This window comes from Tenrec ecaudatus, chromosome 1 (assembly GCF_050624435.1).
Source record: "Tenrec ecaudatus isolate mTenEca1 chromosome 1, mTenEca1.hap1, whole genome shotgun sequence".
NCBI lineage: Eukaryota > Metazoa > Chordata > Mammalia > Afrosoricida > Tenrecidae > Tenrec > Tenrec ecaudatus.
Genome location: NC_134530.1, coordinates 55,960,635 through 56,102,747, shown reverse-complemented (window position 1 = coordinate 56,102,747; position 142,113 = coordinate 55,960,635). Strand labels below are relative to the sequence as shown.

At 47.2% G+C, this 142,113-nt stretch overlaps 4 protein-coding genes, 1 non-coding gene and 3 pseudogenes across 14 annotated transcripts; 2 read left to right on the top strand and 6 right to left on the bottom strand.

Moving 5' to 3' along the window:
• Window positions 1-18,572: 18,572 nt before the first annotated feature.
• LOC142434283 (U6 snRNA-associated Sm-like protein LSm3 pseudogene) lies at window positions 18,573-18,897 on the bottom strand (annotated as a pseudogene).
• A 9,265-nt stretch (window positions 18,898-28,162) lies between these two features.
• LOC142438164 (U6 spliceosomal RNA) lies at window positions 28,163-28,269 on the bottom strand. The gene has a single exon (XR_012782592.1). It is a non-coding gene; the product is annotated as a U6 spliceosomal RNA (small nuclear RNA).
• Window positions 28,270-38,854: 10,585 nt separating this feature from the next.
• SYNC (syncoilin, intermediate filament protein) lies at window positions 38,855-59,767 on the top strand. 2 transcript variants are annotated; one of them, XM_075553677.1, is made up of 5 exons: window positions 38,857-39,084; window positions 43,760-44,936; window positions 50,576-50,700; window positions 50,829-50,902; window positions 52,003-59,767. In XM_075553677.1, exons 1-5 carry the CDS (start codon window positions 39,023-39,025, stop codon window positions 52,011-52,013), a joined length of 1,449 nt encoding a protein of 482 aa, XP_075409792.1. In that variant the 5' UTR covers window positions 38,857-39,022; the 3' UTR covers window positions 52,014-59,767. The 2 variants fall into 2 exon arrangements, with proteins under 2 accessions (XP_075409794.1, XP_075409792.1); XM_075553679.1 differs by lacking the exon at window positions 50,829-50,902 and having other exon boundaries at window positions 38,855-39,084.
• Window positions 53,169-67,715, bottom strand: RBBP4 (RB binding protein 4, chromatin remodeling factor). 2 transcript variants are annotated; one of them, XM_075553680.1, is made up of 12 exons: window positions 67,561-67,715; window positions 66,881-67,028; window positions 64,869-65,014; window positions 57,367-57,540; window positions 56,932-57,047; window positions 56,658-56,818; window positions 56,441-56,567; window positions 56,251-56,328; window positions 55,477-55,553; window positions 54,943-55,000; window positions 54,749-54,859; window positions 53,169-54,160 (listed from the first exon to the last, which is right to left on the bottom strand). In XM_075553680.1, the coding sequence occupies exons 1-12, from the start codon at window positions 67,574-67,576 to the stop codon at window positions 54,095-54,097; spliced, it is 1,278 nt and encodes a 425-aa protein (XP_075409795.1). In that variant the 5' UTR covers window positions 67,577-67,715; the 3' UTR covers window positions 53,169-54,094. The 2 variants fall into 2 exon arrangements, with proteins under 2 accessions (XP_075409795.1, XP_075409796.1); XM_075553681.1 differs by having other exon boundaries at window positions 66,881-67,025; window positions 67,561-67,695.
• A 238-nt stretch (window positions 67,716-67,953) lies between these two features.
• On the top strand, window positions 67,954-79,284 carry ZBTB8OS (zinc finger and BTB domain containing 8 opposite strand). 7 transcript variants are annotated; one of them, XM_075553669.1, is made up of 8 exons: window positions 68,338-68,442; window positions 71,094-71,170; window positions 72,120-72,144; window positions 73,067-73,188; window positions 73,407-73,489; window positions 76,018-76,070; window positions 78,318-78,354; window positions 78,760-79,284. In XM_075553669.1, exons 4-8 carry the CDS (start codon window positions 73,116-73,118, stop codon window positions 78,844-78,846), a joined length of 333 nt encoding a protein of 110 aa, XP_075409784.1. In that variant the 5' UTR covers window positions 68,338-68,442; window positions 71,094-71,170; window positions 72,120-72,144; window positions 73,067-73,115; the 3' UTR covers window positions 78,847-79,284. The 7 variants fall into 7 exon arrangements, with proteins under 7 accessions (XP_075409755.1, XP_075409763.1, XP_075409772.1 ...); XM_075553640.1 differs by lacking the exon at window positions 71,094-71,170 and having other exon boundaries at window positions 67,954-68,442; XM_075553648.1 differs by lacking the exons at window positions 71,094-71,170; window positions 72,120-72,144 and having other exon boundaries at window positions 67,954-68,446.
• Window positions 79,285-91,374: 12,090 nt separating this feature from the next.
• Window positions 91,375-140,963, bottom strand: ZBTB8A (zinc finger and BTB domain containing 8A). Of its 2 annotated transcripts, none has more exons than XM_075538983.1 (5): window positions 140,811-140,963; window positions 127,328-127,434; window positions 96,509-97,233; window positions 94,498-94,667; window positions 91,375-92,003 (listed from the first exon to the last, which is right to left on the bottom strand). In XM_075538983.1, exons 3-5 carry the CDS (start codon window positions 97,230-97,232, stop codon window positions 91,674-91,676), a joined length of 1,224 nt encoding a protein of 407 aa, XP_075395098.1. In that variant the 5' UTR covers window position 97,233; window positions 127,328-127,434; window positions 140,811-140,963; the 3' UTR covers window positions 91,375-91,673. The 2 variants fall into 2 exon arrangements, with proteins under 2 accessions (XP_075395098.1, XP_075395106.1); XM_075538991.1 differs by having other exon boundaries at window positions 127,328-127,429; window positions 140,811-140,953.
• LOC142422676 (60 kDa heat shock protein, mitochondrial pseudogene) lies at window positions 125,411-129,557 on the bottom strand (annotated as a pseudogene).
• On the bottom strand, window positions 137,169-138,142 carry LOC142434259 (heterogeneous nuclear ribonucleoprotein H3-like; annotated as a pseudogene).
• Window positions 140,964-142,113: the final 1,150 nt, after the last annotated feature.

Below are 142,113 nucleotides of genomic sequence, written 5' to 3'. Positions count from 1 at the left end.
AGGCCCCAGCCCTGTCTCCCCAGTGTTTTCAGTTGGCAAACCCCTTCTCATTCTGCAGCATCCCCTCCCATTCCTTCTCTTGTCAAGTCTTCCCAACATCCTCAGGCTGAATGCCCCCCTGGGAGCATCACAACCTCATCTTATCTCCACTGAAGGACTGACCAGCTCCTGGTCCTGTGATAAACACATGGCTTAATCACCTGCTTCATCTTCCCAACAGAGTTAGAGATAAGTGCGCCCCTCCCCATTGTGCAGCATTCAGTGGAGGCCTGAGAGATTCCGTCTCTTCCTCAAGGTCTGATTTCCTCAGTGCCTTCTTCATATCTCAGTGCTACTGTCATCGGAATATCATAAAGAGGTGTTTTTAATGAACAGGTTCTCTCTCACAGCTTAGGAGGCTGGAAGCCCGGATCCAGGACACTGGCTCTAAGGCAGTAGTTCTCAACCTGTGGGTCGCGACCCCATTGGGTCTCATGACAGTTATGAAGTAGCAACAAAAATAATTTTATGGCCGGGGTCCTCACAACATGAGGAACTGTAAGAAAGGGTGGCGGCGGCGTGAGGAAGGTGAAGAAGCCCTGCTCTAAGGAACCATTTTCTCTGCGGGGTCTGGAGAAAGGTCCTGTCTCTTTTCAGCTTCCATTTCTCAGTCCCTCAGTGATCTTCCTGGGGGGGCATCTCTCTTCCACTCAGCCTTACTCTTGGGCCTCATCTGCTCTGTTTGCAGCTCATAGCGATTGATTCCTTGAAGACACACCCAATACTGACAAAAGAGCCGGGTGGCGAACGGGCTAAGTGCTTGGCTGGCACCCAAATGGTAGAGACCCACTCCTGACTGTGGGCAAAGGGAAGTGGCGGTCGGCTTCCCTAAGCACCTTGGAGGCAGCTCTGACTCAGCACTTCTCCATGCGCAATAGGAGAGAACATCGCTGCCGAGCCCGGAGCCATCCTCACAATGATGGATAGGGTCGAGCCCACTGTCTCAGCCAGGGTCAACCTCACCGGAGTCTCTGGTTTCGCAGTGACTGCCTCTTTCAACATGATGACCTTTTCCAGGGACCGGTCCCTCCTGATAATATGCTCAAAGTGCTTGAGATGAAGCCTCCCCATCCTTCGTCCCAAGGAGCGTTTGCAAACAGCTCAGGACGGTTCGGCCCCATCCTTTGTGAGTCTGAACTGTCTGGACAGGGATGCATTTGATTCTGCTCAGATGTGGCTGCATTAACGTAACAGAGAATCTCCCCCGTGGCGGTACAGTCACAGGGATGTTGTTGCTCGTGTCAATTTCAGCTCATAGTGACCCAGGATGACCAGGCGGATGCCCAGTCATCTGGGAGGCGATTGCCAGGGGTCTTCTCCCGGGAACCCCTTTGGGTTAGCAGCTAAGTGCTTAATCGTTGCTCCACTAGGGGTCCCTCCCACAGTGTATCCACCGCATGGACTCGATTCCAACTAGTCATGACCCTATGTAGGACTTCAAAGGATGTAGATCTTTTATTTTCTCTTTCTTTCAAATCTTTTGATTAGGACCTTATCCAGACATCATATCATTCCATAGTTCAAGCAGTATTGTACAATTGCTACCAAATCACTTTCAAAACATTTTCTTTCTTCTGGTAGTGCTTGATATCGGCTCCCCCTTACCCCCCCATCTCCCCCCCCGCCTTAGGAACCCTTACTCCAGTTATTATCTCTATAGATTCACTCATCCTGGGTTTCATATACCCCAAAATATAGAAAAATGCATAACAGAGTCAAGAATGCTACCAACAATAACAAAATACAACAGAAATGAACCCCAGTGTGGGAAAAACAAAACAAAACAAAAATACTAAAAACCAGATCAAGTGTACCAGAAGGGTGATCAAGTGACAAGGTTTCAGCCATTCGAGTCAGATTTATCGCTTTAATCTACTATATGTCTCTACATACGCTCTGTCTGATCACCAGGTTATTCCCACCCCTCAATTATGGTCAGAGGGAAGTCTCCGGAGGCTTAGTCCCTGTGCAGAGCCTGCAAATATAGTCTGGGTCCCTACTGTCATCCACTGCCTTCTGCACACCAGAATCTCACAATTTAAGCACTGATGCTATTCCCGCCTTCAGATTTGGGTTATATGATTTACCATCCTTGGATCACAGATGTTGGTGTTCTTTCAAGTGGGCTTAGTTGGAAAGACCGTAGATCGTTATGAGAGCAGACAGCCTCATCTTTCTCCGGTATATCTGCAGCTTCGAACCGCTGACCCTGTGGTTAGCAGCTTAAAGTCTAACCCATAGTGCCATAAGAATAGCGCTATTCCTAAATTGAAGACTTACAACACATTTGGGGACATATAATTCCATCCCGAAGAGCCAAGTCATCATACAACTGCAGTGTAGCATATGCCATTGCTCAGGTGGCTCAAGGAAAGGCCCTGGGTGGCTTTTCCCTCATTTCTGAATCCCGTGATGGATTGCTCAATAAGCAAGGTAAGCATGGGCTTACCTGTGCTGACTTACTCATCTGTAGTCGACAATTTCACACTGAAGCCCATGTGAAATTAGTCACCACACATTAGCAAATACACCTGTGCTTACCTTGCCTGTTGTGTGCTCTGCCTGTGGTGACAGCGAAGACCTGGCACTGTGGGCAGGGACCCGCCGGATGGCTATTGAATGGGGATGCCCACCCACTGATGCTCCCTTCAAGCAAGAGAGAGAGAGGCATGTTGAGGACTGGGAGGAGCCCCGCTGGCTGAGACTTGCCCAGAAAGTCTCTGAGGGCATGTTCCTCCCTCACCATCTAGCTGGGGGTGCCCCTGGAGCCCAGGTCCATCTGTGCAGACCCTACTGAGGAAAGAGGTGGCCTCGCCTCTGCACATCACCAGTCAGAGCACTCAGCCAGTCCATGACCAAATATTGAAGGTCACCGCCCCCCCCAGCCCCCCTGCTCAGCTCAGCATCACGCTCTGGGAGGGACCCGGGAGGAGAAGGCCATGGAATGTGCTCACAATAGCCCTGCAAGTTGGGGTTCTCTGTTCTGTTTAGCAGCTGTGAGGATGCGGCTCAGAGAGGGATAGGCTACGGCTTAGATCACACAGCTAGGAAGCCAGAGTCAGGTGCACACCTGGCTGTCTCAGCATCCTGCACCCACGACTAACCCAGGAGGATGTGGGCTGGGCTCCAGGAAAGCTCCAAGAGGCCTGTGTAAAGCACTTTTGTTGTGAATGAGGTGAAGTTTGACAGCGCGATCATCCGTTTTACATTCGACCATCTGTACTCATTTTGGTTCCGACTGGGAGAGGCCGTGTTTGTGCCGGGGCTGCAGCTGCACCCTGGCCTGTTCTGATGCCAGCTTGCATCTGCCCAGCACTTACCCTTCCATTAGCTCCTTCCGCCCTCCCCAGCAACCCTGCAGGTGCCTAGTACCATCTCTCTTTGACAGATGACAGACGGAAGCTCAGGGAGCCCAGGTAGGTGTCTTTCCCAAGGTTGAACAATGGGCGCCTGGCAGAGAAGTCAGTTTTCAGACCCTTGCCATCCTTCTTGGTCTCCCTGTTGCCGCCATGACCGCCCCCTCTCATCTGCCCTCCTGCTGCTGCCCCAAGGGAGTGCTCTAAAAGACACATGGGAGCTCCCAGCTGCAAGGGCCACCAGTCCCTGCCCAGAGTACAACACTCCGCTGCACTTTTCAAACTCCTACTCAGTCTACAAGTGCCAAGCCACATGCGCCCTCTTCTAGGAAGACTTTCCAATTAACCCGGCCTGACACGAATGCTCCCTCTAAGCACACAATGCCCTCTGCACAAACCTGTAATAGAGCAATTACCGAATTATTTTTAATTGCTTATCTGCCTGTCTCCACCAGACTGGAAGCTCCAGGGCAAAGGCAGTGATTTCTCAGGTCCATGTCCTCAGAGCTGTGGGCTCTCGGCTCGTGTTTGTTGGACGACAAAAGGACACAGCTGAGAACTAACCCTGGGAGAAGATGGTGGGGCGTTAACGGAGTTGGGGCATCAGGAGGAGAAGACGGTATTGGGGGAGGAGAGGAGGGATGACATCCCACTTTTGGCCCCGTGGCATCTGGAGTACCGCTGGGACATTGAACCCCCCACCTGGGTGGGAGTTGGAGTTCCATGTGAGCAAGGGGTGGTAGGACAGACCAGGAAGAGAGTGTTCATAGCACTGCCGGAACTGAATGCTCACTAGAGATTGTATGCAGCGTGCCTTCTGTGCCTAATGCGCATGGTCCTGCTGAGCCCTGCTGCGGGAGTTAGGCACCCTTGGGTGGATGTCAAGGCATAGTGACCTCATCCCATGTGACAGAATTGAACCGTCTCACAGGCAGTGAACTTTTTTAAAAAATCATTTTATTGGGGGCTCATTCAGCTCTTATCACAATCCAGACATCCATCCATTGTGTCAAGCGCATTTGTACATTTGTTGCCATCATCATGCTCAAAATATTTGCTTTCTACTTAAGCCCTTGGTATCAGCTCCTCATTTTTCCCCTCCCTCACCCACCCTCCCTCCCTTATGAACCCTTGATAATTTATACATTGTTATAATTTGTTCATGTCTTTTTTAAAAATCATTTTATTGGGGGCTCATACAACTCTTATCACAATCCATACATGCATCAATTGTGTCAAGCATATTTGTACATTTGCTCTCCACTTAAGCCTCTGGCATCAGGTCCTCATTTTTTCCCTTCCCTCCCCACTCCTCACTCTCTCATGAACCCTTGATAATTTATAAATTATTATTTTGTCATATCTTGGCCTGTCCGATGTCTCCCTTCACCCACTTTTCTGTTGTCCATCCCCCAGGGAGGGGGTTATATGTAAATCCTTGTGATAGGTTCCCCCTTTCTTCTTCCACCTTCCCCTTCCCCTCCTGGTATTGCTACTCTCATTATGGGCAGTGAACATTTATCCTATCTTTTTAATTTAACTTTCACTGTGAATGAGTGAAGGTGCACCGAGCAGATCATAGTTTTACGTTCAACAGCTCACACACACGAGGATTCAACTCATCCACTCCAATGCCCTCAATCTCCACTCCTCCTCCCTGGGCTTCTAGTTTCATTGCCCGTGAGGTGTTAAGTGGTGCTGGTGTGTTCTTCTAACTTGGGGTGAGTTCAGTTCCAGGCAAACTGGAAGGGAGGGGTGGCTAAGGGCCATCGTCTTGGGGAAATCCCGCCAGTCTGTACCCAACCAATACCCCTGGTGTCTTGTATGGTTTGGGGTCCTGTTCCGCATTTGCTCCCTCTCTAACCAGGGCCTTCCTACTTTCAGAGCAGTTGGTAGTAGTGGCCGGGCACCATCTAGTCCTTCTGGTCTCAGGGCTGTGGACACAGACGTTTATGTGGTCCATTCGTCCATTAGACTATTGTTTCCATTTCCAACACTCTTCTTTTCTCTGGACTGGGAAAAACCGATAGTTGGGCCAAAGTCGGATGTGGAACATTATCTTGGTGAAACTGTGTTATGTCTCACTGTCCTCTTTACAAGCACAGCTAGGCAGTTCTGTGGAGCCACTGCGTGGGTTTGAACTGCCAACTCTTGGGTTAGCAGCTGAGAGCTTGCCATTGTGCTGCCCAGGCTAACATCGTTGACTTCATAGGAAGTAGATAATATCAACCCATCCGCTAGAGAGGAAGATGCTAAGGCTCAAAGAGGTGCACTAACTTGCCTAAGGTGACACAGCTAGTGAAAGGCAGAGGCTGGATTTGAACCGAGGTTTATTTGATGCCCAACACGTGACTCAGTCCTTCCTCCTTACAGTGGATGATGGAAGACTGGGTGTACAGAGCAGGCCTCTTTACGGGGGGGTGGGGGGGGAACAGAGGAAGAGGTCAGAGGGAGAACTGTCCCAGAGGGAACCGCGCAGGTGTTGGGAGCCCAGGGAGGAGCTCCAAGGACCCAAGCAGCAGCTGCTGGAGCTCCTCAGCGCTGGAGCTGGGAGAGATGGGAAAGGCATTTGGTGGTTAGGAGGGGACCTTCCAGAGAGATGTCTGTGCATGCAGGTTTGAGGCCTGCCCAATGGGAGGTGAGGAAGTAAGGGGCAGTTGGCTGGGAAGGGGAAGAGAGAGAAAGGGAAAGAGGGGAGCGCCGTGGGCCTTTGAGCTCAAGAGAGTGTGACTGCAGGGCTTGGCTGGCCTGCAAATCCTGGGCAGGGGGTGGGAGCAGGTGGGAGACACTCTGGGGGATCAGCAGCTTCTCCATGGGGTGCTCATCTTGCAGACCAAGCCACCCTCTCCTCCTTTCCTGCCCACCCTCAAGGCTCCCCCAGGGCCTTCAGAGCCAGCTGTCCCACCCCACCGGCAGTCTCGCCCTTCTGGGCCCAGCCAGGGAGGCAGGCAGGGCGAGTCTGCAGGCAGGAAAGCGCTGAGTCACTCAGTGGCACGTCTGTTCTCAGATCTCTAGACCCTGCTGGAGCTGGCAGGAAGGAAGAAGACTCCTCCCCAAGAGCTCCCCAGGCCCCCTGGCTCCTCGCAAGCATTACTGGACCTGTCCTCCCAGAGCAGCCAGGCAGGGTGGGGGGGGGAGGGGGGAGAAGAGTCCCTGCCACAGGGCCCTGTTGTTGTGTGGGTGTCGTTCATTTTCTGAACACCCCTGGAAAGCTGGGTGGAATCGTCACCTCCCTGACACAGGGGAGGACACGCACAGAGACCACATGACTCTGCAGGGTCACACAGCTTTGGGGAGCTGGTCGGAGGGTGGAGGGTGTCCACATGGACTGGTTTTGGCTCACACAGGATGGGGTGGTGTTTGAAGATGGTGGCTGAGGGGTGGGGTTGAGTGACAGCAAGTAGCAGTCCAGATAAAACAGCCCTTCCCAAAGTACCAGGAGGGTTCTTGGTCTTCCTCCATCCCTCTCCTTGCCCCCCCTCATTCATCGGGGTCTTTCATCCTCCCAACACCCCTCCCCATGCCCAGAGAGGAGCAGCAGGGGCCTTGGCAGAGCTGCGGAGCCCTGGTGGCCTGTAACTGATCTGCCATCCTGCACGGCCCACCCTTCACAGAGTGCCATTGTCTTGAGCGGAGAGGGGTGTCCAGGTCCTGGGGAGTAGGTCAGCGGGCCATGCCAGGGCCTCCATCTCTCCCAGGCTGCTCAGCAAACTGTTCTGGGGCCCAGGCTGTTTTGTCATAGGCTGCCCAGTGTGACCTTGAGAGGTCACCTCCCTAATCCCAGAATGGGGCATCCTATGGAAAACTAACAAATGTCAATCCCACAGATTCTTAACAGCTAGGCTGCCTGCACATTGAGTGCATGGTTGATTCTGTCTCCTGGGAGGAGCAGACATTCTTTGATTATCTCCTCCCACTGAGGCACACCCCCCCCCCCTCAGTCCTTCCCCCAATGCCGGTAATTGGGTTTCCTCACCTGTGAGCTCAGGAATTTTACTGTGATCGCCACCCACCTTGTGAGGTATGTAACGCCTGAATATGCATAACTAATGGCTACCTATCAAAGCCCCCAAACAATAAAGACCTCTCTCCTCTGGCCCTCCTTCCCTCTCCCTCCTTCCCTTCCTCCAGTACCCCCATGTGAGCCATCAAGAGAGGCTGAGGGGACATGCTACCATGAAACGTGTGTCTGACTCCTTTATTTTACTCTCTCTCCTATGCTACTATAATCTTTATATATTATCGCTGTACAATTGTGCCTACAGGACCCGTGATTATTTGTTAGGGGCTGGCTCCCCTGACAGCATCCTATGTATGTTCTTTAAAAAATCACTGCCCCAGTGGCTGTTCTGATTCCCAGCGACCCGAGAGGAAGGTCAGCCTGCTCCCATGAGGCTCTGAGACTGTCACTTCACAGGAGCAGAAAGCCCTGTCTTCCTCCCAGAGCGGCTGGCCGTCTCAAACTGCGTCCAGTACATGCCCACTACACCACCAGGGCTCCTGTGGGACACAGAAGAGGCATACATCGTGTCCGCCCACAGACCCGGACCTGCCCAGCTGGTCGGATCCGTTGTTTGTAGCCTGGCTGGAGCCCCAGCCACGCTGCTCTTGGTGTGATCTGCGGACAACTCCTGGACTTGCCGAGTCTTGATTTCCTAACACCCCCTCCTGGCATGGAGTTCTCGTCAGAGTGGGCTAAGATCATGCAGAAGCCAAACCACAGCAGCCCTGTAGGACTGAGTAGGATTAACCGCCAATAGGGTTTCCAAAACTAATCCTCATGGGAGCAGAGCCCCTCAGCGTCCTCCGAGGGAGCAGCTGGTGGGTCTGAACTGCTCACTTACCCACTGTGCCACCCGGCAGGGCTCCTGATCATGCCTGAAGAAGAGTGTTAAACCTTTGCCGTCAAGTAGTGGTCCTGTAAGGACATTGCAGAAATGCCCACGGGGTTCCTTAGACTGTAGTGGGTTTTGTTGTTGCTGTTTTTAATCATTTTCCTGAGGCCTGTCATAGCTCTCATCACAATCCATCCATCCACCCATGTGTCAAGCACATTTGTACACATGTTGCCATCATTTTCCAAACATTTTCTACTGGAACCCTTGGCATCAGAGGCTCCTCAACTTTTTCCCTGCCCTCTCTGCCCTCCCTCCTTCATGAACCCTTGATCACTTATTTTTTTTCACGTGACTATAGTTTTTTTTTTAACTCTGATAAATGGTATCTTTGAGAGGTTTGAATTCACACTCAAAGAGAATGTGGGAAATGCAAAAACTACCAAGCTGTACATAAAAAATAAAAATCACCCCCAATGCCACCCAGACATACCCTTTTGTGAGATTTTCTTACAGAGAGCAGAACCATTCACCACCCTGGAAAAGGGTTCAGGTGCTTCAAGCAGGTGTGGGAGGGTGGGGGTGGCAGAGAGGGAGAGAGAGTGGGGGTGGAGTAGCTACCTCTGGGCCTCAGTTTTCCTGTCTGGGAACTAGTTAGGGAACACAAATCGATAGATTTCGTGTCAACTGCTACCCTGGATGAAATCGCACAGGGCTCAGAGAGAAGGAGAATCAGGAGCAATTAAGGGGACGTGGTCGTCCCTATGTTATGTGGACCCCTGCTTAAAGAGTCTAAGAAACCTGTTGAGCTGTCTCTAACAACTTTCCCCTTCTGCCACATGCCCAGTCCCAGTCCTCCCTGAGGAATGCTGAGGGGATTCTTGCATCTTCCTCCATCCCGGGTGGATTCTTCCTCCACAGCTTGTCTTAAGCGTCTGTATCCTTGGCTCTAACTCATGGCAACTATTCTACTTTCTCAGCAGAACCCAACTAAGTGTTGCCCCAAGTCAAGCTCTGATCAGGATGACCTTGGGGAGCTGGCGCGGGTTTGGGTGTTTCCCTCACTAAAAGGAAGGATGCAAATAGCATGCATATCAGCTGACCAGTCATTTGAACATTAAATAATCCTGTGCAAACAAAACGCAAATGAGCACTCAGACCAACCCTCGCAGCCTGGGGCGAGGGCGAGGGGCAACCTACCCACAGATGAGAAGGGGTGGTGCCAACTAAACTGGCCCCAATTTCGGGGAGGAAGACTCTGTGGGGAGAACTTAGGCTCAACAAGGGGACAGCAACTCAGAGAGAACTGGGGACTCTCTGGAGGGGGTGGGCTTCACCCCAGGAGAGATCCTCTATGAGAGAGATGGGGTTCAGCGGCAAGATGAAGTGAATGCTCTGCAGAAGGACCTCCAGGAGCCAAATCCTGGGCTGAGATATTTATCTATTGAGCCCTGCTGTGCCCCAGGAATCTGGGGTGTGGTCCCTCAGCTCACCTCCTCCTCCCAGGCCCCGCTCTAGCCCTGGGAACTTGCCAAGGGCTGTAACCTAAGTTGAGATGGGGCGGTCCCTGCATGTGGCTGCCTCAATTCCCAGGATTCCAAATGCTTCCCTGGCCTGCTTCCTGCCTGCAGGGCCCCCAGTAGCCAGAGGAGCCTCTGGAGATGATAAAACCTGGGGAGGGCTCCTTCCCCCTCCATGACTTGAGGCAGAAACCAGTAAGCTCAACTGGCCTCTCAAACCAGCAGCTCACTCCAGGCCCTACCCCGCCACCTCTGCCCAAGGGCCCCTCACCCCCAGACCTCACAATGTGCTGCTCTGGAATGTTTGATGTTGCTGCCTGGGTCCTCCCCGGTAGACACAGGCCTCTAATCTTCATCCAGCTGTTCAGAGGTGTGCCTGACATCCAAATGCCCTGCTCTGACCCTCAAGGTTAAGCTGAGCAGAGTGCAGGGTTTATGCTCTAGCCCCAGAGCCCTGCCTGCAGCAGCAAGAAATCCTTCCTCAGTTATGCCCTGGGCCTTGCCTACTCATTGCTCTTCCTTCAAGCCACCACTGAACGTCTGTCCTTCACTGAGCCCCACTCTCCTCCCTGCGCCCCTGTCCTCTCACAGGGTCCCCCCATTCCCTCCCTGTACCTCACTGTGCTGGCATGTGACCTCCAGCGGCAGGATGGGAGGATTCGGAGCTACAGCCCCCAGACAGGGTTGGGGTGCTACCAACCACAGCTTGTCTCCAGGCCTCGAGATGGAGGAGCCAGGGGCAAAGGGATCAATAATCGCTTGCAAGGCGAGCCCAGCTAAGGGCTTTCTTGGGCAGCTTCCAGGGTGGCTCAGGGCCTGCTCTGCCAGTGGAACGGATGTGGCGCTGATGCAGTTGCAGGCAGAGAGGCAGCTCACTCTCAGGCCTGCCAAGCCTCGAGTCCGGGCTGGAACACAAGAGCAGGCATCGGTCCCACCCCAGTCCCCTGAACAAGAGCCACTCTGTGCACACGCCTCCCACCCCCACCCGCCTCCGGCCAGGACAGGGTCAGGCAGGGCCACCCACGGAGTGCGGAAATGAAGGACACCAATCCTGGGTCAGGGACATCCTGGAGGACCTGCAGGCTGAGTGCGCGCTCACCCATGAGTCTGGGTGGCGGGGCAGAGGGGACCTGTGGAGCTTCAGGTGTCCCAGACATCACAGGGACCCAGAGAGACAGACTCAGTGAGGAGCAGAAGCAGGGGCTCAGCTGAGCCCACAGGAGAAGCCCGGAGGCTTCAGCAAACCAAAGTCACTGCAGGGGAGTCGATTTCACCTCATGGGGACCCTGGAGGTCAGGCGAGCACTGCTCCGCAGGGCTTCTGAGCGGACTGCCAATCTTCAGGAGAGCAGAGAGCCTCACCTTTGCCCCTCAGAGCGGCTGATGGGGTCAAACCAGCCCAAGGCTTACCCACTGACACTGCGCGCGCACACACGTGTCCGAGGGGCTCAAGCTGATGGGAACCTTGGTTGGGTTTGGTCTTTGGAGCCCGGGACAAGGACCCAGTAATCACATCGCTGCCACTTTCATCAGAGCCCCAGGTTCCGTCACCCATCTGTCCACATAGCCTTGAAGCGCACTCCTAACCCGCCAGGGTACTAGGGTTGAGTACAGTCCTAGTTTCATGAAAACGATTGAAATCAGGGCCTGGACTCTTAAGTTCCTGCCTGCAGCCCTTCCTGAAGTTTCTTAGGTTGTCATCTGAGCCTAGTCCTGTCCTTAGCTGTACCAGATGGACCTGCCCCCCTCTAGGCTGGTCAGTGGCCCAGGATGTGATTTGGCTTAAGCCTGCCCTCCATGAATCGAATGCTCTACACCAAGTTGATCTTCTCTTGTGGAGTAAGGCAGTGACAGGAAGCCATGAACAAGAGTCGTGAGGTAGCCGGAGTCAAGGGCAACAAGGCCAGCAGGCAGGCAGGAGATATAAGGAGGACACGGGCAGAGAGCCAGAGCCACGGTCTCGGTGACCACTGAGCTTCGTGCTCGGAAGCCTCAGGGTCTGCAGCAAAGGGAAGATGTGGCCACCAAGTCAGTGAAGCGATCTAGGAGATTCTGAGCAGCCTGGAGGTGAGGCCCACCATTCTGCCTTCCTGATTTCCCATGTAGCCTCCTGAAAGCTTCGTCCCCGGAGACGCCGAGATGGGGATGTTCTGGTCCTTGTCACCGAAAAGAGCCCCCAAACCTGGGCCCTCAGATCCCTGAGGAGTCAGTCCTCACTCAGATCCAGGAGAAGCCACAGAACCCTTACCGAGAGCCCCGGACACAGCGTCCCAAGATGAGACGTGAGCCCTGTTTTCATCATGCATCTGCTGCTTAGAGCCTCTGTTCTCTGGCCAGGAGCCCGCGAGCAGTGGCTGCTGGTCCCGACGCCGTGGAGAAGATGGACTGAGGCACAGAGTAAAAGGAGGTTTCCGCTGGGAACCCGCCCTTCACAAGCCACAACCTGGCCAGCCCCTAGTCCAGTCCCAGTTTTGTTTTTTGCTTCTGTCCCCATTCTAGAAGGCGACCAGGACTCTGGACAACCTGCGACCCTTTGCTCCCACCAGACTCCCTCAGGCTGGGGTGGGGGCTCTAGACACATCCCTCTGAGCCTGGAGTTCCAATGGGGGAAAAGGGGTGCCTCAGGAGACAGAGGTCAGCAGGTATCCAATCATGTGTGGCCCCCAGTCACTTTCCACCCAGCCCAGCCCAGTGCCAGGGGTGGGGCGGGCACTCTAGTGAGCCCCTGAAGTTCCCGGAGGCTGTGTCACCATCCCTCCACTGTGCATCCAAGCTTTTCCTCGCCCCGCCCCTCCCCCCCACAGCCCACTGGAGTGAAAGGGCAGAGCAGATGGCCCTGGATCTCCATCCAGAGAAAAATGGGTTCAATTCCTGATTCTCTTGCTGTGTGACCCTGAAAGCTGCCCACCCCTCTGAGCCAGGCTGTGGTAAGTGACAACAGGGACAAGCCCTAGTGGTAACCAGAGGCTTCGTCCAAGTCCGTTTCCTTTCTCCTAGGCAAGCCCAGCCCTGGGTGACTTGATGGAGACTCCTGGAATCAAACTACCCTTGGGTGGCAATTCACCTCCCTGCCCAGAGCCTTGAGTCTCTCTTTTGTCAAAGTGGAGCATGCTGGGCCCAGCTCCACCCACATGGTCAGAGCGGCTGCCTTTGGATGGGGCAGGTGGGGTAAGCTGGACTGGAAAAGGTCCTTTTTTAAGGTGGGAGTCTGGGCGGGGAGGGAGGTGGTAGGTGAGTCCCTAACAAAGGGAGGGAGGCAGGCAGGGCACCTGGCTGGGCTCTTGGACAGTGTCCAGCCATCAACCAGGGGTGGTTGGAGGGGTGCTGCTAGAGGACCCACAGAGCCCTGCCTCACTGAGAGGCCACTGGGAGCCCCACCCCACCACACACACACACACCCTTGTCCACATGCTCACCCGGAGCCCCCTGGAGACACACTCAGCCAGAACCACACACTCACCATCACCGCAGGGGCAGTGCAAGCTCACCCCCAGGCCCTGCCCACTCATCTGTCCACCAAGGCCAGTCCCACCCCCCCCCCCCACCCGGACCCGTCACACTCAGTGCCACCTGCGAACACAGAACATCCACACGTGCTCACAAAAGGGTGGCTTCACAATCAAAGGGGCACACTCATGTTGTACACACTGCCACTGACATTTCAGCGACGCTCAGGCTAGTGCAGTCACCCGACTGGTACATTCGCACGCCATCTCCCTCACCACCCCAGCAGCCAATCCCTTCCTCTCCAGCCACTGGGACTAGGCTCTTTCTCCCCACCCACTTCCCACCGTCCTCTGGGGCCTCGGGCGGGAGGGAGCTGGGGAAGGGATGGGGCGGGGGCTCATCCTGCTGATGTGGCAACTCTGCTCACCTGCAGCCAGAGCCACACCCACCCTGGGAAAGGCTTAAAGGAACCAGAACCTTGGCACTGACCTGCCCAGCTCTGTTTCCTTAAAAAAAGAGTACGTATAATTCATATATGTGATGCTATATTTTCATGTATGATGAAACATATAATACATACCTATTTGTATACATAATCATAGATCTCTGAGTGAGGTGAAGGTTTGCAGAACAGAACTTGGTTCAGCAATTCAGACACATTCTGATCCAACTCATTGCAATTCTTCTCGTGCACCATTTCTTCCAATCTGGGCTGCGACGTCCACGTGTGGGTGGAAGCGCCCTGAGGGGGCCTGTGTAAACCGCTGAGACTGCTTCTGTCCTTCATAAACCCCACTTGGGTCACAAACCAGGTTTCGGCATGAATTCTCTCTTGGGAAGCCAAGGACCAAGGTATTTCTAACCGGAGAAACCTAACAATATTCTCTGTCAAATCTATGCATAGCTGTTCAGCTGTGTGTCCATGCAAGCATCCGCTCATAGGTGACCATCACTGCAGGACTGTGGATAGAACAATATTCGCCTCTGTTGCCTGTCAACCTCCCAGTGTCTCCTGCTTCCACCGTTCTGCTTCTTGGGTGGGGAAAATGAAGTCCAAAGAGAAGTCAGCTGGTGAATGGAACTTGGACCCAGGATGCCCAGGGCCAGGAGCTGAGTGGGAAGAGGATGCCTGGGCTGGGAAAGAATTCCAGTCCATCTCCTGCCTGCTCTCCGTGGCTGCCTGTGGAACCTGCTGTCCTCTCTTTCCTGGAGAGGCACTCCCACGGCTTTCAGCCCTCTGCTCTGCAGCTGCCTGCACCCAGGCCCAGAGGCAGAAACCTGGGCTGGGCATCCCTGCACATCTGTCTGTCTCCCAGAAGTGTCTCCAGCCTGGCTGTGAGGAGGTGCCTGTGCAGCGCTTCCCAGCTACATGGCTTTGGATAAGTTGCCCCTCTTCTGAGCCTCAGTTTCCTCATCTGTGTGAGCAGAGGTAGCTCACAGGATTGGTGGGTCTTGGGGCGGGTGCAGACAGAGGCACTCTAGACAGGCTTTGTGAATGACCCCTGATGGCTCAGTAAAGGGCTGGGACGGACAGGTCAGGTCAAGAAGGCTTTGAACGCTATGCTAAAGAGTTAGGATATGCTCTCCCCCTCTCACCCCCACCCAACATTTACAAAAACCTTTACAAAAACCTTTTTTTAGTAGTGAGTGAGGTGAAGATTTACGAAGCACCCAACATTTGATGCACAATCTGCTTCTGATTCGACTCATCCGTCCCTCCATGTACCATCACGGATTCCAGCCTCTCTCCAGCCCATTTCCGTCCCTCCTTCTTCCCCCGCCCTCGGAACTTTGTCCTGCTTTGAATGCTGCCCTTTTGATCATCAGTGGCTGATATTCGAGCACAGGTGAGTTCAACTCCTGACCTGAAGGCTAAAGGTCACAGTCTTGGCGGGGTCCCGCCAGCCTCCAGCCAGCCAGGAAGCCTGGTCTCTTGGATGACCGTGAGAGCTGTCCCACATTGTCCTCCCACCCCGTCCAGGACCTCCTAACTCCATCCTTGTCAGAGCAGCTGGGAGCAGGAGCCAGGCCCCACCTGAGCCCTTCTCGTCTCAGGGTGTGGAGACTGACGTGTGCAAGGTCCATTCGTCCAGGGGACTGTTTCCATGTGTCTTTCCATGTTCACCTGGACGGGGAGAGCCCAACAGTTGCCCCTTACATGATTGCCCACGAGCTTTCCAGCCCCCACTCACTACCCCTAAATCAGGAGGTAGAACACTGTCCTTGTAAGCTAGGTTACCCCCATGGAACCGAATGACAGCTGGCAAGAACCTGTTTTTCTGTTGTCCCCCTAGGAAGGTTTACCTAGTGAAACCAATATGGAGCAAAGGCAGGGCACGATGAGCATCTTATTGTAGATGATCGAGCCTTCGGTAGCCCTCGTGGCACAGAGTCAGCAGTTCGAAACCACAGCAGCTCCTCCGGAGAAGACGAGGCTGTCTAGTCCGGTAAAGAGTGACCATCTCAGAAGGCCACAGGGCCACGTCTATCCTGTCCTACAAGGTTGCTGCAAGTGGGAATTGACTCTCTGGCAGTGCGTTTGTGTGTGGTTGTTTTGCTTCTGAGCCTTTTAAGTTGTTCTGGGTGTTCAGGCACGGACCCCCACAGAAGGCGGTTGAGAAAGGATGAGCTTAGATTTCCAGGGTCCTGTGAGGCCTGTCACCTCCAGTGGAAACCTCTCTGGGCCCACTGTCTCCAGAAGACCCCACAGGACCAGCCTCTTTCAGTGGAGTTTGCTGCTGCTGCTTAAAGCTCCCGAGCCCAGCCCAGCCCAGCCCTAAGTGCTGTGTCCCGGTGCTTTGGGGAGAAAGGAGGCTTGGCTGGTGGGCAGGCATAATGGGCAGCCAGCAGGAGGGCTGGAGGCAGCTCATGCCAGTCTGGCTTGTTTGTGGGAGGCACCAGCTCACCTCTGCACCCTGAGAGACGTCCTCACCAGCGTAATCTGGGAAGATCCACTGGGCCTTTGGGGTCCCACTGTTGGTTGTTGTTGCTGACCCAGGGAGGCCCCCAAGCACAGTTGGAGCGGACCTTGGTGATCCATGGGCTTTTAAAAAAAATAGTTTTATTGGTATATAGTTCACATATCATACAATTCAATAGTTCGATCATATTGAAAAATAATTGCCTAGTGTGCAGTCATCACACAGTCACTTTGGGAACACTTTCTTCTTCCTGTGCTTATTGTTATGAGCTCATTTCCCTCCAGCCTCCCCTGCCACACCCCTGAGAAACTATTCATCCCGTAGCTGTCTTTATAGATTTACCTACCTGCCCTGGATTTCACATACAGAACAACAGACAAAAAGAGAACAAGGAAACTCCACAATAGCAAAATGAAGGAGGTTCTTGCTGACTTTGAACTCCTCCCCAGGTCTCTCCTGGTCTGTAGCTATACTGGGCATTGGGCAGTGGTGGGCAGCAGTGGAGCACACCTCCCCTCCCAGGCAGAATATCTGGACTGAGGCACCTCCTACGTCGTCACCTTGCACACAGTCATCACCTGCCGGCCAGGGAAATGAAAACGGTCAAGTCTGCTTTCCAGGTATAGTCACTGTGAATGACGTAGCTCAAACTGCAAAACAACCCCCCCACACACACACACACAAACTCACTGACATCAGTAGACTCCGGCACCTAGCAACCCTACGAGACAGGGTGCGCACCCTTGATGGCATTGTGGTTCCAAGTTGGCCTGCAATCAGGAAGGTCAGCAGTTCAAAACCACCAGCCGCTCCGAAGAAAGCCAGGACTCACTGCTCCTGTGAAGAGCTACAGTCTCAGACACTCCCAGGGCAGCTCTACCCTGTCCTCTAGGGTCACTGTGGGTTGGCATTGACTCGAGGGCAGTGAGTGAGAGGGCAGGGAAGAATTGCCCCTGTGAGTGCCCGAAACTAACTCTTTAGAGAACCAGAAAGCCCCCTCTTTCATCTGTGGAGCAGCAGGTGGTTTTGAACAGCTAACCTTAGGGTTAGAAGCCCAGTGTGTAAGCACTATTCCACCAGGGCTCCTTAGCTAAAACTCAGCACAGAATACATCATTATTTGTAAGTGTTATTGTTGTTTATATCATCGCCACAAGCACTAGTAAACTTTGAGTATTTTGTAGAATCTGCTGATTCTGGTGCACTTGAAGGGCTTGGTGGTGGTTGTTGTTAAGCGCCATCAAATTGGTTCCAACCCGTACCGACCGCTGGGAACGACACTGGCAGGCTTTTCTTCCTCGTGTATCTTGGTCTGGAATCTCTGCTGAGGCCTGCTCGGCACCAGGGCAGCATGCAATCTCTGTGGACAGACGGTCCCTGGTTTTGTTGGAGGCGCGCTAGCCAGGAATCAAACTTTGTCTGCAGAAAGGAAGGTGAGCGTTCTAAATGACCATGGCCCCTTGGGGGCTGAGCTCAAGTCCACTGCCTGCAGAGTCCGTCCTGACCCGCAGCAGCCGTAACTCTTTAGGAGAGTAGCCAGCCTTGCAGTGACTGGTGGCTTTGAGCTGCTGATCTTGGGATCACGAGGGCTACTAAGACTCCTTAGTGGAGGAGAAGCAACCCTGCCCCCAGGGCACGAATGACACTCCCTGGACTAGGCCCTCAAAGTAACAGGGAGAGACATAACACTCTCCTGGGATTTCCAGTCTGGTAGGGAGCTCATGGCACCAAGGAAGAGAGCCAGTGGCATACTGTGGCAGTTACATCATCTATTGTCAATTTGAGACTTAACAGTGAAGGGGTGGAGTTTAGCCTGCAACTAGGTCACAGCTTGATGACCTCTTTTGGAGGGGCTAAGGAGCTAAATAGCTCACTGGAGGCAGGACACACGCTCACTCCCTGTGAGATCTTCCTATTGAGGAGACACATGGAGAGACACTAGAGCCCTGGAGCTAAAGAAGCCACGTGGAGACCCCTGCCAGCGCTGAGGTGCTTCTGCCTCCACTGGATCCACAAGACTTTCCACCCACTGGCCTGTGATCTTCCTGTGTTTGGCATTATTGCTTGTGTTTCCTGAGTCTGAAGAGAACTTTATAAACGTATAAACAAGTTTATAAGGAGGAATTTATCAGACATATGGGCTAAAATCAGACTTATGGACTTGATCTGGACTGGACTGGGATGTTTTCTCAATACTCAATTGCTCTTGTATATTCAATTCATATTCAATATTGTATATTGAATATTCCATTGCTCTTTCTTTTTTTGTGATTACATTTATTGGAAGGGTGGGAAAAAATTAAAATGTCATTTGGTTTGGGGCGGCAGACTGACTTATTTCAGGAAAGGACGAATCCTTGGTTACTTCTGAGCATCAAAGCTTATGTAGGTTTCTCTTTGGAATACAACCTCCATTCAGGAGGCTCCTCTTTTCCCCTCTGAACAGATGCTGGGTTTCAGCCAACTCTGAGTGGAGGGGCAACTAGCACAACACCGTCGTCCCGCACAAAGAGCACTGGAATATTCCGTTTTGTTGATTTATATATCTCCTCATACGTCTCTTCATCAATTTCTATAGTAGTCACAGTTCCTTCCACATCTCCCAGTATCATATTTAAATGCTGATCATAAGCATGCAATCTTCCTCTAAGCTCCCGGTCATTTCGCATTTTCACATCAATGCATTCATCCAGGCTGAGCCGAATGAGATCCAGAGGCTCCTCTACTGTGTTGGTAGTTTGTTGCTGGTCCACATCGTCCGCCATGCTTCAAATGCGGAGCCTTTCCGCTCTTTCTTGTAGACATATGAGTGTCACTGTATTTGTTTTTCTAGTTTCCCAGACCAACATACATACCTAAGACACAAATGTACCTGGACTCCGAGAAGAATAAATGAGCCCAGAAACACTCAGTTTTGTGTGTGTGAGTGTGTGTCACTGTGTGAGTATGCACCTCTATGCACATATCTCTGTGTATGTGACTCCAGGCATGTCACTTGGTGTGTCTCTGAGAGGATTAAGTATGAGTCTACTCAGTCATTCATTGAACATGTATGGGTTGAGGATCCACTCTGCCCCCATCTCCAGTGAGGTCATGGGACACAGATGTGACTTCTGCCCCCAATGGGGGAGTGAGGAAGAAACAGGTGCTCCCCATCCTGGGATCTATGTGGAGGAAGGGGGGGGGGCTGGGGGGAGGGGTGGAGGGGTAGAGGGGGGGGACTGCCAGAATAGGGAGGGTTGTCGCTGCTGGTGCTAGGAGCCATCCAGTTGGTTTCAATGCATGGCAATCCCATGGCAATCCCATGCCCAATAGAAGGAAACACCGCCTGGCCCTGTGGCCCTGCACCGCCCCCACGCGTGTGCTGATGCCTGAGCTACTGTTGCTGCCACGGGGCAACCCATCTCTTCGTGGGCCTCCCTCTTTGTCACTGTCCGTCCACTTTACCAAGCAGGATGCCCTTCTCCAGGGACTGGTCTCTCCTGACAACAGAACCAAAAATATGTGAGACGAACTCTCCCCATCCTGGCCTCTGCGGAGCACTCTGGCTGTACTTCTTCCAAGCCTGATCTGTTTGTCCGTGATTCTGTCGATATTCTTTGCCAACACGCTAGTTCAAATTCACCCAGTGCTTCTTTAGTCCTCCTTAGTCGATGTCCAACTTTCACATGCAGATGAGGCCATTGAAAAGACCATGGCTTGGGTCAGGTGCACTTTACTCCTCAAAGTAACAGCCTTGCTTTTCAACACTTCAAAGAGGTCTTGTCTTGTGCAGCACATTTAATCAATGCAAGGTATTGCTTGATTTCTCGACAGCTGCTCCCATGAGCATTGACTGTGGATCTAGCAAGACAAAATCCTTGTCTCCATTTACCATGATGTTACCTATGGATCTAGTTGCGAGGATTTTGGTTTTGTTTCAATGGAGTTGTAACCCACACTGAAGGCTGCAGTCCTTGATCTTCCTCAGCAAGTGGTTCAAGTCCCAACTTTTAACAAACAGGGTTGTGTTATCTACCACAGGTTTTGAATAATCCTTCCCCTAATCGTGATGCCTTACTCTTTTCTTTTTTAATCATTTTATTAGGGGCTCATACAACTCTTATCACAGTCCATACATACATCAATCATTTAAAACACACTTGTACATTCATTACCCTCCTCATCCTCAAAACATTTGCTCTCCACTTAGGCCCCTGGCATCAGCTCCTCATTTTCCCCTCCCTCCCCGTTGCCGTACTCTTTTCATATAATCCAACTTCTCTGATTATTTATGTGCACACAGATTAAGGGTGGTGAGAAGATACAACTGTGACGCACACCTTTTCTGATTGTAAACCATGCAGCGGTCCCTTGTTCTGTTCTCTCCTTCCACATGAGCACCATGAGGTGCTCTGGAATTCCCAGTCTCCTCAAGGCTAGCCATAGTTTGCTGTGGTCCACAGTCTAATGCCTTTGCGTAGTCCATGAAACACAAGCAGACAGCTTTCTGTCATTCTCAGCTTTGAGCCAAGGTCGATCTGACCTCAGCAATGATAGTCCTTGTTTCACATCCTCTTCTGAATCCAGTCTGAACTTCTGGCTGTTCCCTGTCCATGTCCTGCTGCAACAGTTGTTGGATGATCTTCAGCAACATTTTACTTACATGTGTTATCAATGATATTGTTCTGTAGTAAGCATCCTGTTGGGTCACCTTTCTTTGGAATGGGTACAAATATGGATCTCTTCCCATCAGTTGGCCAGGTAGCTATGTACTAAATTTCCTGGCATAGATGAGTGAGTGCTTCCAGCGCTCCATCAGCTCGTTGAAACATTTCAATTGGGATTCCATCAGGTCCTGGAGCCTTGTTTTGGCTCATGCCTTTAGTGAAGCTTGAACAAGTTCCTTCGGCACCATTGGTTCTTGCTCACATGCTACCTCTGAGATGGTGGCATGTGACTAGTTCTTTTCACTACAGTGATTCTGTGTATTCTGTCCATCTTGTTTGGACGCTTCCTGCATCGTTCAATATTTTCTCCATAGAATCTTTCTTTTTCTTTTTTTAATAGAATCTTTCCATATTGCAACTGGCTTGAATTTTTCTTTTCTTCTTTCAGTTTAAGATCTTGTGAGCGTGCTCTTGGAGGGGGAGACGTCCTAGGAAAAGTGATATTTAAGCTATGCCCTAGTAACAGGCTTTCCAGGGTTTTCCAGGCAGAGGAACAGTATGTGCCAAGTCTGTGGACCTGGGAGGAGACAGAGCACTGCCCAGGAAGGAGTAGGGAGGGAGGTTGGAGGGAGGACCATGACTTCAGCTTAAGGCTTGGCTTGAGGGACAGTCCTCAGATGACCTGAGGGTCTGAAGGTGAATAGGTAACTTCAGAGTGGGTTTAGGGATGAGCTCCTGGGCAGAGGGACACCAGGGGAGTCCACAGAGCCTGGGGACCACCGATGGCTGCCACATCTGTTAAAAGAATGTACTGAGGTGAGAATTACCATAAATGCACTTTTCCCCAAATTGTCCTCCCATGAGCCATGGAAGGCTCTCGTTCATTCCTCTCAAGAACTATGGGCTCTTTCCCCAGCTAATAGCGCAAGCAACAGAGGCCCAGGGACCTTCCAAGGTCACAGAACACTCTAAGCAGGGCCCTTCCCCTGAGTCACAAAGCCAGAGTGGCTCTGCTAGGACAATTAGTGCCGTTTGTTACTGATGATCATTGTGAGGCCGAAAGCCACGGCCCGCTGCCGTAGAGTCGACTGGTTCTGACTCACAGCGACCCAACAGAACGGAGAACTGCTCCGTCAGGTGAAAGCAGTCCGCCTCACCTCTGAGAAGCCAAAGAGCATCTAAGATCCCTAACTCCGCTCCTGCTGGCGGCTCCTCGCCTCGCCTGCGTCCTTGGTCCCTGCAAACTCCGCGGCTCCCGGCGGCCTCTCGCGGTTGCAGCGGGAACGACACCCCCCGGGGCGCGGGGTCGGCGTGCGGCGCTCCCTGGGGGCATCCCCCGGAATCGCAGTAGCCCCAAGGCAGAAGTGGGGCGACCCTGAGAACTAGCTAGCTGTGTCTTCTGCACACAGGCTGATGGTCCCCAGAGAGTGGTCCCAGTGGCGGGGAGGAGGAAGGAGACAAAGAGAATGGCCGTTATTATGCACCTCCTGCATACAGGGGGAAGGCATTGGGCATTTTCTCCACATGTATCACTTAACAACCCCAAACTCGCTTCCCCAAAGGGCACCAGGCTGGGGAGGCTAAGCAACTTGCCCCAGGATGCACATGGTACACGCATTTGAACCTAGTTGTGTTCGGTCTGTGGCCATGCCTGGACCCCTGGGGTCAGCCGGAGGACAGAAAGACCCTGGAGCCTCCCCCCCACACACACCCCTACCCCCCACCCCCACCATCCCCCCCCACCAACCACCCACCCCCCAACCCACCCAACTCCCTTCCCATGAGACCACAAGCTTCTGAAGGTCAGGGATGGTGAAGACAATGAGGATTTTAAAGAAAGAATTCATTCCTTAGTGAAAGAAGCGCTTTGATTCTCAGCTTCACCACTTCCTGCCTCTGTGACCCTGGGTAACCAGTCACTTAACCTTCCTGAGCCTCGGTTTTCTCACCATCAAATGAGCTTTACTGTGGTCCATTGGTATAGATAGGGCTGTTCTGGGCATGCACTGTGATTAATTTACATCCGTGCTTAGCTTTGTGCCCGGCATGTAGTAAGTGCTCAAGAAAATAGCTACTAGAATTCACTAGACTTTGTGTTCTTAGGATCTAGTACATTGTCTGACCTGAGAAATGTTGAAATGAAAGCATAAATTAGTGAGTTAAGAAATATTAAGAGTCAATCTGTAATTGCTGTTTCAGGGAGAATAAGAAGGAAAAGGGGGAGTTTACAGTGCTAGGTATTTCTTAGGCACCCAGCTAATTGCTCTTTTGTTCTTAGTTCATCCCCACAGCAAGCCTGTAAGGCAAAACAAGAGGCAAACCGACCCACCCCTGAGAGAGAGGTAGAGTGACTTGCCTAAGGCCATACAGTCAGCAAGTGCAGAGGCAGTTTGGAAGTTCAGACCTGTGTCCTCCAAAGCTTGGATTCTTACCCACATGCCTTCAAAGCAGTGGCCGGTGCCTGCCAGGGCCTTTTGGCACCATCCTCGCCAGGATTTGCTGGAGCTGCTGGCACGAGGAAACTGAGCAGGCTGTCTGGCATGGATGCCACCCCTGCCCCAGTCACACAGGCGACGGCCCTTGCTTCCCGCAGCACGTGGAGCAGATTCTCCTGGTCAGCTCCGTGCTGAGCGCATAGGGGATGACTTTGCCCAGCTGTGGAAACTCACGGCACTGGAGTTCACTTCCAACTCACAGAGACCCTGTGGGACGGAGCAGACGTGCCCCTGGGCGTTTCCGAGGCTGGTCGTCTAGACGGGGGCAGGAAGCCTCCTCTTCCTCCCTCAGAGTCGCTGGTGGTTTCTGAAGGCTTACCTTTCAGTTAGCAGTCCAATAAGTGGATAGCTGAGTAGGCCATGGGGTACGAAGGGCCCACTTTATACCTGGGGACCCGGGTGTCCCAAGGTCACACAGGACATGTTCTGCGTATGTAGAGACTGCTGCTAAGGTTCTGGTTTGCTATTCCCTTGCAAACCTCTGGCTCATCCTTCTCCAGTCACCTGCCTCTGCCCCCCCACACTCATCACCCCCTCTCTGCCTGCTAGGGACTGAATTATGTTTCCTCAGAATGTGTATTGTAAGTCCTAACCTCTATAAGGGGAGAAGGACACCATGCTTGGTGTGCTAGGCAGAGTTCTCTAGAGAAACAAAACCAGGACACTTATGATTATGGATAGATAGATAGGTTTATACAGCGAGAAGGAATACAACAGCTAATCAGTCCACACAGCAGTACAGAGGGTTCAGTTCAACTCACTCCTGTGGAACAGCTGATAGACTGGAAGTCCTTCAACTCATGTGGGCTGCGGGGTCCAAGGTCAAGGAAGCAGACAGCAGAGTCCTGCCTGGGGCAAGGCAAGCAGAGTCTGACCACAGACAGCAAGCAGCAGGGTAGGACCCAACAGTCAGTAGCTTGGGAGCTCAGTGGAGCAAGCCTGGATTTGATATTGAACGCAAGCAATGTAAGGCAACAGGATCCACCAGCCTGAAACTCAAGCGACGTAGGCACCAGCAGTGTGGTGAAGCAGGTCTCCAAGGGGCCTCAAGCTCTAGCAACACGATCCACGGGTTGGCCTGGCCCACAGGTAATGTAGCTCACAGGTTGAGGCAGAGAACTAGCTACAGCAGCAACACGCATGCTGCAGCATGCTCCCATCACCAGAGAGCAAGAGAGGGAGGTGGGGGGCAGGTCTTGCAGAGCCATTTATCTCTACCCTCTAATCAAACTGTGACCTGATTAATCCCACATGCTCCTGTTGGCCAGGTTGGCCCAATAAACCTGCCTATCACACTTGGTAGAGAGGCAGGGAAAAGAGGAAGGCTCTTGACAAGAGGGGTTGGCACAGTGGCTGCACCGACGGGCTCAAGCACAGGGAGAATTGTGGGGATGGCGAAGGGCCAGGCGGCGGTCCACCCTGTTGTACACAGGGTCCGTATGGGGCAGCAGCAACTCCACGGCACCCGAGACAAGAGCAGCACATCTGTGCTTGCAGTGCCAGTTGGGAATCAGCTTCTTTGTTCTGCTGACGAGGCAGGATTAGTGTGCAGTCGATCTTGAGTCCATCTCTTCTGAGATAGAAAAGAGACTAAACAGAGCAAAGGAGGGAGCAGAGGAGAGGTGAGTCAGATGAGATCACAAAAGAACCGGAAGCAAGTAGCAGAAGCTGAGAGACGGGGCTTTCCTCCAGAGCCCACAGGGAGAAAGCCTACTCTGGGAGGCAGTGCCCTGAATTCAGGCTTCTAACTTTGTACAAGCTGGAGCCCTGGTGACAAAGTAGGTACACACTGGACTGTGATCCACAAAGCCCTTGCTTTGAAAGCACCAGCCGCTCCTCAGGAGAAACACTGGACTGTCTACTCCCCTAAATAGTCAGTCTCAGAAACTCACGGGGTCGTTCCACCCTGTCTAGGAGTCCACATTGATCCAATGGCAGTGAGCATTGTTAACCTCATACCCAGCGAGCAAAAAGGATGAGAGACTAGGATAGGAAATGAAGGTAACTAAGACACTGTCCCCCAGCTAGGAGGGAGTAGTACTGAGACCGACGCCTTGGATTGGGGCCCTGCTCGCTCACTGGTTTCCCAGAGGAGGTTTAATGAAGGTGTGCATGCTCTAGGGCAGTGGTTCTCAACCTTCCTCATGCTGCGACCCTTTCATACCATTCCTCATGTGGTGGTGACCCCCAACCATAACATGATTGTCATTGCTGCTTCATAACTGTCATTTTGCTACTCTTATGAATCGTCATGTAAATATCTGATATGCAGGATGTATTTTTCATTGTTACAAACCGAACATTATTAAAGCATAGTGATTAATCACAAAACAATATGTCATTATATATTGTGAACTATTTCTTCTTTTTTAATTTTCAAGTTTTATTTTATTACATACATATAATTCACATATCATGTAGTTTCATAGCTTGTTATGTCAAGAAGAGTTGTACAATTATCACCACAATCAGCTTTAGAATATTTTAAAATAGTCTTTTGAAATATTTCTTTCTAAAGACAAATCAATGGCATTTTGTCTTGAAGCATGGTGTAGCATGGGTAACAGTCTTCATGCCAGGTACTCATAGGTAGATGTATTTGCCTGTAGACGGATAGAGGAGCGGTGTCTCGGTTCCTAAGACCATTGGAAATATGTTTTCAGGTGGTCTTGGGCGACCCCTGTGAAAGGGTCGTTTGACTCCCTAAGGGGTCCCGACCTACAGCTTGAGAACCACTGCTCTAGGGCTTGAAAGGGCTGCAAGGTAGCATTTCCACTCCCGGGCCTGAAGGGACAAAGAGAGGAAGCCTTGTCACCAAACCTAGCACAGCCACACCCATGGGAGGCCACACACCAAATAGGACCTGGGGCTCTTGTGAAGCAACATAGAAACTGACAACATCTTAGTGGGGCAGGGCCAATCCCTCTCCTGACTTCAATCTTCTCCCTCTTTCTGATCCTTGCTAATGTCTCTAACTGGCCAAACGCCACCTGAAGCCACAGGCAATGGGCCAGGTAAGACTGGTAACAGAAGCCAGCCCCCAAGACACAGGGCAGAGAACCCCCCCAAGAGTTCAGCTAAGTGAAGAGAAGCCAGTCCATGGACTTCTCTCTTCATGGCTCTTCAGAGGGGTTGGGAGAGGGTGGCCAGGACTGCCTTTCAAAGTCAAGAGTCTATGCCTGTCTCGGGAACACCCTTCCCCGTCTTTTTCATGCCCGGGCGGCTGTGTCCACAGAGCTGGCTCCGGTAGAGTCATGGTCTCCCACTGGTTCTCAGTGCCTCTCACACAATAATTCTCTGGGTATGACCATCTCCCCAGGAGACAGTTCAGCCCCCTCTATACGGTGTGTGCTTTGCAGGAGGGGGGCAGGGCTAACAGATACCTTTTGCCCAACACAGTAACACAGACCGAGTGCCAAGGTTTGCTGAGTGAACTGAGTCCCGTGGCCTCACTCACTTGACTGTCTTACCCAGATGTCAACCATGTCTGTGCCTCTGGCACACTGCAGCCATCGGATGTGGCCTGGATTGGCCTGGGGGAACCATACTTCTTTCATTTTATACTACGTTTTTCAGGTACCATTATTCTCACCAACCTTTACGGTGCCACTGCTAACAGAAAAGTGTGCAGGTCCAACCTCCAAGACAGAGCAAGAGGAAGGGCAGCCTAAAAGGACGCGAGCAGGCGGAGACACTGGCGGCCTCGCAAATGTTAAAAGGCAGCAGAGGCAGAGACTGGCTACACACAACGCTGCCCTAACGGCGATCTGTGCGTAGGTGCCCCACTCAGCTGCCTGCTTGCTGTGAGACCGGACGTTGTGCTACTAGGATTGCCGATACCAGCAGGGTCACCTGAGGGTGAACAGGTTTCAGCTGAGCTTCCAGACGAAGAACTGACTAGGAAGAAGGAAGAGGTGGTCTACTTCTGAGATAATTAAGGTTTATTGTGCCAACCTGGCTGATGAACACACGCGGGATTAACTGAAGGATGGAGAGATAAATGGTTCGGTGAACCTCACCTTTATGGTTCTTGGGTCTCTTCCTCTTTGCTGTTTGGGCCAGGGTGCAGCTGCCTTAGCCAGTTCCCTAATTCAGCTGGCAAGGCTCATTTCCTACAAGACATCCCTGAGGAGAAGCCACGTGAATCTACCCTGATGCAGCCCTGGGTGCTGGAGCAGTTGTGTGGAGACCCCTGCCAGCGTTGAGATGCTTACACACTCACTGATTCGGCTTTCCTCCTGCAGTCGGTCATTGCATGTGTTTTGTGAAATGGAGGAGGACTTTGTGGATTGGTGTTGGACATATGGGGTAATGTTGGACTTGTGGGCTTGGGCAGCACTGGGTTGGGATGTTTTCTTGATGTGCACTTACCTTTTATATAAAACTCTCTCTTATACATGAGTTTCTGTGGATTTGTTTCTCTAAAGTGCCCAGACTAACACAGCAATGAAAAGTAAAGAAAATATGTACAGCCTTAGAAACGATATGGAATGACCCAGCTATACCCGTTTAGACATGTGCTCTCCCATGTTCATCCCAGTACAGCTCACAATGGCTAGAATCTGGAGACAGCCCAAACCCCATCAGTAGAACACAGAGAGAGACTCGGGAACATACACATAGTGGGGTACTATGCACCCCTCAAAAACAGCGATGAAACCATGAACCATCTCAGGACATGGATGGACCTGGAAACCATTACGTTGAGTAAAGTTAGTCCATCACAAAGGGACAAAGAATGTCAGAGTCTAATCCCATAAGGATAAACACCAAGCCAAAGGCAGGCATCTGTTCTCATATCTGACAATCTTCTAATGTGGTTTCCTGAGCAACCCGGTTACGTGCTTGCCTCATGGTCACGAACCATACTTGTGCATCTCGTTTGTATATCTTTTTTTTTTTTTTAATATGGAACGCTTCACGAATTTGCGTGTCATCCTTGCGCAGGGGCCATGCTAATCTTCTCTGTATCGTTCCAATTTTAGTATATGTGCTGCCGAAGCAAGCACTCGTTTGTATATCTTAAAACCATACAAGAGGAGGCTTCACCTCAGCTGGGGTCAGCTTCTCATGTGGCAGGGAGAGGGAGAAGACCACTCTGTTTCTGACATAAACATAGTTGTACAGTCATTCCAAATCAACCAACACTCCTACACAGGGACTTAGTGGACCTTAATGGGAATTCAAGTCCGGAGGCGTGTGGGCAGGTTTGGGGGACAGATGTGTCTGTCTCAGAGAAGGTGACTTCACTTCTCCTATAAGTCATGTGGGGCAACCGGCCACTTGGGAAAAGGCTGACCATTACTGATATGGACTCCCACTGGGAGGACACGTAAGTGTTATGCTCCTAACTGAGCACATTTGACTTAATTTCTTTCTTTTTTTAACTTAATTTCTATCCAGCCCTTAAGGACCCAGGCCAAGTGCTTAGACAACCAGAACTTTGGACTCTCCTTTGAAGATGAACAATAGCCTTCAGAATCCGTACCAGAGGATCCAATGTGGAAATTCCACTAAGCACCCTGGACTTCACCCAAACGCGCCTGTGGCAGATTAAAGGAAGGGAAACATTCCCCTTGACTTAGTGCTCAAGCGCCCGAATGTGGGAAGCAGATAATGTCAAGCTTAGGTATTTAGAAGTCGCTGGATTTGGGTTGAAATCTCTTGCTTTGGGGTGTTCAGTAAATGACAACTCAGACCAACATATATTTAATATTTTCATACTTTCTTCGCTTTTTCAAAAATAACATTTCTTAGCCCAGCAGGCATAATTTTGCCTTTCTGGGTGAGCATTATCGAAAGTTTTGCCCTACCTTCAACCCTCATTGTTTATGTAAATATTGTCCAGTCATCTAAATCTTTAATGTGTATAAGTCAACAATTCGTGTATTTTAGTCTGTACATGTCTATTTCCACTATGCAAGAGGATTTAAAATTCCATTCCATTGGCTAGAATTACCATGTACCCCACAGGGATGATTTGTAATGTCCCCCAGTAAAATGAGATGAGGCCTATAAAGTGAACCAGGGACCGATGTAGACCATAGATCTATGAATGGATTTTGAGCTCCCACTTAATCATAACTCTAATTTAAGAATGGTGAGTTCTTCGGACACAGCCCTACTCAATACTCACCCTCATGAAGAGGTACTGAAGGCATGGGTGCTATAGCAAAGTGTGCTGAAGAAATCAGATGGTGGCTGGCTACCCCAAAAATAGTGTCTAGGATCTTAAAACAAGCAGTCATCTAAATGAGGTGGCAGCTGAGTCAGCATGGAAGAAGCAGACCAGCCTGAATGATATAAGGATTGTAATGAATAAAACTCAAGACCAGAGGAGGGAATAGTACTAGAGATTAAATTCTGAGAACTCAGATTGAGGATGACCCTGAGAGGCCAAAATCCATTTGCAGGGTCCCCACCTGGGTGAGGTCTCCATGCCCTCCCTGTGGCCATTGTCCAGGGACGTGGGAACAGGCTGCCCTGGAAAGGTCAGACGTCGTTAGGTTAAAATCAAAGACCTTATCATTCGTTCTCCCTTTATACCCATTTGAAATTTGGGCCAGTTTTAAATCTTTTCTGCTCCCTTCTCTACTGAGGTTTTTCCCTGTTTTGTTATGATTTTTGTTATCATCATTTTGTGTGTATGTTTTTCTTTATATGAAATCCAGGATAGATAAATCTATAGAGATAGGGATTGGATTAATAGTTCCTTGGATTATGGCAGGGGAGGTTGGGAGAAAATAGGGAGCAAATAATAATGAGTTCAAGAAAGAAGAAAATGTCTTTAAATTGATTGTAGTGGTATTTGCACAATTCTTTTTTTATCATTTTATTGGGGGCTCGTACAACTCTTATCACAACCCATCCATCCATCCATCCATCCATCCATCCATCCATCCATCGTGTCAAGCACATTTGTACGTTTGTGGCCAACATTATTCTCAAAGCATTTGCTTTCTACTTGAGCCCTTGGTATCAGCATCTCATTTTCCCCTCCCCCTCCCTCATGAACCCTTGATAATTTAGAAATTATTATTATTTTGTCATATCTTACACTGTCCGACATCTCCCTTCACCCACTTTTCTGTTGTCCATCCCCCAGGGAAGAGGTTATATGTAGATCCTTGTAACCAGTTCCCCCTTTCCACCGTACCTTCCCTCTACCCTCCTAGTATCACCACTCTCAGCACTGATCCTGAAGGGATCATCTGTCCTGGATTCCTTGTGTTTCCAGTTACTATCTGTATGGGTGTACATCCTCTGGTCTAGCCAGATTTGTAAGGTAGAATTGGGATCATGATAGTGGTGGTGGGGGAGGAAGCATTTAGGAACTAGAGGAAAGTTGTATGTTTCATCATTGCTACACTGCACCCTGGCTGGCTCGTCTCCTCCCCGTGGCCCTTCTTCAAGGGGATGTCCAAATGCCTACAGATGGGCCCTGGGTCCCCACTCTGCACTCCCCCTCATTCACAATGATTTGATTTTTTTGGTTCTTTGATTCATGATACCTGATTCCTTTGACACCTCATGATCACCCAGGCTGGTGTGCTTCTTCTATGAGGGCATCATTGCTTTTGAGCTAGAAGACTGCTTGTTTACCTTCAAGCCTTTAAGATCCCAGATGCTATATCTTTTGATAGACTGGCACCATCAACTTTCTTCACCACATTTGCTAATGCACCCATTTGTCTTCAGCGATCATGTCAGGAAGGTGAGCATGAGGGACTGCCAGTTTAATAGAACAAAGTTTTCTTTCATTGAGGGAGTACTTGAGTAGAGGCCCAATGTACACCTGCTACCTTAATACTAAACCTATAAACATATTTCACTTAGATCTATTCCCCATCCTCATATATAAATATATTTACATATGTACATGCCTTTATTTAGACCTTTATAAATGCCCTTTGCCTCCTGGTTCTTTCCTCTATTTTCTTTTACTTTCCTCTTGTCCCACTATCATGCTCAACCTTCATTTTGGTTTCAGTAATTCCTCTCGGAATTACATTACCCTTGATCACACCTTACCAGGCCTCTCACACCCTCCTCACCACCGATTTGGATCACTTGTTGTTCCCTTGTCCCTGGGTTTGTTAACACCACTACATATCCTCCACCTCCCCCTCTCCCATGTCCCCTGGAACTGTCAGTCCCATTGTTTTCTCCTCCAGATTGTTCATCCAACCTATCTTACTTAGACAGACCTGTGCACAATTCTCTTTCCTATGTTTAAACCATTGAATTGCATAATATGTGAATTATATGTCAATAGAAAAGTATTAAAGTAAAACAAAAAGACATATGGTGTAATTCTACTCTGTCCTACGAGGTCACCATGCGTACAAATCTACCAGCGACAGTGCTTTTTCCTTAATGTTGTCCCTGTATCCAAGAGTCTGGAATCCACACCCTGAGCTGGACTCCAGGCAGCAACCATCCTAATGTGTGTGTGTGTGTGGGGGGACAGAGGGATGAGAATGTAATAGACACACTTCCACTGTAGATTGTGACAAATGCTGTGAAGACAGTGGGTAAGTGGGTTGGGGAGAGGACGCCAGGGATGCCTGGCTGAGAAGAAGACGTCTGAGCTGAGACCTGAAGGCAGGTATAGGGAGTAAAAGCCACAATGTGAAGACCTAGAAAGGGTGTTCTAGGCAGCGGGGACCAACCTCAAGAACAAAGGCCAGGAGGTGGAGGAGAGTCTGGGATCCTGAAGGAGTCAGTGGAGTTCCCAAGTGGGGCGACTGGTTAACATGCTCAGCTGCTAACCCAAAAGGTGAGAGGTCTCCTCAGAGGTGTCTTGAAAGAAAGGCCGAACAATCTGTGAGGGTAAGTAAAAAATTATCGCTACGTGGGTTCCATTACTATGTGCTGGGTTAGCTTGGATTGTCTAGAGAAACACAACCAGTGACCCTCTGTAGTAATTACACAATTTCATGTCAACCTGATATGTTCTTGCATTGAGGGAGTACTTGAGTTGAGGCCCAATGTCCATCTGCTACCTTAATACTTAACATATAAATATAAATTCATAGATCTATTTCCCTATTGTTCTATAAAAATGTATTTACATATGTACATGCCTGTATTTAGACCTCTATAAATGCCCTTTGTCTCCTAGTTCTTTCCTCTATTTCCTTTTACTTTCCTCTTGGCCCACTCTCATGCTCAGCCTCCATTTGGATTTCAGGAATTCCTCATGGCTACATTGCCCTTGATCAAGCCCCACCAGGCCTCCTATGTCCTTCTCTCCATGATTTTAGCCCATTTGTTGTTCCCTTGTACCCGGACTGGTTGACACCTCCCCTTTCCTTTCTCCTCCTCCCCTTCTCCCGTGTCTTCCCAGGAACTATAGGTCCTGTTGTTTCTGCTCCAAATTGTTTATCCCGCCTATCTTGGAGGCCACCATTTTTATGTGATCTAAAGTGAAGGGCTCAGAAACTTCTGGAAAGGGTTAAAGAGATGGAGACACCGGTTCACAAGAGTACAGACCTAGCTGGAGGCTATGTGAAGAAACAATAACTTCACCTTTTGACTTTATAAAAAACTTGTCCAAAAATTTTTATTTTAAAGGGTTTTTTTCCTCTTTTTTTTTTTTTTTAGGGTTAGGGTTAGGCCTAGGGTTAGGGTTAGGGTTAGGATTAGGGTTAGGTTTAGGTCTAGGGTTAGTGTTAGTGTTAGGCCTAGGGTTAGGGTTAGGCCTCTTAAACAGTTTTATTGAAATATAATTCACATGTCATCCATTTCAGTAGTTCAATCAAATTAAGAATTGTACATTAAGAGTGCTGGTGGTGCAGTGGTGAAGTATTGGGGTGTGATCCAAAAGGTCAGCTGTTCGATACCACCAGCTGCTCCTCGGAAGACAGATGGGACTTTTTACTCCCATAAAGAGTTATAGTCTCAGCAACTCACAAGAGCAGAAACTCACAGACCCTGTGCTATAGGGTCACGGGGAGTCAGCAGTGAGGTTTCTTTCTTTCTTTTCTTTTTTTCTGTACAATCATCACAATAAGTTTTAGAACACACTTTGGTATTTTTGTTTAATACTGTTTCCTGTGATTTTGTAGTGATACTTCTTGACTCACTTTCTTATTTTCTAATAAAATAAAAGATGAGCCCCTGAAAGCCCTATAGAGCAGCACGCATACATACTCTTTCCAAAGTGGTTCTACTTGGACTCACATGGGGTCACCAGGAGTCAGAATTGATGGCAACTGGTTTGGGGGGTTCGGTGTTTCCACCTAAAGAAAGGCCTATGGGTGTTTGGACTGAGCTGACGCAGGTCTGAGCCCTGCACGTGCTTCCCTGCACATCCCAATGTCAGCAGCGGGAAATTACCACCAGAGCCAGATAACCAGTGACACCAGATGCTCCGCGTTCAAAGAAAGCCACAAGAAGAGGCACTGCTCGGAGTTTCCAGACCCCAGGTGCTAACTGCCACAATTGCCACACATTCCTCACCCCCCACAGAGGCCCCAACTGCCAGCACTGTTGGCCTGGGTCAAGGAACCTCCTCCTGAGCTCCCCCTAATACAGCTATTTCTGCTTCTGCTCTCCCTTGTCCTCTCAGTTATGTCTGTCTGCCTCCCTGTGCCTCAGTTTCCCTTTACAAGGGGGACTGCGCAGGCCCAGCTCCTGGCTGTGGGCTGGAGGGGAGGAACAGCCCTTCCGAATGCCACCCTTCCTGCCTGTTGCCTAGTACCCACAGCAAACAGTACTGCGCTTGCCCCCACCCACTGCTCCTCTGACTGGCAGCAGCTGTCAAGTGAGCCGCAGAGAGGACTGCGCCAGCCTCCTCCCCTGGAATATTTCTGGGCTAAGTCAGAAAATGACCAGCAGCCTCCCAAACCGGGCTTTTTCTCATTCGTACCTTACAAGGCTGCATTTGGCAGTCTTGGTCTTCGTCTGCCACCCCCTTGCATTAGGGAGAACTATATAAATATACAGTTACAGCCAGCATAGCCAGAGGGGAGCACGTGGATGGGGACCTTGTGCTCAGAACCCAGTCCCCAGTCTCTCTCTCTCTCTCTCTCTCTCTCTCTCACACACACACACACACACACACACTGTTGCTCCCGGGGAACCACATAGGCCAGTCCCCAGTCACCCACAGGCAGCCATCCACCCACATCAGTGTAGCTGAGGGGAAGTCAAAAAGTATCGCTACAAAGTCATAGACGTCATTAGTAAACAAAATGGTCAAGTTAGTCTATCTTCCAGCCCAGTGCTTCGCCTCCATACCTTTCTGAAAGTGGTGTTTCCATCTCTCTACCCCTCCTCCAAGAATCCCACACACCTTGGTTGATTCCATGTCAAAATGGAGGTTCTGATACCCTCGGAGCCTGGAATCGTGTGCCCATTCATGGCGCTTTGAGTTCAGGGAACAAAAAGAAGCCGCAAGGGCAAGGTCAGAGCTGCAGGGTGGATGGGGTAAGGCTTCCCAGTGAAATTCCTATAGGACAGCCCTTGCCACCCTGGAGGGAGGAGCAGGTATATGATCCTGATGGAGGAAAGGTCCTCACGGTGACGTTCCTGGCCGTTTTCTCACCAGGGCAGTTTCCCATCGTCTTAAAAAGTCTTAATAAACGTCTGTGGTTATCCTATGTCCTTGAGAGAAATCTCTCAAGATGACCCTATGGGCCTTGGAAACGGGACCTTGAACTCCCTTCCTGCAGTACACTTACCTAGGCCCACACTGGGTGAGGTGTCCTGGGCAGCTGTTGGGTGGCGGGATCTCAGCCTTCAGGACCTCTGCCTGAGCTGAGGCCGAAGCTGCAGCTCTAACTGTGGGAGCAACAGTGTGACTGCTTCACCATGCAGCCGCATGGAATCGCCCTGGACTCCACTGCCCACTCCCTCCTCAGTGTTGAAGTAACCAGGAGTGGTGTTCAGTGGTTAGAGCCTGAGCCGTCCCACTTAAAATGGGATCTGATGTCGCCTGTGAATTTGAGCACAGACCCGGCCTTCTCGGTGTTGCTGCTCTTGCGTGCTTCAGACCTTAGTCGTGTGGCGTCGTTTTGTGTGGAAAGAGTTGTTTTAGCTGCGTGCTTCAAATTGTGAAGGGAACAAACGCCAAGAAAGCTGGAAACTTGACGCAATCTTGACACCTCACTGAGATCTGTGTGTCCCCAGGGCCACCACACCCTGGGGCTTGGATGGGTCCCCCGGGGGTTGTGTGTGTGCCATCCCCACTGGTGGAGCAGGCTGGCTTTGGGGGTCACTGGAGCCACTTGACCAGGCTGGAGTCAACGAGCACCTGACTAATTAAGCGTTGTCAGGTTGGGGACCTTTGGTGTCATGGAAACTTGATTCCGGGCTTTTTGTTAGACCGAGGCTCAGCAGTACTACTGGCTTGGCAGGCGGTTGTGGCACGTGCCGTCTGAATCCGGGGCTTGTACCCAGTGCTCGCTGCGTGGGCGCCTCACCCTCTAAGCTGGAGTGAAGGCAAACGGGAGGGATGTAGAGGGCTTTGTACTCTCTAGCAGTTTATTACCATGTAAAATTGTTGTAAACGACACGGTATAGATTGTTTGTTCATACACTTACTTGTAAACTTTTTACTGTTATGTTTCTATTGCTTTTGTATGGAATGATAGGGAAAAAAAGAAAAAACCTAAAGAAAAAAAAAGACGATCCCCTTACGAATGCTGCGAGTAGTCATTTTAACCTTCTGAGTTGACCTCTCTCACCTTGGAAAAGCTGGCCCCACGTTTCCGCCCAGTAGCCACTGTTTTGATAAGACACTGTTTCTTAAGGCGCCCTACCGGTCCCTGAGAGAAAGTTTCTCCATGGGAGAAAGTTGAGGCTGTCTGCTCCCAGAAAGATGGAGAGCTTTGGGGAGCCTGTGCAGGGTCACGCTGAGTCGGAGTCCACTCAGTAGCAGGGGGAATGAGAGTATTACTGAGAGAACTTGTCTGCAGAGATCCACAGAGGGCACATGGCCTGGGTTTGGATCCTATCAGAAGTACTTTCTTCTTTTTTTAGCAATACTGTTTTGATTTACTCTCATGCATGTTCTGTACACGCAGTAAGAACACACACACACACACACACATACACAAAGCCCACATGCAAGAAACACACCAGCCTGTATGATCACGAGGTGTCGATGGGATCAGGTATCACGTATCAAAGACCCAGAACAAAGTTTCATATCAATGTGAATGAGGGGGAGGGCAGAGTGGAGACCCAAAGCCCATCTGAAGACAATTGGACATCCCCTTACAGAAGGGTCACAAGGAAGAGACGAGCCAGTCAGGGTGCAGTATGGCACCGATGAGACATACAACTTTTCTCTAGTTCTTTAATGCTCCCCGCCCCACTATCATGATCCCAATTCTACCTTACAAACCCGGCTAGACCAGAGCATGTACGCAGGTACAGATAAAAGCTGGAAACACAGGGAATGCAGGACAGATAATCCCCTCATGACCAATAATGAGAGTAGCGATACCAGAAGTGGAAGGCGAAGGTGGGAGGAGAAAGGGGGAACCAATAACAATGACCTACATATAACCCTCTCCCAGGGGGACGGACAACAGTGAAGTGGGTGAAGGGAGAAAGCAGATGATGCAAGGTATGAAAATAATAATTATTTATAATTTATCAAGGGTTCGTGAGGGAGGGAGGGGAAAAATGAGGAGCTGATACCAAGGACTCAAGTAAAAAGAAAATATTTTGAAAATAATGACGTACAAAAGTGCTGGACACAAAGGAGGGGTGGTAAGTGCTGTATGAGCCCCAATAAAATGATTGAAAAACAAACACACAACCAAGCACACGCACACACAATGCTGCAAGGGCACAGCCACCAGCGCACACTCGGTCTGCGATCCTATGAAGGCGCTTCACAAAGTTCAAAGAAAATGGAATTTTTCTACGGAATTTTTGAAGTTCTTGTAAACCATACATGTGACCACACAGGCTTCGTAAACACAGCCACAACACGCGCACACACAGACACTCACACTCACCCTGTGAGATAGTTCAAGTTTATTGTGCCAGCCTGGCCGATAAACACATGTGGGGTTAACTGAAGGGCAGAGGGATCAATGGCTCCGTGAGCCTCACCTATCCAGTTCTCGGGTCTCTTGCTTTCTGATAGTCGGACCAGGGTGCCTCTGCCTTAGCCAGTTCCCCGCTTTAGCTGGCAAGCCTCACTTCCTGCAATACTTCCCCGAGGAGAAACCACATGGACCTACCCGGATGCAGCCGTGGGTGCTGGAGCAGCCGGGTGGAGACCCCTGCCAGTCCTGAGATGCTTACACATTCACTGATTCAACTTTGCCCCCGTAGTCGGCATCATTGCGTATGTTTTGTGAGATGGAGGAGGACTTTGTGGATTGGTGTTGGACATATGGGTTAATGTTGGGCTTGCGGGCTTGGGCAGCACTGGGTTGGGATGTTTTCTTGATGTGCAGTTACCCTTTACATAAAACTCTGTCTTATACATGAGTTTCTGTGGATTGGTTTCTCTTATGTACCCAGACTTACAACCCTGTGAACATACCATCACACACATGACCACAATACACATATCCCCTAAACACAGCCACGCACACACAGGCACTCCACAGGGGCCACGATGACCACATATCAAACCACCTGCCTCATGACCATGCAAGCACTTACATGAGGGGCCTTCACAAGGGTTTGTAGAAAAATCTTGCCATGTTTTAATTCTATGAACTTTCTGAGACCCCGCCTACACTTGCCCAGCACAGGCATGTACCAATCATCACAGGGTCACATGCGGACACAAGTCCACACATCCCCCCCACCCCCATGCTGGACCACATGCTTTTACCACCCAGCCCAACACTGACCCCAACACCGAAACCCACCCAGCACCCTGTCACACCACTTCGCTCCCCACCCCTGCGCTCAAGGGCTGGTCACGTGAACTCCGCCGGCCCCTCCGCTGGAGACAGCGCCCCGCATTCCTCGGCCATGGAGTCAAAGCCGCCCTGGCCCTGGCGGAGGGGCTTGGTGGAAAAGCACAGTCAGAGGAGGGAAGCTCAGGGCGGGTCTGGGGAGCTCTTCCCCCCGCCCCCGCAGGAAGGTTCTAGCACTGAAGCGCAGAGGACCTGGGGGTGGGGCTGCCCCTGGAGCTGGGTGGAGGTGACAGGTGGGGCCAGGGGAAGCCTCTGCGGGTGGGGGCGCAAAGTCGGGTTAAATATGGACTCACCCCTGCAGGCTGAAATCCCTCCCAGCCCCTCCCTCTGCCCCCTCCCCGACAGCTGCGGCCCGGCGCCCGGCCACCCAGGGACGCGTGCTGCGCGGTGGGGAGCCGGGGGGGGCGTCCGCGCGGCGGGGGGCATTGGGCAACACTTGCAAGCGGGCGAGGGGGCCGGGGCCGTGGCGCCCCACTGCCCCCGCCCCACCCTGCCCCCACGGCCGGCCCGACCCGGGAAGGGGTTCTGTAGGGGCTGCCCCATTTCTCGATCGGAACACCGGGGCCCTGGCGAGGAAGGGCGGAGAGCAGAAGGTTCGGCCAGCTCTCAGGCCGGCTGCTGGGGGACCGGCCGCTCGACTGCCCCACCCCCCCTCTGGGCTGGTCGCGGCCGGGGCGGCCTCTCCCCGCCCCCCGGGGCCCGCTCCCTCCTCCCGAGGCTGGAAGCCCGGCCAAGTGGGTGCGCCCGTGCCCGCGGCCGGGATCCGGTGTCGGCTGCAGCTGCCAGTGCGGCGGGAGCGAGCGGCCGGCGGGGTCGGCTATTAATAACGCGGCCGCCCAGCCCGGCCGGGGTCGCGCAGCCAGCCATGGCCAGCCCGGAGCCCGGGCGCCGCGGCGGGGACGGGGACAGCGCCGCCCAGGCCGCGAGGTAGGACCGTCTAGAGCCCGTGTCGCCGCCCCTTTGGGGAGGGGGCGCTGGGCAGATCCCCTTCCCTCTGGATCGAGAGCAGCTTGCTCCTGGCTAGTGAGTAGTGGTCCCGGCAGACTGGACTGGGGCTTCGGCAGAACCGCCCCAGCGATGGGAGTGGGGGCTGTCTGTAGACCTGGGGGGTGAGGCTCCTCCATTAGTCAGCGGCTTTTTATAATACTCTCCCCCTCCCCTGGGCAGTGGGGAAATTAACCTTTTCAGGTCGGTGGGCATTAACTGCTATTTGGCACCCTGGGGTCTAAGGCCATCTCCTTTTCTGGGTCACCAGGGATGGAGGTCTCCAGCCGCTGAACTCGGCTGTGCGGAAGCCACTTGGTGCAAGGTTGGGCCTGGGCCAGCTGGAAGTTAAGAGTGTCCAGCAGCTTGCTTCTCTCCTTCCTGGGCGCAGGATGGAGGGTCCAGGAGGTTCCTTTACCCCTAATCATGGGGGTAGGGTGGGGCCTGGTTGGGAGAGGCTCTCCCTCATCCCCCTACCCTCTCAGTTTATGTCTGGTCAGAGGGACCTGTGGCTGAGGGGTTTGAAATGAATGGGAGTCTATTGGCCCTGAGTCAGACTGGCCCTGGGACTCAGCAAACAGGCAGAGTTGCAAATACCTGTGTGTGTGTGTGTGCTTGTGTACACACACACACACACACACACACACACACTTCACAGTCACACCTGAGCACAAAGCTGAGCAGTCTTACACAGAAGCTCACTGGAAGTACAGTACATGCATACAGGTATGCAGAGACACGCGCAGATGCATGCCTGCACAGTGTCACACACACTGCCGGCCACAGCCCTGAAGGCCAGGCTGGGGACAGAGGGAGTCTGAGGTCCAGGGCCCCTGTTGAGCTTGCTTCCTTTCCTGCAGGCCTCCTAGGCTCTGCTGCTTTCCCAGCTCCCTAGCGCCAAGTGGTTGAGAGAGGGCAGCAGCTAGCCAGAGGGCCTGGCACGGAGGCAGCTTGAGGTGTGGCAACAGCACTGCCTGGAAGTCCAGAGGCCTGGGTTCTACTCCCAGCTTTGCCGCTCGACCTTGGGCTTGCTTCCTTCTTGGACCTTAAGTCTATTTCTGCCCACTGCCCGCCTTCCCCAGAGCCCCACTCCCCTGGGATGTGGAACCCAATGAACTGCTCTTCTCAGGAGAAGCCCCACAGGGCAGCCAGACAGGGCACATGGAAATCAGAAAGCTTGCAGCGCCATGCCAGGGCGCCAAGCAGGCAGGCGCTTATGGCAAACACTTCCCACAGGAGATGGAGTGTGACTAGGGCCTGAAGGACTAGTGGGTATTTGCTAGCCCCCTGGCGTGGTGGTCTCTCCGTGGCCCCCAGGGCAGGGGGAGAACTGCTCCACGGGGTCCCTGGGCTGTGGATCTTGATGGCAGCACACTGCTCATCTTTTGCCCTGTGACGTGGCTTAGCAGGTCGGAAGTGCCCACTTTCTGCTAGCACCCAGCACGCACCCCACTGCACCACCACGGCGCCCCCCTTCGTGTTCCCTAGGGAGTGGTTTAATAGATGTTGAATGCTGCTCTGCTAGCTGTGGCTATTTTATCCCTTCGACCCCTGCCTAGGGAGCGCTGCTCCGGTAGAGTCATGTGTCACGTTACTAACTACCACAAGGGCTGAGATTTAAACTCACCAACTGCTCCAAGGGAGAAAGATGAGGCTTTCTGGTCCCCGCCCCGCCCCTCCCCCCGCACTGCTCCTATGAAGATTTGTAGCTTTGGAAACCACAGGGCGGTTCTACCCTGTTCTATAGGGTTGCTCTTGGTGGGAACTGACTTGGTGGTATTGAGCTTGGTTTTTTGGTTAGACCTCTTGCCTACTCTGGGAGGAGAGTAACACTGTTGTGGTATGAAAGAGCACGCTGCCGGCCTTGTCCTACCTCTATGGCTTGCAAGCTGTGGAGCTCTGAGGGAATTCTTCAGTTTGTCTGTGCTGTGAGCCCTTCGTCTGTCAGATAGATGGATAAGGGATTCTCATCCACCTCTTGAGTGGGTCTCTTGAGTTGCACAAACAGCAGCGCTTGGCTCTGAACCAGAAGCTTGGCAGTTACCTAGAGGTACCTCAGAAGACAGGCTTAGGAATCTGTTTCTGAAAGGCCACAGGCATTGAAAACCCCCTGGGGCACAGGTGCTGGGCGGGAATAGGCCATTGATATCTGGAGGCCTGCTGCAGCCTCACTTTTGGGTTTTCAGGTTCTGGGTTTCTAGAGGGACTAATGTGGCATACAGCAAAGCCAGCAAGGGATTCCCGAGGCGCTAGAGAGGAGGGCAGAGTGCGTACACAAGAGTTTACAATACAAACTATGTCTATTGGGATTTGGAGTTAAAATAAACCTTAAGACCTGGGCACAAGTAGGCCTTTTATAGATAGATCAGATTCTTAGTTAAACACAGGGTTTTTTTCAGTTGTCATTTATATCCCAAAACAGTTTTAATAGCAACACTTAAAATGTACTATTTCAGAACTGTTGCACACTATTCCGTTTCCTTGAGTAACTGACTTAATCTCTCTTGCCTTTAGTTTCTTGATCTGTAAAACAGGGCTCAGATTGCAGTTACCGCACAGAACTGTTATGTGCAGTTGAGTTGCTAAAACGAGTTAGTAACAACTGACTCACTACTAGGTTACTAGGGTCCAGTTCCTATACACATAGGATCACGCCAAGTGGAGCATATTTAAATATGTCTCTGAACAGTGGATGGCTGCAGACAAGTCCTCTCAGTAACATAGTTATGGTATTTTAGCTCAGGTTGCTATGAGTCAGAACCGACGATGACATTGAGCTTTAAAAATTTTTTTTAAAAACTTTTAAAAAGTCTCCTTACAAGGTGCCTTCGGAAACATGTACAGTCAAAAGCATGACTCAGAGGGGAGCTGCTGGGGAGTTAAATTCAAGGAGTCAACTCAAAAGGTGATGCCGACTGGTTGGTGGGGCTCCAAAGGGGCAGAATTGTTTCTCTGGACACAAACGGGACAATCGTGGGGGTTTATGAAGGGGTTTTGAGAACATGGAAAACCGCATTGGAGAAAAGATGCTTTCCATCAGGACAATGCCCCTGGCTCCTCCTTCACGAGGAGCAGGGCTGTCCTAGAAGTTCACTGGGAAACCGTGCCCCATCCACCCTACAGCCCTGATCCTGCTCCATCTTTTTGTTCCCCAAACTCTACGCACATTTATAAGGAGCACCATTGAGAATGCCCAAACTGCCATCATGATGTGGTGTAAACCAAAAAGCGTAGAAGTGTTTGGAGGAGGTTTAGAAACAGTAAATGCCACTTCTGTTGAGAAATAATAGCTTTACATTTTGATATTTTTATTTAATAATGATTTCTAAGATTTTGTAGAAATACTTTTGGCATTACCCACATATAGTAATCCCATTGTTAGTGCAATTTATTATTATTTCTATGGTATTTCATATTTTCAAAGGACAGCTCAGTGACTCCAAGTGGGTACAATGCACTAGAAACAAGAAAGACTGAAGCTGCTCGACCCAGGAATCAGGAGAGCATCCCCCAAAGGAGCTGAGTAGGCAGGCAAACAGCTGGGTCAAGACACTTATTAGCTGGACTTACAGAATCTGAATTCAAAAAGTCATCAGTAGGCTAGATGAGCCACTGTTCATGTGACAGGGTCAGCATGCATCAAGCGAGTGTTGGGAACAGCTCTTTATGCTACGAGAATCTTGGCGTCCTCAGTAGTAATAGTGTCCAGACACTTCCCTGCTTTCAATGCTCATCCCCAAGGGGCAGTGACAATCTGGACATGCAGGTTCAAAAGAAGTGACTCAGGAGGACACTGGAAAACGGCGTGTATGACAACAGAAGAGCACAGGAAGCCAGTTCCCGTGGTGAAGTATGTGACAAACTCACATGGAAATGGTGTTGGACTGACTGACTGACTTACAGGATGTTAGGAGCAGGGACCAAGTCCTTCGGTAAAAAGTGCAGGTCTTGTGGGTGAAGGGAGACGTGGGACAGGGCAAGATATAACAAAAGAATAATTTATACATTATCAAGGGTTCATGAGGGAGGGGGGAGGGAGGAGTTGATGCCAGGGGTGTTTACGTGGAAAGCAAATGTTTTGAGAGTGATGAGGGCAATGAATGCACAAATGTGCTTTACACAATTGATGTATGTATGGATTGTGATAAGAGTTGTGTGAGCCCCCAATAAAATGATTTATAAAAAATAGTACAGGTCTTCCTTCTCTCCACATCAGAATCTTATGCCAGAGGACCAGCAGCGGTGCCTCGGGTGTAGCAATAGAGGAAGGCCCTTGACAAGTTGGGTCGACACAGTGGTTGCAGCAATGGGGGAAAACAGACGAACAACCGTGCAGATGGTGCAGGGTCAGGCAGTGTTCCCTTCTGTTGTACCCGGGGGGCTGGGGCAGGGGGCGGGGGAATGGCGGCTATGAATCTGAAATGACCCAACAGCACCTAACCACAACAGCCATCGGCACTGTGGGAATGCTGTTAGGATGTGAGCAGTAGACTGCATGGAGGGGGCGAGGCAGCACACATTGCCCTGTGAGACCTGAGTCCCTGAGGCCTAGCGTCCAGTTGTGAACCACCGTGGGAACTGGGGTGCCCTCCCTCTCACTCTATTCTCTCTCTCTCAGGGAAACAAAAGCAGAGGCCATGTCTCCTCTTCAGGGAGAGAACTCCAGTCGCCCAAAGGAGGCAGAGACCTTGAACCCAGAGCTGACTCTCTCTTTGGAGGGGACCTTGAACCTAGAGGACATTCTCTACCTGGGAGACCCAGGTGTCTTTGAGGAAACACTGTTTGTGGAAGAGCCCGAAGAGCCAGAGGAGATGCTGTATATTGAGGAGACTCTGCAGCCAGATGAGGCGCTGTGTGCGGAGGAGCCAGGGAAACCAGAAGAGACACTATATGTGGCTGAGACTGGGCAGCCAGATGACAGACAGTGTGTGGAAGAGCTGGCGACACCAGCACCGGCCACACCCCCAGAGCAGGTGGGAGACATGGGAGAGGTTATCCCAAGGGAAGAGAGCTCCCACCCGGACGAGAGCCTCAGTGCTGGCCCCAGCCCCGAGGAGGCCCTGAGCATCGAGGACCTGGAGTGGCTAGAGGGGCGCTTCCAGCAGTGCGTGCAGGCTGTGGCCCAGCTGGAGGAGGAGCGGGATCGGCTCATCCACGAGCTGGTGTTGCTCCGGGAGCCGGCCCTGCAAGAGGTGCAGCAAGTCCATCAGGACATCCTGGCCGCCTACAAACTGCACGCCCAGGCTGAGCTGGAGCGGGACGGGCTGCGGGAGGAGATCCGGCTGGTCAAGCAGAAGCTCTTCAAGGTCACCAAGGAATGCGTGGCCTACCAGTACCAGCTGGAGTGCCACCGGCAGGACGTGGCCCAGTTTGCCGATTTCCGGGAAGCCCTGACTGCCCGGGCATCCCAGCTCTCCGAAGAACTGGCCCAGACCAGGGATGCCTGTCAGAAGCAGAAAGAGCACTTGCAACAGCAACTAGAAGCGCCCCCGCGCCAGAGGGATGGGCACTTTCTCCAGGAGAGCAGGCGGCTCTCCACCCAGTTTGAGAACCTTCTGGCGGAAAGCCGGCAGGGCCTGGAGGAAGAGTATGAGCCTCAGCTGCTCCGGCTCCTGGAAAGGAAAGCAGCGGGAGCCAAAGCCCTCCAGAAAACCCAGGCGGAGATCCAGGAGATGAAGGCGGCCCTGAGACCCCTGCAGGCGGAGGCCCAGCAGCTCCAGTTGCAAAAAAGGAACTTGGAGGATCAGCTGACACTTGTGAGGCAAAAGCGAGACGAGGAGGTGCAGCAGTACAAGGTAGGCCCGTGGCCGGAAGGGAAATCGGGTCTCTTCGCTTGGAGAAGGGGAGGATGGGAAGTCTTTGGGGCCGTGCGCTCACCTTCCATTCATTCATTCATTCCTGTGTGCGCTAGGGCTGGAAAAGTATCCACGTTCCCCCAGCACTTTCTTACCGGCTAGCTCACTGGATCCTCACAGGAAGCCCATAAACCACCTACAGCAGCGTTTTCTATAGCTAAGAACCGGACTACCTGGAACCTTGGCCGACCAGTGCCAAAGACCTGTTCTCATTCCACGGCACCACTTTCCAATTCTGACTGGATCTCACAGGGTCCAGAGAGCGGTGGGGATGAGGCTAGAGTACCCATTCCGCCCCTCCTCTCGTTTTCTAGTCCTACAATTGGAATGAAAGCCATATTCCCTGTTATCCTTACTTGTGCATTTGTCAAGGTATTTCTGATTCAGTGTGAGCCCTTTCTAATCCCTTTTTAGAACAGAGGAGGATATAAACACTAAAGGAATAAACAATTGCGTCTGTTTTGCCCAGACTTTGAGCTTTCAGGAGGGAGGGGATAAGCTCCATTTATCTGTGTTATTTTCTGCCACCCATGCCTCAGAAGTGCTGAACTGCATTTACGCTGCTGGGCATGAGAGAAGGCTATGGTGTAGGGGTTTTTAGAAAAGTATTTGCCCTTTGAAACATGCATTCCTTTGGATAAACTTAAAAAGACAAAAAACTTAGGTCTACTTTAAGATTCTGCTACATCTGTACACATCCCTTGTTGAAAATTTATCAACCCTTCTATTGCATGAGCTATGAAAATTCGAACGCCATATATGTTTAATGTATTTTATATAACACAGCGAATCTAAAATACAAACCAAGCTCACTTGCCATCGAGTCAATTCTGACTCATGGGGACCCAACAGGACGGTGTAGAACTGCCCCAGTCGCTGAGACTTCCACCCCTTCCTGGAGTAGCAAGTCCCACCAGCTGGTGGTTTCGAACTGCTGACCTTGCAGCTAGCACCCAACTACACCATCAGGTCTCCCAGATCTGAAGAGAACCCTAACATTAAGAGTTACTCATTTCTGGGGGTACTAATTCTTTGAGATCTGGTATTTTATACGAGTAGCCTGCCTCCGTGCGAGCAACAGCCGAAGTGTTAAACAGCCACACGTGGTCAGGAGCTTCCTCTTGGGCAGTGCAGAACTGGAGGCACAGTGACGCCCCGAACCAGAGGGAGCAAAGGCTTCCTGCAGGTGCAGGAACAGAGCATGCTCAGACAATGAGCAACGTGGAGGCACGTAAAGGGACAACACTAAAGGTAGGAGACTAAGGAGCTTGGTCATTAATCAGGAAGCAATTGTAGGTACGAGTTAGTGATGGCAGTGGGCATAGAAGGGGAAGTGTGCAAAGAATAAACTTGGCAGTGGAATGGACGAGTCGGGGAGGGAAGAAGTTGGCGAGGATGCTGAGATTTCAGGATGGCGCTGTCAGCAGCAAACGCTCTGGGTTAGTTTTCTGACAGTGCCCGAGGAGTTGTAGCTGAAAGTCACTTTCCCGGAACGATGTTCACCAAGGCGCTGGGTTTGTTTTCCATTCCAGCAGCATCGTATGACACCCATTCTTCCTATCAGCGGATCCTATTGCTGTACCACCATCAATGTAGAAATCTAGGTCCAAAGAAGGCAGTGTGGCTGAAATGGCTTTCTAACTGTTGGCCAGAGGGGACCTCTGGCATTTGATTTGATTGCTTTTCGGGGGTGCCCATTTAGCCCTTAGGCCGTACTCCACTCCTACCATGTGCAAACTCTGCCTTTCATCACCATCGCGGATTCACTCCTAAAACAGATAAGCTGCTAGGTGCGGAGCAGTGAGCTTACATGTTGACTAAACATAGACAAGAAAGGTGGGGCTTCCTGCCCTCAAAAAGTCTGCAGTCTATTTTTAAAATCTAAGCCCCGTTGGTTTACGATGACGCATCCCGATCTAAGAGGTGTTACAATGTGAAAAGCCCATTGGAAGCAATGAAATCATGAGTACACCTCAATGTGACAGGCTGTTACAGTTGTAGGAATAAGAAATGAGGACGCCACCACTGCCCCTGCCTGAGGAAACGGGACATTTCTTACTAATAGCTAACGCCGTCTGAGCACTTCTATGTACGTGTCCAGGTACACAGGCACGCACACGCAGAGGGGGCTTCGAAGGCACATGAAAAAATTCCCTGATCTTTTCCATTTTCCCACAAACGTTCTTAAGCTCCCCTATATACATCCTAAGAAAGGGAACATTATTTAAGAACATGAACCATAGCCTATCAGCTCCGGCAAATCATGGCCCTGCCACTTCCAGGGAAATTAACTGGGCAGGTTCATGTAACCTCCGTGGCTCAGCTCCCTCCCGGGCATGATGGGATCAATACTAGCGTGATCCCCGCACAGCGTTGTTGCAAGGAATGAACAAGTCAAGGTGTGAAAAGCCGAGTTTACACAATGCCTGGTGCACAGGTACATACCATTAGACGGCAGTGTGGGATGTGGATCGAGAGCTTGGAAACACTACAGACGTGAAATAAAGACGATGTTAAGATTTTGGGGGTAAAACCAACAGGATCTGGTGGCTGGTTATAATGGAGTGAGGAATTTGCTGAGAATGATCCCAAGGATTTTAGCTTGAGATGAGTGGCTTAACAAGGGGATATGAGCAGCATTTCGTGTATGGCAACGGACATCCTAAACACGGAATCTACACACTGATGGGAAGTTAGATATGAAAGTGACAATTCAAGGGAGCTTCAAAAAAATCCATAGAATCCTATTATCTTTCAATTGTCTTCAACGAACTTTCTCAAGTCTCCCCCCATACAGAAGCAGATGTTAAGTGTCTTCCCTTCTTTCACTTCCTTAGTCATCCCAAGTCCCTTGCAGTTCTAACGAGTCACATTTCCCATTCATCCCAGGCCTGTGCACATGACTTGAACTCTCCGTTGCCCTTTTTATTACAAACTCCTACTCATCCCTTATGACTCGGTTTCATTTCTTCCTGGAGTCTCCCGGGATATGGATGCCATGACATTCTCCTCAGCACTTCCATGGCACCTGTCACCCTCACTGCATTACTGTTCGTTTCCCTTCTTGGCAGTGGAGACTTCTTTTTGTCTCTGGGAGAAACGTGTTAGGAATAGTGCCAACAAGTGGTCGAGAGTAACTGAAACATGGAATGATAGATGTATTAAATCCCAATAAAAACGAGATGAGATGAAGGCCTGATGATTTGAATGATGCTGGAGACACAGAACTCCAACATGCACAGGTCCTAGGATGGTGGGTGGAGCCAGAGCAGCCTGTCTCAGTGAGAGGCGGCAGGAGCCGTCAGCTCTGCCCTTGGTCAGGACAAACCTTCAATACAAAGGTCCCTTTGGATTCCTAGCAGCCACATTAAAAAAATGTACAAACAGGTGAGATGTAATTTTCATGTACTTTATTGTTTAATGCCCCTTCCCCCTAAATGTCCTAGCTGCAGGTTCTACTAGGTGTAAGGTGTTGCCCTGTTGATCAATGCAAGTAGATGGGGTTATCTGTGAGACTGGTCTTACTTTATGACCAGGTACATTTGTTAAAGACCACTTGGAGCACTTTTTTCCTGATAGGGGTTTTGTCTTCCCTATTTCCTTTAAACTAGCTCCCTTCATCCTTTTTAAGACATTAGTTTATTTTAATTTATTTTTCAATTCTGCTGATGAAAGTGTGTCCTGGGCAGCTTCGGTCAGCATGCTGATGGTGACACAAATGATCATGCAAACACTGGTGCCATCTGTGAGCGGGCAATACCCAATACCTTCATCCTGCGTACTTTATTTAACCCACCAATTAAAAACTATTACTTGAGATTCATCACAATGTTGTGTGCTATGTCTTAAACACCTGCCATGCATTTTATACTTGGCATATCTCCATTTGGGCTAGCCACACATTAAGGGCTCAGTGGCTAGTGACAGTACAGGCTAGGGGACAAATTTATATGCAAGAGCAGGGGGTTAGGGGTCAAGTGAGGGTCTAACCACCTTTGAAAGATTTTGAGAATGTTAATCTACCAGTGCTATGTAGAATTAAGTAGCAGGAATGTTATGTCTAACATAGCATTCCTGACCTCATTCCAGTGATGTGTCCACCCTGCCAGACCTAACCAATTCCAGAGAGCACACACAGCCTTCTTGAGCAGGCATTTAGGTGGCTCACCAAGTTAGTAAGTGTGCTAGGTGGTGAGGTTTGGGAAATTGGGGCATAGAGAGGTATGTTGTATATACATAAGTGGTGAGGTCTCATCTCTTCTGGGCACTGAAACTTCCCAGCATTTTTATCAGGGTGATCAGAGCTGACTCAGCTGGCTACCACACACTGTAGCTGATGTACCACAGGCACAACAGTACCAACAGTGACTCAGAACCAATGCCTTAGGTCCTCTAATTATTAGCCCAGAATGGATTCCTTAGTCCTCAAAACCAAGCGGCGAAGTCACTGTGCCTTTAACATACAAAGGGGCTTTTTACAAAAGGCCATCGAAAAATGGAATGCCGAGATCCCATGAACTTTTGAAAGTCCCTTATGCTTTCCGATCCCCAGCTTGTAACTCCCTGAAAGATTCATGCCAGCTAGCAGTTAAGGCAGAGACTGACTTGCTGCCATCCTCCTTAGTTCATCCCTCAGGCATTAATAATGGGCATCACAGCCTGGTCTTGGCAGAATGAGTTAATTGGAGGAAGGCTTCTGAGCAGAGTGCTGTCTTTTGAGACCCTTTGAACAGGTTCCCAGTCTTTGTGGATAAAGGGCGCAGGAAATGGCTACATGACAGTCATCATCTTTCCTAACAAAGTCTTTATGTGCCTATGTTAAAAAAAATTGCTTCCACACACATGGTGTCTCCCGTCAACACAAGCCAGTGTTAGGACCCTGGCACCAAGCGATACGTTCATCTAAGACCAGCTGGCACACACAGGGGAGCTTCAGAGACAGCAAGGGACTTTCCACTCATGTTCTGAACCCCTCAGAGAGGGGCGTCTCACTGACATAAAAGTCTTCCCAGTACCATTTCTTGTTCTGGTTGTGAATATGCATTCTACTGAAAAGCTGTGTCTGACAAGAGTCCTTTCAGGCCACAGCTCCCAAAGCAGCATCACCTTGCACACAACCTCTTCGAACTGGTCTCCCAACCTGTCAAACAGCAGCTTCAATATTGCTGCGGATGTTAAAATGCAATGTGCTAGGAAGTGCCTTATAACCACGCCCCCTCCATGGTCCTTAGTCCTTAGTCACCTTTCAGGCCTGGAACTAATGTCACCCGTGCTAGAATCACCAACCATTTAAAAGCAAAGGGAAGCATCTGTTCAGAGTCAGGAAGAAAGATGACTGGAAAGGTGGCAGAGGGAAGGGGACAAGTAATGGAACACCGAGGGGCGTGCAACAGGAAACAAAATGTGTATGAAATGTTGACTGTGAAACGTCTCTCTCTTCACCAGTTAACAGTAAGATTTAAAAGGAAACTTTTAGAAGCGGGTAATCCTCCTCTGCCCAAAGGAAGCACTTTACCAGACACCCAACAAATGTCACACTTGGTCTGGCTCCTCAGAAATGTCCCCACCCTCTCCTTTAGGAGCAGCTGGAGGAAATGGAGGAACGGCAGAGGCAGTTGAGGAGTGGGGTGCAGCTCCAGGAGCAGAAGAACAAGGAGATAGAACGGCTAAGGAGCAGCCTCGCCGAGGAGTTGTCAACCTACAAGTCAGTCTTTGCGGCCACCCATCTCAGTTCTAACTGGTGGAGGGGGCGGGGGAGATGGTAGGGAGGAAATGACTATCAAATGGTACTCTCCCAAGCAACAATGGAAACGGCTCTCTTTGTCTTTAAAGGGCTATGCTTCTCAAGAGCCTGGAACAAGCTGAGGCTACTTCTCAGACAGGTGGACTAGAGGCACCGTCTCAAGGTGACCCCTGGGGTGGGAGTGCTTTTCTCACTCACACGCATGTCTCTTGGAGCACGTGTTATCTAACGACACATCAAAATGTCAGATGATGTAGGGGTTATTTGAAATGCTTCGACTTCAAATAAGACTCAACACATGCTTTTAATTACCCCCGGAACTCTATTGCTGTGCCTTTCCACTCATTTCCACCCCGATTGCTGTTCACATGGCTTTCTTAAAATGGCAAAGTTTTGTTATCAGAGTTCAGATTATGACGATGTTTACGGGTAAGGGCAGTCAACTGATTCATATGAAGCCAACAACACATCTAATATGAAATATGTAATGGCTGTCATCTGGGGCAGGAGTGGCTGGCAAACCTGAAGGCTGTTTTTATCCAGAGAAGCACTGGATACCATCCCTTTGATGCCATGTTCACATTGCCTTTCACAGAGTATCAAAACGCGGTCTCCATCTATCCAGTTGATCCCTCCCCCGTGTTTTACCAATAAACACCCTCTCATGTTCTTGGTACTTTTAAAGGCCACTTTAAACACAAGAATAAAAGTCTGTGTTGAGCTGTCATTACTAGACAGACACCCGTCAACTTTATTTTTAATTTCCCAGTTAACCTTACATCTCCGATACAAACTCACAAGTAACTGTCATTAACTGATGCTTTTCCTAACTTACTTAGATTTTCTTTTATTATGCTTTATCCAGACATACTGATTTACATGTTTGGGAAATGACAATCTTATAATTAAAAATAATCTGTTAATGTGGGTAAGATTATAAAAATACAACAGGGAAAAGGCAATGATTAATTCAAAGAAATGGAAGCTATATGCTATTTTTATGAAGTTAATTACTGGGCAGAGAAAATTGTTAGCTAGCCCTCTCCCATTCAATACATAGATTTCCATTCACTCTGTTCCATAAATAAGAGGCACTCAAATATTTGCTGGGGAAAGCCACTCTTGACCTATGTACACCGGACTCGTAACAACTGCCCCCCAAGCCAGCGAACACTAAAGCATCAGAAGTTCATTAGAAACGTTCAACAGAATTTCAAGTTGCAGAAAGTAGAAATGTAATCTTTCTCTCTCTCAACTTTGCAGGAGCTGTTTAGAAATCTATGGCAGAATTTGTAACGCAGAAACAAAAAAAACTTCCTAGCAAAGAGTCACTCATACCCTTTGGACATATTTAGCCCCCACCCCAACAAGAGTGCACCATGGACTTGGCAAGCAGTCCACCCTGTGAAAACAACAAACACTGGCTGATGCGAGTTGGCTGGAGGCAGAATACCCATCAGCCCGACATGGGATTCTCCTTGGCAGGCTGTGCTGATCCCCATGCACCGAGGAATGGAGCCCTGACGGAGTCTCCTGCCCTCCAGCAGCAGTCCGCACCTGCCCGTTGAGTAGAGGACTATACGGACACATCTTGCAGTGTTGTGAGGAATGTGCCTTGCCTCATGTTGACCCAAATTAAAACTTTTTTGGGGTGGGATGGGGGAGGGCAAGCAAGGAGGTAAAGGATGGAATATGTGGGGTCTGAAAGGCAGCTGTTTTCATTACATGGATTTAGAGTTGAAAATTCTTTTGTGCCAAGATTATTATGACGTCAAAACGAATCCTGTGACAAAATACTTTTTCTAAAAGGCTAAACTGACACTCTCATGATTTACCTTGTATCAAAGTTAATTTTTACTACTGACTTAGAAGTAATTCAGCTTCTAACCTAAAGGTTAAGGCTGTTCAGATTTTCCTAACAGTTCTGCCTTTATTAAAGGATTAGAGGGTAGACTCAGTCACTGTGAAACAAAAGCACCAGGTGCTTGGTGTTAAGGCTTCAGACTGAGCCTCCTAATTCTACCCTCTAAGTTCAGACCCCAACGGAAGGAGACATAATGGGGTGCTTCAACCTCTTTGGGAAAAGGTCCAAGTACCTTTTCTAAAATTAAATTTTGCCTTACAGTTTCTCTGCCACACTGCCTTTGACATTTTTTAAGTCCTGTTAGTTCTTTTAGGGAAGGACTGGGTAACAGCCTTCAGAAGATTAAAAAAAAATCCAGGCACCCCTGATTTTGTGTTTTATGTCTTGCACTTTCCTGGGGAAGGAGTAAACGCATTAAAAAAAAAAATTGCTTTGGGTCCATTCTGTTTCACTCTGCTCTTGATAGTCAAAGAATCATGGACAATAACTGTCACCTGAACATCTTAGAAGCCAGAGACTGGTGTTTGATGAATGTTATATATACACTAAATAAAACCCATCAGCATGGGGTTCTGTAGAAAAGCATTTATTCCATTAGAAGCACTTACAGTTAGTCACGGAAAGCAACAGGCCTGCTCGTGGAACAGGTCACCCAAAAGGGAGATGGTATCCAACTAGTGGTCAAAGACTAACGTTCTATTAAAAAACCCAACTCATCCAAGATTAATTTATTTTTAAAAACAAGTATCAGCTATCAATGCACTCTTCTCAACTTAACTGGACAGTCTACCTGTGGTATAACTGGCGGGTAAAAACATCTCCTTACAACTTGGTGGTCCCAAGTTACAAAAAAAATTCCAACAAAATGAAAACAACCATTTCACAGAAAGGAAAGAAAGAATATGCAATCCGTTTAAGAAATACACTAACAAGCAAAAATACATGGGAAAAGAGGAACATGAATAGTTTTGACTTGACTGAAGGAATGGAGAGACTGGGCTACTGGGAAGAGGTGCATCACGGCAAGTCAGGCGTGAAGATTCTGGAGTAGGACTCTCTAGCACTGGAACCTCCCCTGCTTCCTGAATAAACATGACACCTTGCAGTATTATAGTTCATGGCTCAGACACCTACCTCACTTGGCTCTATTCCTTACCCACTCTAGCCTTGACTTAAATGAGTCAGAAAAACTTGGGATCATAGCGTAAAAAGAAAAATAACCACATATATATTCCCCCTTTCAGTGGCTACTTCAGACCTGGGTTTGTTTCTAGAAAATTCCTGAAGAAAATTTATTAGAAGTCTGTAGTTTTGCTAAATCAAGTCTCCCAGTTAACATTTAGAAAACCCTCAGTTTGGGCTAAGAGCATTGCTGATGGTACCTAAAGAGGGGTAGCCAAACATAGTCTTTTATCTCAAAACCAGTGTTAAAAATCCATCTCTTGGTTGAGAGAAAAAAAGGGGAGCCTAAAAATCACAAGTACAGAACATTTAGGACCCCTGTCCTTCTGGATCCACACTTCCTTCAGGGTCTTCATCATTATAAATGTTCTCTGCCTGCCAAAATATAAAAGAACAGGGTATTTAGCAATAGGAATCTTACTCTCGGAAGATTCAAACGCTAGGAAGAGAGAGAGAGAGAGGGAGGACAGGGCAACGGCAAGGGAGGCTATTGTCCTAGTCCAGCAGGTACACTGATGTGAGGGGCTTGTCTCCCAAACGAGGGCGTGGAGTAGAGGTAGGAAGTTGGGTATGTGTACTTCTAAGATGAGGCTAGATGGGAGAAACATTGCAAAGATGGAGTCAAACTTGGTAGGCAGGCCACCTAGACCTAGAGGGTAAAGAACTTTTGCATTTTCAAGGCTGATAAATTTGGAAAATAATGGGTCCATACAGAAAACAGGGAAGTCACGCAATAGAAAGGTCAGTAAGAAGGGAGAGCCGGGAAACTACAAAGAGTTTGAGATACTGTAGGACAAATAGGAGCTGGATTGAAAGCAGCCAGGGAATGTAGCAAAGAGCTAAAATTCTATCTGGAAATACAATGAACAGATAAATAGCTGCAGTCTCGAAATATCTAAAAGTTGATATATCTTCTTTCTCACCAATGTACTCTGCCTCCCAAACAAATGACTAAAAACTCACCATCTGCCACACTTGCATGATGTTATCTTCTGATACAGAACAAATCACCCAAGGTTCATTGGGATTCCAGGAGAAGTCAGATATCTTGGCAGTGTGACCACCATGAATAAACTGAAAGACAGAATATGAAGCATGAAAAACAGAGGGTATTAAATTTCAGGTGATTTCAGAAGTGGTTAGTGGTGATGACATACCAGCAACTCTGGTGGTCCATCTTCTGCATCTTCTGGGGATTGTTCCTCTCCAATTTTACTAGAGCAGAATGAATTACAAGTTAAAACTGATCTACTTGGAGCCAGATACCTTTTGAAAACATTGATAAAATTGCAAGGAAACGAGAACCAAATTCATCGATGCGAACTCAATTCCAACTCATAGCAACTCTACAGGACAGACCAACAGCTATAAATCTAGTGGAAGACAGTCGCATCTCTCTCCCTTGAGGAGGCTCTCACTGCCATCCAGTCATTGCTGACTCAGCGACCCATGTGGGGTTCCAAGGCTAACAGTTTACAGGTGTAGAAAGCCCCGTCTTTCACCTCAGAACTGCTGTTGGTTTCAAACTGGCAACCATTCACATCGCAGCCTAACACCTAATAATTAAACCACCGGGGGTCCATTATGAGGCAGCTAGTGGGGTCCTTTTGGTTAATAGCCTGACACTGAATTCAACTATACCATGGGGGTTTCTGCAACTGAATAAAGGAGTAATTAATCTCAGACTTTACCTTAAGTCCCAGACATTCAGCCTGCGATCAGTACCACTGGAAGCCAAAATGGTTTCATTGTGAGGCGACCACTGAACCTGTACCCAGGATGGCAACAGGAAAAATGGGAATTAAAAACCTATGGGACAATTACCTGAAATACACTTAATAATTTCTAAGAGTTAAAAAAATAATTTTATTGAGGGCGCTTACAACAATCTATACATCAATTTTATCACCATTTGTGCATATGTTGGCATTATCATTTTTCAAAACATTTTCTATTTGAGTCCTTATCAACCCCCACCTCCGATTTCTAAGAGTTTTAACTCAAAGGTAAACATTATACTTAAAATGAACACTTCTTTTATGAAAAGAAATAACTTGTCATTAGACTGGTCCATCTCTCCCTTAACAATGAGTTTCCAACAGATCAGAGGAATTATTTTCAGAACTGGCTCAGAGGCCTTTGCATCTTAAGCAGCTCCACGGTTGAGGCAGAGTTAGGCTGAATGGAGACATCAAGAGACTGTGAAGAATGAAAGAAGGGAATTAAGGGGTGGAGAGTCAGCAGTAAGGCAGAGAAGGGGACGAGGACTAGCGTTCTGTACACCTCCTCAAGAATGCTGATCAATGGCCAATGTGAGAAAGCACAGAAGCAAAAAAGGAGTAAAAGGAATCCAAATTCCCACAGAGACGGTATGGTCACAGGTACACGGGAACTTGATTATTTACAGTAATGCCACACACCATCCATATTTTCCGAAACAGATTAGCACCACTACTTTCTCTTACCTGGAATATTTCATCCTTATGTGATTCAAAGGAATGCAACTTGAGTTTCAGATTTCTTAGATCCCACAAAGCAACAGTCTATGTAAATAAGAAAAAATGCAAATGCAATCAATATCTTTATGAGGGGATTAAAAAAAAACCTCACCCAAAGAAATTCACCACATTCTCTCTTAAAATATTTCAAACAAACCTTGTCAGCTGATCCTGTGGCAAGAATGAATTCACTATAAGGATTGAAAGAAAGGCAGTTCACTTCAGCAGTGTGAGCATCAACGGAGTGGCTTGGTTTGGAAGTATTGTTTGAACGAGTATCCCAGCTTTAGTGAAAAAGAAATAAAAAGATATCTGAAATGGGTAGGGCTACATGTAAGACTTAATATTATGAATGGAAAGAGGATTCTACTTACATCATGAGCTTCTGATCATCAGCAACCGACCCAAACAGAGACTCATGAAGTAGATGCCAGGAAACATCTTCCACTACTGCAGTATGTCCAGTAAAGATGGTTTTTGCATCCACCACTTTTCCTTCCTTTGGAACAGCACTGATGTCCCACAGGCAGATGGTCTTAAATGCAAAATCAAGCATTTACAAAAGGAAGACTATCCCACCCGACCCTCCCCAAAAAAACCAAGCGCTGACTAGGCCAGATCTGCTTCAGAAACAGGAAGGATACACACATGGTCATCTGAAGCACTAAGCAGGTGCCCGCTGAGATTGGGGTTCCACGAAAGTCCATAGCCTTCCTTCTGATGTCCACGGAGACGCAAGTCTGGGTTACACTCTCCAGAAGGGTCTGCAACGTTAACAGGCACATTAGGAGTGTACAGTCTACTAAGTACGGCAAAACGTGTGAAAGCTGGAACCTGTTAGAGAAGAAATACTCAAACCCTTCCCACTAATAAGCAATGAAGAACTCATTGTGATCAAATCTGTCATGCTTAAGCTGCATCACCATCCTGGTTCCACGACATAGTATCTCCTCCCATGCCACTTCGTTTAAAGAAAGAGGCATGACTACAGAATACTCACACACAAGCTATTAAATTATACAAATAAAGAAACAATCAAATTTAGATTCAGTTCCACAAGGCATTTCCATAATGATCCCATACCTGGTTTCGAAGGATGTTTTGTGTAGTCAAAAACAAGAACATCACTGGATGGTGTCTTGGTGGCAATGATGCAAGGGTTCTGGGGCATGTAACGGGCCCGGTTTACTTCTCCTTCATGGTTGATCTTGATTTCTATTTCAATCTTGCCACTGACAGAGCCAAAACCTCCAAATTCTGTAAATGACATACATTAATTAATTGCAATTGACAAAGCAAGAGCTACTGTATACAATAAGTCTAAGACAGCTCCCTTTCCCTTCATATTTTTAGAGCTGGAAGCCAAAATTTACTTAACAATGGAGGCGATCTAACTAGTAGTTTTACTGGTTCAAGACCAAACAAGTTAACTGAGATTGCTAGCAATGCTTTAAGAATTACATTGTCAAAACAGAAGGGAGAGAAGAGGAATTTTATGTATGACAAAGTTCATTTTGTCATTTTTAACAACAAAAAAAATTTTTTTCTCCTTACTAAAAGCTTGTAACAAAATTAGGGCAGATAAACACGTTTTCACTTCTACAGAGAAAATTGATCCTAAGAAATTCAAAGATGATGGAAACCGCGTTTGGGATCCAAGCCCATTCACCTGGAGAAAAGGCTATGCATTTGTTTTTACAGAATAAAGCTGTTGGACTCCCTTTAGGAGGACGCAACCACGTGTGGAGAAAGATGAACAAGGAAGAGATGGAGAAGCCACCCAATATTAATCACAATTCCTTTTTCAGGTTAATGACACCCCGAAGAGAGGGGCTATTTGTTTATATTTTCACAGGCAAAGGAGATAGGTGGATTTCTCTTCCGCCAGCAAGGCCCAGAAGAAAGCAGGGAAGCTGATGTGTGACCAGACCCTGCCCTGTTACTGAAGACCTGGCAGATTCCTGAGAATGGCGATTGCTGACTGCTGAGATATTTCCCACTGCTGACGCTGGCTGTCTAAAAGAAACTCTGGGACTCTACCATAACTGAACATTTTATACAATAGTAACTGGACTATTACTGCAGACTTTTGCTAAAAGATCAAGATTTTGGACTTGTCAATGTTATAATGTGATTGGAATGTAACTGATTTCTGTAACTCCTTACCTATATAATGTAACATTGCATGATTGGGATTTGATTAGGAAACATTTGCCAAGGGTTTAAGGGAAACATTTCATTAGACGTTGATCAGCTTAAAAAGGATATTTTCTATACATCCAAAGAGAGTCTTGAGACATCTCCTGACTCTGATATAATTAAGCAGTTGGTGAGTGGGACCCGCGAGCTTCGGTGCAAAGTATCTCACAGCTTAACTTCCAGTCTGACTGTGTTGTTTATCATCATAGTTGTGATGCTCGCAGTCTCCTGTCGCTTCTATGGGAAGCTGAGAGATATGAAGAGAGACCATGTTGCCTCCGTTGCACTATTAAATCTTAAACGTAATGCAGAGAGGGAAATGTGGGATACTAGCACTGTAGGGAGATAAAACTGGGACTTATTCCCTGACTTGAACGGAGGGAATCTGGAAGACTAGAATTAGTTGGGGATATAGTCCAGGTACATGTTCCTGCGGCTGTCTAAGTTTTCCACAGTTTCGTCCTTAAAGCTGTGCTGCAAAGTGAGCACATGGTTAATTAACTCTCCCTATAGAAGCAGACATTCCTATTTGGCTCTATTTCCTTCCCGCAGCAGCATCCAGCCCCTCTCACACCTTCCTCCAATAGCAGATGGGCATAGGGGGACTTTATCCTCCATGTCTGGATTCAAAATGTTTCTATTAAGCTGAGTTTTTGGCTATATTAAATGGATCACGAAGTTTTGCCTAGTCAGCTTTTAATATATAGAAAATAACCATGATGCCTGTGTGGCTTTTGAATTTTATGTATAAAACAAAAGGGGGAATTGTGGGATACAGAAGGATTTCTCCCAAGGTGTCCCCCAAATATATGCCAGACAGCTGCTTGGGAAGGACTACACTTGGAGGTCATCAGAAGTAGGTCAGGGGTTAGTCCCCAGAGAGCTATCAACCATCTAGAGCAAGTAGTCACCACTGTTTATCCCACAACAAATAGGGCCCACTCCCTTCTGATAAGGATAGTAGTTGTCTGTTTCCTTGTAGGAGACCCCAGAGAGGTCAAACCCGCCCAAGGATGACCAAAGTTAGGCCGCCATCTTGAATCTAGGGTCCGCCCATCTTGTCACATATACCCCCAATCCCTCCTCTTACTGTTGCATGCATGTCCCCAGACCACCCCCTCTCATTACTGTATTACCTATGGCACAACCCCTCCCTGTGATGTATGTACTCACCTGTAATTAGGGGGCTTGCACGTCCCTGAAGAATATAAAAAGCTTGGGCTAACATTAAAGAGACTCTCTCTCTCCACGTGGACCATCGAGTGGGGCTGAGGTGAGCATGCTACCATGAATTGTGACTGATCCCATTTACTTCAATACTTCTCTTCTATCTCTCATGCTCTCTATAACTTTACTATCATTTTTACTTACTATCGCCGCACAATTGCGCCTACCGGACCAGTAATGTGTTAGGGGCTGGCTTCCCCTGACAATATTTGGCATAGTACTAGAAGTAATCTAGGTATTTGTTAGCACCAAAGTGTTTCCTGCCCTTTATTTAATTCTCATCACAATCTGATATAGTAGGCAAGATAGTTATCTTTTAGATGAGGAAACAAAAGCTCACAGTGATTTGTTCATTTGTTAGTGACATGACTAATAAACAGGAGCCAAAAGGAATCCCCATTCTCTATGTTCCTATTCTAGTATTCCTTCAGATCTATCTACAATGACCCTTGATGACGATACACCTAATACACACAGGCTTAGAAACCCAGTATAGGGTTGCTGAGTCAAAGTCAACTTGAGGGCAATGGTATATATGGAAGTATATTTTTACGTGAAACTTCCACTTCCAAAGCAGATTCTCAACATGCAGTTTTCAAATCAAATTTCAAGCACCAAATAAATATGAGCAAATAAAGCCCAACCTTTTATTGTAACAAATAACAAGTACACCACATTAGGCACCAAAGCATTCTCCTCCCACCTACTTCATGTATCTGAAGCTCTAGTTCAGGCTGACCTTTATTTCTGAAGTACCAGCCCATGTTCTTATCTTCCACCACAGTGTTTCACAGTTAGGCCAATGAGGAAAAACAGAGCTGCACTGCCTTATTTTCTTGACCTCCCACTAACATTTGACAAGCAAACTCCGGGTTCAGACAGACTCCGTAGGCAAGTGCCAGATTAAAAAAAATTTAATTCCTACTTGACTACTACGTGCAGATTCCTCTTAAATATGGATAGAAATGTGTAACAATCTAATTTGTGGCTATATGAATCTTGGAAAATTAATAAACAGGTAGTTAACGATCAAAGTATTACAGAAGACAGCACAAAGTAGCAAAAACTCCAAAATGAGCTAGACCTAGGCCTAATTTAGGCTCTGTTCCTTACCAGCTTAGGATTTATGTGAGGTCTTCAATTTCGAAGCCTCAAATACCGTATCCATAAGGTATTTAACTTTTAAGTAAATTGAAATGGGTGAAAGACCTAAGGGCACCTACAATATACACATAAGATGGCATTGATATGTGAACCTCAAGCAACTTTTCGTCTAGATATGGGGAGATAAGCATACAAATGACAGAAACTCCCGTGCACCTTCTCCTACAAAAAAGCAATAGGGGCACCGAGCCAAGATATAATGGGTATCTCAGAACTCAGCATACGCTAAACAGAGCGCTGTCCTAATGGTTAAGGAAAGCACAGTAAACAAGTTAAAGGATTCATAATTCTTAATTAAGGACCACCAAGTCAAAAGGCCAAATTTAAAATAGAAAAGACAAGCTGAGCTATCACCATACATTGAATGAATGTTCAAGGCATTTGTTCATGGGGTTTGCGTCTCTCTACATAATGAAGTTAGTGGAATCCAGGACAGATGATCCCCTTCAGGACCAGTGCTCAGAGTGGCGATTCCTGGAGGGTGGAGGGAGGGTGGGTTGGAAAGGCGAAACCAATTACACGGATCTGCATATAACCCCCCTTCCTGGGGGACGGACAACAGAAAAGTGGGTGAAAGGAGACGTCACACAGTGTAAGATATGACAAAATAACAATAATTTATAAATCATCAAGGGCTCATGAGGAAGTGGGGAGCGGGAGGGAGGGGAAAAATGAGCTGATACCAAGGGCTCAAGTAGAAAGCAAATGTTTTGAGAATGATGAAGGCAAGAAATGTACAAATGTGCCTGACACACAATGGATGGATGTATGGATTGTGATAAGAGTTGTATGAGCCCCCAATAAAATGATTTAAATAAAGAAATAAGGTTAATAAGAACTTCTAACATTCTAAGTCAAATAAATAAAATATTTCTTCATGACCCTACAGATTATATATATGACTAAAGACTGGTTGGTAATACAAAGCTAGCACCCCAAATAGGATGCTAGAAATACATTTGCGCTTCGGCCCCGGCCAAGCAAGATGCAAAGGAAGAATCGGAAGAGTCGAACGAGGACATGGGATTTGGTCTCTGACTAGACACCAAAAAGCAACCAAAGCAGCCAGCTTTATTTGTGAAACAAGGAAATAAAAAGGCTTAGTTCTCTCTCTCCAAAAAAAAAAAAAAGGAAAGAAAAACATTTGCTGATATTTGACGATCCTGGTAACAGGGTATGAAGTAAAACATTTTACATCGACTTTCAGAGTTAAAAATGAGACGACTGCCACACTGAATCTCACCACCATCTAAGAAACTGACGACACTTCCTTCCAGCAGTCTAGGTCATATGGAGACAGCTGCCTCGTTTTCAGCACTTATTTGAGACAACTTACATTTCTTTTAATGAAAGTAAAGGAAACCATGGGAGACGATAGGCTGGGTAACAAGGCTCCTAGTGAGGATTAAATTGTTATTGTGATTTATGCACGGTCAGCTTTAAGCATTAGTAAGGGAGGGAAGGGTCTCATCGGAACATAAAAGGGCAATGGCTTGATAGCAAGTCATATTCAGGGTGCCAGATAGACATCTAAGTACCAGAAATGGCAACGTCGTAAATGTTAGAAGATACCATTTTAATCCAGGGGGAAATAGAGTACTCAATAAGTACTAATTTTGGGAACAAAAAAAGCTTGGATTCCTATTCACTAACACCAAAAGGATTAGTTTTAATGTTAAAAAATGTAAAAGAATCAGAAGAAAATAATGGATAGCTACTTCGAGGACTTAGGATGAGAAAAGCCTTTTAAGTGACGTGGACGTGATGACATGGGGGGGGGGGGGCTCGGGAAATCCAGGGGAAAATGCAACAGAAAGATAATGGAATTGCCTATGGACTTTTCTGAAGCCCTCTCATGAAAATTGGCAATTTAAAAGGAATGTTTAGATTTTCTAAAGGACAAGACTCAGTCACAACAAACTGGGGGGAAATATCCACAACCTATCTGGGAAGGGATAATTTAAAAGAGATAAACCAAAACCTCTCAAACAAAACCAAACCACCCAAACTCACCTACCTACAAGCACACATTATTTGCTGAATGAGTGATTCAATACTGGGATATATCGCTGAGAAAACCTTTCATTGACTAACAGTGATCTCAATATACTTTTTATTTGATTTTATTTACTTTACAACTTAATGTATTATCAGAATATTTGATTGTCTCAATAACCAAACTTCCAACCTAAAAACTTTCTCTTCATTTAACAGAAAAAAGGGAAATAGTAAAAAACCACTAAGGCTCAGAAAAACTGATTGATTGATCAAAACCTTCACAACTTATTGGCACAAAAATCAGGCCCCACTCTTCAAAACAAGCAGCCTAACTTTTCAGTAATCACATGCTATTGTAACATTTAGGTCAGTGTAACACAAAATTGAATTTTGCACTAGATTAAGTTAAACATTGAACCATCATAGGACTGCATAATTACAATTCGGACTAATAACAAGAGTCCAAAAGGACTGAGAATACAAGAGATTACCACAAAAAAATCTAATGTAAAAAACATGAACATCCTATCATTTCAAGAACTCTCAATTACAAGCCTTCTATGTCCTGATCACTTTAGTTCCAGGACACAGTAAAACACACTAATTCCAACCTCTTCTGAAAGGATGAACAAACATTTCATATGAAAGATTCATTCCCTTACGGATATCTTCTAAATATTGGGCATAATTAAGCAGCTCCTATAAATGTAATCTTTTAATCTGTAGTTAAGTGCCATTGGCCTTGGGCTCCCAACCACTAGGTTGGCAGTTCAAACCAACCAGCCCAGTGGTTTTCAACCTGTGGGTTGAGACCCTTTTGGGGGTCAAATGACTCTTTCACAGGGGTTGCCTAAGACCATCAGAAAACACATTTATTTCTGATGGTCTTAGGTACCAAGACACCCGATCCTCTATGTCTCCAGGCGGGTCCGCCCACATGCAGATATGCTGAGAAAGCTATCTCAACCAATGCACTGTCCTTGGTTTTTCAGTCACACAATGTAGCAATGTAGTTTACTGTTGTTATATAAGACTGCCACCCACGCTACACTATGCTTCAAGATAAATTTCATTTATTTGTAATTAGAAATATTTCACTATATAATTACATATTTTTTGTGATTAATCACTAAACTTTAATTATGTTCAATTTGTAACAATGAAAATCCATCCTGCATATCAGATTCATTACGATTCATAACAGTAGAAAAATTCCAGTTAGGAAATAGCAACGAAAATAATTTTATGGTTGGGGGTCACCACAACATGAGGAACTGTATTAAAGGGTCGCAGCATGAGGAAGATTGAGAACCATTGCACCAGTTTCTCTGAAGAAGATGAGGTTGTCAGCGTTCATAAAGAGCTATAATTTGTGCAATGCTGTGTGAGTCTGAATCAACTTGCTGAAATTCCAACTCTTGAGAAAATCTAATTTTCACAAATGCCTGTAAGTATACTTGGACTTAGCACAAATGCCAGGGGCTTAGGTGGAGAGCAAATGTTTTGAGAATAAGGGCAATGAATGTACAAATGTGCTTACCATAATCGATGTATGTGTGGATTGTGATAAGAGTTGTATGAGCCCCTAATAAAATGGTTTTTAAAAAATAAAGGATTGTAGCAAAAATACAAAGGTTATCAAGTAATTTTGACACCTAGGACTAACTTTCAGTGTCCACACTAGTTTCCAAAGTTTGAACTTGAGAGGGTACTTCGACACGTCATACACCTATTTATTTATTAAAAGCATGAACTTTGTATTACGTTTATTGTCATCAAATAGATTTCCTCAAACAGGGAGCCGGAGGACAAGGCAGCACTGCCCCTGTGGGTTCAAGGAGCAGGAAGTCTCATATTTCTCCCACAGAGCAGCCAGTGGTTTCGAACTATTGACCTTGTGATTAGCAGTTCAACATTTAACCCACTGTGCCATACACTTTTTATGAGTTGAGTTAAAACTGGCACACAATCCCTTCTTCCATTTTTAAGGGTCCTACCTCCTTTCTCACTGTCGTAGTGCGAGGCATCAAACTGAGCGTCATCATTAGGGAGCTGCACACTGGCTATCACAAGGTGGTTTTGCTCATCCGATGTATGTGTGCCCAAGACAAGCCGATGAATGCTGAAATCCTTCCCTTCTGGTCTGTAAGAGCAATTCAGGATCATCACTCACATTAACATCAATGGAGAGCACAATGTCAGTGATATAGACATGGGCACTAAGGGCACGTTTTATGAGAAAGTCACTAAAACCCTATCTTTAACTTGTAATTTACCCCCTCCCAATCGGGCCGTGTACATGAAGAAATACACACGTTTAAGCATACAACATATATGCTTTATTTAACAGCCACCGCTCATCCCAGTTGATCAGCTACCCAGGGCCCAGCAGTAGCCTCAGCACAGTCTCTGGTCTTCCTGCTCGACCTCCAGCAGGGTGAGCATGTGCCTTTCCCATTCCATACGGAGCGGCTCTTGTGGCAGCGAGGCAATGGTTGGGCGAACTAACTATACTTTATTCTGTAAATATTTAACTTGGGAAGCTTAAAAAATTAATGAAAAATTATGGGTTTAAAAATAATTTTCCTCTTAGGGGCAATATCCCGAGTGGCCAAAATTTGGATAAAATTTAGCACATCAACCTGGAATTTCCATTCAGCTACTTCTCAAGGGCTCTGAATGGCCATTAGAGATTATAAACAGCCTGGACCACTCCAGCACTCACAGAAACAACTCCACTTATTCCCGAACTCCCCAGCTGAAAGGGAGACCTGTGGTCATGAATAAAGAAGGTTGTAACTAAGTTTCTAGTGTTTACCATGATTTTGTGCTACAGTTTTTCTTTATAGCCTGTGAAGGTAACTCTCTTACCAATCTCATTCTTAATAAAGCAACTATGTCAAACATCTGTATTACTGGGATGAAATGCAAATTAATTGATTTCTAGAGATCTGAGTTTTTGAAGTAATTCTGCTACCAGGCACTTAATCTCGAATGCTATTGTGAAATTTAAAGTCATGATGAAACAGTGACATTGTAACTTCTTTAAAGGTACTCACTCCAACAGGCACACTGAATCTAGAGATTCCAACAGGCATGCTGAAGCAGTTTGTGCTGAAACTTTAGGTGTTTCTTGATGCCACAAATAAGGGAAATTTTTCCTTTGTTTCATTATTTTATCTGTTATTCTATACAGGGAATCAAGGCAGGGAAGGTTTCTTATCTAAACTTGTGGAAAGCTCCCCCTTATATCAGGTGTAGACGGCACCCTCAATGTATGAAAATTAAAATAAAATCTGTATTAGTTGAGATCCCTGAGTGTTTGATCTCAGCAACTAACTAAAAGGTAGGCAGTTCAAACCCATCCAGGAGCACTGGGGAACCTGGCCCCTGAGAAACAGCAGCCAATAGAACTCTTAAGGAGCACTCATTTTTTTACATGCTTGAGTTGGAGTAAGCTGACTCACTGGCAGTGGGTAAGTTTCTATCACACATAACATGGGGGAGTGGGGGAGGCGGTTTCAAAGCAGTCAGGGGAAAAGTTGATTATTTTTAAAATCCCTTAACCTTTTGAAGGTCCCTCATTGAACTTTTTAGGCAAATCTCTTCGGACAAAATACCAGGCAATAAAGTTTTTTTTTCTATAAACCAGTTAAATACCAGCAACTAACTGTGAGCTCAGGTATGCTTTGGTGAACAAACTGGGGTCATCCTAATGCTTCTGCAAAGTTGACGAATCTTTACTCTTAATCGGTCAACTATAGGTGTAATGTAATATGGCACTTTAAGATTCATTGCCAGAGAGAGGCCCCCCCAGTGAGTTTTCTCAGATGCACCAGAATCTATGTTTCACCATGTGGCCCTAGACTAAAGTGTCATCAACAGGTTTAACCCGTGTCTTCTCCAGGAGAATAAGCAGAGGAAAATGGGGGTGGGACAACAATCGGAAAAACGGAAGGCGTAATAAAAATAGGTAGGCAAAGCGTATGTATTCAGAGGTTCACATCACCTGGTTACATCTGGAAGCCACTGTGCAGTTAGGCTGGGCCACTCCAGAGCATGGGTCATCACCAAATCGTAAAGAAAAGGGGTGTTCTTTTTCCATATTTTGTACTCCTCGTTAATCACGCGTTCTTCCACGGCGTCATCAAAGGCTGCTAAAGGAGAGAGAGAAGACGTAACGGTTAGGCATGAAAGGATCCTCGAGCGCGCACGGCACTGCCAGCATGGCTCCCGAGTTGGGATTCTGAAATGGAGGGACGCGGGTCTCCTCCGAGGCGGCGGCCCTCAGCCTTCTCCATCCACCTCGCGGGCTGGCGCCGGAACTCCTCTCGGGCGAAGGCAGGCCGGGGCTCCGTTACCGCGCGGTGCCCGGCCCTGCGGGGCACACTCTCCTGAGCGTCCGACGGGGAGGCCCCGACACCGACCCCTGGGGACCGGGAGCGGTGCAGCGAAACCCGGGAAAACGGCGGGTGCGCGGCCAGGGAGCGCGGGGAGGCTGCCAGCGGGACCCGACGTCCCGCTCGCGCCGTCCGCCGCCCGCCCGCCCCGCGGGGAGACTTCTGCTGCCCTCGGCGCGGGAGCCGCGCTCCGCAGTCGGGCCTGCCCTCCCTGGTAGGCCGAGTGGAGGCCGCCGCCGCCGAGCCGAGGCTTCCCTGGGCCGTCCTGAGCGGGCCCCGGCACCCTCACCTTCCTTGTCGGCCATGGCGGGCAGTCAGACTGGAGCGCCGGGAGGGAGCTGCGAGGAGAGCGGTGCGGGAGGGGCGGGGAGGCTGCGGGCGCTCGCTCCGCGCGCGCGGCCTCTATTGTTTCCTGCTGCTCCTGCTGGAGGATGGACTCGCGCGTCGCCGCGCAAACGTCGGCCAATCAGAGCGCAGGGAAAGGACGGGTGGGCGGGGAAGCCGCGCTCGCAGCCTATCCAGGGGCGCGGAGGTGCTTTTTCGCGGGGCCGTGGCGCGCGCTTCGGCCCCTCCCCCACACGGCCGAGTAGCCTGCCTTCGTTTGCGCGCGCGCGGGGGCTGGCGAAGTGCGCACGCCCCGGGTCACGTGAGCGGGGTCGGGGGAGCTGTTTCGCCCGCACTCTTCTGGGGGCAGCCATTTTCTTAGTGGCTGTTCATGATTTTTACCAAAGTGCTCAAATAAACTTAGAACATTGTCATTTAGTTATCAGTTTTGGGAGCGATGGAGAGGGGAACGCTTGATCTTTGAGGGCTAGAGATGTCTGATCCAGGTGTCCTGTACTCCTACGCCCTTCAGCTCGTTTCTAAGAAAGGACGATTGAAGCAAGCTCAGAAGGAGTCCTTGGCCCTTTATAGGTTTACTCCTGGTGGCGGAACCTAGACGGGAGGCTGAGGAACCAAACGACGCCCGCTTCTCCGAAATTGGCGTCCTGGCCCTTTAAGTGGCGGGTCTGGGCGTCGGCAGCGGAAGTCGGGATCGGGAAGGGCGGAAGTGGAGTGATCATCCCGGCAGTCATGGCGCAAGAAAGTGAAGATGTGAGGGACTACAATTTGACTGAGAAGCAGAAGGCGGTCAAGGCCAAATACCCTCCACTTAATCGGAAGTATGAGTGTGAGTAGGTGGCTTTCATCTCCAGATCTGGGCACAGGCACGCCCCCTTCTCCCGAGCCCACGCTTCGGCCTCGCCTGTCACCCTGCCCGCAAGGGTGTAGGCGGCTCCCCAGCTGCCCTTGTTTGCGGACTCTTTTTAATCTTACTTGTTCAGGTGATGCTGAAGGCAAGTTTCACCTGGCCCGAGAGTTGGGAACCCTGGCCTCCCGCAGAAACAGTCTCTTGAACTTCTTTCATCTACGGCTGATCGTTTCTCATGTGATATTAGTGTGTTAATTCTAAAAAGAGCCGTGTTTTCTGGGATTTGCGCGGCAGCCACCCTATGTATCTACCTTAACGATGGAATCATTAGCTTGTGTGGCGAGAGAGTACTGGAAAAGTCAAATAAGGTTCCGATGTGGTGTTTTATATGTTGTCAGTCACAAGAACGGACTTTGTCCCTTAGATGTGGCAGATAAACTGCCTTGGCTTCTCGACTTTTTCATTGGAAGATTCCACTCTGTTCTGTAGCGTCACTGTGTGTCAGAATCTGTTAGGCAGCTAGGCAGGGATGGGATGTCCATTGACGCATGCCTATCTGCCTAACAAATCCACTCGGTGGCACTGAGTTTAGAGTATATCATTACACTGTCATCCCTACGTGGATGTGGTTTGGGGAACGACCGTAGGGTTTATTTGCCTGTTTTAAATCCTCCATTGATTTTCCACCATATGAAATCCCCTTGCCCGTAGTCTCATGCTGGTTTTGTACTTTCTGGACCCAGCATGGCTCCCTGTGCATCTCTTTCAAACTGAAAAAGTTTAAAATTATTTTAAATATAAGGTGATACAGATGATTCAAAAGTGAACAGCAAACTTTCGCTCGGGATCCCTCTCCACTTAATCCATCTCTCTAGAGCCAGTGGCGTTACCATTTCCTTCTGTTACATACAAAGATGTTCTACCACTTAGACACATTTCCAACTGAATAGTTACAATGTTTACAATCTTTTGCTATTGCAGTCAAAGCAGTGCTGTAGTGAATATATTTGTATATGTATTGTTCTGTGCATGTAGTAGTACTCTTATATGTGTAGAATTAAGTTCTGGATGTCATCAGTGAATTGCTTTGGCAAAGTATATGTGCATTTTTTACCTTGACTGTTACTGTCAAGTTGCCTTCCAGAGAGATTGTATCGATTTATGCCCACACAAGCAGTGTAGGAGTGTGTATCTCTCTTTACACTTATTAGAAACCAACAACAACCATTTTTCCTGCTTTGGGTGAAAGTTTACATAGTTAATTCCATTTCCTAATTAATAGTTCATGCTCAACATTATTCCATGACATTCGTTGCAGTCCCTGCCATGTGTCAACACTTTCCCAATTCCCGTTCATCTGGTTTCCAGCAACTGTGGCCCTTTTGGTGGTACATAGTTGATTGTTCTGAGGAGCGCATCTGTCCAGTAGCACATGCCTCAGGTTAGGTTTTCGCAGGGCATTCCTCTTGGAACCGCTACAATCTTTTCTCACTAAATCTCCTTGGTTTTTCTTTTTTTCACTTTGACTTTTGTTCTTTAAAAAAAAAACTCATTGTAATTGCGACTTTATTTTGTGATCTTGGGTCAAAGTGGTTGGTAGTGGTGGTGGGGCACCATCTAGTTCTTCTGTTCTGTTTAGAGGAAGCTGTGACTTCTGTGGACCATTAGCTCTTTGGACTAATTGCTTCTTGCTTTAAAAATGGTTTTATTTTTAAAAAATGGCTTTAGTCTGTGTGCCACTGAGGGATAAATACCATTCATTGCTTCTGGAATGGCCTCTCTAAAGCTTTTTTTTTTTTTTAACATTTTATTAGGGACTCGTACAAGTCTTATCACAATCCATACATATATCAATTGTGTAAAGCACACCTGTACAGTCATTGCCCTCATCCTTTTCAAAGCATTTGCTCTCCACTTAAGCCCTTTGCATCAGGTCTTCTATTTTTTACCTCCCTCCCTGCTCCCCCCTCCCTCATGAGCCTTAATAATTTATAACTTATTTTGTCATATTTTGCCCTGTCCGACGTCTCCCTTCACCCCCTTTTCTGTTGTCCGTCCCCCAGGGAGGAGGTCACATGTAGATCCTTGTAATCGGTTCCCTCTTTCCAACCCACTCACCCTCTACCCTCCCAGTATCGCCCCTCACACCCCTGGTCCTGAAGGTATCATCTGCCCTGGATTCCCTGTGCCTCCAGCTCCTATCTGCACCAGTGTACATCCTCAGCTCTACTCCCTAAAACTTTTAAGATCCCAGAGACTACTCAACAAGCTTAGAGTGTAAAATATACTTCACCAGACTAGAATATCGAACATTATCTTTAGGAAGTGTGTTTTTGTCAATTGACTTAGTCCGAAAACTTTGACCCGTAGCATTCAGGTTCAGTTATTCAGTCTTGTTGTCTAAGTAGTTTCTGTAACTGTGTCTCCTATGTTGATGTTATTGTTAGGTGGTGTTGAGTGGGCTCCAGCTCAGAGCCCCTGTGCATAATGAAACATGGTACGGCCTATTCCTGCTCTGTCCTCATAATGGGGGTTGCACTTGAGTCCATTGTCGGAGCTACTGTGGCAATCATCTTGTTGAGGGCCTTCCTTTCTGCTGATCCCCTACCAAGTGTGATGTCCTTTTCTAGGGAATGGGCTCTCCTGATAACACGTCCAAGTGAGTGAGATAGAGAGGAGCATTCTGGTTGTCCTTCTTCCAAGACAGGTTTGTTTGTTCTTCTGGAAATCTATGTGACTTTCAATATTCTTCACCAATAGCATAATTCAAATGCATTGATTCTTGTCTTCCAGAGAAGGTGTACTATGGATTAATAATAGACTGGAAATGTTGAGATAACAGATCCAATGGGAACATGTTATAGGAGAATGGGAGTATCCCCATGAATTTGCACAAAGGGCATCAAAAATCATGGAAGAATTCCATTATCTTTTAATCAATTGTCCATGAACTTGTAAAAACCTTAATACAGGCTTGACAGGATATTTAACAATATGTATTTACCTATGCTGCTCTCTGCTTTACCAAGCGTGATGTCCTTTTCCAGGGACCGGTCTTCCCTAATAATATGCCCATGTACATCCTTGCCTCTAAACAGTCTAGCTGTACTTCTTCCAAGACAGATTTAGAGAAATCTGTAAGGTAAACAGTAACGCTAGGGAGGTACAATCGCTTTCCTTAGAATGATCAACCACGTGAGAGACAAAGTTCAGAAGGCTGGGAGGGTTAGGAAACATCACACAAGGAGGAAATTGAAGAAGTGATGTTATCTTGTGGGGATTGCAACAGGGACAGGAAACACAGTGTATGAATGGTTGAAGGGGAAACACATGCTCTGTAAACAAACATTCCCCCAATTCACAATAGAAAGTAAAAAAAGCTTTAACAAAGCAACTAACTTTGCTGGGTAAACGGATAGCAAAAGGTGTCAGGTGTCCACATTTTCTAGTTCTGTAAGGATGAGTGACGTTTTTATACTAATTAACTAGAATTATTATGTTCTTAATTGTGGTAAAGTATATTAGACAAAGCACTACCCATTTTGCGGGTACAGTTCAGTGCCATGAATTATGTTCTTCATGTTACAGTTGTTTTCTTGTGATTTGTTTGTAAGTCCAGTTTAGAATTTCACTGGTGGTTTTCCCCTTTCTTTTAGATTTGGACCACACAGCTGATGTTCAGTGAGTATAGCCGGAGCTTGTGCAAAGCCATTTGCTAAGATTGAAGGCTGAATGGTTTCTTTTCTTTTTCAATCATGTTACTGGGGACTCTTATCACAACCCATACATTCGTCGTATCAAGCATGTTTGTACTTATGTTGCCTTCATTCTTATCTAGACATTTACTTTATATTGAGCCCTTTGTATCAGCTCTTCCCTCCGCCATGACCCCTTGATAAATGATAAATTATTATTATTTTCACTTTTTTTTTTTCACATCTTACACCAACCGCTGTCTCCCTTTCCCCGCCTCCCTTCCCCCATGGTTTCTGCTGTTCATCCCCCTGGAAAAGAAGGGGGTGTGGTTGTGTGTCCATCATTGCAATCGGTTCCTTCTCCCCCGCCCCACTGAATGGTTTCTTGTTGATATTGGCAACATTGTTTTCCTCCTATCTTGGTTATTTGAGGGAGTATGGTAACTTTCCAATTCAGTGCCATTGAGTTGACTGAGGCCTTTGATTTTTCTCTCCTCGGACTGATTCTATTTTGACTTTTCTGTCAAGTCTTCCATCTTCTAGTGCATTGGTTCTCACCCTTCCTAATGCCACGACCCTTTAATACAGTTCCTCATGTGGTGGTGACCCCCGACCATAAAATTATTTTCATTGCTACTTTATAACTGTAATTTTGCTACTGTTATGAATCATCATGTAAATATCTGATATGCAGAATGTCTTTTCATTGTTACAAATTGAACATAATTAAACCTAATTAAAGCTTAGTGATTAATCACAAAATAATATGTAATTATATATTGTGAAATATTTATGTGTTTTCGGATGGTTTTAGGCGACCCCTGTGAAAGGGTCATTCAACCCCCAAAGGGGTCGCAACCCGCAGGTTGAGAACCACCATTCTAGTGGATTACCGAATGTCTCCCTAGGTTACATGCATGGGGGTCTACTCTGGAGGAAGCGTTTGAGCAGTGTGCGATGGCCATGTTTGACTACATGACAGATATCGGGACTGTTGAGCCTCTCCACACAGTGGAAGTTGAAACTCAAGGCAAGTGATTGATTCACAAGGAGGAAATGGCTATCACAATAGTCAAGTGTTCTACATAACGGGAGGGTACACTTTTTACAGTAAGCGCAAAGCTGATCAGGTACCTGGTTTTCGCTTCTTAATTATTGCCTCAGGAATTCATTGCTCTTCTAAATTCACCCGGTTTTCCGAGAGCAGAGGTACTGAGCGCCCGGTTTGGTCTTTGTGATCCTGTGCAGGAGATGACTTGCAGTCCCTTCTGTTTCACTTTCTGGACGAATGGTTGTATAAGTTCAGTGCTGACGAGTTCTTCATCCCCCGGGTAAGCAACGGCTTTTCTTTCTTAGCAAACAATGAGTGCTTAGTTCAGGGTTTTGGTTTTTTTTCCCCTTAGTTCAGATTTTAAAGTAGAACAAACAAGTGGTTTAAATTAGAATCCAGGTTGCCAGACCCTACAGATTTTTTTTTAAGTTGTCCAGGATTTAATTTTTTTTTATTGTTTTGTTAGGGGCTCATACAGCTCTTATCACATCAATTGTGTAAAGCACATTTGTACATTCATTGCCCTCCTCATTCTCAAAGACTATAGATTTTTAAGATGATACTTATATAAATTGTAATGACAGTAGAGGAGTTCTCGGTTAATCTTGAGTTTCCCTGGCCTACAAGCCATTTTGTATTTAGTGTTGTGGGTTCAAATAAACGACAGCCACTATAATGTCTTCATAATTTAGAAGAGTCTTTATTCCATTATAACCTGACTGCTAGAATCTAAAAGTGATTCTTTGATTGCAGTCCCAAGTGGACATTTCAGTCCATCTTTAAAGGCAAAAACTCATTTATCATTTGTCTAGGACTTAAGTGTAGAGAGAAGCAGAAAGCAAAACTAATTTTACTATTCTTTAGAGTTAGTGAAAGTTACAGGGCACAGCATTGCTAGCCCAGGTTATAACATCAAAAGAAACAGTGTTGATAGTTACAATGCTCTGATCTCGAAAACATGAGAGTACTAAAATAAATCACTAGTGGAACTAAGCAAACTGGGAGAGGGAAAGAGGCAGGTCATTCATGAAGTCAACAAGATGGCTTTTACAGTGGCTAGTATGACTGTCTCAGTATCATAAACTTGTCACTCATAGAATTGGGTGATTAGAAGGCACCTACCATTCAAACACATAACATTCTCCTGCTTGCCCTGAGGAACCAAAAGTCCCATCCACTCTAAGGAGCCCTAGTAACATAGTGGGTTATGTCCTGGGCTATTAACCACAAGGTCAGCAGTTCGAACTCATTAACCGTTCCATAGGAGAAAGACGAGGCTCTGTCTTCCCATCAACATTTACCGCTGGAACCCCAGAGAGGCAGTCTGCCCCGGACTAAAGGATCACTGTGAGTTGGACTCGGCCTGATGACCCTGGGTTTGGCCCCTGAGGCAGAACCTCCAGTGATCCTATAGGTCAGGGTAGAAGTGCCTTGTAGGATTTCCAAAGCTGTAATCATCACTGAGGCAGACTTGCACAGCTTTCTCGCAGAAAGTACATTTGGTTAGCATCTGCATGCATCCACCAGGGCTCCGCACACAGGGCCAGCGCTCTAGTCATCGGTCTCCATGTCTACTTTTCAGGGCTATAGTTAAGTCCATTCCTCTGTTTCCTTCAGTTCCTTAACCTTTTAAGGATTGAGCAGCTCTACCAAGTTGGCCCAGTTTAAACAATTGCTGCTTTTAGTCTTCCTGAAAGTGAAGAAAGGTAAAACCTAATGGAAATTCCGTGGTGCTCTCAACCTCTCCAAGACACTCTTCTCCACATGGTTACCTGCACAGATGGCCCTCCCTGCTTCCACAATTCCTTCTCTACCTTCCAGCTCCAACACACACACACACACACACACACACACACACACACACACACACACACACACACACGAACGAGTTCAATGCCCACACGATTCCATGAGTGTGGACTGAGAGTGGTAGAAATTCTATACTGTCTTCCTCTACCATGGGTCTTTTTTTTAAATTGTCCAAAAACATACATATATATTTGTGCAAATACATACATATGTACATACATACTTACATTTGTCCTGAACCAGTTATAAGAGTTTGAACCCAGGACTGCGTCCCAGCACCAGCTCTCTGCTTCTCCCCAGGAGGTCAGAGATCAGAGGTCCTGCCTGCAAGAAGGTGGGTGTGGGGGAGGGGAGGGCACACCACACAGACCCAGGGACCCGCTCAGGTGGACAAGGAAACCCAGCATGTAGGCTGGCTGGGCCTTGGCCATCACCTAGATCGGGCCCAAGACCTTTCGCTTCAGCTGAAGCCTGAGCACCAAACAAGGGTGGAGGAATCTGCTCTAGGTGCCTGGAGGGTCCCTGGTGGCTGTGGGAAAATCCAGGCCTCCAGGAGGCTGGCAGTTCAGTGGGAAAGAAAGAAAAAGCAAGAGTTTGAGCCATTGCTGCAGCCACTGTGTCAGTCACTCTCATCAAGCGTCTTCCTCTTTCTCGCCGCCCCTGACTTTATTGTGCAAGATGGCTTTCTCCAGGGGCACGCCCAAAGTATGTGAGACCAAGTCTTGCCAGTTTTGCTTCTAAAGAGCATTCTGGCTGTCTAACATGGGTCTTAAGTGAATCTTTTGACTTCTTTTTATCCTATATGTTTTTCAAGAATGCCTCACTTAAGTTTGTAAAACTAACTTTATTTCCTTGAAATAGATTTAGTTTCTTGTGCTGTTACATTTCATTTTCTTTGTGTGGGAAAGTGGTATGATATTTTTTAGAAATGGTGATGACCCAGAAGTGTTTTAGTATATAGTGCTGTAGACATTTTTTTAAAAATTATTTCCTCCTTAGGAAATCAAAGTACTCAGTATTGATCAGACAACCTTCAAGTTGCGATCAGTTGGGTAAGTTTTGAAAGTCTTTTAAGTGTCACGTTGTAAAAAATGTTAGTTATATTCTTCACTGGACCTAGAAGGCAGAAAGACAGAATCCTTTGTTCTGGGAGGGCTTTGTAAGCTAAGTTTTGGGAGACACTTAGGAACAAAGGCTTATGGTCTAGGGTCTGGTCCTCAGCTTGAGAGGACCAGAAACTTGTCAGAATAATGTTGCTTCTGGTTCTTAAACCTGATAGCTAATTGGTTGGTTTGTAGCACATATACATGTGTGTGTGTGTGTGTAGCATAGATGCTTAGCATGCATATATTTAGATACATAAATTAAGGGCTCCTTCTGCCCAGGTAGGTGGAGAGCATTGACGTGTCTTTTCTTAGGGATTCTTAATTTTACACTTCTCTGTGGGTCAATCAAATGTACTGTTTCTGACAGCCACTATGAGAAGGTAAGAAATCACAGTTTCCACTTCCTTTCAACTCTGACACCTGCTGCACATGCAGCATTTCTTGCTCTGACTCTAGCCACCCAGAGCTCAGTCAGAAAGCAGCTAGCTGTCCAAGGCACAACAATTGGTCTCTATAGTCAGGAACTGGAGAGAGAGAGAAAGGACTGTGTGGCCAAGTTTGCCACGAGACCAAACCTGGATGGTGCCTGGCTACCACCACTGAACATGTGATCAGAGGTTCTGTAGAAGAATCCTGACCCAAACTGTGCATTCCCATCAACTCTGGGCTGTGTGGAACCTTGGAGGCTGGATGACCCCCTGAAACTACTGCCATGAAATAACTCTAAGTCTTCAGTCAAAAAGATCCTCTGAAGTCTTCTTTGAGCCAAATAGTAAGTAGCTTAGTTGGCAAGAAATGTCTGTCTTGAGCATTATGTGTTTTTAATAGCCGTGGGATCATGCAGAAGTGGAACATGGATCAAGAAGCAGTTGTAGGAACAGAACAGGACTACTGTAAGGTTTGAGTCAGGAAAGGTGAGCCTCAAGATTGCATCCTCTCCCCAAGCTTACCCGAGAAGCTGCCTCATGAAGACGAGTGCAGCGTCGGATTGGAGGAAGGCTTACTAACAGCTGGCAGTGTGCAGGTGACACAGCTGTGGAAAGCGAGCACTGGGAGCACTTGCTGATGAAGATCAAGGATGGCCGCCTGCAGTGTGGATGACACTTGGTGTAAAGAAAACAAAGATCCTCACCACTGGACCGAGAGGTAACATCATGATAAAGAGACAAGATTTCAGTTGTCAAGGATTTTGTCTTGGATCCACAATCAAAACTCAAGGAAGAAACAGATGAGATTGAACAATGCATTGCATTGAGTACATCTGCTGGACTGTCGAAAGTATTACGGATTGTCAAAAGAACAAACAAATCTGTCTTGGAAGAAGCACAGCCATTTGCACCTCAGAGGCAAGGATGGGGAGACTTCATTTCATGTTCTTTGGGTCTGTTGTCAGGGGAGACTAGTCCCCAGAGGACATCATACTTCATAGAGCGCAGCAAAAAAGAGGAAGGCCCCTAACTAGATGAATGGACACGGTGACTGACGGTAGGCTCAAACATGAGAATAACAGTGGGGAAGGCGCAGGACTGGACAGTGTCTCGTTCTGTTGTATACAGTGTCTCTGTGAGTTGGAGCCAGCTTGGTGGCACCTAACAACATGTGGGAACAGTTGACATCTCAAAAGATTAGAGAGGAACCTTAGGGGAGACCCATGCATTTATGTGGATGGGGGACGAACAACTCAAAAAAAGGACGATGAGAAGAGTTAGGCAACTTGAAGAATGTAACCAGTGTTACTGAATTGTACATGTGGAAGCTATTGATTTATGTTTTACTGTATGTAGTCTCAAAAAGAATTAAAACCCAAAGCAGCAAAACCTTATGGGGTTTGTTCTCTGCTAAAACAGGGCCCCCATGAGTTGGAATTGACTTTGGCAACTAATACAATAGCTCTGAGTGCAGAGGAAATTCAGAACATTGGTTTGAAACTACTTATGGAGAACCCACCAAAGTAAGCAGGAGGACAGGTTTTGTGAGTGAACTCTCAACCCTATTCCACATGACTGGTGCACACAAGCCCCTCAGTAGGATATCCTATAGCAAATCTACGTGGGGTTTGTCACTGCTCTGTCTACTTTGCTTGTGTTGGCTTTCTAGCAGCTTAACCACATTTGTAACGCTCACTGTAAAATAGCTAGAGGAAAACGTGTTGAATCTTAGAAATCTTAATCATGTTTAATTTTCTTTGTCAAGATGGGGAGAAGAATTTTCATTGACCAAGCACCCTCAGGTATGTGTTTTTAAATCCAGTCTTTAAAAGCCTTTTAACTATCTCACCGTAGAGTCAGCATATTGACAGTGAACTTCAACTAGGTCTAATGAAACGGTGTAATTTAAAATAAGCTTTTATCAAGCTCCTCTAACCTGTCTAGCTATATTATGGTAAATTTCTGATTTTTCACATCTGATATGGTTGATTAGATGTTATATGATAGATGCATTTATAACAGCAAAGTACTACTCCCGGGTCTGCTTGTATCCAACCTCACTCACACCTCATGGGGTTTGGGTCCTAGGTTTGGACATCACAATTAATTGACCCAAGGATGGGTTTAGTGCTTCTGTTCGAACACCTGTTGCTGTAGTTCATGGTACTGATGTCATTGTTCTTTTTTCCTGTAACCGCAAACTTCAGGGAACGGAAGTCAAGGCAATAACATATTCAGCGATGCAGATCTATAATGAAGAGAAGCCAGAAGTTTTTGTGATCATTGACATCTGAGGTGCAGAGAAGAGGTGCCTGTGGAGAGCTGTTCTTCGTCCTTCTGAGAAGATAACCATGATTTAACTTCCACGCCACATGGAAACATCCAAAACAAAGCAAATTACATTGTGACTTTTCAGAACTGGGAAACCCAAAGCAGACTTGGTCAGTGTTGCTCGAATAGTCAAACCTTCAAGGATTCTTTGGTGGCAGTGGTGGGGTCTCCCTTAAGTGCCTCGCACCCATCATTGGAACACTGAGTGAGCAGTCCTGGAGGCCTCTCCCCCAGTGAGGCTGGTTGTGGGAGCCAGGCCTCCGCACACAAGCTCTGCGCCTCCCAGCTCCGCGTTCTTACCAAGCCCAGTTTGGAAAAAAAAGATACAAGAATTAGAGAAAATATATGTTTGCCTAGGATTTTGTTTTTCTAAGTTGGTTAAAGCAAATAAACAGCAAAAAGTTCATGGAAACATTTTATACCTTTTAATTTCATTTGCTCTGGAGAAGCCTTGATTTTTCTCATTCATGCATTTTTTTAAAGCACATGTTTTGACACATTTCTATTTTCCATAGGAAAAACTTGATACCTCTTATAGATGAGCCCACTCTTCTAACGTAACGTAATTATCTTTTTAAAGCTAATATATTTATATTGAAAAGGTACAGCACAAAAGTATCCCACTCCTGGTACCACAATGTATTAGGGTTCTCTAGAGAGATAAAACCAGATTGCTGATAATTTTATATATATATATATATAAAGATAGTTAGCTATATAACAAGAAATGAACTGTTAAATTATATACAGATAGATATATAATACAAGAAATGAACAGTTAAATTATAAACTAGTACAAATGGCTCAGTGCAACTCACTCCTGTGAGAGAGTTGTGAGACAGTAGCAGTCCTTCAAGTCTTGAGAGCCACCAGGTCGTCCTCTGTAGAGAGCTAGGCTATCGCAGCACAGACAGCAAACAGTAAGGCAGGTCATCAACAGTCAGTCCCCAGCTCAAGAGATGTAAATTCCAATCGTGTGGTCTTAAAGGGACCTCAACTTACAGCGACACAGTCCACAGGCTAGGCGTCCCACAGGTAGTGTAGCCTGTAAACTGAGGCACAGAACAAGCAAGGCAGCTGCTGCACACTGGTCCAATGATCAAAGAGCGAGAGATAAAGGCGAGGCTTACCGTGCCATTCATCTCTCCGCCCGTCAATTAATCCCACTTGTGTTTATGGGCCAGGCTGGCACAATAGACTCTCACATAGGAAAAACTTGATACCTCTTTTAGATGAGCCCACTCTTCCAATGTAATGTAATTATCTTTTTAAAGCTAGTATATTTATATTGAAAAGGTACAGCACAAAATTTTGTTTGGTTTTGAATTATTGAAACTGTTCATCTGTACGGAGACAGGAGTCCAGGGAAACAGCCCGAAATGATGTGAATGTTTAAAAGTAGGTAATGCAGCTGTTTTAATTTGATTTGTAACTATTCTCTATTGATTAAGGTATTGTCTCATGATAAGAGTTTGCATAGTTTGTGGTTCATTTAGAAGTGCCCACAAAAATAGTCCCACTAAGCGTTGCCAAATACCGCTATACTCTCTTGAGTTTGAGCCTAAAGGAAGAGGTGGCGTTGAAGAGCTCTTCCCGAGCATTGTGATCACTACTTTTCTCTGGGCATGGCTAAGCACTTAGCTGCTGTCTACAAAGTTGACAACTGGAACCCACCCACGGGTGCCTCGGAAGACAGGGTTGGTGGTCTATTAAGGAGAGGTTAGAGCTTTGAAAATCCTCAGTAGCAGTTCTGTTCTGTTGGCATGGATCCACGGTGTGCCAGAATGGAGTGAACTCATTGGCAAGTGGCAGTGTTTCACAGAAAGTAGAGTTTGTGAAGACTAGTCCAGGAGCCTGTGGTTCCCACAGCTGTTCTTCAGGAGATTATGTTGCAGGCTCTCTGGAGTAGGGCTGCTGCTTTATTCTCTGACGCATTCTGTGAACTTTTGATTATTACTCTCCAAGCAAGAAATCTCCACAAGAGCCTTTTTTCCCTCACAACTTTGGTGTGGAGAGATCCCCAGGCTGGGACAGAGTTGCTTTTCATGGGCCCCTTTCTGTGTCGTGAGCACAGCAGGGGTTGACTGTGACCATCTTTATGGAATACCAGGAAGGTAGTGGCAGCCCAGGGGTGGTTTGCACAGGTCTCCGATGTGCTTCTGAAAGGTCACGGCCTGGAGAACCCTGTGGAGCAGCCAGAGCGGGCACCTTGGGGCCACTCACGACAACATTCCCTCTTGCTGGAATGGGAGCCCCTCCAGGGCTTCATTTCATTCCTCTGCCTTGCGCATGGTAGAGGCTTCAGAAGTCATGACAGATGTCTTCTCTCTGAGTGCTACCTGATGAATTGTAGGAGCCAAGGCCTCTGCTTTGTGTGCTTGTCACTTCCTCTTTGGCTAAGAGTGCTGAGCTCTAACATCAAGTTTCTCATCTGTGTAATGGCCAGATAATACCGACGCTCTGGGGCTGTTGGATGGAAACAAACATTTGATGCTCAGTTGTTATGACCTCCTCCAAAAGAAGAGACAGTCTGGGTGAGGTGCTGCTAGTTAGAGACTGGGAAGTGAGGGTCATTTACTTCAGACAATCCAGGTCTTGTACTCCCAACTCCCAATCTTTTCAGGGTTCCCATTGGCTTAGTTAAGGAATCCTGGTGCCTTAGTAGTTATGCCTTGGGATGCTAACTGCAAGGTCGGCAGTTCAAAACCATCTGCTGCAGCTGCTCTACGGGATTAAGAAGGCTTTCCTCTCCTGAAAAGGTTGAAACCCACAGGGGAAATTCTCCCCTGTCCTAAAGGGTCGGTCACTGGTAGGAAGATTGGCCTTGCTTATAAACTCCTGGGGAATCAAAAGTGTGGCTTGCTCCTAGACCCCACCTTCTGTGCAGCGAGGCCTTGGGAGAAGGCTGTAGGCCTATCTCTTAATGGTGGGGTGAGGGTAAGGGAGAGGGTAGTAAGGGCCAAGGGCAACTCAGGGCTCACAGAGAGAGAACTGTGGCATGGACCAGTGCTATCTATACAAGGAAGAGAAGTTGAGGCAGAGCTTTTTCACAGCAAAAGAAGAGACTGATGGTTAGCAAGTGTGAGCTAAGGTGAAGGGAGAAGATAAGACTCCAAGGAAGAGAAGGGTGGAGAGGCTAAGTTGAATTCCAAAAATAATCTGAAGTGGAAACCTCACCTAATTCACAGGAAAAAGTTAAAAATTTAGCTTTGGAAACCTCAGTAGTAGTTCTGTTCTATCCAGTTGGGTTGCAGGGTAGTGGTTTTAAAACGTTTCTTTCATTTATTTGTGTGGTTTGGGCTAGGGAATAACTATACACCAACTGCATAAAGGGAGTGTATTTGTCATGTGTGGTTTGCAAATAGAATTTTAAAAGTGGGACTGACAATGCTACTTTATTGAAAAGTTGTGTTTTATTAAAAAAATATTTTTAATGATACTTGAAGCAAAGAAGACATTTAGGGCAATTCACTCAAGTCCCCACCTGTTGTGTGGGGTGCTTTTCTTTCCAAACAGTTTTCTACTTATGAAACATTTACTTTTGTTTCCAAATTTGTCTGAAGGCAGTGGCTAGCATTGGATTGCTAGCCTTATGGCAAAAGTCAGTTGTTCATGGAGGCCGTCAGCCGCCGCTTCAGCCATCATCAGCCCCTCGGATGCCTCTCGTCACTCTGTTGCTCCGGGTCTTTGGATAGCCGTTCTCCTCTACAGAAACACGCGAGTGTATTAATATTCAGGATTCCGGAGCTGATCATGAGTTTTACCAGCCGGACAATGAATTTGAATTGTGTTGGCGAAGACAATTGACTATATTATAGGCAGGGAAGACAAATAAATCTATCTTGAACGAAGTATAGCTGGAGTGCTCCTGAGAAGGATGGCAAGATTTTTCAAGTACTCAGGGCACGTTATCATGAGGGACTAGTGCTGGGAGAATGATGGCATGCATGGTAGAAGGTCCGTGACAACCAGGGGAACCCTCCACTAGATGGACCAACAGAGTCGCTAGCTGCAGCCCTTGGCTCAGGCATTAGCCACACGGGTAGGGATGGTGCAGGACCAGGCAGCATTCCCTTCTGTTTCACGTAGGGCCACTGGGTTGGACTACTTTTATGTAGATCCTTGTAGGAGCTTTTCTTCTTTTTTTTTTTTTTTTTTGAGTGAGAGAGTGAGTGAATAAGTGAGTCTCTGAGTGAGTGAGAGAGTGAGTTAGAATGAGTGAGTGAGAGAGAGAGTGAGTGAGTTAGAGTGAGTTTGAGTGAGAGTTTGAGTGAGTTAGAGTGAGTGAGTGAGAGTCTCTTGTAGGAGCTTTTAAAACCATCCTAGTTCACGTTCTTTCTGCAGATTTAAATGCAGTGGATTTTTTTTCCTGTTGAACCTCACATATAATTTTCTCGGTTAATCAATTTTTTTTACCTATTTTGCTTGTCCCAAGAGGACAGTAGTAGGTGACTGGCTTTAACTGACTCATCCGTTCAATGTAACTGATTTTGTTCTAATGAATTTGATTGTTTCAAACTTTTTATGTGAACTAGGTGAAGGGAGATGAATTTAAGTTGAAAATTTTCTTCTTTCCAAGTAATTTAAACGACATGTCTCAACAACTGTTTACTACAAATTTGCCTGTCTGTATAGAGGGGACTTTAGCTAAAATTTGGAGTAAGCATCTGGGAGGCAGATGTCCTAGTAGTGAATTACTTTTGCTTCATTGATGGCCTAGCAAGTTCATCTGTTACACAGGGAGTCACTTGTGTATGCATTTTAATTGATTGATATTAATCTCATATATTGGTATCCTAAGGGAATAGTTCTCACAGGAGAAATAGTTGGTGACAGTAATAGTATGTGATCAGAGGAATATTAAGGAAATGCTCCTGAAAGTAAATGATATATGTATGTTTATGCATGTGTACATACATGCGCATGCATGTTTACACATTTATATTGAAACATTTATCTCAGATTTGGTAATTTCCTTTTTTCCCTTTAATCTTGTATATCAAATAGACTGACAATGACCAATAGGTGTTTTCATAATAATTTGGAATGGGCTCTTGCTCTTAAAGATAAAACATTACAAGATTGCAAAATTTCAGGGTATAGTTCAGTTCCTTCAGTGAGTAAGTTCGTTCATTTATAATAGGATTATTTTATTTGTAGTACTGAGTGAATTCCCAGAATACAATACCTGTATCAAAATAAAATGCAAATACAACTGGAAGTAAAATGGGTTATTTTTCATCTACGCAGTGTTGTGAGTGTCGTAATTGTGCCCGTGTCTTTGATAGTGCACGTGGATCGCCCTCAGCTGCTAACGGAAAGGTTGGCAGTTCTAAACAGTTGGAATCTATCCCATGACTGATTACAAGAAAGAATGGTCTATGAGGGGACTTCAAAAAGTTGGTGGAAAGGGGAAAAAGGATTTTCGCATAGATTTTTTGAAGTCTCTTTGTACTTTCAAAGATTCTGCCACTGGAAACCCTATGCAGTTGTACATAGGGTTGGCATGCGTCAGAATGGACTCCATGATGGTATGTTTAATTTTTTAGAATAACTTTAGATAAGACATGTTTTATCTCTATTCCAAAAACGCTAATGTGTTCTTAGACTGGACATCTTAATTTTGTCAACATCCCTAATTTTAGGTTTGAAAACCAGGGCGCTGAAGGTCTGTGGCTTTCCTACTGCCCATCTCCGGCATTCCTACGGGGAAGGCAGAGGACACTAAATAGGGGGCCTGTTTTGCACCTAAGAAACACGAGGAAGGTCTTGAAAAATATACCCAGGCCTCAGCCCTAGACTGATTGCTGAGGGATCTGTAGTTTCAAGAGTTCCACGGGTGCTTCTGATGCCCAGCCCGGGCTGAGGACCCCGGGTCTAGGCAGAAAAGGTGTTCCCCTCCCCTCTCACTTAGGTGCTGAATAAAAGCAAGTTATTTCTAAATGGAATTAAACTGGCACAAACAACTAAGCACTGAGCTACTGTCCCTGAGGTTGGTGATTTAAATCAACCTATCAGCAGTACCTCACAAGAAATGCCTGGTGGTTGACTTCCAAGAGTTTATAAACAAAGCGCTTCACTCCATGGCCCTCCAGTCGTCTGTGACTCACAGTGGGATAAAGTTGCCCCCACAGGGTTTCCAAGCCTGCAGATGTGCAGAAGCAGACCACCAGTCTCCCGTGGAGTGGCTGGTGAGTTGCAGCCAATGATCTTTCAGTTAGCAGCCAACCACTTAGCCATGCACTTCCAGGGCCACTTAAACACATAGGTCACCATAAATTGGAATTAACTCAATAGCAACTTGTGTGTGTGTAATTAGAAATTCACAACGGGGGGGGGAATCAAGAAACTAAATGGAATTATGTATTTGGAAGAATGAAACAAAATCCAATCCATCTTAAGAAGCACTTTCCAAGCTCTTTCCAGTGAACAAAACACATTTCGACATGACTGGCATTACCTGGTCACTGGGCTTGCAGTATCTAAGGTCATTCAAGTATCCAGTGGCACATTAGTGTTTGTGCTGTGGAAAATATCGAAGTGCTGGAGAGAGATGGAAATAGCCACAATCCCTGACCAGTTGCGGCCAAATTGATTAAGTGCAGTTTGGAAAACTTCGCTTTTAAAAGTTGAATTCCCTCCCAGCTTCCCATGCCTATTTAATTTTTGCCCGTAATTCATAAACTATCCGAAGGGAGAAGGCTCATTTTTCTGGCTCGTTCACAGATCCGGCACCATGAGAAATGCCAATGTCAAGCAAGTATGAGTTCAACGTCACAATACCCCCAACAGCTGGTATGAGTACCATTTGTGTGACACCGGGACTTTTATGATGAACACGCTTGTCACTAAAGGCAAATTCCTTGATGTTTATTCTGAATAGGGCGTATCCACATGCAACGAGGTCAGCTTTAAAACAATCTTCTGTAGTTGATGGAAAGTCAGCTTATAAAACACGCCGCGGCGGAATAAGCAGGAGCCTAGGATTTGCCGTTTCCCAGTGGGCTGTCGAGGAAGAGAGCAATCCTGCTGTTGCCTCCTTTTCTCAACCTTTCCTTTGGGCGACGGGCTTCACTTACAGATAAAGCAAAGAATATAAAGAATTAGCAAACACGCGGCAAATTTAAAATGTGCACAGTAAAGCCTGTGAAAGCCAGAACCTCTGCAAGGCCGCTGCCTTTCAGAGAAGGGAAACTCAGAAACCATTTTCCACTAGACAAGCCTCTGAGAAGTGGCAAGGCCTCACCCTTCCAAGGCAGAATGCTGTGAGACTCAGAAACAAGGTGCTCACAGGTTTCTGAAGGAGAAACAATGCTGGTCCGTTCCAATAAAAAACAGCACTGTTTAGATTCTGTGCCCATTACTATCACCCTTCTCGGTTAAGCACATTGCCTTAGGCTATACATTTTAAGGCAAAAAGTAAGTAGAAATTTTAATCTTGAAACTTGGCAAAATAACTTTAGTGAATTGAATTCTGACCTTGTAAATTATTAAACACCAAAATGTTTCCATCCATTAAGCAGCAACTTTGGCATGTGAAGGTGGTAACCATGTTCAGATTGCATTACTCAAGACTGAAATTTCTTTAGAAGTCTTAAGATCTGAGAACTAAGGAGCATCATGTGGTAAGGATGCAGTTTGCTAGTCTAAGAGACCCTAGAGTTCACCTGCTGATAAGAACAGTGGGCAGCGGTAGAATGAAGTGGGTCTGTAGGGTTCGAAGGTTGTTTTGTTTGAATGCTGTGTTCCTGAGCTCTGCAGAGCTGTCTGGGAAAGGTTCACATAGGGCATTTAGCTAAAACAGCTCGGACTGTAAATGTTCATCCCTTAAACGTTGAGCTTTTCCATGAAACGGTTCATTTGAAGGAAGGGCTTCTTGGGTGAAAAATTATTTTATACTATTGATTTTGCTTCCTCCAGAAGTTGACATAGCTGCATTTCATTTTTGCAAAACTTCTAGCTCATTAACCAGACACTTAGGTGCCATAGAGTTGGACTGGCATTCCTGGAAGAACAAACTCTCGTCTCACCAATTCCCATGATTTTTTTTTCTGATTAAAGAAAGAAATCCTTGCCTCCAATAAAGCTTATTTAAACATCATGTTCCTACTAAGATTTTCACACACAAGCCAAAGCTATCTTCGCAGAAACCATTAAAATAGCTTCACTTTAGAAAAGAATTGGTCTCAAAGTCGTCTATGTGATGTGTGATGTGCTGAATGGAATTTTTATTTACAATTTACAAACACGCCATGAATGTTTTTCTTTTCTGAGATTAAGAGACTGGAACAGATGTGCCCGGCTTGGCAAACTTGGTAGTTATTTTGTGGTGTCTGCTCGGTGTTTGTTAGAAGCAGTTATGGGAAAGCATGGTTTCTGAAAGGCAATTACTCTGCCAGCGCCGGTAGCGCAGTGGTGAGTGGGCTGTGCTGGCACTCGATGTGTGGAAGGTTTGCATGCAGAAGATAATATACAGCAACATATAGGGAATAGACAGGCATGTTAGCATATACACATCCAAATGCTACTTTGATTTCTCTGAATGAAGCTCACATCAGTCATTTTCCTTACTGGCCCCATCACTAAAGCGCAGGCTGAAATCTTGAAAGGCAGTAGCACTGTTGGGGCTCCTTCCCTTATTTGGATACAGCTTAAATGTTAAGAATCCTGATGCAGGAGTGGTTGTGCTGGGAAAACAATGAACTTGAAACACTGTCAGGTCTGGAGAAGCAACCAGGGTGGGTCCACAGGGGCACTGGGGCGGTGGGGGCGGTGGGGGGAAATGGCTCGGCATTAAGTACCCTAACCCAAATGGGCTAGTCATAGATTTATATAGATATAAGAATACAAGTGTGTGTGTATACACACATGTAAAACCAGTCATTTTAGCCCACAGGTTGGTATCAAGGACAATAATGAAAGAATAGGAGGAAAACAGTACCATCGAGGTAACTGTGGCATTTAAAAATACCTGGAACCTCTCTCAAAATTCAACTACAGAAAGCATTGTAATGTCCTTCACTCAATTCGTTCCTCAGTTCTGGTACTTAGGCCTTATCTTTAAAGCCACACTTCCGCTTCTGCAGTTCAGCTATAGCTTTGGAGTGCTTGGTTAATTCACATAGGGAGAGGTTTAAATCTTGTATCTTAAGAGGAAAGTTTGTTTTTATTTTATTTTTAAATCATTTTATTAGGGGTTCATACAACTCTTCACAATCTGTCCATACATCATTTGTGTCCAGCACATTTGTACATATGTTGCCATCATCATTCTCAAAATACCTGCTTTCTACTTGAGCCCTTGGTTGGTATCAACTCCTCATTTTTCCCTTCCCTCCCCGCCCCACCCTCCCGAAAGTTTGTTTTTAAATATAAACAAGATAAAACAACAAAAATGCTTAAAGTGTATAAGAGAGTAACTTGTTCCAGCAGTATTATAGTATTTTATATGTAGATGTAAGTGACATAAAAAACATGTCAATATCTCCTTACAGAGGGTCTCGGGAGACCCACTCAGTGTGCAATGTAGCAACGATGAAACATACAACCTCCCTCTAGTTCCTAAATGCTTCCTCCTCCCCCACTATCATGATCCCAATTCTACCTTACAAATCTGGCTAGATCAGAGGATGGACACTGGTCCAGATAGGAGTTGGAAAAGCAGGTAATCCAGGGCGGATAATACCTTCAGGACCAGTGATGTGAGTGGTGATACTGGGAAGGTGGAGGGAGGGTAGGTTGGAAAGGGAGAACAGATTAAAAGGATCTACATATAACCTCCTCTCTGGGGAACAGACAACAGAAAAGTGGGTGAAGGGAGATGTTGGACAGGGCAAGATATGACAAAATAATTTATAAATTATCAAGGGTTCATGGAGGAGGAGGCAGCAGGGAGGGAGGGGATAAAATGAGCTGATGCCAGGACCTTAGATAGAGAGCAAATGTTTTGAGAATGATGAGGGCAATGAATGTACAAATGTGCTTTACACAAGTGTATGTATGTATGGATTTTGATAAGAGTTGTATGAGCCCCTAATAAAATGATTTAAAAAATAAATGCCAATAAGTACTAGAAGGATATCACTTAGTATTAATAAATTCTAGTTCAAGATAAAGTCTTTGGAAGATGATTAAATTCCTCTTATACTTGCAACTTCTGATTAGCTTACTCTCAAGTAAGGTTTGACTTAATTCTTGGCCATTTCAAGAGACAAAAGAGACAGTTTGGAAGAAGTCTGTGTTTAAAATCGTCACCTGGAATCAACAAGTGATTCAAATTGATGGTGAGGAAGGTGTAGGAGGCCTGGTAGGGCTTGATCAAGAGCAACGTAACCCAGAGGAATTACTGAAACCCAAATCAAGGCTGAGCAGGACAGTGGGACAAGAGGAAACTAAAAGGAAATGCAGGAAAGAGCTAGGAGGCAAAGGGCATTTATAGAGGTCTAAATACAGGCATGTACATATGTAAATATATTTATATATGAGGATGGGGAAATAGATCTATGTGCATATATGTATAGGTTTAGTATTAAGGTAGCAGATGGACATTGGGCCTTCACTCAAGTACTCCCTCAATGCAAGAACACTTTGTTCTATTAAACTGGCACCCATGATGCTCACCTTCCCGACACGATCGCCGAAGACAAAGCAGGCACATAAGCAAATATGGTGAAGAAAGCTAATGGTGCCCAACTATCAAAAGATATAGCATCTGGGGGTCTGAAAAACTTGAAGGTAAACTAGTAGCCATCTAGCTCAGAAGCAACAAAGCCCACATGGAAGAGCACATCAACTTATGTGATCACGGGGTGTTGACAGAATCAGGTATCAAAGAACAAATCATATCACTGTGAATGAGGGAGAGTACGGAGTAGAGACCCAAAACCCTTACAGAAGGGTCGTGGGGAGGAGATGAACCAGTCAGGTGCGGTATAGCACCTATGAAACACAACTTTCCTCTAGTTCTCTAATAATTCCTCCCCTTCGCACCACACACACACTATCATGATCCCAATCCTACCTTACAAATGCAGCTAGACCAGAGGATGTACGCTGGTAGAGATAAGAGCTGGAAACACAAGGAATCCAGGACAGATAAACCCCTCAGGACCAATAATGAGAGTAGTGATACCAGGAGGGGAAGGGGAAGGTGGGGGGTAAGGGGGAAACCAATCACAATGATCTACATATAACCCCCTCCCTGGGGGATGGACAACAGAAAAGTGGGTGAAGGGAGACACTGGGCAGAGTAAGACATGAAAAAATAATAATTTATAAATGATCAAGGGTTCATGAGGGTGGGGAAGGGAGGGGGAATGATGTGACACTGACACAATGGGCTCAAGTAGAAAGAAAATGTTTTAAGAATGATGATGACAACAAATGTACAAATGTGCTTGACACAATGGATGGATGTGTGGATTGTGATAAGAGTTGTATGAGCCCCCAATAAAATGATTTAAAAAAAATCAAAACCAGGGGGAAAATTAGTTGCTGATGCCAGGGGCTTAGGTGGAGAGCAAATGTTTTGAGAATGATGAGGGTAACGAATGTGCAAATGTGTTTTATACAATTGGTGTATATATGAATTGTGATGAGTTGTATGAGCCCCCAATAAAATGATTTTAAAAAAATCAATCTGTCCAATCACCATCCGACTTAAACTTTCTGACTTTCATTTCCTCAAGTGTACATGAGAGGTGACACTCTCTACCTCCCTGGTTATGTGAGAGAATGTGTGTGAGAGCATCTCACAAACAGAAGAAGCCACTGCCGTTGAGCCAATCCTGGCTCACAGTGAGCCGACAGGACAGAGGAGAACCGGTCCATAGTTTTCAAGGCTGTCAGTCTGTAGGGAAGCAGACCGCCACATCTTCCTGTGGCAGAGTGGTGGACGGGTGGACCCACCATCGTTTTAGTCAGCAGCAGAGTGCTTACACACTGCGTCACCAGGGCTTCTTAGATTACTGCACAGCACTATTTATAAATGTTAGCTATTGCTCTTCAGAACCTCCCGTTTCGTTTTCTCCTTTACTTGGGAGAAGAGCACTAGACAGCCGGTCTTCACCTCTCACCAGACCTTTTAGTTGCCTCCTTTCAGAGAACGAGTCCAAGGACAGTCAGCCCAGCGTCAGGTTGTTTTGTTTGCACAATGCTGTCGGCACTAATAGTCGTCTTAAAATAATTAAAAGTTAAAGACGAAACATTTTCAATTCTTTGTGAGCCATACTTCAAAAACACTTAGGATACAGCAATAACGCCAGGCTGTTTCAGATCCGAAAGGAACATAAACATTTATTACATCGTTCAGTCAGGCAGGGGGTGGGGTAGTGGTGGTAGCGCCGGGTCCTTAAAATGTGCTCTTACCTGGTTCCTGGTAAAAATTCAATATCGGTCCTTGGTCTATTTTTGAAACACCAGGAGCTTGTCTTAGCTTGTTCAGTTGTGGTAAATTTATTTCAAATATTTTATTTGAAAAAATGTTTGATAAATAGAACTTCCACCATGAAGAGAAAAGGAAACGTCTGTAAGAAAAGTGGGAGGCGAACTGTTCGTCATGCCAACTCCAGCCAGCTCTTTGTTCCAGGGCAGCAGCAGACTTAGGGCAACAGAGTTTACAGTGGACAAGGCGGCCTGTTGAGAAAAGCATGCAAGTTTTGGCAGGTCACTTCTTTTCAGTCGGGATAATCAATCTGCTAACCGGACTCTGACCGTGGAGGAGGAGGGAGAGAGAGAGACAGGAACTCAGTGTAACTCTCAGGCATGCCAGCTCCATGGGTTCCCTGGACGGCTACCGAATGTTGGGCTTTACTTCCTTCTCCTCCTCCTCATCACTGTCATCGACCTGCTGGATGACCAGGTCAGCAGACCCATCCTCCACGATCTCCACATAGGACCGATTCTCATCTTCACTCAGGTGCCACCGGGAATCCTTATCTCTTTCCGATGGGGATGCCAGATGCTGGTCTTCCAAATCAATGGGGAGACTGTCCATGCCCGCTTCGGCCAGGCACTCGTGACACAGCCGGTAGCGCCGCGTCCCTTCCTGCACCACTTGCCCGGTCATGTCAGTCACGTGGCGCTTGCACTTTCTGCAGACGAGTTTGCAGGCCTGGTGGATCTGTGCAGTCGGATAAGGATAGAAACACGTTTTCAAAACCAGGTGTTCACAACAACGTGTTCAAAACAAGTAAAAAGGAAAGAAACCTCACAAGAGGCTGATATTTTATTTTTAATCATTTAGAAATCGATTCTGCTTAAGCCACCACCTTTCTATAGCTGTAGTTTAAAACAAACAAACAAAAATCCTTGAGAAACAACAGTACGGATACAGTGGAAACAAGACACTGTCTCACAGTCTGCGCCCTTCCAGCCTTCCAAATCCAAGAGCTCTGAAAAATGTATATGCCAACTGGGGAACAAGACAAACTTATGAAGAGCCATGACCATTCAAGAAGCAAAATTGCGCATCGCTTGGAGGATCCTTCCGGGGACGAGTTAAGTGTCTGATAGTTTAGGTGCCAGTTTAAACACTTAAAAATGTTCCAGGTTAAGTGTGAAACCAAAATTACCATCGAGTCCTTAGGAAAGAGCCAGGGGTTCTGGCAATGGTTTGATAGGATGGAACTAGAACATGTCAGCTTTCTCTAAATGATGGTGACAGTGGATGGTTAATATCTCCTTGGTAATTCCACCTGTCCTTAATCAGGTAGTATTTCATACTTGAAGTGACATGGGGATACTTTCCCGGAATGATTACAATCCCTAAGCCTTAACCATGTGCCACATACAGGGGACTTCAAAAAGCCTGTGGAAATTTTCCCTGATCACTCAATTCCATTTTCCACAAGCCTGCTGAAGTCCCTTTGTCCTGTTATAAAGACTTTACAAGTATTAATTCAGGAACTAAAGCCTCTCTCATGTCACACGAGTACTGATTTTTTGTTATTTCACCAGAAAAGAAAACTATACCAAATTTAACTTGATCAGTATTTTACGATAGATTACGTGGCAATTTTATTAATGTAAACAACCTGGTAGAAAGAGGCCTGCCCTAGAAATTGTGTGCCTTGAGGGCTGTAATCTTTTGATTAACCATGCGCCTGATGCCAGGGATTAACAACCTTGTAAATCTGCCCCCAGGTGATAATCAAACTGTCCAGCACCTGGGAAGGCGCAGGCACCACTGACACAGCCTTGCAAGCTGGCAGGCACAGTGGACGGAGGCTCTGCACCAGCCTACTGCGAGCCCTGTCTGCTCCCGCACTGCAGGGCTGGCACAAGGAGCAAATGAGTTAATCTCTCTGAAACGCTCTGGTGAAAACCTGCGCTTGATGACTCATGACAACTATTGCCAGTCATAAGCAAGTCTACTCAACACCTGCCAACACAGTACATTAGGACTTCTAATCTACAAATTAGATGAGTAGAATTGTACCAATGAATAAATAATGTTGGTGGCATATTCATTTGGACAAAGTCAAAACAGGATGGAAGTAGGTCAATCCAATATAAGGGAACAAAAACTGGTCTTTGGCTTTGTAAAGATTAGCATATACAAAATCACATACAGGATCTTCAGTGAGTTAAGATGGAAACATACAACTGGCATCAAAAACAATCCCTTACTCTAAAGTCTCAAAAGAGAGTTTATTACACACACAGAGACACACACACACACACACAGACACACACGAGTGGACATACTTGAACTGAGCAGTGTTTCACTCTATTGTACAAAGGATCGCAGTGAGTCGAAACCAATGTCACCTAACAACTATGATGAAATATGTCTATTTATAAATCAACACACAAATCAACCAAACCCAAACCCACTGCCGTCCAGTTGATTCCAATTCATAGCAAAACTATATGAGGCTTTGTAGATGTTGGGGGGAGCAGACAGCTTCATATTTCTTCCAGGGCGGCTGGTAGATTTGAACCGCTGACCTTGTGGCTGACAGTCTAATGGTTGCTGGACTGCACCACACATAGGAGGGGTACCCCCCTCCAAAAATACACAATGAAATTTCCCCCCAAAAGCTATGTGTTTACGTTTTGTTGACATTTTCATCTGTTCGGGATGTTGACAGATGTCCAGAACAAGGTTTGTCATCAATCAACATTTCACCTTTTTGGAAACAAGAAAACCGCTCGTACACTGAGTTTTTCCCACAGCGCGGTACTTGTAGGCTTTGTTCCACATCACCACAGTTTCTGTGGCATTTTTCCTGAGCAGCAAACAGAATTTCACAGCTGCACCTGTTCTCTTAAATCAGCCATCACCAAAATTGAGGTTCAAGCAGAACTGTTTGTACAGAAAAATTCACTGTGACCAGGGAGACCCTTCCGAGGCATGCCACTAGGGACGCTCAGAGCGAGTTGCTAGATGCTTGCCTAGCGGGAAAAATGCGTCCTACAAAAGCTCCATTTTGGGGGTGAGCAGTACCCCCTTGTATATGATTATGTACTGTGTACAAAGTAAAAACATGAAGTAGGGAAAAAAATTTTATAGAGTTGTGTGAAAAATTTCCCTCCTAAGTTTTACCATCCTAAAGCAGATAAACGTACACAGTTCTTTAAAAAGAACAATAATAAAAAAATCATATACGTACTGTTCGAAAATGGCTGCTTAGATGGTCTAGCCTGCTGAACCTCTTCCCACAAGCGTGACATGGGTAGGGCCTTTCTCCCGTGTGACAGCGCAGGTGGCGCTTTAAGTCGGCTTTCCGCTTCACCACGTGGGTGCAGTACGGGCACTTGAATCGCATCCGGGGCAGCCCATCTGTCAGGAGAGTGCCATTAAATCATTGGAAAGCTCACAGTGAACAGTCTCATAACACGATCTCCCCAACGGAGGGAGGAAAGGAGAAGAAAGACATTTTATGAAGACCAGTTGGTCAATGAAATCCTACCTAGATGTTTTCCCGGTTGACCAAATCTAGAGAGAATGAATAGGTTGCCACACTTGTCCCTGTTTTTAATGTTGTGGAGTCACTAGATTTTAAATGTAAGAAGGTAATGTTGGATTTTAAAACTATAGCTACAGCTCCCCTCCCCCCAAAAAGGAGCTCATTGAAGTATTTCATACTCAGCTTTACCCAAAGGTGTTGACTACCTTGTTTCATGTGTTTTTATCCTCTTGTCTTTAAGAGCACTGGTGGCAAGACGGGTTATGCACTAGACTGCTAACTACAAGGTTGATGGTTCAAACCCACTAGCTACTCTACAGGAGAAAAATGAGGCCTTCTGTCCCCATAAAGAGTCACAGCCTTGGAAACCCAATGGGGCAGCTCTACTTTGTAACCTAGGGTTGCTACACGTTGGCTGGCACCTAACAATAACATATTTTGACTGAAAAGTTTCCACAGATGAATATCCAATACACACAGTGAACCTTGAGATCTTAAAATCACGTAGGGAATGGAGGACTGGAGCTGACGTTTTCCCTTAGTAGATGCCAACTCATAAAGACTCTCCCTAAAGCACAGGGCAGAACTGCCCCTGTGAGTTCCCAAGACTGTAACTTTACGGGAGTAGAAATACCTGGCTTACTCCCGGAGGGGTTTGAACTGCTGACCTTGCAGTTATCAGTTAGAAGGAATCTCCCTGCGATCAAGTCAATTTTGAACCATGGTGATCCATGAATTAGAGGCAGGTTAATAGGGGATAAACTAGATTAAGAGGTGATACAAGATTGGCTATGAGATGACAGTTGGGGCACACATATTTATATTTTTCCCTTTTATATATTTTCCTAAAATTAATTTTCTTAAACCTTTCTAAGATAGTCCAGGGTCTGTCAATCTGAAAATACACTAAGTTCTTAAATTTTCTGTACTAAAACAGTCTTACTTAGGAATACTTAAAAAATAAAACCCAAACTCACTGCCATCGAGTTAATTCCATCTCACAGCCACCCTATAGGATACAGTAAGAACCGACCCTATGGATTTCCGACACTGAGTCTTTGTGGGAATAGAAAGCCTTGTCTTTCTCCCTCGGAGCAGCTGATGGCTTTGAACTGCTGACCTTGAGGTTAGCAGCCCAGTGCATAACTACTACAGGGCTTCTGGAGGTAATACTTAGAGGGAGGTGAAAACAAATCCAACAAACGACTTAAAGTGAAAGTAAGTACCTTAGGGATTGAAGTGCAGAAAAGAACTTTAAATATTGAACAGGGAAAAAAAATATTGAACAGGAATTCCACCGCTCACGTGCACAGTGTAGAAGATCAGTTTCTGACCCTTAGCACGTTGTTTAGACTGTCATTAAATTTGTTCGGCATTCTTTTAAATGGTGAATTTTGAGAATGTTGAGGGTAACGAATGTACAGATGTGCTTTATTTAATTGATGTGTGTATGGATTGTAATAAGAGTGGTATGAGCCCCCAATAAAATGATCTAAATAAATAAATAAAGGTTACTTTCCAGGAACCAAAGAAAAAGGAAAAAAATGGTGAATTTAAGGGTTGTATTTTGAAGAATAACACATACTGTCCAAGTGACTCCTTCCCCCAGTTTAACTGCGCGGACACCGGCTACGATGGAGCACATGCAGAGGCAAGGCAGAGCTCCAGGGGAGACTGGGAACGGGCTGGAGGGGAGGCTGCGGTTTGGAAGTACCTGGAAAACGTCTGGATGTGACCTCAGATCCTGGGCCGTCGTACTGGTAGCCAGCAGGAGAGTGCACTTCACCATCCATCTGCGCCTGCTCTCCAGCTTGGCAAGTGTGGTTCTTCTCATGCTTGGCCACCGGGGGCTTGACATGCCTTTGGGTGGTGGAATGGTGGCTGGAGGAATACTTACTCCAAGACTTTCCACCCCGGCCCTTGGCTCCTTGATCTGGACTTAGGTGAGGATGTGGAGAACTGCTTTCTTCTTGCCAGCCACCACCATACGGAGCGGGGCGTTCTGCACTGGTAGAATTGGCATCTTTACCGGAAAGGCTGAAATAGCGGTCTTTCTCTTTCTCGCTGATGTCTAGTGAAGATTTAATAAAAGTCTTACAGACGCTTATGACATCGGTCATCTGCAGGAAGCTAGCAGCCGACATGACTTCGATGACATTCTGCCCGGTAAGAGACAGCTTTCCCGAATAGACGAAGTCCAGGATAATGGTGAAAGTGTCCGGGGAGAATGCCTGGAAGGTAGCTGTGGCCGGCTGGCTCGTCTCCTTGGAGTGCTGCGAGAGCAGCATCTTGAAGTAGCCGCTGCTCGCAAACAACACGTTCCGGTGTGCTTTGAAGACCTTGCCTTCCACCAGGATGCTGCAATCGCAGAACACATCCTGCCGGCGCTGCTCGTTCAGCTGCTGCAGGAGGTGAGACTGATGAGAGGAGATCTCCATCCTAAAGAGGAACGGACACTCGTGGTTACCGCAAGCTCAAAGGCACCAGGGCCTCCCCGTTCAAAGCCTGCTCTTCTTGGGGAATACAGTCTTCACAGAAGGTTTTAGAAGATGCCGTTTAATACTATCCTATCAGTGACTTTTAGAAACTGACCGAGCAGCCTGCCAACCCCAGGAGCTTTCATAATTCAGACCCCCCGCTAGGGTTTCGACATAACAGATTGCATTTCAGGCCTCATGAAGCTTCCCACCTGGCAGGTGTATGAGGCCTTAACCAACAGTCTGTAGGATGTTCAAGTGGTTAAGTCACACACTTGGGTAAGAAGAAAATGCGGAGAGTCATTTAAGGCTCCCTGGATGCACAAATAGAGGAGCCCTGGTGGTGGAGTGCTTATGTGTTTAGCTGCTCACCACAAAGTCAGCAGTTTGAAACCACCAGCTGCTCTGCAGGAGAAAGATAGGGCTTTCCACGGTCTCAGAAACCATGCTGGCTTATGAGTTGGCATCGACTCCAGGGCAGCAGACTTGGATTTTGGTTTGGGCTTATACAAATGGCTATGTACTCACTAAAAGCCGACAGTCTGCACTCACTCAGGGGTGACTCCAAAGGAAAACGTAGTGATTCGTTTTTCAAAGGCCAGAGCCCTGAAGACCCTGCGGAGCACACGTCTACTCTGACACATGGTGTTGCCATGAGTTGGAACTGATTTGATGGTATCTGGTTATAAATAGTAGGTGGCAGTTACATCATCTTCTGTCAACAGGAGCCAAGGGGTGGAGTCTAGCCTGTCAATCAGGTCACAGCCGATAAGGCCTCTGTATGGGCCTGGCCTTCTCCTGAGGATTCTGGGAACTCCGGTCTTCCTCCTTGGAGGCAGGACACAGTCTCTCCCTGCTGTTGACAAGCCACATGGAGCTACTATGCTGATGGAGCCAGATCCCTGGAGCTGGAGGAGCCACATGAAGACCCATGCCAGTTCTGAGATGCTTCCACTGCCACTGGATCTGCAAGACTTTCCACCCACTGGCCTGTGATCTTCCTGACTTTGGCATGTGAGTGTGAAGAGGAATTTAGACTGGTATCGGGCATATGGGCTACTATCGGACTTATGGACTTGATCTGGATTAGGCTGGGATGTTTTCTTAACTCACCTTTTTCTATAAAGCTCTTTCTTAGACACATGTGTGTCTGTGAAACTGTTTCTCTGGTCAATGTGCACTAAGACAGAGTATAAAAGAGTAACTAGTTTAGATTGGAATAGACCAAACACTCACTGCCCTTGAGCCGAATCCAATGCGCAGCCACCCTGCAGGACAGAATAGGCCTGCTCCTGTGGGGCCGAGACTGAAACTCCTTGGAAGAGTAGAAAATCTCATCTTTCTCTTGAAGAGCAGCTCACGGGTTCAAATCGCTGACCTCGCAGTCAGCAGCCCAGCGCATAAGCCACCATGCCATCCGAGCTGCTCAATCAGGGAGGGAGAGTTAGAAAACAGCCCCGTGAGAAGTGACATGGACGCTGAGCCCTCAAAGACGAGCAGCCATTAGCCAGGTGACCAGTGAGCGGAAAGAAGGCAGGCTGCAGCAAAATGGAGGTCTAGCGAGTGCTGAAACTTTACGCCGAGGACACCAAGAGGTGCCGATGAAAATAAAACCAGGACTGTTATTATTACCGGCCGGCCGGGTCTGGCAAAAGAACAGGAAGTCCCCAGATGCTAGGAATATAGAGGGAGCTGATCGGGAGCAGAGAGCACCTGACCATGGACGGTTACAGCGAGGGGCTCGAGTTTTCATCACTCGCAAACCACTTACCTGTGAAGACTCTCTAAGGACTACAACGTCAGCGGAAAAGGACTAATAATCTTTGCCTGTCAGTCACGGAGCAGGTAAGGATGCTTGTCTTTGCCAGGGTCTTGGGAGGGGGATACTCTCAGTGTGATAGGCACACCCAAGGCTGTGCGCGGCGAAGTTCTGGAACTTACATTTGTATTGTATTACCTGCTTGATGAAGACAAACTTCAAGCTGAAAAAATAGCAAGAATATTTGTCCTGGGCTGGCGGGGTCTCTGGGGCACTGTGCAGAAGCAAGGGCGAGATTGCTTGAGAGGAGACAGGTTCAATGACTGGGGGAAAATTCGATGACCTTTTCATTTCAGATTTCCATGAGCCTTTTAAGACCCTGCATATGAGACGTAGGTGTCCCTGCGTGGCACACACGGTTAGGGGCTTGGCTCAAAAGCCTAACCTGGTAGGGAAATGCCCTTTTCTCTCACATTGATTTGGCAGTTTTGAGGCCAGGGCTGGAGGCCCAGCTGCTCCCTTTGTTGATCAGCTGAGTAAGTCCACACTCTAACCCAGCAGTTCTCAACCCGTGGGTCACAACCCCTTTGGGGGTGTATGTGTCAAATGACCTTCTCACAGGGGTTGCCTGATTCATAACAGTAGCAAAATGACAGTTAAGAAGTAGCAACGAAAATCATGTTATGGTTGTGGGGTCACCACCACATGTGGAACCATATGAAAGGTTCACAGCATGAGGAAGCTTGAGGACCACCACAACCATTTTCCTAATGAGGATCTCATATTTCCTGAGCCCCGAAACACTCATCATAATCAGAGCCAGTGCCAGCCACCCAGCCACTAGGGCCACCCCCAGGTCTGCCGAAGTAATCCACATGCCCAATCCTCAGGAAACCAGGGAAACCTAGCAACCCCGCTCTGCTTACATGCTAACTTGTTGTTCCGGAGTGTCTGGTACAGCCCAGGGGACCCTGTGTTATGATGTGCTGGCCCAAGGAACTGTGAGCATTACAGGTCTTGTGACTTTTCACAGCCTTCTGACTTCTCTTCCCCAAATCACACCAGGCTGTTAAAGCTGGTGAGAAATAAGCTAAAGGCTACTGCTCCTGAGATCAAAGTCCTTCCCTTCTTTATATACAAAAATGGATCATCTCCTGTATCGGGCAAGCATACTCTGATATCAGGGGGCTTCCACTAATTTCATTCATGGAAAAATGAATTTTAAAAATAGTTTTTCTTTTCATACACACTACTGTGAGTTAGGTGAAGGGTTGCTTCGTTTGAATGCAGCAATTCATACCCATTCTGATTCAACTCATCATTGCAGCCCCTGCATATCCCTGACTGTTTCCGCTTCTTCCTCTGGACTTTGCCCTTGGGTACACGTTGCCCTTTCTGTCTTGAGGGGTTCGCTCTTGTGACATGGGGATGAGTTCAGTTCTAGATCAATGGATGGGGGCACGGTCTCCATCTGAGAAGTAAGCCTAGTCTCTTTGTGACCTTGAATTTTGTTGATCATGAAGTCCCCTCATATCTCCTTTTTAAAAAAAATCATTTTATTGAGGGTTCATACAACTCTTATCACAATCCATACATACATCAATTGTGTAAAGCACATTTGTACATTCATTGCCCTTATCATTCTCAACACATTTGCTCTCCACTTAAGCCCCGGCATCAGCTCCTCATTTTTCTCCCTTCCACCCCTCCCCTATCCCTCATGAACCCTTGATCATTTATAAATTATTATTTTGTCATATCTTGCCCTGTCCGACATCTCCCTTCACCCACTTTTCTGTTGTCTGTCCCCCAGGGAGGAGGTCACATGTGGATCCTTGTCATCGGTTCCCTTTCCTCCCCACCCTCTCTCCACCCCCGTATCTCCTGTGTTAAACAGAGAACTTCCCCTGGCTCTCACACCTCCTCTTGCTACTACTACTCCATTTCTCCTCCCCCTTGACACTAAATTCATTACAATTTTTTGTTTTGTTTTGTTTTTAAGATTTGCTCTTTCTATCTCTATGCCTCCTAATCAGGGTTTCACTCTCATCACTCCACCACCATTCTTGTCTGCCATCAGTAACGTGCACATTGTCAAATAATCATTCCTTTGTCCTTATTTTACCAATCCGGCTGGTCACTCTCTTCAACCTAACTCACTTCTTTCACTTTGTCAGCACAACAGCCACCTCCTACCACCACCACCCCTATTCTAAGGCACCGCTGGGTAGTTTCAATGGCCAACTCTTTGGCTAGTGGTCGAAAACCTAACCATGTGTGCCTCTCAGGGACACCCAAGTCTCCTATGAAGAGTTCATGGAAAAATGAAATGAAAAGTAACAGAATTTTTCCACAATCCTTTTGAAGCACCCTCATATATCCAATGGTTTACCCATTGTCTCCTCAACTCCTTGAACACCACTTGGGCACATAATACATGCTCAATCACTGTTGTGGAACGAGTGCCACTTAAAACGTTAACACACAAGGAAATTGTCCTTAATACATGAGAATCAGCAAACATGACAAATAGAATTAGAGCTTTAGAATATAGAAGAGGGAGACTTCCGGGAAGATGGCGACAGAGTGACACGTACCAGAGGGACTCCACAGAATTCAGCCCAGGAGAGTTGCTTAGAGGGAAAATCAACCCAGCTGGACAGCAGGAGGAGCATCATAAAGATAAGTAGGCACAGAGCCACGGGGTTTTGAGGGGCTGGGGGCTTTTGGCTTACCTCAGTGGAGGCCAGCTGGGGCTTGACCTTGGCCCTGCCACTGTTTCTGCTGGAGCCGGGACCATTTGGAGCCCATAGGGCAGCTTGGTCTCAACACAGCCACAGTTTGCCACTGCCTGCCTCAGGCAGGGACTGGACCCTTGCAGCTCCATGGGAAAGGATCTGGGTTCAGCTACAGTGTTGTTCTTGTTTACATCTCTTCTCTCTGTCTCCCCCTCTCTGTCTTGGAGGGCTGTGCAGGGGCTTTTTCTCAACACAGCCACAACTTGCCACTGCCGCCTCGGGACAGGGACTAAACCCTTGCAGGTCCACTAGCTGGGATCTGGACTCAGCTACATTGTTGCATTTGTTTCCATCTCTACACTATACCGCCCCCCCTTCCTTCACCACCACTCCGCCCCCCACAAGCTCAGCGGGCTTGCTTTCAAATTTATTTTTATCCTCTTTGTCTCTTTCTTACTGTCTCACACACTACTGCTAACCTCCAGACCAACGACCTCAACGAAAAAACAGGAAAAACAAAAGGCAATGGCAGAAGATGGCCTGGACATAATGACATGCATAGAAGAAGCAGACATTGAGCTGCCACAGAAAGTAATTTTCAGAAAGCTACTTGGAGTCATACAAGATATGAGGGAAACAATACAGAAAAAGGATGAAATGATAGCGATAAAATCCATAAACCAAAGGGAAATACAGGAGCTTAAGGAGGAGATAACAAAAACCAGTAGCAGAAACACAGACCTCGAGAATCAACTGGAGGAAGCAGAGAACTGCATCAATGACTTGGGGGACAGCCAAGCGGACTTTAACAAATGAGAACAAAAATCTTCAGAGAAGCTGAAGAAAACTTAAGACCTATGTCTGATGCTATAAAGCGTAACAACATTAGAATTATTGGCTTACTGGAGGAAGACACAACAAAGAAGTAATCTGCAACAATAGTGAGAGAATTCTTGGAGGAAAACTTCCCCAGCTTAATGAATGAAAACCAGGCAACCATTCAGGAGGCTGAAAGAACATCAGCTAGACTGAATCCCAGGAAGAAGTCACCAAGGCACATAATAGTTAAACTATCCAACTTTGAAGAAAAGGAGAAAATCATGAGAGCAGCTAGGGAAAAAAAAGTGATCACATACAAAGGTTCCCAAATAAGAATTTCTCAGACCTGTCAGCAGAAACTGAAGAAGAGGCGAGAGTCGAGTAACATATTCCAAAAATTGAAGGAAAACAATGCAAACCCAAGAATACTTTACCCAGCCAAATTATCGATTATAGATGGAGAAGTAAGATTCTTCCCAGACAAGGAAAAACTCAGAGCCCTACAAAAGATCCTTGCCGACCCAGTATGGGCATAAGAACAACACTCACCAAACATAAATAAGAGTCCGCCATATAGAACAACCTCAGCCAGAGGGCAAAAAAGAGAAAACAGACCTCAAGATAGCATTGGCTTAAAGATGGAGAAAATCCAAAGCCTGCTGAGGTAAGCTTTAAAGAAAAATGCAAAGGGTGCATAGGGGAAAAGCTACAGTATGCAAACATTCTTGGAGTGAGGACCAGGTAATATGGCAGGGACCAGACCAAATACAGGGATACGCATGGTAGACAACTAAGAGGAGGTGGGGAAAGGAAAAAAATAATAATAAAAAAGAAATGGGTAGCGGGGCACAGGGCACTAACCCACCCAAGGGGAGGGTATTATTTATGTCTCCACAGGGAAAGAGGACCAGACTTCAACCCAGTGCTCCAAGATGTGATTTCAACATGCCAGCATGGAATAGGGAACCAGTGGAGAGGTCTGGGGGGCCGGCCCCAACCCCAACTACTAAGTAGACACCTGACCCTCCCCTCAGAAGAATTTATTTCAAAGAATGGCCCTGAATCTGCAGCTCTTGGAAAGGGACATATCTGATCAGAGCACATGGGAGCAGATGAAAGGGGAGGAGGAGAGAGTGGAGCACATCCTGGCCCACCAGGCCGTGAGGATGTTGCCAATTAGATGTTCCCAATTAGAGAAGCAAGTCAACAGAGAAGACCACATGGCCAGCTCCACTATGAGACGTGCCGCCCCTCACTGACCCATACCCCTATAGGGGACAACACCAGAGACACAGTGTGGGAATTGCACCCAATCTGATCCCACCACACCAAGGCAAAACATTAAGGGGGTGCAACAGAAAAGCAAAGGAATGGAGCGGCGAGGTCCCCAGGGAATGCTGAAGGTGGACTTTGGGGCCAGGGCATGGTGTCCCAACAGACTGGACTGGAAAATACTCCTAAAGGCCAACAAACAATCCTTGAACTAACTACAAGCTTTCTTTCTTGTGTTTTGTTTTGTCATTGGTGTGTTGTATATTGTTGCTTGGTTTTGCTCTGTCTTGTTTTTGTGCATGTTATCTCCGCAGGTCTGTCTAAATAAGGTAGGCTGGATGAACAATTGGAGGAGAAAACTATGGGCCCAACAGTTCTGGGGGGGACATGGGAGAGGGAGAAGTGGGGGGAAAGGTAGTGGTGTTAATAAACCCAGGGACAAGGGAACAACAAGTGATCCAAATTGGTGGTGAGGAGGGTGTAGGAGTTCTGGTAGGGCATGATCAAGGGTAATGTAACGAAGAGGAGTTGCTGAAACCCTGGTGGGGACTGAGCATGATAATGGGACAGGAGGAAAGTCAAGGGAAATAGAGGAAAGAGCTGGGAGGCAAAGGGCATTTATAGAGGTCTAGATAAAGACATGTACATATGCAAATATATTTATATATGAGTATGGGGTAGTAGATCAATATGCATATATTCATAGGTTTAGTATTAAGGTATCAGAAGGACATTGGGCCTCCACTCAATGCAAGAATACTTTCTTCTATTAAATTGGCATTCTATGATGCTCACCTTCCTGACACAACCGCTGAAGACAACGCGGGTGAATAAGCGAATGTGGTGAAGAAAGCTGATGGTGCCCAGCTATCAAAAGATACAGTGTCTGGGATCTTAAAAGCTTGAGGGTAAACAAGCGGCAATCTAGCTCAGAAGCAACAAAGGCACATGGAAGAACACACCAGCCTGTGTGATCACAAGGTGCCGAAGGAATCAGTTATCAGGCATCAAAGAACAAAAAAAAATAATCATTGTGTGCTCACCTCCCTGATACGACCGCTGAAGACAAATGGGTGCATAAGTAAATGTGGGGAAGAAAGGTGATGGTGCTCGGCTATCAAAAGATATAGCATCTGGGGTCTTAAAGACTTGAAGGTAAACAAGCGGCCATCTAGCTCAGAAGCAACAAAGCCCACATGGAAGAAGCACACCAGCCTGTGTGATCACAAGGTGTCAAAAGGTTCAGTTATCAGGCATCATCAGAACAAAAAATCTTACCATAGTGAATGAGGGAGAGAGTACACAGTGGAGACCCAAAACCCATTTGTAGGCCACTGGACATCTACTTACAGAAGGATCTTGGGGAGGAGATGAGCCAGTCAGGGTGCGATGTAGCAACAATGAAAAATACAACTTTCCTCTCATTCCTAAATGCTTCCTACCCCTCTCCCACACCTCCCACTGTCATGATCTGAATCCTACCTTGCAAGTCTGGCTAGACCAGAGGATGTACACTGGTACAGATGGGAACTGGAAACACAGGGAATCCAGGGAGGATGATCCCCTCAGGACCAGTGGTGAGAGTGGCGCTACTGGAAGGACATAGGGAGGGTGGGTTGGAAAGAGGGAACCGATTTCAAGAATCTACATGTGACCTCCTCCCTGGGGGAAAGACAACAGAAAAATGGGTGAAGGGAGGTGCAGGACAGAGCACAATATGATAAAATAATAATTTATAAATTATCAAGGGTTTATGAGGGAGGGGGTAGTGGGGAGGGAGGGGGAAAATGAGGACCTGATGCCAGGGGCTTAAGTGGAGAGCAAATGTTTTGAGAATGATGAGGGCAATGAATGGACAAATGTGCTTTACACAATTGATGTATGTATGGATTGTGATAAGAGCTGTATGAGCCCCTAATAAAATGATTTTTTTTAAGAAAATAGAAGAGGATCTATTACTAGACTATTTTATAAATTCCAAACAGAGGTAAAGATGGTGCAGAGTATCATATAGATAGCTATGAGCACAGACAGTACAGCAAGGTAGCTTGATTTGGGATTCCTGCTCCACCAATTAGTAGCCGTGTGACTTAAGGAACTTACGTAACCTCTGTTAGGTCTGTAAAACAGTGCCGATCTCATAGGATTGCTGTGAGAAGTTAATGTGTAGATCACCCTCAAAACAGTGTTGGGTACACAAGCCATTCTCCGCTCTGCTTTTTGATATAGTTATTGATGAAACAAAGATATCAGAAAAACAGTACACGTAGCACTATAGAGAAACAAAATTAAATTAACATCAGAAAATGTCCCTCCATTGATGTGCTTTGGGCTTCAGGATGCCCTTTGCACCTTTTGTCATAGGCCCATGCTCATGGCCAAAGGACACCCAGAGTCTGTCTACTTAAATCAGGAAACAAAATAGCTTTCCTGACATCTCACCCAATGGCTTAGCAACTTAATGGCTACAATTATGCCCCATGGTTTTGAAATGCCATCCCACTAGTGGTATTTATCAATTTCTCATCTTTGTCAACATTTAATATTGTCAAATTTTAAAATTTTGGCCATTCTACTGAGTACACATGCCATGGTATGCTGTTGGATTTATTTATATGACTGAAATTGTCAGTCTGTTTATTAACCATGATTCAGGTTTCTTTCACTGTGAAAAGCTGGTTTACTAGGACTGCCCAACCACCAAATCTCAACATTGTACAGTAATCTCTGTTTAGCTCACATGCCTGTGAGGTGCTGATCTAGGCTGGGCTTAGCAGGACAGCTCTGCTGATCTTGCCTTTACTCACCCACCCACTCACCTATCCTTGCCTGGATCAGCTGATTTAGGTCCACCTGATGGGTGAGAGTGTCTGGGGTGGTGGTTCTTCATGTGTCGCACATCTTGCACCTGGGGCCAATGGGCCACTCTGGACAAGTCCCCATGAGACTGACAGATGTGCAGTACATGAGGTCTCTTAAGGTTTACGCTCACCATTGCTTCTGACATAGTCCATCAGTCAGAGCGAATCCCACAGCAAGTCCACAAAGGGCAAAATACAACACTTATTTCAGAGGTTTGCAGTGAGGACTGACGGATGGGGAAACCACGTCTGCCCCTCTGGTAGAAAGAACCCAACTAAGAAAGTGAAGAGGGAGGGAATTGGGTCTGATGATGTGATCTCCCCAATATCCTCTTACTGTCTGAACGGGGTTGTCTTTTTTCTTATTGATATAGGTATCACCAAGAGGCAATATATAAGGCACCTGGTGGTGCAGTGCTCCACGGGAGAAAGATGAAGCTGTCTGTCCCCTGACTCAGTTTCAGAAACCCGAAATAGCCGTTCTTTTTTGTCCTATAGGGTCACAGTGAGTCACAATTGACTCGATGACCGTGGGTTGGGTTTGGATTTCAATATTTTACATACTAATCCTTTGTCAGTTCTATGCTTAACAATATCTTCTTAGTTTTCTAACTTTGTTTAAGATAGCTTTCATGGATAAATAAAAGTTTAAGTTTTCATGTATTTGAATTTGCTGATTCATTATGTTATGTGCTCTGTGTTTTGTTTTAAGAAATTCTTCTCTACCTCAGCATCATAAAGGTATTTTCTAAGCTTCTGGTTTGTTTGTTTTTATGGGGTTCTTTTTTTTTTTTAACATTTTATTAGGGGCTCATACAACTCTTATCACAATCCACACATATACATACATCAATTGTATAAAGCACATCGTACATTCTTTGCCCTAATCACCCTCAAAGCATCTGCTCTCCACTTAAGCCCTCTGCATCAGGTCCTCTTTTTTTCCCCCCTCCCTCCCACTCCCCCCTCCCTCATGAGCCCTTGATAATTTATAGATTGTTATTTTGTCGTATCTTGTCCTATCCGGAGCCTCCCTTACCCCCCTTCTCTGCTGTCCCTCTCCCAGGGAGGAGGTCACATGTGGATCCTTGTAATCAGTTCCCCCTTTCCAACCCACTCACCCTCCACTCTCCCAGCATCGCCCCTCACACCCTTGGTCCTGAAGGTATCATCCACCCTGGATTCCCTGTACCTCCAGCCCTCATATGTACCAGTGTACAGCCTCTGCCCTATCCAGCCCTGCAAGGTAGAATTCGGATCATGGTAGTTGGGGGGAGGAAGCATCCAGGATCTGGGGGAAAGCTGTGTTCTTCATCGGTACTACCTCGCACCCTAATTAACCCATCTCCTCTCCTAAACCCTCTATGAGGGAATCTCCAGTGGTCGACACTTGGGCCTCAGGTCTCTACTCTGGCTTCTGGTTTGTTTTTGTTTGTTTTTATCCCCACTCTTAGAGCTATAATTTACCTCAATTTATTTTTGCATATGGCATTCTAATTTTTTTCATATGGAAAATCAGTTTTACTTGCATCATCTACTGACAAGTCCATCCTAACCCACTATTATAATACTTTCTTACAAACCTGGTTAACATGGGTCTATTTATGAGCTTTCTGTTCAGCTGGATTTATTTACTTTTCTTTCTACCAATAATTACCAGTATCAATTACCATAACTTTATAATGAATCCCTCCTAGTTCTATTTCTGGGGGGAATTTTTTAAAAATTCTTCTTGGCCTGTTGTTTTTCCATCTAAACTTTGGGATCAATTTATCAAGTTGTGCGCGCGTGCACACACACACACACACACACACACACACCCCCTCTTCGTCTTCTGTCTGGAATTTCATGGAAATCATAAGCTAGAAGAGAAATTGTATCTTTATAAATTGAATTCTACCACTCTTGAACATGGTATAATTCCCCATTTATTCAAGTCATCTTTCATAGTCAATAATGTTTCCGTGTGTTCTCTCTTAACAACTTGCCTGAGTTTTGGGGAGGTTTTTGTATTTATTCCTAGTGCTTATAGGTTTTATTGCTATAGTAAATGAGTATTTTGCTTCTACTACATTATTACAAGTTTATAGGCTTACTATTGATATGTGTATATGAATATTATATTTAGATATTTTGCTAAACTCTTTCCAGCTGTAATATCTGGAAGGTTTATGGAATGTTCTTTATAGTTATGTATCTGCAAATAAGGAGTTTTACTCTATCCATCTCCATTTTATGTTCTCATTCTTTGGGCTACCCTATTGCAAGGGCTGGGATCTCCTAGAAAGTGTGCACAATAAAACCGCGATCATAGCTGTCATTGACTACACAGAAATGCTGCTACAATCTCACCATTAAGAAGGGTGTTAGCATTTGAGCTTGATGGCCTTTTATGTCTAATTTGCAAATAATTCTTTTACTAAATCAAACTATTAATGCAGAAGCATAAAAGACGAAGCAAGAACCCAGAATTTCCCCAGGCAGCACGTTTGTCCAGGGACTCACGCAGTGGCAAACATTTCAACTTGATGTGCCAAGATGCTGGGGCACTGGGCAGACTGTCACTGCATCTACCATCACACGGGAAACCCCTTACAGGCCCAGGTCGGTTCTTCTCCCGCGTGTCCTCTTGGTGTTGTTCCTGGTTTTACTCATTCAAATCCATTGCTTTGGCTTTTTAGCCAAGAATCTCTTGGCCATGCAAGTCTTCTTCTTTTAATCATTTTATTGGGGGCTCGTACAACTCTTATCACAATCCATCCATCCATTGTCAAGCACATTTGTACATGTGTTGTCATCATCATTCTCAGAACATTTTCTTTCTCCTTGATCCCTCTGATGATGAAGGAAGGAAGGCAGCCACACAAACCAGTTGGCAGGGGAAAAGTTCCCCAACTTCTCTTTAAAGGACCACCTCTCCACGGCCTCTTCTGGTTCATATGGTTTGGGAAGTACTGACTTTCCCTACCATCGTTGGGGTTAATTATGACTTCAAAAATAACCAAACCCACTGCAGTAGAGAGATCAATCTTGACTCAGGGGACTCAGTAGAACTGCCCCAGGTGGTTTCCAAGGTTGTAAATCTTTAAAGCAGTCTGTCATCTCTTTTTCCGAGTAAGTTCGAACTGCCCGCCTTTGGAGGAGTGGCTGAGCACTCTAACCCCTGTGCCACCAGGAACCCGTAACTAGGATCCAGAGCTGGCAAACCAGAGCACTGCCTTCCTGGGGCCAGTGTTACTGGTTTGGGCTTAGGCACATAGTCCAGGCAAGCAGATGAAGTTCAAACCTAATCTTAGCATTTTTGTTAGAGCAACTGGAAGTGCAAGGTGCAAGGCTGGAGTGGGGCACAGTCTCACCCCACAAGGGGGGTGCAAAGGTCCAGGAAAGCAGAGCAGAGAAACCGGAGCCCAGGTCCTGCTGACAGCACTTTGTCCCTTACACCAGGGGCGGCAAAGTTTTCTCTGTAAAGGGCCAGACAGGAAACAATGTATGATTTCTGAGTCATGAATCCGGGACAGCTACTGACCTCTGCCACAGCAATGTGGATGCAACCACAGACATATGTGAAGAAAGGGGCATGCATGTGCCCCCCAAAGCTGTACTTACAAAAGCAGCCACAAGTTTGGGTTTTGATATTGTGGTTGTCCACCACGTTCTTGACCCAGCCAAACCTCAAGCTAGACAGTTCATCCTCAGAGTTTTCAGTTACTTGAGTCCATAAATTCACTTCAGCCAGTTTGACTTAAGCCATTTAGTTAAGCCAAGTGTTTCTCAAGAACCTGGATTTTTGTTTCTCGAGAAGTTTTGTTTACAATCCACTCCTATCCCTGAAAGCAATGCCAGTTTGTTTACTAGAAGAACTGGTTGATTGAGTCCGAGTCGTGACCACGTCTTTCTCAGACATAAAAGTATTATGAGGACACCTTTAATCTATGCTTATAAGTCTAATTAAAAAGTGAATTCCTGGGATGAAAACACAGAAATTTTCTTTCTTTTTTTTTTAGTTAAGTTTCATTAACAATTTGCTTTCCGGACAACCTGTAAGCAAATATCAACGTGATTAAGGAATGAGGAGTCCTTGAGTGGGGGGGATGTTTCATTCTAAAAGGAAAAAGGAAAATTCTCTTCTTCTGACTGGGACTTGAAGACTTGAGCGCTGGGTTCGACAAGCAAAAGGGGCCAGAGGTTCTGGGAGAGGAGAGGCAGAGCGGGGACAGCCGCAGCTGCAGGCTCTGACACGACCACACTCTCGCGGGTCCCTGTATGAAATTATTTGTCTGCAACATCCAGAGCGGCGGCTCTTTTCTTCACAGGACCCTGTGACCATATGATCTTGACCATGGGAAAGGTCCCGGGAAAGAGAGCCTCCAAAGGCGCAGTTGAGGGTTGGTTTGCTGTTTGAGCGCAGCGTGAAGACCTCGCGGTGGATGGAAACGAGAACACTGTCCGTCTGTGTCGCAGAGTGGCATTATTAAATTGCCATCTGAAACTAAAACGGAAGTGATGAGAATGCCAACACAATGTGAAGAATGGCAGTCACTGAACATGTGCTGAAGAAATGATTGGTTGTGTACACGTTCTCTGAAAATGCATTACTAAAAGTACTGAGTTGGCTAAAGATGCAGTGCCGGAGGTTGAAGGCAAGGGCTGGGAGACCAAGTACCTGGTACCCTTGACCTTGCTGTTAGTGAGATGCAGTCAATGAATATAGATAGCCCTTCTAGCCATAATCCCTATGTGACCCCTTATGAAGTCCAGCCTCTATGCCTGTGGTTAGAATACCATTTGGGAAGGAGATCTCTGTTCTGCTAATGAACAGGATTAAGGTGGATGTATTCTGAGTCGCCATCTTTCTAGAGGGTGTGAATCTTTGTTTCCTTGGGGAGTTAGTCTCCTGCACACCTCCATCAAAATCTTTCCTCAGTGTATAAGAGACACCTCGAAAGCAGAGAGAAGTCCCAGGACCGTCCAGGAAGAACCACCGCCAATGCAGCCTGCTTGAGATCCCGCTCTGCTAGAAGCAGCAGAGGCCGAGACCAGAGGCTGCCACGGAGACCAGGAGACAGCACAGCACAGGGCCAGCTCTCACACTCTGAGGCTGCGGGGCAGAGCAGCAGATGAGCTTCCTGGCCCATCCAGACCAGAGGCCAAGGGACCAGCGGCTGAGAGGCTGAGGACCACAGGGCACCACTTGGCAGCTGGCTGAGGAGAGGCACTCCTATGGACAAAAGACTATATATATATCCTTATGTTCTCTGATCCTGGCTTGTGGTGACCTGTCCCCCCTCCCCCATAACTGGGAGTAGTGTGAGTTCTGTGTGGCCTTTCCAATGAATTGTCAGACTTAACAGAGAAGCAGAGCATCGTGGGAGGACGGGTGGTGTCCAAATAGGGTAAAGAAGGACGGAGGGTGGATGCAGGTGTGACTTCTGCCTGGCGGAAAGGGACCTCGGGCTGTATGAAGTTGGCTTCTCTTTGTCCCGTAGGTGGCCAGGGGGCGTCCAGGGCGGCCCCATGCCCTTCTCACGGTTAGTGATGATGACTACACAGACGGCACCCAGCACCGAATGCTCACAAAAAGAAAACTACAAGTGCCAGGCTTTAAATTCTCAGCTCAAGTTACCTTCAGAGCTTTGGGTGGCGCCCCAAATGAACCTTGTATTTCTGAAAGTCGTGGCGTATAGACAGATGAAAAACTAGACCCCAACATGTAACCTACGTTCAATTTACAGCTTCACCGAGAGCCGTATGTGATGGGCACTGATTGTGGAGGGAAAGCCAGGCACTTGGAATGGAGCCATCTGAATAGATTCAGACAATCTGAGAACCTCGAATTCCTACATTCCACTAAACCTACCCCCCACCCCTACTTGGGAGAACAGCCTCGTCTTCCCTAGGGAGACTCGCCTTCCTTTACTTGAAGATCCTGTAAGAACTCACCTGAGGCCATTACCTTACCAGGGTTGCCTAAAAATTTGCCTATTTTCACCCCTCACACTCCTCATTGCCACCAGTCCGTGAAGAATCTCTAGGGGGGTAATGCAAGTCAGGCCCCGGAGGAGATAATTTATCAAAGCTACAAAAATAAATAAGATTTTACTAATTGACTTTAGCAGAAACCCAGGAATGTGTTTGGAGATGGATCCTAAAGAACCTACTCTTGAGACAGGCTGGATTTGTTGCTGAACGTGTTAGCTCAAACACCTGGAAATGGCTCGAAAGACTTGATTCAGTGGTTGACTGCAACTTGAACTCAAGGGTGGGCTACCTTCAGTGCCAGAATGTGCCAGGATTTCTTAGCACAACGTAGAGGAAGAAATGTAAAGGCCCAGAGGAAACTTCCTTCACTGACATCGAGTACTGTCTGTAGTTTGGGCCAAACAGAGGGGGGTCCCTACTGAAATGAGCACGACTACATCCTGAAACGGCAGAGGGGGCTGGCAGGGGCTAAGTGGTGGCAGCTAGAAGGGCACAATCACCACAGTGGACAGCAGGGTTGGCTCTTGGGCAGTGGATAACAGATCATGTTGTCCCTGGTAATGGTCTGGATCAGATGTCCTCAAACTACGGCCCGCGGGCCACGTGCGCCTGCCAAGGACATTCATCTGGCCCATTGGGTGTTTTTGCCCATTTGTTTTTTTACTTCAAAATAAGATATGTGCAGTGTGCATAGGAATTTGTTCATAGTTTTGGGTTTTTTTTTTTAAACAATCGTCTGGCCCTCCAACGGTCTGAGGGACTGTGAACTGGCCCCTTGTTTAAAAAGTTTGAGGACCCCTGGTCTAGATAAGCAGCTAACTGAAGCATTAAACCAATCTCTCTAACACCAACAGCAAACAATGCCCCCAACCAACAAACAAAAAACCCCTCTGGATCTGTTGTGTAAAACTCTGATTTGCCTTGTCATGTGGAAGCACAAAGGTCCATTTCCCAGGCCTGAGTCAATCACAGAGCTGGGTTCAGGCATCTCTGATGGAAGGATGCCAGCCTGCCAGAAAGTGCTCGTTGCTGTCCAGTTGATTCAGGTTCACGGCAACCCTCTCCATGCGGTACAGAACTGCACTATCGGGTTTTCAGGCTACGACCTTTCAGAACCAGATTGCCAAGCCAGTCTCCTGAGGTGCCACACTGGCGGGTTCACACCGCCAGGCGTTTGGCTAACAGTTGAGCACGAACTATTTAGACCACCCAGGGACCCTCACACAGAACATACTGTAAAATATCCTTGATCTCCTCCCTCATGGGGCCTGCAACAACGTCCTAGTAAGCCAGCAGGGAATGAATGTCAATGAAGCCACTTACTGGACACTGATTCTGGATTTGCACTTAACCTTCAGGAGGCAAAATGAGTTATGATCTGCCAGTCAAAGTAAGGGCTTATCAAGATTGTGACAAATGAAGTTTTCGTGAACACAAGGGAGTTAGTTCGTGACACTGGCTCCCAGAATGCAAGAAGGGCTTCAGAACCCTCTTCCCCAAGAAAAAGGGGGAATCACTTGTTTCCCTTTTCTCTTTGTAAGGCCTGGGCAGCTGGGGAGGGTTCACATCATAAGTCATATCACTGTGAATGGGGGGCAGTGCGGAGTGGGGACCCAAAGCCCATCTGTAGGCAAGTGGATATCCCCTTATAGAAGGGTCGCGGGGAAGAGACGAGCCAGTCAGGGTGCAGGGTAGCAGTGATGAAACATACAACTTTCCTCTAGTTCCTAAATGCTTCCTCTCCCCACACTACCATGATCCCAATTCTACCTTACAAATCTGGCTAGACCAGAGGATGTACACTGGTACAGATAGGAACTGGAGACACAGGGAATCCAGGACGGATGATCCCTCAGAGTGGAGATACCGGGAGGATGGAGGGCAGGTGGGGCAGAAAGGGGGAACTGATTACAAAGATCTACATATAACCCCGTCCCTGGGGGACAGACAACAAAAAATTGGGTGAAGAGAGACGTCGGACAGTGTAAGACATGACAAAATGTGGGATACAGAAGGATTTCTCCCAAGTTGTCTCCCCCCAAATACATGCCAAACCCAGCTGCTTGCTATACAGAGCAAAGGACTACACACTTGGAGGTCAACAAAAGCAGGTCAGAGGTTATTCTCCCTGGGGCTTGTCAGCCATCTAGAGCAATCAGACTGTATAGTCTGCCCCACCCTAAGTAGAGCCCACTCCCTTCTGATAAGAATAGTAGATTGTTCCCCTGAAGGAGAGCCCAGGAGGTCAAGCCCATTCAAGGGTGACCAAGGTTAGGCTGCCATATTGTCTCAGGTCCGCCCATCTCATCACATGTGTACCCTTCCTAATACCTGTACATCCCTATCTTATCCCCTTACTGTACCTCCCCTTCCTCTGATGTGTATGCCTATTGTACAGCCCCTCCTGTGACGTGTGTGGTTACCTGTAATCATACCCCTAAATATCTATGGGCCTTGGCCAGAAATAAAGAGACTCTCTCCTGACCTCTCTGCCCGCACTGTGTGTGGACCTGGCTGTTGAGATCATGGCCTTCCAGGAGGTGAGCAAGCTACTATGAAATGTATCTGGCTTCTTTATTTTACCTTCTCTCCTATCTCTATTATTCTCTATGACTTTACTATAATCTTTATATATTCCTTAATCGTACAATTGTGGTTACAGAACCCGTGATTAGTTGTGGGGGGCTGGCTTCCCCCACAACAAAATAATAATAATTTATAAATTATCAAGGATTTATGGGTGAGGGCAGGAAGAGAGGGGAAAAACAAGGAGCTGATACCAAGGGCTCAAGTAGAAAGTAAATGTTTTGAGAATGATGATGGCAACAAATGTACAAATGTGCTTGACACAATGGATATATGTATGGATCGTGATACGAGTTGTAGAGTCCCCAGTAAAATTTTTTTTTAAATGTGCAAGGAGTTATGTCTCTAGTGGAACGCACTCCATGTTTGACAACCAAGCGCTAGCTAGTAGTGGATTTTGGAATTCCACACGCCCCAGAAATTACTTAAAAAAAAAAAAAAAGAGATCTTGGGAGCGTCTTCACATGCTCATTATCTGCCCAAAGATCCAGCTTCTGTTAAGTCCTTATCTGATCATGTCTTCAGGGTACGCAGAAGCCAGGGGCCCTGTGCTAATAAAACCAGAATCTAGTCAAGGTTAGGCCAGGGGAATCTGGAGATAGTGCTAGAAAAGCATTCTATCAGTACCCAATATTTCACTATCATATCTTGTCAGCCAAAATCTAATAAATCTCTCTTCTCATCGGGAACAAGGGAATTGGGCTATGATTTTACAATGTTTTCTTATTGTAAATAACGTGGCAACAAATTTTTCTGAACTAATCTGATCCGTAGGCATGTTAAGTGGGTGCTGACCCGTGACCTGCCAAAAAGGTCCTGTCCCTTTCCATTCCCACCAACACTGAACAATGGTGCCCTTTGGCCAGCACCATGGACATTACCTCTGGAAAATGCTTTCTCACCTGCCCTCAAGAGAAGCATCAGGAAGGGTTCTCTGACTACTACTTAACTTTGTTTGGGAAGTACTAGTCACTGAATTAGACAAGTAAACACGAGGACCTGAGGGCCTTACAGGTAAAGGTAAAAAATGACAGCCTTCAAGATGGAATGCACCTGAGCAAAAGGAAAACAAAAGTCCTCCCACTGCACCAATAGCAGCGTCGCGATAAACGGGGACCAGCAGCACCCTGCGCAAAACGCATGCAAAAGTCGCTCGACAGGCAGTTCTTTACTCAATCAATACCCACTTATGGAGCCCTGGGACGCACCGGGCACCACACAAGAGGCGGCGGAGGCGGAGCAGGCGAAGTCAGGGTTCCCCCTGCCTTCAGCTTGTCTGGTGAGGGCGGAGGGTAGCTAGAACAGAACCACAAAAGGCATAAGGCAGGAATGTGATATATTTTAACAGACAGGCAAACCATCAGGTAACCCGAAGAGACATGATTCATTCTGACCGGGAGAATCCGGGAAGGGATGTGGGAGCTGCGGTTAAAATAAAGGAGCAGATGGCACTCCGGGGCCAAAGCGAGGGAGGCGGGACAATGCTGGTGGTCTGCAGCAGTATGTCCCAGAGTGGGTCCCTGGAGGGTGCTGGCACCACTGGGAGGGCGCTGCAGAAGCAGAGAGCTACACTTTCGGCTGGCTGTGGGCTATGTTGCTGTAGCAGCTTCTTTATCCCATCTTCTGCTGATAGACATTTGGGACAGTGCACCTTCTCGCTACCATGAACGGTGCTGCAGTGAACACAGATGTGCACGTTTGTTTGAACAATGGCTCTTACTCTTAAGGACACATGCCCAGCTGTGGGATTGCTGGATCGCATGGAGTTTCTAATCCCAGTTGTTGAAGTCGTGCCATGTTGCTTTCCACGGTGGTTATAGTGGTTGTACTGTGCCACCAGCAGTGTCTGACAGTTCCAATCTCTCGGTAGCCTCTCCAGCATTTGCTTTTCAGGTTTTTTGTGTTTGTTTTTTTTAACTTTGCTGCCAATGCTACTGTAAGGTGGTATGTCATCATGGTTTTGACTCACAGCTCCGGGGTGGGTAGTGATTGAGAGTATTTCTTCATATGTTAGCCATATGGATTTGGTCTATATTCTCCCCCACCCCACTCTATCCAGGGTCTTCTGATGAGATCGTTTTTAGAAGAGGTGGTGGAGGTAGCCAGGCACCGTCAGTTTGTGGGAGGTTGATGTTTGTGTAGTTCATCGGTCTACTGGACTCACTGTCTCCACCTGTGTTTCAATTTTCATCACTCTGTGGGAAACAGAGAGATTTCTCCCAAGTCTTCTCCCCCAAATAGATGTTAGACTTAGGACACTGCTTACAGCTAATGGTAAATGATTGTCAAGTCACCTCCCTGAAGGCAGTCAGTTGCCAGACTACTATCTGGGCCCAGCACAGGTAGGGCTCCTTCCTGCTGTTAAAGACAGTGGGCCACTTCTCCCTAAAGGCTTGTGGCCATTAGTCTGGTTCCTGTAATTGGGGCTTATACCCTACTGATAATGGTTTATATGGTGGGCCAGAGAACAGGTCAAACCGGCTCAATGACATCCAAAGTTAGGCTGCCATCTTGAATCTAGGATCCGCCCATCTTATCACATGTGTACCCCTATCACCTCCCCTTCCTATTACATGGATATCCCTAGATCACCCCCTCCCATTACTGTATTACCTATAACACAACCCTTTCCTGTAATTAGGGGGCTTGTATGTCCCCAGAGAACATAAAAGCCTTGGTTAGCAATAAATATATATATCTCTCTCCATGTGGACCACCAAGTGAGGCTGAGGTGAGCATGCTACCATGAGATGTGTCTGACTCCATTATTTCAAACTCTCTTCTATCTCTCATGCTCTCTATGACTTTACTATAATCTTTACTTATTATCGCTGTACAATTGCACCTACCGGACCTGTGATGATGTGTTAGGGGCTGGTCTATCCTGACATCACTCTTCTCTTCTCTGGACAGGGAGGGAAGAATAGTTGCACCTAAGTGGGCTGCTCACTAGCTTTTAAGCACATAAGTCTCTAAGTAGCTTATACCCTCTGCAGAGGACCCCCGAGAAGCGTAGTGGATACAGGTCGGGCTGCTAACTGTAAGGTCAGCAGTGCTCTTCTGGAGGACTAAACAGGGCAGTGCTACCCTGCCCTGTCCGGAGTGCCTGTGAGTCGGCAACCGTGCAGTGAGTTTGGTTGTCCGGTGTATGGCCATCTGCAGGCAGTGGTTCCAACGCTCTAATCTTTGCGCTCCTTGATGCACCGCGGCAGCAGTTTGGGCAACCTCAGAGGACTCAAGTGACGCTCCTTTGAAATGTTCTTGGAACCCTAGGGACAAGAGGAACTCGGAAGGGGCTGTGGTGCGGATAAGGTAGTCCCTCTGAAATGCACCTAGGATAGCCCTTGCTAGTGTCAAAGAATTAGCAGGTGCAATATCCTGATGGGGAAAAAAATCCGTGCTCACAACTTTCCTGCCACCAAAGGAATTTTCCTCTTTTTTAAAAAACTTCTTCATAAATCTCTGTGATCATCCTGTGTCCTCCAAGAATATCTGTCCAAGGCAAAGACTTCTTCAAAAAGGAGAACAAAGTAGGTGGTCTTACACTACCTGACCTCAAAACCTCCTATACAGCCACAGTTGTCAACACAGCCTGGTATTGGTATCATGATACATTCACAGACCAATGGATTAGGACAGAAAACCCCCAAATTAAAACATCCACATACAGACAACTGATTTTTAACAAAGGTCCAATATGCATTAAATGTGAAGCAGGTGCCTTCTTTAATAAATGATGCTGGGAAAATTGGATATCACTTGCAGAAGAATGAAACAAGATCTGTATCTCACCCCTGGCACAAAAAAACAACTCCAGGTGGATCAAAGAGCTAGAAGTGATCCTCAAGGAGAAAGTTGGGACAAATCTAAGTGCCCTAGTGCAGGGGATAAACGGGCTATCAGAGATGACACAGGAAACATACTCTGTGGAAGATGAAATAGATGAGAGGAACCTATTAAAAATAAAACACTTTCTCTCATCAGCTGCATAAAAGAACCCACTATTGTATAAAAGAGAGCACACTGATTGGGGAAAGATATTTAGTAATAACATAACAGACAAAAGACTAATTAGTAAAATCTGCAATACGCTACAAACCTACAAGAAAAAAAAATAACAATCCTCTGAGAAGGTGGGCAAAGGAACAGACGATTCACAAAGGATGACACCCAAATGGCTAATAAACACACAAGGAAATGCTCCTGTTCACTAGGCATCCGGGAAATGCAAGTCAAAAAATCACGAGATACCATCTAACATGCTTAACTGTAGCCAAATTAAAACAAAAAGCCAGAACAACAAATGCTAGAGAGGGTATGGCAAGATTGGAACTCTTATCCACTACTGGTGGCCTCATAAATCCTTACAGCCACTGTGGAAGGCGATATGGCAATTCCTCAAACAGAGGGCACCTGGAATACCGTATGACCCAGCAATACCATTACTGGGCATACCCCCAAAGAAATAAGAAACAACCAAGACTTGAAGGCAACATTGGCATGAAGGATCGAACCAACAGAGAGGTTTGCGGGGCCGGCTCCAACCCCAGCTACTTTGACTCCCTGAAGAATGCACTACAGTGGACAGCACGGAAGCTACAGCTGGGGAGAGGGCGAGTCTGCGCAGAACACACGGGATCAAACTAAGAGGGAAGGAGAGAGAGAGAGGACCGCATCCTAGCCCACCAAGCCCCGAGGACTATATTACTGCTCAGAGGGATACTGATGGGAAAAGCAAGTCACGAGAGAGGAAAGCGAGCAGCAGACAAGTGCATGTCTGTTGGTAGGAAAAGAGAGAGGACCGACCCCCAGTTTGGGGGGGCGTGACTAAGCATGTTTTTGGGACCCCAGCGGAGACAGTGTCTTTGTTGGTGTGCACCGAATGGACCATATTGACCCAGGCTGCTGGGTGCACCCTAGTGACTCAGGCCGGGTGCCACAGAACACTGGGACACTGAACCCTGGATCTTCAAGGTGCATAGCATACTCCAGAGGCTGCATCCGTGAGATCCAATGTGGAAATTCCACTGAGTGAACTGGGCTCTACCTTAGACATACTTGTAAACTGAGAACTTAGTCTGAGGAAGCAGAAGTCAGCTGTACAAGACTGTTGAACTGTTGGCAGGCAGACCCACATGGTCTGGCTACATCAATGCCCTGGATGCTGTATTCAGATGGGTATGATGACGGCAAACCTGAGGGACATTCTCAATGATGATTATTCTAAATTTCCCTGGCAATTAACCCCATTGTTTGTGTAAATAGTGTCCAGTCACAAATGGATGGATTCTGTTCTAGTGAATATTCAGGTACCGAAATAAGGAGTTAGCCTACATTGGCCCAATATCCCTCTCTCAACAGGGCTTTTAAAAAAAGTAATACCAGGGGCTAATCAAAGACAGTATTAATGGAAGATTGTTATGCCCAGGGGGATGATGGGGAAGATGCTCGACCATAAATTAACAAGGAGGTTTTGAAAGGGAGCCCAAGGCAGATAAAAAACAAACAAAAACACATAGATTCACATCATGGCCGTGCTCGATACTCACCCTCAAGAAGGGAACACAGAAGATATGGGTGTTTAGCAAAATGTGGTGAAGAAACTAGATGGTGCCCAGCTAACAGATAAAATAGAGTCTGGAGTCTAAAGGCTTATCTCCAAACAAGCAGCCATCCAAGTGATATTTCAACTAAGTCCACATGGAAGAAGCACACCATCATCATACATCTGAAGTCAAAGGAGGGATTGGTATCAGAATCAAAACGGAGAAACCGGTTTGCAAAGGGCTGTGGATGCCTGTGGGAAGCCAAGGAAATAAGCCTCTGGTGCTCTGCCTCTCTCCAAAAGCGGGGGGGGGGGGGGGGGGCGGGGGGGCGGAGAGGGGTTCCTAATCAGAGTCCCTGCAGAGATGAGAAGAGAAGATCACAGGATAAACCCAACTTGAACAGTTAAAGCCTTGTCAGCTGATCCCCCCTCGGATGCTCGCTGGGCCTGATCTGGTTTTCCACATTGTTCATATTGGGGGTTATCTCAGAGGCTATGTCATTGAGGGTCACCCTCTCCAGGTGTGGCATATGTGTTTCTGGTTTTCAGTCTATGAACCCCAGGAGGGATCAACCTATGGGCACAAGCAGAATAAGGGTCTCAGCCTGCAGGGGTGTGGTGTGGGGGTGCCCACTGGTGGGGCAGGTATAAAAGAGAGAAGAAATCCAGGAGTCCAGGAGGAAAAAGAATGTTTGGAAACTGATTGTGGTAGCAATTGTATAATACTGCTTGACATGATTGAACTATGGAATGATATACATTAACTTCCAATGAATAATACTTTAAAAAAATCTATGAAGGTTACCCCCCCACTGGGGAATCCCAAAAAACAGAGGCCATGACCTTCTGAACTGATTTCTCTGCTTGGGATTAAATTGGCCCCACAGGTTGCTTGGAAGTCACTGTTTTGATTGGACACTGATTTTGAAGGCATTCTAATGACAATAAGACACATGTGTTACTGAGAGTGTCTGGAGCCACAAGAGCAAGACAGTAAAATGTTTTAGGCTTTGGCGGCCCTGTGGTCTCTCGCAACTACTCCACACTACTGTGTAGCACAAAAGCAGCCCAAGCCAACACGTAGCGAGTGGCTGAGGCTGTGCTCCACTACAACTAGATTTACAAAAGTAGACAGAGGGCCCAATCTGGCCCGAGGCTGAGCCCTGCTAGAGAGAAGTGGCATAACATTATCTGAAGGTAGAATGTCATAAGTGAAAATGTACACTGTACCCCCTAGAATAATCACTAAGAAAGAAAATGCAACAAAGTCTTTAAGTCTGGAGATGATGGAGGTTACGATGGAATACTACAAAACATTGCATCCAAAGAGGGCAGGCAGAAAGGAAAAATAAACAAAAAAGATATGATACAAATAGAAAACAAAAGCAAGCCAGTGCATTTCAGTCCAACTGTCCTGATAATTATATTAACCATTTTTAAGTCCATTTTAAAAGGCACTAGTACTGGTGGTGATGGCTGTTCTGTTGAGCCAATTCTGATTCACAGCAACCCACCAAGACAAAGTAGACCGGCCTGCACCCCTGTCACCCCGCCCTCCGGGCTGTCCAGGCTGTAGACCATGGGAACAGACTACCGGATCTTTTCTCCTGCAGGCTCCTTGAGGTCATCAGTCATTTATCTTCACCAGTGTTCTCACTGGACAAACAAGAGCTCTCCACACAATGTTCTCTTTGTATCGCCTCTTCAGTCGAGGAGAAACCATACCTAATCAAAGAAAACACTTCAACGGCAAACTAAGCAAACACGATTTGCATGCATTTGGAGGGTGTGTTCTATATCGACAGGACTAAAGCTGATGAACTACTAGCCTAATTTTGTGCCTGGACATTGTTTACTGAAACACCGATAGCACTCGATTTTCGTGTCTGTCTCCCTGTAAACCCTTCGAAGGTAGAGAGCCATACCTGGAGACCCTAAGTGGTACGAATGGTTTGTGCATTGGCTGCTAACCTAGAGGCTGGTAGTTCTAATCCACCTAGAAGTGTCTTGAAAGAAAGGCTTGGAGATCTAATTCCAAAATACCAGTCACCGAAAACCTTTCGGAGCATAGTTCTACTCTGACATACTCAAGGTCACTGTGAGTCCATGAGACAGAACCTGGCATGCTCTTAATAATAAAACAAGTTATCCACATCTAGCATCCTACTAGAAACCCCCAGTAAAGTCAGCAGTAAGACAAGGATGCCCAAATGTTTTGAGAATGATGATGGAAACAAATGTACATATGTTCTTGACACAATAGATGTATGTGTGGATTGTGGTAAGAATTGTACGAGCCCCCAATAAAATGATTTTTAAAAAAAGACAAGGATGCCCACTGTTACTTCCTTCGGACCACACTCCTCTGGAGGAATTAGCCAATGCAATTAGACGAGAGAAAGAAATGAAAGTGATGGCCACTGAAAAGTGTAGGTAAAACGATTATCTAAAGATACCATGATTACCTACCTGGAAAAGTCAACATGAGAATCAACTGCCAACTGACTACAAACAGGAGGCATATTCACAGGAGGAAGGAGATTATAAAGTTAATGTAAGAAATCAATAACTTTCAAATATACAAATGACCATCTGATCAAATATATAATCAAATAAAAGACTCCCAGTTAAAATATCATCAAAATATAAAAATACCTAAGAATAAGTTTCATAAGAAATGCATAAACCCACAGGAAGAAAACTTCAAAACACCTTGTACAAGGAAAGACAAAACCCTTGAGTAGGAAGACTCAATGGATTCAGATGTCAACTCTTTCTAAGTTAATTTATAAGTATTATTTCATAATAACAAAAGTACCAGAGAGTGATTTTTAAGATCAATACAAGCTTATCCTAAGGTTTTATGAAGAAATAAGCAAGAATAGTGAGTTAAAATCGAGGAAAGAAAATTGGCACGGTGACAAAGACAAACTAGAGAATTTTAGAAAATTCGGAAATATAATTGCTATGGATTGAATTGTGTTCCTCACCAAAATATGTATTATACATGAGGGGTTACCCAAAATAACCTGGGTGTGATGTGAGGGGGTAGTGCATTTGGAGTTCATTCCACCAGGGCAGACTGTTAATCAAGCTTTCTATTTAGAGGTTCCGAAAAGACTGTGTAACAGTGTGCAACAAAAAAGGCCTGATTCGTGGCAGATGGGGGACTGGTTTTACCACCACGACAATGCACCTGCTCACACAGCCATCTCACTGCACCGTGTTTTGGCAAAAACCACCATGCCTCTCTTGCCCCACACACCTTACTCACCCGACCTTGCTCCATGCTACTATTTTTTGTTTCCACGAATGCAGAGGGACATGAAGGGACAGAGAGTTGATGAGTAGGAGATGTGAAGAAAAAAAAAAAACGAGGGAGGTGCTGTCAGCCATCCAAACAGATGGGTTTGAAAAATGTTTCCAAGAATGGAATCGCAGATTTGACAAATGTATTATGTGTAATGGAGAGCGCTTTGAAAGTAGTAAGATTGTTTTGTAAAAAAAAATTTAATGTGTCGTTTTTTGGAGGGGGAATTCCAGGTTTGGGGGGTACCCCCTCATATACCTGTCTCATTGGATCCTCACATGAAACCAAAACCAAACCCACTGCCAAGGAGCCGATTCCCCTCGTAGTGACCCCACCGAGTCTCTGAGCTATCCATCCTTACGGAAGCAGAGGGCTGGCCTTCCTCCCCACAGTGGCTGGAGGGTCCTCCCAGCAGGTGTCTCATCACACCCATTGTATGAACAAAGGCATCAACCAAGACAGCCACTCTACAGCTGTGCTATGAACCAGTGTGTTTTAGATGCACCAGGGAAGGGGGGAGGGGTGGGCGGGCAGGGAGATGGAGATGAGGGTGTGACAATAATTCTAATTATATGAGGGAGCTTCAAAAAGGTCCTGGTAAAAAAACAGAATTAAAAGATGATGCAATTTTCCCCGAAAGCTTGTGAAGCCCTCGCATCTGGCACTCGGTAAGCAACTGACCTTTCTAGGTGTGATTTCCTTCTCTAGAGGATTGGCTCTGCCTCAGCTTTGAGCGCTGATTGGCTACACACAAGATCTCTGTGATTTTACAAGCCTGGGTGTTTATGTAATAGGAACTTTTATGTAACAGGTAAGTTTGTGTCCTATTAAGGGAGAACTGAAGAACTACATGCACAAGAGAAGCAATGAAGTAGCAACTTAGCAACAAACAGTAACCTACCCTAGAGAGCAGGATGATGGCCATGCCATACATTAATTTTTTAAAACTTAAACACGTTTTTATTACAGAAAGGTTGTCACATAATTGCATATTTCCCTACTCTGTACACAATTTTTCTTACTCCACAGAAAGACTGCTTCTTAACTTCTCACCCAGCGGAGGTGAGCGTTAAAATCCTGATGGTAACGGAAGAGTAGTAAAAACGCCTCACGACTGCAGTTGAACGCAGTCCATCGGTCATGGCTCTTGCACCCAGTATCAGCAATGCATACGCTTTTTAATCAAAAGTACAAAATAAATCATCTGTAGGCATGGACAGGGACAGCAGTAAACCATCATGTGTTGTCAACTGAAACCAGTAACTGATGGTTACAGTGATTTTCTTAAAACATCTGCCAGCCTTTTCATCTCTTGAACCGACTTCTTGGTGAGGAACACTGCCTGGAGCTTCCTGAGACAGTTCATGGAGAAATGGCAGAGCACTATTCTAAGGCTTAGAACATGCCACCGCCCATGCCCCTTCTGCCCATCCAGGCCAGGGTCCTTCTCTTCTTCAGGAATTTCTGTGACTACAACTTCTGCTGTGGTCACCAGAGACGCCACCCTAGCAGCATCCGACAAAGCAGTTCTTAAACCCTTGGTTGGATCAGTGAGTCCTTTTTCTACCATAGTCACAAAATCTCCAAGCATAACCGACTTCTGCGAGACTCTGCATAATGTCCTCAACTATCAAAGGTCCTTCAACACCTGCAGTCTCTGCAATGGTCACTGCAGGGATTTTGAGTATTCTTTTATTAAATCTCAATACCAAATTTCTTATCTTCATTTGCTGGAGTTAACGAGCCCAAGGCTGGAATGCACGGCAGCTGAGCACAGCCCCCTCCAAGAACGATGCCTTCTTCAACAGCAGCGTGTTGCACTAAGTGCACCAGAAACTCTGTCTTTTCATTCACTCCCACATCCCATGTCCCACCCACCTTAGCACAGCTGCTCCCGCCGAAAGTTTTCTACACCCTCATTAGGTTGTTCCTTTTCATACTCCCTACTTTTGACATCCAACTAGAGGTCACAATGACCTCTGCAAGTTTTCCTAAGTCATGTGGCCGAATGTCTTCAGGAATCAAGGTCAATCCCTCTTTTCCAAATACTGCACCACCAGTAGCAATTGCCACGTCTTTACGCTCACTCTTTCTATTGTCACCAAAACCTAAGGCTTTGACGGCTATGACCTGAAGACTAACTTTTAGCTTATTCAAAATATCGGAGCTTAGAGCTTCTCCATCAGCATCTTCAGCACTTATGAGCAAAGGCTTATGGTGGGCACTGGGAATTTCAAGAGCAGGTGCAATGGACTGGATGCTAGAAATTTTCTTTTCACTTAATAAAACATAGGCACCCTGGAATTCACATTTTTTAACCTTTGGCTGTATTAATAAAATATGGGGAAATATAGCCTCGGTCAAACTTGATGCCTTCGGTAATTTCTAATTCATCGTTCAATGGCTTCCATCCTTTACAGTGGCAACACCACTCTTCCAGTCTTTGCCTTGCATCAGAACGGGTGGTACCAATTTCTTTGTCTCCCTTTGCAGAAATTATAGCCACCTGAGCAATTTCTTCAGGAGTTGTCGCAGGTTTAGATTGCTTCATAAGCTCAGCAATGGCAGCATCAACAGCGAATATCACACTTCCTCTGCTCTCCACTGGATTCGCGCCTTTGCTTGTCTTCTCGAAGCCTTCCTTGGCCATAAAACGTGTGCATACCGCAGCAATGGCAGTGCCCTCCCGGCCTCTTCATTTGTGGCTTGGCAACATCCTGGACAAGTTTGGGCCCAATATTTTTGTATTAATCCTTGAAGCCAATCAATTTTTGCAATGGTGACACCATCTTTGGGACTTCCCTAACTCCGCTCAATAATCCCCGTTCTTCCCTTTGGCCCCACAGTAACGGCTACAGCATCAGTCAACTCGTCTGTGCCTTGAAGCATTAGGGTTTGGGCGTCTGCACCAAATTTTACATCTTTGGCATAAGCCCCAGTGAGGTGAGGAGCCAGTGCCCTGGACACTGGCCTCCCTTGTTGAAGGACTGCAGGTAATGAGAGCGTCTCTGCGGGCCAGCGGCGGTTGTGCAGGCAGAGCCACTGGCTGTCAGTGGCGAGTCTGTCTATTGAATGTTCAAATAACCAATCCACCTATGGTGCAGAAAGATCTACAACTGCAGCCTTCTACTTTTTTTATGTATGCATTTAAGTTAGGGATAATATCAAGAGTTAAAACTGTTCATACCTGTTAACTATATGGACGCGGCTCCTAAAACCCTGTTAAGCCAAGTGCATGAAGTAAGAAAGCGAGGATCCTGAGTCCAAGCTGGCCTGGGTGTGGCGAGGCCTGTCCTGTCGAGAGAGAAGAGAGCTCTTGCTAGCACGATTCTGCAGTCAGTGACCGAAGCCCTGCTCAGGAGTGATGGTCGGCTGCCCTCCAGGAGGCCCGGACTCACGCTACCTCTGACTTGGGGTGTGCCCCTTCCCATGAAGCATAAGCTGCCCAGCCTGCACTGTGCCCAGGACTGACTGCAGGCCAGACCCCTGTGGCCCAGGAGGTTTTCGCTGGCAGGTTTTCATAAAGAGACCACCAAGTCTTTTGTTCTGGTCTATCTTAGCCCAGGCGCCCTACTGAGACCTGTTCTGCATCACAGCAACATCCACCTGCACTGACGCACAGGTGGCAGCTGGGCATGGGGGCATGAAACATCTGGGAGCAGTTCCCAGGTATTACTTCCTTCACAGGTGAAAACAGATAACCTGGCACAGGTGATTAGTTAATGGACTTTATGAGGGTGGAAAGCCTTACCTTCCCTCTCCCATTCCACCCTCCCTCCCGCCCCAGAGTAGCTAGTGGTTTTGAACTGCTAACCTTGAAGTAAGTAGCCCACTTCATAACCCACTATGCCACCAGGGCTCCCTTACACATATATAAAATACACGAAGAAATAAATAACACTATATGTTAACTACAACCTTCACATTTAAAAGTTTGCAAGAAAAAAGATTTTCAGTATGAAAATATATGATGGCAACTTGAAAGCAATCAAACGCATTAACCTGACAATAAAAGAAACTTGTTAAGAGAGGCGACTCTTTCCAGGCAGGTCTGAGGGCAGCCTTTCTCCCACAAAGGGCAGAGGTAAGACATGCAAGGTAGCCAAAAGAATCGCTTTTAAGATTCACCTTGGGAAAAAAAAAGATTCACCTTGAGACATCCAGCATATCTAAAAGTGTAGTTAAGAGAGAAGTAGGAGGGAGAAAGAAAATCCTGCCCCGTGGTTCAGAAAGCCCCACGCCCTCCCTCCCATCTTCTGACTGTTCCAGAGGGCACCAGTCCCTGTAAGAATTCTTACTGTAAGACAAGTTTGTTTTCTATTGTATACCCAAACCTTTTCAATTATGTATATAAAAAAGGAGCTCCTTCTGTTTTATTGTTTTCATGACTATGAAGTTTTATTGATATAGAGACTGTTAGGATTTGTTTCCATGTTGTTGCTGGCGAGTCGGTTCTCACTTAGAGCAACCCAACGTACAACAGAAAACCGGCCAGTCCTGTGAGTCTGAGCCCATTATTGCTTTCTGAGACCTGCTCCTGGGCCAGCCACCCTCTGACCCGAGTGTATGGGGGACCCGTGGAGAAGGGCGTTGTTGTGGCCAGCTCCAGAGTGCCGCTCGAAGAACATGCTGACTCATACAATTCGGTGGGGAGCAAAAGCTGCTCTGTGTAATTAATTTTCAAGCTGTAATTATTTGAAAGCCCTGATTCCTGAGCACATTCTGAGCCCTAAACTGTTCTTACATACCAACAAGGTGGCATTTTGGCAATAAACGCCTCCTCACAGGTATGAGCAGGAGCAAGCATGGATGGTTTCATGCAATCTTCCTCCCAGGGGACCTTCCTGTTCTGCAGAGTCTGGAAAACTGAAAGGGCACTTCCCAGGCTCCTGCCCAGTGATGTTTCCCTGTGTGAAAGGGATTTCCTTAATGGCCAATCAGATTTCCTTAAAGGAAGAGGTAAGGATCCTGGTGGCTCAGAGATTAAAGTGCCTGGCTGCTAACCAGTGCACCAGCTGTACAAACTCTCCAGAGAAAAGACCCGGTGCTCTGCCCCATACAGAAGACAGCCTGGAACCCTCTAAGGGGCAGTTGGACACTGTCCTGGAGGGTGACTTTGAGCAGGAATCGACCACAGCATGTAACAGCCGCCACTAGGGAGAGCTGGAAGGCAGCTTCCCTCTAGGCAGCAGAGCCCCGGGCTGAGGGCCCCCCCCCACCCCCCCCACCAGCGTAGCCATGGAAACCCGGGCTTTTTGCAGCAGCAGTCAAGTGTCAGAGCTTCATGGACGTCGTGAGACAAGTGTGGGTCAGATAGCAGTCACTAGTTGGTGGACGTAGAAAGGCAGTGTGGAACAGCAGTGTCTGGGCTCCCGAATTTCTGCTCGCAGGGTCACTTGGAACTTAGCAGTACCCATGGTGGCCTGATTCCTTCCCTGCAGGGCCTGTTTAGCACTCAGTTCTGGAACTCATCTCTAAAGGCTCAGCCTGGAACTCACTCCCCCAAGTCCTTCCAAAGGGCTTGCCACAGGGATTTGAACTAGTTCATTCCAACTCCACGCCTTGCTAAGAATGTGCACTTCCACCCCAGGTAGACTGGAGTCAGACCCAATGGTTTAGCAGGAACTCTGGTGGGCGGTGGGCTCTGACTTAGTGCACCTGCGATGGAGAGGCAACTTCTCAGCAGGGGATGGAGTTGGAATGAACTGGCTCCAAGAGCTGGTCTGTAAAGAGCACCCAATGCCCTTTCCTGAGGGCCTTTCTGTTTAGAACACTAGAGTGGTTTGTCTTCCCTGCAACTAGGCCCGGATGTCACTCATGTGTCTTGATGTTTAAGCAGAAGGGCCAGGGGGTCTGTCAGTGACCAGCAGCGTGCAGTGTGCAGCAGGGCGCGCTCCGGGCTACCAAGGATTAACTGTGTGACTCAGACAAGTTACTAACTAGCCATCAGTTTCCTCTTTGAAGAAAGAGGATTCAAAAAACAAACAAATCCACTGCCATCCAGTAGATCTAATTCATAGTGACCCTAGAGGACAGAGCACAACTGCTCCATAGGGTTTCTGAGACTATGCATCTCTTTTGGGAGCCGACAGCTTCATCGTTTCCCTTATAGCAGATGGTGGGCTCACACTGCCAGCCTTGCAATTTAGCCACTCTATGCTTTATTCAGTGTGCTACCAGGGCCCCTCTTTGAAGTCTAAGAAATCAGTCAAGAGCATTAAATAAGATAATGGCTAAGATAAATAACATCGCAGAGAGCCTCGTCTTTCTCCTGAGGGGCTGCTGGTGGTCTTGAACCTCTACCCTTGCAGTTAGCAGTCAAGCACTTGCCCAACCATGCCACCAGGGCTCCTTGAAGTAGATTCATAGCCTTTCTCCCGCTGAGTTGCTTAGTGGGTTCCAAGTGCTTAATCCTTATGCTACCAGGGTCCCTTGTACCTGTCATCAATCCCAAACCAAATTGGCTCCAATGTAGTGCAACCTGATAGGACAGAGAATTGCCACATGGGTTTTGCAAAGCTGGTACATCTTTATGAAATTCCAAAGCTGTTTAAAAAATCCCACACCATCTGAACAAATCACCTTTTGGTTAGGAGCTGACCACTTAACCAACAGGGGTCTTTTCTACCTGTCATGACATATGCAAAATACCCAGCACCAGTGCTGGACACAGAACTGCTGCTGCTACCAGAGGCCATCAAGTCAGGTCCAACATACGGCCTATGCACAACATACCAGTCCTGCATGTTTGGGGTGGGTCCAAACTAGGCAGCCCTGTTTGGACTAAGCTGAAGCAGGTCAGGGCCCTGCACATGCTTCCCTGGACATGACCAAGGTCAGCAGCAGATGGTGCCAGAGAAGATAACCAGTGAAACCAGATGCTCTAGGTTCAAAGAAAGCTACAAGGAGTCCACAAGCAATTCTTGGAGTTTTCAGACCCCATAGGCTAATTGCCATACATTCCTCACCCCCCCCTCTAAAAATCCGCTGCTGAGCACACTTCCCTGACCTTTTGACCTAGGTCACAGAACCTCATCTAGGAGCTTCCCCACGAATAAAGCTATTTCTGTTTCTACTCTCCCTTGTCCTGTCAATTATGTCTCCCTATACCTGTTTCACCTTTACATTTGGTGCCGAAGCCCGAGAGAAGTAGGGACACAGGCTCCGTGCCATGCCGGCCCTGCTTCGGCTGGGACGTAGCCTACCTCTCCTCTCCTCTCAAGCCTCCTGAGCCTGTCTGAATGAGTGACTTCTGGCCAATATCTCTGTGTAGGTTCATCCTGTCTTGTTTGTTGCTCTGGACACCGAGGACCAGCAAACTCATCCGGGAACTTAGTGTCCGCGGGAGGCTACCTAGCTGAAAGCCCTGAAAAGCAAGTACACTGGGAAGCTGAACGTGGCACTCCTGCAGGGTTTTGTTCTGCAACCCGAGTACCGAGAGGAGCTGGAAAGAAATGCCTTTTCCCGAAAGGGGTACAAAGATAAGGTCAGTTTCTCACGTCCATCTTTTCTCTGTGTCTATCTTCTCTCATGTGGCCTCCAGCCTTTTCTCTCTGTGTGTACGTTCTGGGAGTCCTGCTGACAACAGGACTCCTAGCACTAAGCCTAGCAGTCACTGCACCTTCTGCCTGGACTGGAACGCAGAGGATGTGTCTGAGCCTTTTTTGCCTGTCTGCGTGTTTTGCGTTTGAGGCTCTGCAGTGTTTTCTCTAAAATTTTCTGCTTCATCTTCCTCTAACCCTGAACAAAGGCTTCTGACCAACCTCCATTTTACCAGCCATAAAGCCAGGCCCCTCGGCCCCTCCTTGGATTCCATTGTCTCTCTGATCCAAAGTCCCTGTCTGCTGGTTAAAGCCGTAGGCCTGAGCCAAGAACCTTCCTGTTGCAGAGTCCAGAACTCTCCACTGAGTCCCTAACTCTGATCGGGATGCCCTGAGGCTTACTGGACCACTTTCTGACTGATGGGTGCAAACGGGGACCAGGGGACGCCCTTCTCCTGTCAGTACCCCCTGCAGTTGGAGACACAATGGGAAGTCTTCTGTCCCAACCCCCTAAAGACAGTCCTTTGGAGTGCCTACTGCCAACCTTACTGAATTGGGTTTGGCTTCTGATCTCCGCCCTAAGCACCTGATCGTTTTTTGTAACCAAGTTTGGCCTCAATACCAATTGGACAAATAATCAGAAGTCCCATAAGTTCAGGTTTTTGTTTTTCTTTGCTCCTGTCCCTCTCTACTACCTGTCACCCCGCTCAAGTTCTCTTATCCAAATATTCTCTTAATCAGCCCCTGACAATCCTCCCCTTCCATCTTTCCCCGGACCTCCTGACTCCTTGTCTGCGCCCCCAGTAAGGCCTCCTCCATATTCTGGGTGTCCCTCACCATCACCTCCTCCGCTACCCCTTCAACTCCCAAAGGCTGAGGCGACTGTTCCTCTGACACAGTCCCCTCCCCAGAGCCAGACCCTTCAGACTCCCTGGAGTCCCTCTCTCTCTCCCCCCTTCTCAGCCCCCTTCCTGCTCAGCCTCCACTGAGCCAACACCCGAAGCCTCTAACAGACCTCTCCCAGACAGGGAAGAAGTGCACTAATCCATGGTCGCAGTCCTGAGACGGGCAGGAGGGAGGGGTCAGAAAGCTCCGGGAAGTAACAACTTTAATCCCGTGCCGCATTTTGGATTTCAATATCCTCTGAAATCCTGACAGTTTCAGCCAGTGAACTCACAAATAGTCTGAGATTCTGTACGTCCAGGCCGCCTTTTCTCTGCGCTCCTGTCCCTTTCTCTGTATTTCCTGCTCCCCTTCCCAAGTCCTCCTGACTAAAGTAAATTCCTCTCCTCCTGCTTCTGCACCCCGTCTGGTGTCTGCCTTTTCAGACCTGCCTGAACACCTTGTCTCCCCTCCTACTCACTCCTCTCCCTATTCTGGCCACCCGGAGCCCCCACGTCCTCTTCTCCCCATCTCCCCGCCTCGCTGGAGGAACCCGAGTCTGCACTCGTCCGCCGGTCAGCAAGCACACATGATCAGAACGCCCTTCTCCTCTGTCCGCTCCGGAAAGTGGCCGGGACTGAGAGTGGTCCAGTTCATGATTTCTCTCAGATTGAAAAGAGTTTAGGCACCTTTTTAAATTATCCCACCTCCTATATTAAGGAGTTTCGATATTTAACTCAAGCTTACGCGTTGTCCTGGCATGAGATTTTTGTCATCCTTTCCTCCACCCTAACCGCAGACAAGAAGGAAAGCATTTTTCTCGCTGCTCAGCAGCTCTCCGACCAGGTTCACTTAACCCACCCTGATCTAAGCAGTTCCCAGACAAAAAACTTGGTTCAAGTTATCAAATTGACAATCAAGGAGGTAGGGACAGACGGACGTGCTCGCCTTGATAAAATGCTTCAGTGTGTCCTGGTTTGGCTTCAGGCCATTTCCCATATAAACTAAAATCATTCAAAAGGCTGATGAGAATCCAGCCACCTTAAGCTGCTTAACTAATGCTTAACTCGAAAGGCCCTCAAACCCCAGTCTGAGATTTAGTGAATATGGCATTTAAGGTTTTTAACAGCCATGAGGAGCAGGCACAGTCATCCAGTGATGCCTGCTTCTGGCAGAAGGTAAATTTTCAAACCCAAGCCTTAGTAGCAACCCTGTGGCTGGTGATCTCCCAGGCCCCAGAGGGCAGTGTGGGGCAAGGGTGTATGGGAACAATGACTGCCACCTGGTGCCTGCTTCACGTGCAGAGAAGGGCACTAGTCACAAAAGTGCTTCAGGCCTAAAGCTCCAACCTCCCGGTGTGCGGTCAAAATGGACACCGGAAGTCCGACTGTCCTTAGAAAAGCAACAGGCCCTTTGCGTCTCCACTCGGAGGAACTGTCCTTCCAATTCCTGACCAGCCTTTGGTCCTGCTGGGATCGGGATGGGGAGACCCTGACGGGACCCCCATCACCCTCACCAAGCCTGGAGTATTGCTCCAGGTATTGCGTGAATAAATTTCCTTCTTACACAGAAGCTATTTTTTCTGACCTGCCCTCATTTTCAGGGCTAGGCAGTCCTTCCTCACTCAGTCATGGATATTGATGGCACGCCTACCTGTCCTAGGTGCTAGCCCTTTACTCATTCCTACCTTATAATCCCTTCGTGCCCGGTTCCTCTATTGGGAAGAGACATTTTGAATTAGTTAAAAACCTCCTTACGCCTCACTTTTGGTCTCACAGCACCTCTGCTCCTTCCCCTTCTTTCACCCGACCTGGAAGAACTGGCCCTACAGACCCGGTTACTTCCCGATGTTAACCCATCACACAGTGCCTCCTTCCTAACAACCTCACTTCTCCTACCCACTCTCTCTGCAACAGTAAGATTGGAGTACTTATCACTTGGTCCAGGACCTGCGCCTCATTAACGAAGCTGTTATCCCCATACACCCAGTAGTTCCTGACCCCTATACTCTTTTGTCCCACATTCCCCCTCCACTGTACCTTTACCTGCAGCCCCTCCTAAAGCAGTTCTACTGCAGACACAGGCCAACTCCCTTAACTTCTCTCTCCCTCCAAGACACACTTATCTCCTTCCACTGTTATCTCTTTAAGCCTGTGCCCCACGCCCACCACTCAGACTTTAACTCTAAATAAACACTAAGTCATAAAGAACCTAAAAAATCTGTTAACAGCTGACAAAAAGGTGAGTGTACTATATCAATAAGTTGAAAGTAGTTAAATAAAATATTAAAGTGCTCCGTACCATGGCCGAAAAAATTAAAAACCGTCAGTGGGGCACCACCAGCCCTTCATCGTGGTTTCAAAGTCCTGGCATGACCTGCAGACCTCTGATAATAATCTGTGTATTATTACTTTTAGTTCCGTGTGTGTTTAAATTTTTGCAGGAACAAATGAAAAATATCTCCAACCTGACCTCCAATCAGCTTCTTCACCACTCTTACAGTCTGCTGCCAGACAGCAGGGCCCTGAACCTTCCAACTCTATCACATACTTTTTTACCCTAGCTCAGCAGGAAGAAGTTAAGGCGCCCCTTACCACTATTAAGAAGTTTGGAATATTTGGGCAGGGTCTGAACTAGGCAGCCCTGTTTGGACTCTGCACATCCCAAAGGTCAGTAGCAGATGGCTCCACACAGATAACCACCAGAGAAGATACCCGGCGAAACCAGAAGCTCTGGGTTCAAAGAAAGCCACAAGGAGTGCACAAGCAATTCTTGGAGTTTCCAGACCCCATATGCAAATTACCATACATTCCTCATCACCCCTTTAAAAACCTACACACCCAACTGCTGAGCAGGACTTCCCTGACCTGTTGGACTAGGTCACTGGAACCTGTCTGGGAGCTTCCCCCCTAATAAAGCTATTTGTTTCTGCTCTCCCTTGTCCTGTCAGTCATGTCTGTCCGTCTCCCTGTGCCTCAGTTTCACCTTTACACGGCACCAGCCTGACAGCTGTTACGTTTAAGCCCCCTGTTCTAGCCACAGTGTCAATCCATCTCCTCAAGGGCCTTCCTCTTTTCCACTGACTCGCTACCAAACATGACGTTCTTTTCCAGGGACTGGTCTCTCCTGATAACATGGCCACAGTATGTAAGACAAAGTCTCCCATACCCACTCCTAAGGAACATTCTGTCTGTACTTCCTCCGAGACAGAGTGTTCTGGTAGCCCAGGGCACTTTGTATATTCCTTGCCAACACCAAAATTCAAATGTTTCATTTCTCTCTTTCTCTCCCCACCCCCGTCAAATGCTTCAGTCTTTCTTATTCATTGTCCAGCTTTCAGGTGCATATGAGGTGATTAAAAGACCATGGCTGGGGTCAGACACACCTGAGCCTCAGAGTGACTGACAGCTTTGCGCTTCACTCTCTCCAGAGGTCTTCCACAGCAGCTGTACCAACTGCAGTATGTCACTCGGTGTCTTGACTACCACTTCATGAGCCTTTGTTTGTGGATCCTTGTAAGATGAACTCATGGACAACTTCAATCATTTATCCGTTTATCCTGATGTTGTCTATTGATCCTTTTGTGAGCAGTTTTGGTTTTGTTTACAGTGAGTTGGAGTCCATAGGGAAGTCTATGATCTTCATCAAGCCCCCTCCCTTTTAACATGCAAAGTTGTGTCGTCTGCATATCTAAAGGTCGCTAGCCTTCCTCCAGATTCTTCTTCCTAGAGTCCAGCTTCTCAGACCAATTTGTCAGCACAGAGATTGAGTGAGGATGAGGATGAGGATGAGGATGAGGAAAGGTTACCACCCCGATGCATCCTTTCCTACTTTTAAACCACACAGTATAGTCCCTCGCTCTTGTTCGGTTGCAATAACTGCCTCTTGGTCTACGTACAGGTTCCGCATGAGCACAATCAAGTATTCTGTAATTACCATGCTTTGTGATATTATCCAGTTTGTTATGTCCACAATCCTTAGCATTCAGCCAAATCCATCTGATGTTAGGAATGATACCCCTTGTTCTACCTCCTCTTCTAAATCTGGTTGAATTCCTGGAAGCTCCCTATCATATGAGGGTAGGGAGTAGAACCAGTTACTATGGGGTCTCACAGCAGGGACACTGGCTGTTAATCTGCATAACATGAGGAGTGGTGGGGAACACTGATGGGATTTGAATAGAGAGAGAACAAAAACTTCCCTCAAATACATCAAGAAACTTCTATCAATCCTTCTAGTACTAGAAAATATGTCTCTGGGAGTGTTAAACTTATTACATAAAAATTATTTTTCTTCTAGAAAATAATATTTAAATGATGCAGGATTAATTAAGTAGTACCTTATATTACAAAGTTTTGTTAGGCTGCATCAAGGTTTGTTTGTTTGGATATAAAAATGTATTTAAGAAAACAAATTATTTAAGTCAAAGTATGCAACAAATAAAACCTACAGAAGGCATGTTTTCTCATCACATTCTGTTGCTTTACCAAATAAGATCTCTAAAAACATATTCCTTCAGCCATTATAGAGTTATTAAAATATAAAAGAAATTAAATCTGGAAGACCACATGCGGTTGCCAGGACTTACAAGTTGTTGGTTATGACTCAGTACATTCCACGCCATCCACCTGCACTCATGCTGCCTCGCCCATAGTACCCTCCACTGCCACTGCCACCCCATGCTGTAACCACCCATGCCATCAGGAGTCCCGTATCCTCCACTGTAATTGTTCCCCATTCCCATTCTTCCAACAGATCCACATCCTCCCTGATTATCCATCCCATCTCTGCCGTAGCCTCCTATTCCAGAACTTCCCATTCCAGAGCCACCTCCAGGAGTAGAATTCAATAAGAGTTCAAGGTATCGATGCTGCATGTTATTTTTATCTTTAGACATGGCAGCTTTATGAGTCACAAACTCTACGTCTGCTTCTCCTGTTGTTCTGCCATTAGCTCCAATATCAATATGAACTCGGATCGGGTTTAGTGGTGAGAAGAAATCGGCAATGTCATTTTTCAGTTGCACACCAAGGCTACCCTCACATATGTACACAATGACCATCATGAACACCTGAACGTGCATCACCAGCTCCAACAGAACCATGGCCTCCCTCTTCTATATCTCATTGGCATCAAAGGCATCATTTCCAAAGCCAGAATTAGTGTAGCCACCACAGTCATCAAAATCTCCATAACTTCCAAGCCCAGTGCCATCATAACCCCCTCTCCCTCCGATTGGTGTATCGATGGGCCTGGTTGCTATCCCAGCAATCTTCTTGGTGGGTCATAAAATCCTTTGACTTCACTCCTGATACCTCTGAAGATCTTAATACACCTGTGGACTACTCTTCCCTTGTGTTTCCCCAGAGCACTTTCTGCTCCATCCTTTAAAGCAAACTGCAGGAAGCCCTCCCCTGTATTGCCCCCCTGGTAGTCCATCATCAGTGCTATCCCACTAGGCACAAGTTCCAAGCCTGGAAAGAACGGAACTGTTTCCTCTTTGTTGCAAACAAGTGGCAGCCACGAAACTGTCCTGTCTCATCACTAGCGTCCCCATTATGGTTCATTACCCAATCCATCTCAATCCTGTGTAACTTAAATGCAAACAGTAACAGTAACAGCAGTTCCAGGGCTCACAGAGGGGGCAGTCGTAAGAAGGGAGCCATTCCTCGCCTCAACTAGTGCTCCCCACAACGGCCCTTCCAACCTTCTCAAAGGAGGCAACCGCTAAGGGCTGTGTGTGTGTGTGTGTGTGTGTGTGTGTGTGTGTGTGTGTGAATCAGCATGTAAACCGCCAACCATCTAGAATGAGCCTCACTCACCTCATGGGTCCTGTTGCTAAGTTAAGGAGCCTTCCCACATGTGTCCATTCGGTAAAGGGCCTCAAGCCACAGATTCTCATCTCTTTTACCACTTGCACGGCCAGTTTCCAAGAGTAATAGGGTACAGTTCTTGGTTAGTAAAGTGTTCTTGCTCAAGAGGCAAGACATAACCACATTACCTGGAGGTGGCGGGCAGGCAAAATTAAACCAAACTCACCGCCTCTAATTGGATGCGGCTCATAAAGACCCTATAGGGCAGCGCAGAACTGCTCTACAGGGTTTCCTAGGCTGGAAAGATCCTGCTTGATAAAATGGAAGGACAGCCCGCCCCTTGATGAGATGGATTGTAACAATGGTCTCAAACGTAACCACTGTGAGGACTGCGTGGACCAGGTGGTGTTTCATTCTGCTGTGCACAGGGAACCACTTGACGGCACTCAAGGACAAATCTTTACTGAAGCAGACTCCCACGTCTCCCTACCGAGCACAGGATGGAAGCAGCAGGCAGGTTCCAACCAAGTGCTTTATCCCCTGCCATCAAGGGCTCCTTCACGAGGCGGACAAACCCAAACGCACTGTCATGGAGAAGCTTCTGACCCACAGTGTAGAGGAGAACAGGCCAGAGTAGACCTGTCCAAGTATGTTTCCTAGGCTGTATCTCTCTACCGGGGCCGACTACCCCACCTTTCTCCAGGGAAGCCACTTGTGGTTGTGAACTTCGGGCATTTTGGTTAGGAGCCCGATGCTTAACCTACTGCACCATCAACACTCACTCATGGGAGCGGGAGTCCTTAAAAATGAAGGCTTGAACCCTCTGTTGAAAACGGGCTGTATGCTGGTACCGATCTGTTCCGTCCAGCTTGCTCTCTGCTCGAATATTCTTCTGGAGGGGCTATTCTGAAGCAAAGTGGAGGAAGCCAAGGTGCCTCGGTGGCAGCGTTGGGCTGTTAACTGTGATGTCTCAGGTTCAAATCTACCAGCAGCTCTCCTGGACAGAAGGCTGTCTGCTCCCTTCAAGATGGACAATGCCTTGGAAATCCTATATGGGACCAGCATAAACTGGAACCAACTGGATGAGATAGCGGATTGGATTTGAGTGTGTGTGTGTGTGTGTGGGGGGGGGGTGTCTGTCTGTCTCTCTCCAGGAGGCACACTGGAAGGTTGCCTTCTGGTTCACCCTGGCCTCAAGGGAGAAGCGGATTTTTGTCATATGGAAACAGAAATAGGTTGAACTTTGTGAGGTTGTTTCGTGTGACATAATTCCTGAAAAAGAAAGCACTTCACGAACTACACACCTGTAAATATACGGGTCTGTTCAGAAGACAGGTGTAATTGGCGAGGACAGTGGCGGCGGAGAGATGGGATTCCCTCACCTGTCTTGTAAAGATGAAGAGTCATGCTTATCGATACTATCAACATATCAACTATCAACATGCTTATCGATACTATCAACAGTACATATGCGCATTTGTGGGGGGGGGAAAGGAACCAGCCCAGTACTTTACTAAAGGGGTTTGCATAAGCTGAGTAGTCATGGCTCCGTCACAAGATAAAGTATGACAGCTCATCATTGGTTAAGTGCATCAAGTCAGCCTTCGTTTTACGCCCGAACCTGGTGCGTCCAGATCGGAAACCAAAGGCGGCGGGGACAAACTCAGCCTCCCGCTCTGGAAGCCACCTTCCCGGGAAAGCGCCCCGGGCGGGCGGGGAGCAGCCAGGGAGCAGCTCCGGGCGGTCCCGCCCTCCGCGCCGTCCGATTGGGCCGCCCGCCCGCCACTCTGGGCCCCGCCCGTGCCCCGCCGGCCGCCGGCCCTCCGGGAATCCTCGGCGCCCGACGGCTGCACACACTCCTGGCAGCGGCCGGGCGCGGGCTTCCCGCCGCCGCCGCTGCGGCCAGGAGGCTGCGCGCGCCTTCCCGCCTGTCCCCGCCGCGGCCGGGCGCTGCGCGGGCGCTGCGCTCGGCGGAGGCGGCGGGCGCGGGCGGCGACGGCGCGGCCATTGTCCCGCAGCCCCTCCCGGGCACTCCGGAGGGGCCCCGCCAGGCGCGCGGGCGGGGCGGGGCGGCCACCTTCCCGGGGCCCGTGCGCCCGGGCGCCGCCCGCTCGTGGCCGCAGGTCTCCAGGTCGCCCCGCGTCCTTGCCCGTCCCCGTGCCCACTGCCCAGCCCTGCGCCCCCTTTGTCGCCACCCCCAGCCCCTCGGCGCCGCGCGCCCCCGCCGCTGCGCCCAGGGCTGCAAATGGCGCCTGCCGGTCTCTGCGCAGCGCGCCCGCCGCGCCCCGGGGCCCGAGAGCGCCTGCAGCCGCGCGCCCCGGGCCCACCTCCCCTGCCCGCCGGGCGCCCGCCCGCAGCTCGCGGAGCCTCCGCCCGCACAACGCCGGCGGGCCCGTCCCGGGCAGCCCCGACGCCCCGCCCGCCCTCCGCTTACCCGGGCCGAGGCGCCCTGGCGGCCGCGAGCGCCGGCAGGGAGGAAGATTGTAGGTTCTCGGCGCGGGGAGACCCCCTGACCCAGCCGTTCCTTAGCGCCCTAAAACAAGTAGCCCCAACGTGAGGGAAACAAAAGGTATTTGCTGACGTGGGCGTTGGGCAGAAACGCCCGAGGGCTGGGGACACAATTAAAGGGGCAACGCACAGATTTCAGGCACCAACCAGCAGCTTCGCCCACTCCCCCTACCCTCGCCTACACCCACATGCACCCTTCAAAGGCACCCGGGTGCCCGGCTTCTCGAGCAGTTGACTGCGGAATCATTATTTATTCAGGAGTTTAAATTTAAAAATTGTACTTTACGTTGGGAAAGGTGCCTCCGGAGGGCAGAGAAGCTGGATTTCTAGGAGGTGGGGGCTTTGGCTCCGGAAAGAGGGAGGGGCTTCGGCGTGCCCACAATTACTGTAGAAGCACGTGTGCCCTTATTGTACTTAAGTTTAGCAACGTCAAATGGAAGAGATAGCCACCGGTTGTTGTTTTTTTCCTCTTTATGGAAGCTGTCACTAGAGAAAACCTTTTCTAATCCTCTGTAGGTCGCAGGCATTTATATGAAATGGAAAAGCCCAGAGGGGCTGAAATGAAGATAACAGTTATTAAGTTCAAAGGAAACATAAAATTAGTAAAAACACCATGCCTCGTGTTTTCAAATATAAAAATCCCACGTACAACAAGCCTTCTGACGTATTTATGTCTCTAATATTTGGAGTACAAGTATTTGGATATACATTTGCTAAAATAGTAAATCACCGAACTTTCACTGTGACCAGTGAAGCATTCAAAAGTTCAAGCCCACCAGTGGCTCCTCTGAAGAAAGATGAGGCTATGTGTGCTCGTAAGATTTGTGTGCACCACTGGTACATATGAGGGCTGGAGGCACAGGGAATCCAGGGTGGATGATACCTTCAGGACCAAGGGTGTGAGGGGCGATGCTGGGAGAGTGGAGGGTGAGTGGGTTGGAAAGGGGGAACTGATCACAAGGATCCACATGTGACCTCTTCCCTGGGAGAGGGACAGCAGAGAAGGGGGGAAGGGAGACCCCGGATAGGGCAAGATATGACAAAATAACGATGTATAAATTACCAAGGGCACATGAGGGAGGAGGCAGCGGGGAGGGAGGGGAAAAAAAAGAGGACCTGCTATAAAGGGCTTAAGTGGAGAGCAAATGCTTTGAGAATGATTGGGGCAGGGAATGTATGGGTGTGCTTTATACAATTGATGTATGTATATGTATGGATTGTGATAAGAG

Excerpts from the sequence above, each read along its gene's own strand:
- ZBTB8OS (XM_075553640.1), top strand. The coding sequence starts at position 68,346 with ATGGCGCAAGAAAGTGAAGATGTGAGGGACTACAATTTGACTGAGAAG. Across the intron at positions 72,145-73,066 it reads GACCACACAGCTGATGTTCA|GTTACATGCATGGGGGTCTA; the intron begins GTGAGTATAGCC and ends ATGTCTCCCTAG. Across the intron at positions 76,071-78,317 it reads TTCAAGTTGCGATCAGTTGG|ATGGGGAGAAGAATTTTCAT; the intron begins GTAAGTTTTGAA and ends TTCTTTGTCAAG.
- RBBP4 (XM_075553680.1), bottom strand. Across the intron at positions 57,541-64,868 it reads CTACGACAGTGAGAAAGGAG|AATTTGGAGGTTTTGGCTCT; the intron begins GTAGGACCCTTA and ends TGTCATTTACAG. Across the intron at positions 57,048-57,366 it reads AAAACATCCTTCGAAACCAG|ACCCTTCTGGAGAGTGTAAC; the intron begins GTATGGGATCAT and ends TTAACGTTGCAG.
- SYNC (XM_075553677.1), top strand. The coding sequence starts at position 39,023 with ATGGCCAGCCCGGAGCCCGGGCGCCGCGGCGGGGACGGGGACAGCGCC. Across the intron at positions 44,937-50,575 it reads AGGAGGTGCAGCAGTACAAG|GAGCAGCTGGAGGAAATGGA; the intron begins GTAGGCCCGTGG and ends CCTCTCCTTTAG. Across the intron at positions 50,701-50,828 it reads GAGGAGTTGTCAACCTACAA|GGCTATGCTTCTCAAGAGCC; the intron begins GTCAGTCTTTGC and ends TTGTCTTTAAAG.
- ZBTB8A (XM_075538983.1), bottom strand. The coding sequence starts at position 97,232 with ATGGAGATCTCCTCTCATCAGTCTCACCTCCTGCAGCAGCTGAACGAG. Across the intron at positions 94,668-96,508 it reads CACATCCAGACGTTTTCCAG|ATGGGCTGCCCCGGATGCGA; the intron begins GTACTTCCAAAC and ends CTCTCCTGACAG. Across the intron at positions 92,004-94,497 it reads TAAGCAGCCATTTTCGAACA|ATCCACCAGGCCTGCAAACT; the intron begins GTACGTATATGA and ends CCGACTGCACAG.